This window comes from Anomaloglossus baeobatrachus, chromosome 4 (assembly GCF_048569485.1).
Source record: "Anomaloglossus baeobatrachus isolate aAnoBae1 chromosome 4, aAnoBae1.hap1, whole genome shotgun sequence".
Taxonomy (NCBI): domain Eukaryota; kingdom Metazoa; phylum Chordata; class Amphibia; order Anura; family Aromobatidae; genus Anomaloglossus; species Anomaloglossus baeobatrachus.
The window spans coordinates 608892650-609036828 of NC_134356.1; the positions used below are offsets into that span (position 1 = coordinate 608892650).

General features: G+C 49.6%; 1 long non-coding RNA gene across 1 annotated transcript; it reads left to right on the plus strand.

Annotated features, from left to right (window-relative positions):
* Window positions 1–71173: 71173 nt before the first annotated feature.
* Window positions 71174–74880, plus strand: LOC142301891 (uncharacterized). The gene is made up of 3 exons (XR_012752906.1): window positions 71174–71433; window positions 71522–71682; window positions 73933–74880. It is a non-coding gene; the product is annotated as an uncharacterized LOC142301891 (long non-coding RNA).
* The last annotated feature ends 69299 nt before the right edge of the window (window positions 74881–144179 follow it).

A 144179-nucleotide genomic window follows, 5' to 3' on the forward strand; every position in this document is an offset into this window, starting at 1 on the left:
GAGCGCCATGTAACCCAAAAGGCAAGACTACATAGTGGAAGAGACCCTCCGGCGTAACAAAAGCGGTTTTCTCCTTGGCGGACTCCGTCAGTGGCACCTGCCAGTACCCCTTGGTCAGGTCGAGCGTGGTAAAATATTGCGCCTGTCCCAGCCTATCAATCAGCTCATCCACCCGGGGCATGGGGTAGAGATCGAACTTGGATATTTCGTTCAATCTCCTAAAGTCATTGCAGAACCTTAAGGAGCCATCGGGTTTTGGTATTAGGACAATGGGACTAGCCCATTCACTCCGGGATTTTTCGATGACCCCGAGGCGTAGCATCGTCTTCACTTCCTCTGATATGGCTTGTCGTCGAGCCTCCGGTAAATGCTCCTTCACAATTGGCATGACCGCGCTTATGTGGTTCTGCATACCCAAAATGTGTTCAATCACACTTTTATGGGGGGTGGGCTCTTGCTCCCATGTTTCCTTTGCCAGGTCCAACAATCCCCGGGGATGTCGCCCGTATAACAACTCAAAAGGCGAAAACCCCGTGGATGCCTGTGGCACCTCTCGTATGGCAAACATCAAATAGGGAAGCATCATATCCCAGTCTTTCCAGTCTTTGGAGATCACGCTTTTGAGCATGGTTTTCAGTGTTTTATTGAAACGCTCGACTAAACCGTCCGTTTGAGGATGATACACAGACGTACGCAACTGCTTGATCTGGAGTAGCCGGCATAGCTCTTTGGTCACTTTAGACATGAATGGGGTCCCCTGATCCGTAAGGATCTCCTTGGGCAACCCCACCCGGCAGAACACAGCAAATAACTCCCGAGCTATAAGCTTTGCTGCAGTATGTCTGAGAGGTATCGCCTCGGGATACCGGGTGGCATAGTCAACGATCACTAGGATGTGTTGGTGCCCTCGAGCGGACTTTACGAGGGGCCCCACCAGATCCATCCCTATCCGTTCAAAAGGGACTTCTATAATGGGTAAAGGCACCAACGGACTGCGAAAATGGGTTAGGGGTGCGGTAAGCTGACACTCCGGGCAGGTTTCGCAGACAGTTTTACCTCCCCAAAGACCCCGGGCCAATAGAACCTTTGCAATATTCGCTCCTGCGTTTTCTTGACCCCTAGGTGGCCACTCATCAGGTGTTTATGAGCAAGGTCGAGGACCCGCCGGCGATGCGGCTGGGGCACCACCAACTGTTCTACCCCCACGCCCCGTATTTCATCTACCCGGTAGAGTAAATCCTGCTTAAGAGCGAAATGGGGGTACCTTACCTGGGCACCGGGCAGCTGTGCCACCCCGTCAACTACTGTCACCCGACTCCGGGCGTGTATTAACGTAGGGTCCTGGAGTTGGGCTGTCCCAAACGTATCCGGGGACGCCTCCAACTCCGGGATGGGCTCGACCATCTCAGCCTCTCCTGCCAATACCTCTAGGGGTGACCTATCGGGTTCACACTCTGTCCCTATCATGGTGACCCCTACGGCAGGCGTCCCGGATTCAGGATTGTAGGGCTCAGGTCCCGGACTGACCAATAACTGAGGGGACTTAGGGGGTCCCTTCCATAAAGTCCAAAAATAGGGCAGATCCCTTCCTAGGATCACGTCATAAGGAAGAGTGTTAAGAAGTCCCACCTCATGTTGCACCTGACCGCAAGGTGCTGTGATGGTGACAATCCCCGTGGGATAGTCTCGGCGGTCCCCATGTATGCAAACCACCCCCACGGTACGTCCTGTGGCCTTTACTTTAGCCCTCAAGGTGGATCGCACAAGGGTCACTAAGCTTCCGGAATCCAACAATCCTGTAACCGGACATCCATTCACCTGTATTTGGCACAAGTGGGGCTCCGTCTCTGGGGAGACCAGGTCAGCGGTACACACCACCTGAGCATACATTGAACCCCACCGGGTAACCCCACAATCCATGGGCTCCGTGGTGAGTGGACACTGGGCTTCCATATGTCCCACCCGCTGGCACCGCCAACATCTAATGGGGACGGAAACCCCCTTGACGGGTTGTCGTTTAGGGTACAGAACCTTCCGGACCTCAGGAACGGCGGGCGTGGCCTCTGACGGGACGGTAGGGGACTCCTGCACCGTTGTCAGCGGTGGGTCCTTGGCCCTAGGCTTGGAGGGGCCGGACCGACGGGCGGTACGCAAAGTCTCCCGTATCAAGTCCTGCGTAGCCACATGCCGCTCTACCAGGGACACTAATTAGTCCAGGGTACTCGGGTCGCCCTGTCCTACCCACCGTTGAACGGTGACGGGTAAAGTGCGCACAAAACGATCCACTACTACCCTTTCCACCATTTGCGCCGGGCTCAGAGTGTCAGGCTGCAACCACTTTTTTACAAGATGCAACAAGTCATAGGCCTGGGAGCGTACGGGTTTGGCTTCCTCATAGAACCACCGATTTACCCGCTGAGCCCGTACATAGGTATTCACGCCCCAACCGAGCCAGTATTTCAGCTTTCAGGGTCACATAGTCAATGGCGTCCTCAGTACAGAGGTCCAGGTATGCTTTTTGGGGTTCGCCCGTCAGATAGGGCGACAATACCTCAGCCCACTGGGGGGGGGTCGGCAGTTTTTCCCGCTTGGCCACCCGCTCAAACACCGCCAGGAACGCTTCCACATCATCCCCCGGGGTCATCTTTTGCAACGCTTGTCTCACCGCTTTCCGGACGCTGCCGTCGTCACCCGGTCCCGGGGTTGTTGCTGCCGGTCCGGCACGGATCGACTTGGCCAGGAGAACCATCTGTTCTTGGTGCCTTTTTTCCTGCAATTGCAAGGCTTGCTGCTGACGTGCATTGGCCTGATCCATCTGTTCTTGGAGTTTTTTTTCCTGCCCTTGCAAGGATTGGAGCAGGTGTGCATTGGTCTGTTGCTGCTGTGCATTAGCCTGAGCCAAATGCTTTAGTATGTCCTCCATGGCGTCGCCGGGTTTGGGCTGTAGTATAGCCGCTCGAATCCAGGACATGCGCAGCTGGGTCACCAGGGATGGATGCTACTCCTCACCGGCTGTCATGCCCACCGATTCTCCACCATATGTGAGGTAGCACGGTCGGCTGCGCAGCAGAAGACACGGGATCCAGGCATTAAGGTTCACAGCACACGGTTTTAATGTCCAAACAAAAGTCCATAACACAATACATGTGCCTCTCCAGCAGAAAACGCGGAGTTCTGTTCACTCCCTCACACCTGCCCTTGTTCCTGATTCTATTTAACCCTTCCTTCAGCCTGTAGAGAAACAGCATTAACCCTATAGTGGATTTACTTTCTATCATGGAGTGAGCACAACCGGGGCGAGACATACCGGCCGTCATAGATAACCCCGGTCACAGTCTCACAATATTATAATATATTATATATTATATATATTATATATATTATATATATTATATTTTATATATAATATAATATAATATAATATAATATATACACACACACACACACACACACACACACATACATACACACACATCCTGTGACCGGGGTTGTCTATGATGGCCGGTATGTCTTGCCCCGGTTGTGCTCCCTCCATGTATAGAACGGAATGCCTGGGTTACCCGGTGGTTCCTTTCTCTACAGAACTTCCGGTATATGGTTGAACACCGGGCCGGTGGGTTGCAGGGCAACGCCGATGCCTTGTCCCGCGGCCCGTGTTTGATGACGGAAGTTCAACCCCGCACGCTTGAACTGAGGGGGGGGGGGGGGGGGTGAGACTGTGACCGGGGTTGTCTATGACGGCCGGTATGTCTCGCCCCGGTTGTGCTCCCTCCATGTATAGAAAGCAACTCCACTCCAGGGTTAATGCTGTTTCCCTGCAGGCTGAAAGGAGGGTTAAAAGGAAACAGGAACCTGGGTGTGGGCCCCTAGTGTGAGGGAGTGAACACAACTCCCCAAGTTTCTGCCAAAGAAACACGTGAGCCATTTCTGGAATCTGGCTTATTGGTCCAGGAGGAGGACATTCCGCAACACGTGTTGTGTGCGGTTTTGGACTTTGTTTGTTCAATAAACCGTGTGCTGTGACCATTGGTGCCTGGATCCCATGTCTTCTGCCGCGCAGCCGACCACGCTACCTCACAGATGGTGGAGAACGCGGGCATGCCAGCCCGGTGAGGTGTAGCATCCATCCCTGGTGACCCAGTAGCGCATGTCCTGGATTCGAGCGGCTATACTACAGCCCAAACCCGGCGACGCCATGGAGGACATACTAAAGCAGCTGGGTCAGGCTAATGCACAGCAACAACAGACCAATGCACACCTGCTCCGGTCGTTGGATCGTCAGCAGCAACAGCACCAGCACTCCTTGCAATTGCAGGAACAAAAAGGCACCTAGAACAGATGATCCTCCTGTCCAAGTGGATCCGTGCCAGTCCGGCAGCAACAACCCTGGCACCGGGTGACGACGGCAGCGTCCGGAAGGCGGTGAGACAAGCGTTGCAAAAGATGACCCCGTGGGATGATATGGAAGCATTCCTGGCTGTGTTTGAGCGGGTGGCCGAGCGGGAGAAGCTGCCGACCCCCCAGTGGGCTGAGGTATTGTCGCCCTATCTGACGGGGGAGCCCCAAAAAGCGTACCTGGACCTCTGTACCGAGGACGCCATAGAATATGAGACCCTGAAAGCCGAAATTCTTGCTCGGTTGGGGGTGAATACTTATGTACGGGCTCAGCGGGTAAATCAGTGGTTCTATGAGGAAGCCAAACCCGTACGCTCCCAGGCCTATGACTTGTTGCATCTGGTAAAGAAGTGGTTACAGCCTGACATTCTGAGCCCTGCGCAAATGGTGGAGAGGGTAGTGGTTGATCGCTTTGTGCGCACTTTACCCGTCGCCATTCAACGGTGGGTAGGACAGGGCGACCCAAGTACCCTGGACCAATTAGTGTGCCTGGTGGAGCGGCATGTGGCTGGCTACGCAGGACTTGATACAGGACACAGACTTTGCGTGCTGCCCGTCGGTCAGGCCCCTCCAAGTCTCGGGCCAAGGACCCACCACTGACACCGGTGCGGGAGTCCGCTACCGTCCCTTCTGAGGCCGTGCCCGCCGTTCCTGAGGTCCGGAAGGTTCTGTACCCTAAACGACAACCCGTCAAGGGGGTTTCCGTCCCCATTAGATGTTGGCGGTGCCAGCGGGTGGGACATATGGAAGCCCAGTGTCCACTCACCACGGAGCCCATGGACTGTGGGGTGACCCGGCGGGGTTCAATGTATGCTCAGGCGGTGTGTACCGCGGACCTTGTCTCCCTGGAGACTGAGCCCCACTAGTGCCAAATACAGGTGAATGGATGTCCAGTTACAGGCTTGTTGGACTCCGGAAGCTTAGTGACCCTTGTGCGATCAACCCTAATGGCTGACATAAAGGCCACAGGACGAACAGTGGGGGTGGTTTGCATACATGGGGACCACCGAGACTATCCCACGGGGGTTGTCACCATCACAGCACCCTGCGGTCAGGTGCAACACGAGGTGGGACTTATGAACACTCTTCCCTATGACATGATCCTAGAAAGGGATCTGCAATATTTCTGGACTCTATGGAAGGGGCCTTCTAAGTCCCCTCAGGTAATGGACAGTTCGGTGCCTGAGCCCGACAATCCCGAATCCGGGACGCCTGCCGTAGGGGTCCCCATGATAGGGACAGAAGGTGAACCCGATAGGTCACCCCTAGAGGTATTGGCAGGAGAGGCTGAGATGGTCGAGCCAATCCCGGAGTTGGAGGCGTCCCTGGATACGTTTGGGACAGCCCAACTCCAGGATCCTACGTTAATACATGCCCGGAGGAGTCGGGTGACAGTGGTTGATGGGGTGGCACAGGTGCCCGGTGCTCAGGTAAGGTACCCCCATTTCGCTCTTAAGCAGGACTTGCTCTACCAGGTAGTTGAAATACGGGGCGTGGTGGTAGAGCAGTTGGTGGTGCCCCAGCCGTATCGCCGGCGGGTCCTTGACTTGGCTCATAAACACCTGATGAGTGGCCACCTAGGGGCCAAGAAAACGCAGGAGCGAATATTGCAAAGGTTCTATTGGCCCGGGGTCTTTGGGGAGGTAAAACGGTTCTGCGAAACCTGCCCGGAGTGTCAGCTCACCGCACCCCTGGCCCACTTTCGCAGTCCGTTGGTACCATTACCCATTATAGAAGTCCCTTTTGAACGGATAGGGATGGATCTGGTGGGGCCCCTCGGTGCCCTTGAGCGGACTTTACAACACATCCTAGTGATCGTTGACTATGCCACCCGGTATCCAGAGGCGATACCTCTCAGACATACTGCAGCGAAGCTTATAGCTCGGGAGTTGTTTGCTGTGTTCTGCCGGTTGGGGTTGCCCAAGGAGATCCTTACGGATCAGGGGACCCCATTCATGTCTAAAGTGACCAAAGAGCTATGCCGGCTACTCCAGATCAAGCAGTTGCGTACGTCTGTGTATCATCCTCAAACGGACGGTTTAGTCGAGCGTTTCAATAAAACCCTGAAAACCATGCTCAAAAGGGTGATTTCCAAAGACGGGAAAGACTGGGATATGATGCTTCCCTATTTGATGTTTGCCATCCGAGAGGTGCCACAGGCATCCACGGGGTTTTCGCCTTTTGAGTTGTTATACGGGCGACATCCCCGGGGATTGTTGGACCTGGCAAAGGAAACATGGGAGCAAGAGCCCACCCCCCATAAAAGTGTGATTGAATACATTTTGGGAATGCAGAACCGCATAAGCGTGGTCATGCCAATTGTGAAGGAACATTTACAGGAGGCTCAGGCCGCGCAGATCGGCCGGTACAATAGACAAGCCACCGTGCGAACCTTTAAACCCGGGGATCGGGTGTTGGTGTTGTCCCCACGGCAGAGAGTAAATTCCTGGCTCAGTGGCAAGGCCCCTACGAGATAAAAGGAAAGAATCGGGGAGGTCAACTATAAGGTATTACAGTCCGGTAGGCGGAAACCTGAACAAATATACCATGTTAACCTGTTAAAACCTTGGCGGGAACGGGAAAGCCTGATGGTTGGATTTTCCCCCGTCTCTCTCCTCTTCGGGTCGTTCAAACTTGGCTCCAGCGACCTCCGGAGAGGACGAACCGGAAGTAAGGATTGGAGAAGCCCTCACCAAGCAACAGAGGCGAGAGGCCAGAAGGCTGGTTCAGCAGAACCCCAATGTTTTCTCCAAACTGCCTGGTAGGACCAGTCTGATATGACATGACATGGTCACCGAGCCTCACCTGAAGGTACGCCTGAGGCCATACCGGGTGCCGGAGGCTCGAAGACAAGCCATCAGAGGAAGTGAAAACAATGCTACGCCTGGGGGTCATCGAAAAATCCCGGAGTGAATGGGCTAGTCCCATTGTCCTAATCCCAAAACCCGATGGCTCCTTAAGGTTCTGCAATGACTTTAGGAGATTGAACGAAATATCCAAGTTCGATCTCTACCCCATGCCCCGGGTGGATGAGCTGATTGATAGGCTGGGACAGGCGCAATATTTCACCACGCTCGACCTGACCAAGGGGTACTGGCAGGTGCCCCTGACGGAGTCCGCCAAGGAGAAAACCGCTTTTGTTACGCCAGAGGGTCTCTTCCACTATGTGGTCTTGCCTTTCAGATTACATGGCGCTCCGGCCACGTTCCAGAGGTTGATGGACTTGGTGCTGGAACCCCACCAGGCGTATGCATCAGCGTACCTGGATGACATTATTTACAGCTCCGAGTGGCAGACCCACTTGGAACAGCCGGATTGACAGCCAATCCCAAGAAATGTGCGTTGGGACTCACGGAAGCCCGCTACTTGGGCTACGTAATAGGCCAAGGAGTGGTTAAGCCCCAAATTAACAAAGTTGAGGCGATCCAGAAGTGGCCTAGACCCCTGACCATGAAGCAGGTTGGGCCTTCCTGGGTATCGTGGGGTACTACAGGAGGTTTGTTAAAAATTTTGCGGGACTATCGGCCCCCCTGACGGACCTTCTCAAAGGCAAGAAGTCCGTCATGGTGCGCTGGACTCCGCAGGCCGAGGACTCCTTCCGGGCCCTGAAGGGGGTCCTGTGCGGACAGCCAGTTCTTGTCAATCCTGATTTCCGGAAGGAGTTCGTAGTACAGACTGACGCCTCTGAGGTCGGCCTGGGGGCAGTGTTGTCTCAGGTGGTTCAGGGGGAGGAACACCCAGTCACCTTCTTAAGTAGGAAGCTCACCCCTCCCGAGCGGAATTATAGCGTAGTGGAGAAGGAGTGCCTGGCGATCAAGTGGGCCTTGGAGTCCCTACGCTATTACCTGCTGGGACGGCAGTTTCGCTTGGTGACTGATCACTCTCCGCTGGTCTGGATGAGGTCCGCCAAGGAACAGAATGCCCGGGTTACCCGGTGGTTCCTTTCTCTACAGAACTTCCGGTTTACGGTTGAACACCGGGCCGGTGGGTTGCAGGGCAACGCCGATGCCTTGTCCCGCGGCCCGTGTTTGATGGCGGAAGTGCAACCCCGCACGCTTGAACTGAGGGGGGGGGGGTGTGCGACTGTGACCGGGGTTGTCTATGACGGCCGGTATGTCTCGCCCCGGTTGTGCTCCCTCCATGTATAGAAAGCAACTCCACTCCAGGGTTAATGCCGTTTCCCTGCAGGCTGAAAGGAGGGTTAAAAGGAAACAGGAACTTGGGTGTGGGCCCCTAGTGTGAGGGAGTGAACACAACTCCAAGTTTCTGCCAAAGAAACACATGTGAGCCATTTCTGGAATCTGGCTTGTTGGTCCAGGAGGAGGACATTCCGGAACACGTGTTGTGTGCTGTTTTGGACTTTGTTTGTGCAATAAACCGTGTGCTGTGACCATTGGTGCCTGGATCCCGTGTCTTCTGCCGCGCAGCCGACCATGCTACCTCATACACATACATACATACATATATACACACACACACATATATGTATGTATGTATGTATGTATGTATGTATGTATGTATGTATGTATGTATGTATGTATGTATGTATGTATGTATGTATGTATGTATGTATGTATGTATGTATGTGTGTGTGTGTGTGTGTGTGTGTGTGTGTGTGTGTGTGTGTGTGTGTGTGTGTGTGTGTGTGTGTGTGTGTGTGTGTATCAGCTTGTGTGGGGGATAGTCTACAAAAGGGCAGCATACATGAGGGATATTACACAGAGGGCCATTGTGTGTGTATATTATACAGAGATGCAGTGTGTGTGGGATATATAAAAGGGGCTGTGTGTGTAGGATGATACACAGAGGAGCAGTGTGTGGGATATTATACAAATGGGCGATGTGAGGAGCAGTGTACGTGTGGGGACATTATACAGAGGAGCAGTGTGTGGAGGGAATATATTGAGGAGCAGTCTTTGTGGGGAGATATCATATTGAGGAGCAGTGTGTGTGGGAGGATATTATACAGAGGAGCAGTGTGTGGGGGGGTATTATGCAGAGGTGCAGTGTGTGGGGGATATTATGCAGAGGTGCAGTGTGTGGGGGGGGGATAGTGTACTGAGGTGCAGTGTGTGGGGGGGGGGATAGTGTACTGAGGTGCAGTGTGCGGGGGGGGGGGATAGTGTACTGAGGTGCAGTGTGGGGGGGATAGTGTACTGAGGTGCAGTGTGCGGGGGGGGATAGAGTACTGAGGTGCAGTGTGCAGGGGGGGGGATAGTGTACTGAGGTGCAGTGTGGGGGGGGATAGTGTACTGAGGTGCAGTGTGTGGGGGGGATAGTGTACTGAGGTGCAGTGTGGGGGAGGATAGTGTACTGAGGTGCAGTGTGGGGGGGATAGTGTACTGAGGTGCAGGGGGGGGGATAGTGTACTGAGGTGCAGTGTGTGGGGGGGGATAGTGTACTGAGGTGCAATGTGTGGGGGGGGATAGTGTACTGAGGTGCAGTGTGTGGGGGGGATAGTGTACTGAGGTGCAGTGTGTGGGGGGGGGATAGTGTACTGAGGTGCAGTGTGTGGGGGGGGATAGTGTACTGAGGTGCAGTGTGTGTGGGGGGAGGGGGGGATGTGTGACGGGGTGTACAGCAGAGCAAGGAGAGACAACAGGCAGAGGATGATCCAACAGGTTTACTAACAGGAATACAGGAACAGCACACAAGTCCAAATAAAACAGATTCGGGGGCACCTCCCGATAATCCAAAGTGCCAGATCACGACGTAATAGTCCTTTTCAGAGTCCCAGAAATCCCACACAATCCACTGGACTGTGAGATCTGTCCGTAGAATCAGATCTCGCTCCCTTCCTCTTCAAAACTCAGCTCCCAACTGCACTTAGAAACAGGAGTGTATTGTCTGAGCTCGTGGGCCCGCCCCACAAGGGTAGGGGTCTATGCAATGGTTGGGCCCACTAGCAGATTCTAGAAGGTTGGCTCAGAGATGTCTACAGGTTTGTGTAGTTGGCGTTATCCACTGCTTACGAAACAATGGGAAGTTCCCCTGGCTGTGTGGACAAGAGATAATTGCATTATGGGCCCAGAGACACAGGAGATGAGGGGAAGGTATGGTTATTTACATCCCAAGACATTTCAAAGTGTTCAGTAAGTGCAACCAAAGAAAGTTACATCCTGACATAGTATTACAGCAAATACAGTGAGAAGGTAAAATACATCACATGGCATCTTATACAAAAAATATGGGATGGAGAAAAGCACATACATCATTACAATCCCTTTCCCTCCCAACTTGGGAACGTACTACCTCTACAGGTCGCTGGTTAAGTACACGCAGGCATGGCTGACAGGACTCAAGGCTCCTCTTGCCTGGACAGTCCATCTGCATTTTGGTGTTGGCTGCCTCTTCTATTCTGTATGGTAAAGTTATAGGGCTGCAGAGCCAGGCTCCATTGTAATAAGCGTCCATTGTCCCCAGAGACTGTTCAGCCAGGTGAGGGGATTGTGATCAGTAACCACAGTGAATTCCTGTCCATACAGATACGGCCGTAGTTTCTTAAGGGCCCACACTACAGCCAGACATTCTTTTTCAACAGTTGCATAGGCCACTTCTCGGTCCAGCAGTTTCCGGCTGAGATAGGCGATGGGGTGTTCGTCCCCGGCTGCATTCACCTGGCTGAGGACAGCTCCCAGTCCATAAGCAGAGGCATCCGTTTGCACAATGAATCTCCGCTTGTAGTCTGGAGCAGCCAGGACAGGATCGCAGATCAGAGCGTCCTTCAGCCGGTTAAAAGCCTCATCACAGGCTGGAGTCCAGATCACCAGCCAGGGCATTGTTTTCTTGGTCAGGTCGGTAAGAGGCTTGGCCACAGTGCTGAAATGAGCAACAAATTTTCGGTAATAACTGGCAGTTCCCAGAAAAGCCATAACTTGTTTCTTAGTTTGGGGTACAGGCCAGTCTCTAATAGCCTGGATTTTGGCAGGCTCAAGACGGAGCTTCCCTCCTCCCACTCTATGCCCTAGGTACTCGACTTCCCCCATTCCCAATTGGCATTTAAATCGGGTCGAATGGTTAGGCCGGCTGCAAGAATCAGGTCCAGAATAACAGCTTCTTGATTCAGATGTTCCTCCCACGTCTGGCTGAAGACGGCGATATCATCCAAGTAGGCACAAGCAAAGTCACCACATCCCCGGAGGATCTCATCCACCATTCTCTGGAAGGTGGCTGGGGCATTTTTCATTCCAAAAGGCGTGCTTAGAAATTCATACAGACCAAAGGGGGTTATAAAAGCGGACCGTTCTCTCCCTTCCTCCGTTAGAGGGATCTGCCAGTATCCCTTACTGAGATCCAAGGTAGTGACATATCAGGACCCAGCCAGTCGGTCTAGAAGTTCGTCAATACGAGGCATTGGGTAAGGATCGCTGACGGTATGGTCGTTTAATCGCCGATAGTCCACACAAAATCGAGTACTCCCATCCTTCTTGGGTACTAACACCACTGGGGAGGCCCAAGGGCTATGGGAGGTCTGGATTACCCCAAGCTGTAACATCTCCTCCAGTTCGTGCTGCATGGTGTTTCGAACTGATTCAGGGACCCGGTAAGGAGCCTGTTGTATGGGACGGATGCCGTGAGTGTCCACATGTTGGGTGATGGTGGTTCGACCTGGTTGGGATGAGAAAGCAGCCCGTCTCTGTTGAAGCACTTCCAGCATCTGGATTTTCTGTAAGGAATCTAGGTGATCTCCCAGGGGAACCTGTTCCACAGTGGATGGGGCTCTCGCTGCTTCCACGAGATCAGGTAGAGAGTCCTCATCCTCTTGACCATCTTCTGAAGCCAACCGACAGCTTGCTATGATTGGAATGTTCTGGTCATGGTACTCCTTAATCATATTCACATGGACAGTCTTTTGTCTTAGCCCCTGATCATCTAAAGCAAGAAGGTAATTGGTATCATTCAGTTTTCTGATAACCTGGAAGGGACCCTCCCATGTGGTCTGCAGTTTATTCTGCCGATGGGGAACAATCATTAAGACTTGTTGTCCTTCTACAAACTCCCGATAGCGTGCTTTACGGTCATACCATGTCTTCTGTCTGGTTTGAGCCATACGCAAATGACTCTGGGCAAAACTAGCAAGTTGGGCCAGGGTTTCTCGCAGCTTTAGGACATAAGGGACAACAGGGGCTCCTGTATCTTCAACTTGCCCCTCCCAGTATTCCTTGAGCAGGGTTAAGGGTCCTAGGACCTTTCTTCCATGGAGAAGTTCAAAGGGGGAGAACCCAGTGGACTCCTGGGGAACTTCCCGATAGGCAAACAAGAGATGGGGTAGGTACTTCTCCCAGTCTGAATCTCGGTCCGTGAAGGCCCTCAGCATATTCTTCAAAGTGCCATTGAATCGTTCACAAAGTCCATTTGTTTGGGGATGACACGGGGTCGTTCGGATCGCTCGTACTCCACAGATGCGCCACAGACACTGGACCAACTCTGACATGAACTGGGAACCTTGGTCCGACAAGATCTCACTGGGGAATCCTACTCTGGTAAAAATAACCAAGGCCTCGGCCACCTTGGCTGTGGAAATACTTGCTTGACAAGGCCACAGCTTCTGGATATCGGGTGGCATAGTCCACAACAGTGAGAATGTACTGCTTTCCAGATTTACTTGGTTTAGCCAGTGGTCCAATGATATCAACAGCTACTCTTTGAAAGGGTTCTTCTATTATAGGGAGCGGTTGCAGGGGTGCCTTTGGGTGATCTCCGGGTCGCCCTCTACGTTGACATATGTCACAAGTTCGGCAGAAATGCGCCACGGCTTGGGAAATCCCCGGCCAATAAAAAGTTTGAGTCAATCGTCTCTCGGTGCGGGTTTTGCCTTAATGGCCAGCAGTAGGAATGTCATGAGCCAGGTGTAATAGGGGAATTCTGTATTTCTGAGGAACAATCAGCTGTTTGCTATAAGTCCAGGGCTTATCTAGGGAGTCGGCATTGGCAACCCGATACAGAAGTCCATTTTCTCTGATAATTCTTTCTCAGTTATCCCCTAGCTACCTTATTTCAGCTCGAGCTCTAAAACTAGCAAGCATGGGGTCAGTCTCTACTTCTTGTCTAAACTGAACTTTATCCCAAGTAACATTCATATTATCCCCACAAGAAGAATCACTCACCGGCTGTAATGGCAGTTCTGGTGGCCTCATTTCCATGGATGGGTTGTACACGTCCACATGGGCTGCTCTCTTGGCTTGACTTCTGGTTACCGCACCGACAAAGTGGCAATGAAGATTCCCCACACCAGGCACAGAATCCAGCTTTTCTCCTGGTGAAGGTGTCTGTAGATAATGAACAGGCAAAGGCGGTCTGTAGCTGTTCTGCCTCCGAACACCTGGACATTGGAATTGCATGTGCCCAGGCTGCCCACATCCATAACATCTGCGCTTTGGGATTCTTCCTCCACGTCGTATTCCCAAAGGTGGAGCAGGAATAATGTGAGGCACAGTCACACGAAGGTCCCCATGAGTTGACGGTCTAGGGTGATGGTGAACAATGGGGCCAGAAGGACCAGGGGCCGCCAGCGTTGGGGCTGGTGGTTTTTTTCTCGCTGAGTAGTAGTTTTTTCCACTGAGGCTTGATGGTGAGAGCCTCATCAGCTAGAGCTGCAGCTTCCTCCACAGTGGCTGGTCTCCTTTCACGCACCCATTCCCGGATCTCAGCGGGGCACTTGAGGTAAAACTGCTCTTTTAGGAGGACCTGGAGGACGGTCTCCAAGGTTAAGGCCTCCTCTGCCTCCAGCCAACGATGCCACAGATGTTTGAGTTTGTGGGCATACATCTTGAAAGACACTTCCTCATCACATGCTAAAGTACGGAACTGAGCCCTGTAAGTGTCTGGCGTTACAGCATAATGTTTTAGAATAGTCTGTTTAATATCCGCATACTCACAGTTCCACCGAGGGTCCATAGCTCTATAGGCTGTGGCAGCTCCACTCTCTAAGAGCCCAACCAGATGCCGGACGCGCTCCCTTTCTGGGACTTGCATTAATCGACACTGATGCTCAAAGTCCTGGAAGCCGCCCTCAATGTCACCAGCAGCCTCATTAAACTGCTTGAAGCCTTTGCGGGACACTCTGGGAAGTTCCCTCATGGTGGGTGCTGGGGTTACAGTCTATCTGGAACCTCTAGCGGCTTCCACAGCGAGCTGCTTATCCAGCAATGCCATCTCCTCCATCCTGCGCTCCTTCTCTTTAGCTCCACGAATGACCTCCATCTTTTATTCTATGGTGGTCTCCTCTCCCAGCAAGGCCATCTCCTCCTCGTACCACACAACCCACTGACTTTTTTGGGTATTTACCTCCGGCTGCCGTATTTCTTCCGTTTGCTGGGAGGATCCTTCCTCAGCGTCATTTTGCGAGCAAACTCCTTCCAACGCCTCAATCAGCTGCTCCTTGGAGAGTCCCTTGTAGCTGACTCCCAGTTCACGGGCCTTTGTTTGTAGGTTCACCGCAGTCCAGTTCTTGTACTTTGAGGTTCTGGTTCCAGCTGTTGATGGGCCGTTGTCCTCCATTCCTTCTGCTCTGATCCCACCGCTGCCAACCAGTTTGTGACGGCGTGTACAGCAGAGCAAGGAGAGACAACAGGCCGAGGATGATCCAACAGGTTTACTAACAGGAATACAGGAACAGCACACAACAAGTCCAAATAAAACAGATTCGGGGGCACCTCCCGATAATCCAAAGTGCCAGATCATGACGTAATAGTCCTTTTCAGAGTCCCAGAAATCCCACACAATCCACTGGACTGTGAGATCTGTCCGTAGAATCAGATCTCGCTCCCCTCCTCTTCAAAACTCAGCTCCCAACTGCACTTAGAAACAGGAGTGTATTGTCTGAGCTCGTGGGCCTGCCCCACAAGGGTAGGGGTCTATGCAATGGTTGGGCCCACGAGAAGATTCTAGAAGGTTGGCTCCGAGATGTCTACAGGTTTGTGTAGTTGGCGTTATCCACTGCTTACGAAACAATGGGAAGTTCCCCTGGCTGTGTGGACAAGAGATAATTGCATTTTGGGCCCAGAGACACAGGAGATGGGGGGGGGGGGGAGGTATGGTTACTTACATCCCAAGACATTTCAAAGTGTTCAGTAAGTACAACCAAAGGAAAGTTACATCACATCCTGACATAGTATTACAGCAAATACAGTGAGAAGGTAAAATACATCACATGGCATCTTATACAAAAAATATGGGATGGAGAAAAGCACATACATCATGACAGGATATTATACAGAGGCGCAGTGCGTGTGGGATATTATACAGAGGAGCAGTGCGTGTGGGATATTATACAGAGGAGCAGTGCGTGTGGGATATTATACAGAGGAGCAGTGCGTGTGGGATATTATACAGAGGAGCAGTGCGTGTGGGATGATATACAGAGGAGCAGTGCGTGTGGGATGATATACAGAGGAGCAGTGCGTGTGGGATGATATACAGAGGAGCAGTGTGTGTGGGATGATATACAGAGGAGCAGTGCGTGTGGGATGATATACAGAGGAGCAGTGCGTGTGGGATGATATACAGAGGAGCAGTGCGTGTGGGATGATATACAGAGGAGCAGTGCGTGTGGGATGATATACAGAGGAGCAGTGCGTGTGGGATGATATACAGAGGAGCAGTGCGTGTGGGATGAGGATGATATACAGAGGAGCAGTGCACACACACGTTTTTCCAAGAATGGTGGTGAGAGTGGAGGGTTTGAGGAGTGGAGTCGGAGCTGGGGTGGGGTGTAATATACATGGATACGGCATAAATGGTTGAAATCGGAAGACCTCAGAAAAAAAAAAAAAAAAAAGAGTGACAGACGTGATGACATTAATGTGGATTTGAGGTGCAGATTCTCCAGCACAAATTTGTAATTTATTGTACATTTGAAGAGATCAATTTTCTTAGGATATAAAAAAAAAGATGGTATCCTGTCCTCGTTTGTTTCCTGGGAAACTGGGTAGAAAAAAAAAAAAATCAGTAGGGGGGGCACCAAAGGGCAGTTTTGCACAGGGCACCATTCAGGTTAAGGCCGGCCCTGCCTGGGCTGCATTCTATGAAGGTACACCTTGTTCCCCGACTCCCCTTGCAGACCCCAAAAATAACTTTCTAAAACATGACCGTATACATAACGTATGCTAATGACCTGTGTGGCTCAGATGGGCGTGATCTTTTTTTTGTCTCCTGTCCCCCCTCCTGCTGCTGGTCGCAGTTTTCCTTTCTTGATTGACGTGATGATGCCTTTCATCATCCATGTTGCTCTTTCAAATCTCGCACCTGTTCAGACATGTCCGCTCGCGCAGGCGCAGTTCACTCTGCCATATCACGGTCAGAGCAGAAAACATAGCTGCTCTCGCGCGCGCCGTGAGCTAAATACACAGGCACGAGGATAAGGTCAGGTACGAGGATGACATAGTGACGCCATGCACAGCGCCGACCAGAATCCCGTGCCTGCACAAATAGCACACCGGCGCGAGCGAGGGCAGAGGGCACGGTGAGCAGAATCTCTTTACTTGTTAAAAAGATTATCTGAAGCTATTCAGAGCCTCTCACTTTCACATTACGACCCTATATGCTTATCAATAGACGTGCACAATTGGCAGGCATTATGCATGTGTAGCATTCTAAAGAACAGGACGTGTACATGATACCTGCCAATTGTGTGAATGCATTAGTACGTCAACAGTAGAGATGAGCAAACCTCTAGAGGCTCGAGTTCGGTTCGTCGAACTGTTTGACGAACCTCTCGAACCCCATTGAAAACAATGGGAGGCAATCACAAACACATAGAAAACACCTTCAAAAGGTGTCCAAAAGGTGACAACTCACAAGACAACACAAACACATGGGAAAGTGACAAGGACAAATACTCATGCGAAAACATAACAGCTGGATGAGGAAAAAGAGCAGGAGGCACAGATCTATGACTATATGCAAGTGAACATCGATGCCATTACTGTGCAACTTGAGCCTTACTCATTTTAGGCTTCCAATCTGGATAAATGGCCTGAGCTCTCCACTTACGCCTTGGGGATCTTGTGTCCCACAGCCAGCGTTCTCTCGGAACGTGTCTTCAGTGCTGCTGGGGGTGTGCTGACATAAGTGCACGCATCTGTCCACTGACAATGTGGACAGACTAACATTCATCAAGATGAGGAAGTCATGGATCACAGAGGACCTTTCTTCCCCTGAGTCAGCCAGGGGAGGCAAAAGGCAGGTGTAATTTTGAGAGTGCTTCATGCAAAGCATCTTTTTAGGATTGAAAATGGGGGACAACTGATGCCAGTCAAGTGGTGTGTGTGTGTGTGGCCCAATTTTTGGAAACGAGGGAGACTGTGGTTGGAGTCCCCTTGCTGTGCTTTACATGATTTTAGAAGGGCATGACATGGCTTAGAGTTTGACTTTCAGCATCTGCAAACTGTTGGCTACAGAAATGCTGCCTTTCCAACCTTTGGACGAGAGGATTTTCGAGACCTTATGCCCATCGCAGTGCCCCAAGAGCCAATGCCCAGTCGCCACTCCTCCAACAAAGGCGTGCCCGCGGTACCCCAGCAGGTCGCACACATCACCGCTTCCTTGAGAAACTTTGTGTGTGACAGGGTGCATTTCACCACAGATACTTGGACCAGTACGTATGGACAGGGGAGTTACATGTTGCTGACTGGGCACTGGGTAACTATGGTGAGAGATGGAGAAGGGTCTGCTGTACAAGTCTTGCCGTCCCCATGTGTTGTGTGTCAATCCTTCCTCTGTATGTAGAAGTTCCTCCACTGCTTCTGCCTCCTCAACCTCGTCTGGGTCCTCCACCTCTGCTCAAACCCTGTGTGTTCAGGCCACCCGCGTTGTAACTGCGCACAAGGAATCCCACACACCTCCTTACTATGCTGGCAGCAGAGCTCAACGGCATCAGGCGGTCGACTCTTTACTTTGAAATGTCTGGGAAATGTGAGTCACACCGATGAGGAGTTGTGGACGGTAAGCTCTGGAGAGTGAGACCGAGTTTCATCAATGGTTGTCTCCACTCAACCAGCAGCCAGGAAAGGCAGTGTGCGACAATGATGCAAACCTGGCTGCGGCCCTTCTTCAGGGCAATGTGACACACGTGCCTTGTATGGCTCACGTGTTGAACCTTGTTCTACAGTAATTTTTAAACCACCCTCCCGGCCTACATGGCCTTCTGCAGCGGGCACACTCGCTATGTGCTCACTTCCACCGTTCACACCCAGCAGCTCAACAACTTGCATCGCTCCAGAAGTCTTTCGGTCTTGCGTTTCACCACCTGAAATGCGATGTGCCGACAAGCAGGAATTTTAATCTGCACATGTTGCAACGTCTGTGGCAGCACCGCCGAGCCCTGCTGCAATACGTTATGACGTATAGCCTGGGCTAACTAGATCCAGAGGTGGTGTAAATCATGCTGCTGGATTGGTGTCAGATCAAGGACCTATGCACCCTTCTTCACAGTTTACAAATGTCGACGAAGATGTTTAGCACTGGCGATTATATTATCAGCATGACAATTCCGGTCATATACATGCTGGAGCACACTCTAAACATTATTTGGAGTCAGGTGGTGGGACAAGAGGAAGGGGAGGAAGTACAGGAGGAGTCATATGCGGAAGGGATAACAAGATCTACAAGGTCCAGACGGTCAGCTGCACCAAGGCGGCAGGCATGGGACGGTGGGGAAGAGGGATTAACAAGTGCGCATAGTATCAGAAAAACTGTTGAGGAAGGTGCATGAGCCCATGAAGAAATGGAGGACGAACTGGCGATGGGCATGGAAGACTGAGCAGATGAGGGAGAGCTTGCTCACATTTCGGTTGTGCGAGGTAAGGGAAGGGGGGAAGAGGGCAGAGGAAGGAGGCATGATTCTCACCTCTCCGCCAACACAGCAAGGACTTGGTCCTCCTGGATGCGCAAGACACATGAGCGCCTCCTTGCTGCACTACCTACAACATGATCCTCTGATTGTCCAAATTCGAAGTAATGCTGACTAGTGGGTTGCCACACTGTTACATCCCTGGTACAAGACAAAATTTGGCGAAATAAGTCCTACCATAGAAAGGGACGCACGTATGCAGGAGTATCAGCAGAAGCAGGTACGCAATCTTAGCTCGGCTTTTCCACTAAACACCAGTGCTGCACAGAGTGAATCTCAACGCTTTGTCATGGCTCGGAGGAAATGGTCTTTTACTTATCCACATCTGAGGGACCGAGGGCTGGCTGCTGTGCTGAGACGGCGTTGAGAAGGGTGTCCCTGCTGAGTTGCAAATTTGTAAATATACAAAATGAGTGGCAAAAGGCCATATGCTCGTGAAAAGGGGAACAGGTGTATTGGAAAGGAGAGAAAAAAAGTGTGTGTCCGTGGGTTTGGTGGTTAAGCAACAGTAACATCTGCTGAAGAAACACCATCTGTTACGGGGGGACTGGCAGATTAGGATAAGGTGATATATATATATATATATATATATATATATATATAACAATCGCCAGTCAGGGTCCACCGTACTCCCAGATGGAAAAGGAGATGCTGCCAACGCGAAGGTTAGGCGGAGGATACAGTGCTGGGTGGCTCTGAAACAAATAGTAGCCTGAACAGAGTTAGACGACACTCGTATCTGGAGACAGTGAACCATGTTAGCGTCACGGGGTCCACACACCCAGCCCAGTAACTCCCTGTTAACAACACAGGGGCCATTGGGTACGCTGTCCGTGTGCGTAGGGGGCACACATGTGGACAGCAGCAGCAGTTCAGTTAATGCCACTGGGCTGCACTAGCAGGACTGGTAAGACAGGAGCTGGTCTTAACCGTTCTGCGTTACCAAGTGTGGTGGCGGCCTGCACCGACGCCCTATCCCTGCCTATCTCTGGCCTAAAGCCGCAATGGTTCAACACATGGAGGTGTGCTCTTTCTGAGCATAATAGAAGACTGCGCACCTCCTTGTTGTCTCCAGCCCCTTTTATAACCTGGGTCCGCCCCAACCAAGGGTGGACCACAATGCACCTCCAGGAGCCAAAAGCAGAGTGCCACGTCATCAGTGGCATAACCAGCGACCTATTCGGAACTGCCACTTCAATAATGACCTAATGGCAGCCACGACCCAAACACCTCACCAGTCATCGTCTGACGAACAGTAATGAGGTGACAAGTCATAGGGGCGGGCCTCTGCAAGCCAGTCCGGAGTGGCATAGCCACATCATCAGGACACCTAATGCCCTGTGGCCTATCTGGGCCTGCCACGTCACGGACAGGGCCAAAGAGTTCATTACCGGACCTAGCCTCTGATGCAGTAAGTGCCTGAGCATGCTCAGTAGCCTGAACAACAGTCTCAGAAAAAAGACTATCAGCTTCAGCATGCTCTCTAGGCACAACACCGGACTTAGACATGGTACGGAGTCCAACTACCTGTGCAAAGAGGCTTTTCACAGTAAGTGTGGGAGCATGCGCTGTAGCCCGAACTGAGGACTTAGCCTCAAGAATGGCACAGTGAGGCTGAGCCTACTCAGTAGGAGAAACACTGGACTTAAGCGGGCTATACACGCTACAATTTCGCTACAGCTATCTCATTGGGGTCACGAATTTTGTGACGCACATCCGGCCGCTGTAGCGATGTCGTAGCGTGTGACTCCTAGGAGTGATTTTGGATCGTTGCAAAAACGTCCAAAATTGCTCCTCGTTGACATGGGGGTCCGCTGCCAGTTATCGCTGCTGTCACTGGGGCGAAGTTGATCCTCGTCCCTGCGGCAGCACACCTCGCTACGTGTGACGCCGCAGGAACGAAGATCATCTCCTTACCTGCCTCCGGCCACAATGCAGAAGGAATGAGATGGGCAGGATGTTACGTCCCGCTCATCTCCGCTTACATTGGGCAGCCGCTTAGTGACGTCAAACGGACCGCCCCTTTAGAAAGTAAGCGGTTCGCCGGTCACGGCGACGTCGAAGGACAGGTAAGTATGTGTGACGGGGGTGCGCGATTTTGTGTGCAACAGGCAGCGATATGTCCGTCGCGCACAAACGATGGGGGTGGGTGTCATGCTAGCGATATCGGGCCGGATATCGCAGCATGTAAAGCCACCCTTAGGCTGTGGCTGGAGTAAGTCAGCACACGCATGCGCTCTAGCCGCCTCTCCACACTTAGACGTGGAGGAGAAAGCAGCCAGCTGGACAACCCGAGGAACGGACAAAAATGGCAACTGACGCCTGGGCGCAACTGGAACCGCAGCAGGTGGCAAGCGTCTACAGCGGCACCAATTCGTAACACCAACTACCAGCCAAAATAAGAGGTGTACTTCTTCCCGTGGATAATCTGATATGATCCCTTTTTTCACGGACATGACCATCGCTACCAAATGTAGATGAGGCACCAAAACAGCAGCTGCTTCAATGGATCTCAAGTGCTACATAAAGTGGCCTCTCCTCCACCTAAAGTTCAATATCCCAAAAACTCCATTCCTCTGTGGTGTCAACCCAATCGCTCTTGCTTCCTAACAGCTCTCAAGTTTCCAACAGCTCTGTTAAGTATGGGGTAACAGAGATGGTTGAGTCTACAGAGCTGTTCAGTCACACTATAGCCTGGGAATTAGAGGTCTGCTCCAAAGCTGCTGTGAGTCCAGACAAGGAAATGATCTGCACTAATGCCCAGAAGCTTAGTGAGTCGCATCCAGGCCCCGATGAAGAAGGTGCTGAGCATAATGTACACCCTCATTCCCAAACTGTAAATCCTCCTGGTGGAAACAATGGGGAACATGCTGATGAGACTCAGATACCTTATTGGAACAACAACTTTACTATTCGGTCAGGGCAGGAAGAGGTTGGCTCGGAGGACTCCGGACGAGGTGAGTGAAAACAAACAGGGTGATGATGAGGTTGGAGACCTCACTTACTTTCAAACCAAAGTCACCAAGTCGATGAGATCAGCAGAGGAGGATGCTACTGATGACGAGGTTATGTTGCGTCTTCCTGGACAGAGACAAAGTACTGGAAGCACGTCAACAACTGAATCCTCAGCCACAACTCTGGCTCTGAAGTCATGGTGGCTCTGCAGGTCGCATGGACTGTAATCCTTGTTTAGCCTGGGGCTTTTTTGACATCGCAAAGGATCACCCAAGTCATGTCATCTGTAAGATTTGTCACCAATCTCTAAGTAGAGGCCAAAAACTCACTACTTAGAGTACTTCGTCCATGAAGTGTCACATGAGTTGATAGCGTGAGGGTGTATTGATCAGCTTTATCCACTGTGAATGCAACATGCTTACTTGCCGTTCATTGCATGCATTGTTGCAGACTACCCACAAGGGGCTGCTGGTTTTTTTTCCATTAGCCTTTGACAGTTTGGTCAATATAGCAATAGCAAAATGGTCTTCGGCTGTGGACTTGGAGAGCGGAGAAGATGCTGTCTATGAACAGAAGGAAAAGCTAAAAGGTGTGTGTTACAGCAAGGAGCCTCCGCGAAAACACTTCAGTCAATTGTGAGAGGAGGACCGTAACGCCTGTGAGCGGCATCCTGTGCCATAGACCGCCATTCGTCTGGTGCTGTCTATACTGTTTACCGTGAGAGGAACATAAATTCTGTATTTATGGCAACTGGACACCACAGTACCCGTGTACAGTAGGCTGGGCCCAGACAGTAATGCGTGCACGCAACACTTTGTTTTATTAGCAAAACACATATCTGTTCTGGTTAGGCCGACTATATGGACAATAAGACTTGTTGACTCTGCACTGTCAAATTGTCACTTACAGTTAAAATCATAGAGGGACAGCGACACGTTTGCATTGACTACAAGATTTCCAGGACTGTTGCTGAGCTGTGTGGTTTGCATCCACACTGTTATCATCTGCTTTATCTGTGAGGCTTCAGCTAACAAGGGTATTCAGGGGTGGTAATGGGTTTTGTCTATGTTTAGGTAGATAAGTTGTAAGCTCTTGTGATGAGACACTGGTAAGTCGTGTATATACATACACACACACACACACACACACACACACACACACACACACACACACACACACACACACACACACACACACACACACACACACACAATTACCAGGTAGGCAACTATTTAGACAGTCACTTGGTTAGGCAAAAGTTGGTGAGCAGGGGGTATAAATCACCATTACAAGTGTCGCAGCATAGGGGTGTAGGCTTTTGGAATTGTGAATAGATTGTTCTATTCTTTCAGTTTTATGCATGGTTCTTATTGTTTGTTTTGGGAAGGTTAAAGAATCATTTATCACCCCAACTGCCTAGAGTCCTTTTCCTAGTGTGTGGTTTTGCTGTATACTGGGGAGCCCACCCTGTACACTACTTTAAATGAAGTGTCGCGGGCGGCGGGGCGCTGCGCTCGCTAATGCTCGGGTCCGGCGCTGCTGCTGCTGCTGCTGCTGCTCGGTGGCTCGAGCAGTAGGCCGGATCCGGGGACTCGAGCGGCGCTCCTCGCCCGTGAGTGAAAAGGGGGTGGTTTGTTTGGGGATTTAGTCCGCGACGCCACCCACGGGTTGTAGTGAAGATGGGCACCACCGCTGCTGGTGACGGGGATCCCGGGAGCGATGGTAGGGAGCAGCTGGGATGTTGTTTTCCCCCTCCGTGGGTAGGGGATGGTGGTCCCGTGGCCCGGTGGTGTGACGGGGAGGCAGGGTTGGTGAGGTGCAGGGTTGCAGGGACAGCGCGGCGCGGTGCCGGATGGCACTGGTGTACTCACTCAGCAATAGATGCACAAAGTCTCCGGCAAAAAGTATACTTAGCTGTGTGTGTGTTTGATTGGCTGACATCCTGGCCCACCCCACTGCACACGCGCTTAGGAAAGAAAAAAAAAAAAAAAAAAAAAAAAAAAAAGGCGATCGGCATTATCTTAGCACTCAGCTGCATCACAGATCTAAACCGCGTCCCCCCCGCACACTATGCGCTGAAATTTGATAATAGTGTGAATCACAGTGGCTCACACTATTACAGTGAAAAGCCAGCTAGTAACTAGCTAGGCTTTTTGCTGATCGAACCGTTCTCGAACGTAACTCAAGCTATCGAGCTTTTAGCAAAATGCTCGAGTTCGATCTCGAGCACCCCCCAAAATCACTCGAACATGAGATTGGCAAACCTCGAACATCGCTCATCTCTAGTCATCAGGACCACATGTGGGAGGATCGGGACCAACAGGAAATTAGGCAGATCTGTGCCAGTTTCTTCACTTCCACTACCCACGAGTCAGAGGCATACATATCATTGATGCAACCCGTGTGGCTGCACATGGGCAGAAGAGGGAAGGAGCCCATTTTCACTCAAGCAGGGGGAATGGTTCATTGAGTTATTGGGCTTTTTGCAGCCCATATATTGTTCTTGCACAGGTGTCCTTTTTTGTCTGTGTCCGCCAGTGCCAAGAGTAACAGGTCTCTCCCTATATGTGTGTATAGGAAGAGAACAATAACTTAACGAGGTGGGTCACCCATATTAATTATTCGTCACATTGATATGTTGAGAAACAATGTTTCTCTCAAATACCTTGTGTTGCCAAAAGTGCCTGTGAACAGCACTATTGTGCTCCACTAACTGCCTTTGCATGACCCTTGGGATCTGGTGATGTCATATCAAGTGAGGCAGGACCTAGTCTCCCTGAGTCACTGGGCGGCATTTCACCACTCATCACGGCGCAGCCACTTCCTGCTCCCTCCTCCTTCACTGCAGAGCGCACAAGCAGAGTGAGGCTAGGCTGTGACGAGCGGTGAAACGCTGCCCACATCCTAGTGACTCACCAAGACTGGGGCCGGCCGTGGTGATGTCAGGTGGGCAGGAAGTTGACGTGACATCACCGGATATCAGAGGTCACAAATCCCGGCAGGTCAGGCGATGGGGGGGGGGGGGGGGGAAGAGCAGTCTGCAATAGCGCTGCTCACAGGCATTATTGGCAACGCAAGTGTCGCGGGCGGCGGGGCGCTGCGGCTGCTGTTTGGTGGCTCGAGCAGTGGGCCGGATCCGGGGACTCGAGCGGCGCTCCTCGCCCGTGAGTGAAAAGGGGGTGGTTTGTTTGGGGATTTAGTCCGTGACGCCACCCACAGGTTGTGGTGAAGATTGGCACCACTGCTGCTGGTGACAGGGATCCCGGGAGCGATGGTAGGGAGCAGCTGGGATGTTGGTTTTCCCCCTCCGTGGGTAGGGGTTGGTGGTCCCGGGGCCCGGTGGTGTGACGGGGAGGCAGGGTTGGTGAGGTGCGGGGTTGCAGGGACAGCGCGGCGCGGCGCCGGATGGCACGGGTGTACTCACTCAGCAATAGATGCACAAAGTCTCCGGTAAACCAAACGGCTGGATGGACGGGTCCCGCAGCCGGCTGCAGTGTCTCTCCCCAGACAGGTGATGGTGGCTGTCTCTCCCTGCACCTTTGCGTACTGTGTTGACTCCAATGGCTTCCCAACGGTAGTCCGCTCCCCGGTGTATAGACACCAGAGGAGCCCGTTTTGCCCGAAGGCGCTGGCCCTTGGATTTCTAGCCAGTGGCGGTGGCTGTATATCCTCACGATGTGAGCGGTTGCCTTCAATCGGGACTTGGTTGTTAGGGAACCCCGGGGGTTTCTATCACATTCGGATTTGACTATTGACGGCGGCTCCTAGCCTGGTCAGGGTCCGATGGCCCTGCCTGTGTGCTTAGCTTCACTCCATTCCCCGATCCGGTACCGGTGGGCCACCGCCCAGCCTCGGTCCTTACGGCTCTGCGGAGTTCCACCAACTCCTGCAGACGGCCACCACCGTCTGCCAACCTTGCTGTCAGTGCCTGGGCTCCGACCCAGACACCTCAAGTGTTTACTCCTCTCACTTACACCTCCAAGACTAAACTGTCACTTTTCCCGCCTCCAGGCCTGTGAACTCCTCGGTGGGTGGGGCAAACCGCCTGGCTCCGCCCCACCTGGTGTGGACATCAGACCCTGGAGGGAGGCAACAAGGGTTTTTGGTTTGGCTGGTGTAACTGCCTAGGGTGGGGGTGTGTGTGTTGGTATGTATGTGACTACCAGGCTAGTCCAGGGCGTCACACAAGGTATTTGAGAGGAACCTGGTTTCTCAACATAATATCGATGTGGCCAATAGCGAATATGGGTAAACCACTTCTTTAAGGGCAGCAGCCGGGAAGAAGCCGCAGGGGATCCACCTGTCTGAATAGTTTCCTGTGCAGCTCAGTTCCCAGCAGCTATCAAACTTTTTTTTTTGGGTGCATTTATGCTCATAGGGTTCTATGGTAAACCATATATCTATCACCTGCAAAAAAAAATAAATATATGAACACATTGAATATTTGCTTACTTTTTTACCTCTGCATTTGTGGCCAAAAACCAGGAGTGGAACAATCAGAGGAAAAGTATAATAGAAACACGGGCACCACTTCTGGATTTCTTCTACCCATTTCTAGTTTTGGCTTACAGATACCAAGTAGTGATGAGCGAGTATGCTTGTTACTACTCGGTACTCGCACGAGTATCACTGTACTCGGGCTACTCGGTGGGGACCGAGTAATCTCGCGATACTCGTGCTGTACTCGTGGTCTTCATTTCTGCATGTTGGCGCTCTTTTGAGAGCCAGCCCTCATGCAGGGATTGGCTGGCAAACCACTGCAATGCCACAGCCGTGTTAGTTGTGGAATTGCAGTGATTGGCCGGCCCGCACAGCGTGACCGAGCCTTTATACCGGCCGGCGCGCTGTGCTCTGCCCACAGCCATCCAGACAGTCAGTGCAGGGAGAGTGTCGCTGCTTCAGGGAAAGGTTTGCGGCCCTTTATAGCTATTTCCGTAGCAGGGCTGCAAACAGTGTGACCAAAAGTCCTTCTCAGGACTATTGTAGTTGTATACAGGCAGGCAGGGTATAGCCAGGTCGGAGTACAGTAGCAGAGTCCTTCTCAGGACTATTGTTGTTGTATACAGGCAGGGTATAGCCAGGTCGGAATACAGGCTAGTGACCAGAAGAGTCCTTGTCAGGACTATTGTAGCAGTATACAGGCAGGCAGGCAGGCAGGCAGGGTATATAGCCATTCCTAGTGGTGACTGTATACCAGCCTTCATCATATCTGGGGCTGGTGTACACAGTCTAAAACAGTCCAGATAGTGTCAGACTTCTCAGTAATTGTCGCTCCTAAAAACCTGTTAGGTTCTTAGTGCGTCCGTGCTTGCATTTAAAAACCGCACGTGTGTGCCTGTCGGTGGCAGCGTACAGGTGCACGATTTGCACAAACTTGGATATAACGCCCAAGTCTAGTGAATACACGTCAGCACAGCATTGCAAAATGCGCAAGGGCGTTGGCAAGGAACAAGGAAGTGGACGTGATGGTGGTGCAGGCAGAGGCCGAGGTCGTGGGCAAGCTCTAATTTCGCCACAACAAAGGGCCACATCTAGTCGCTCGCACGTCCTGTCCCAAATTCTTGGGGACCGCAGCAGTACACCGCTCTTGAACCAAGACCAGTGTCAACAGGTTGTTAGTTGGATAGCGGATAATGCTTCCAGTCAGATTGGCACCACCACAAACACTCTGTCTTCCACACGGTCAAGTGTCAGTAGCCGTGATACTGCACCGCACATTTCTGAACCTGATCCTCCTTCCTACCACAAGGCTGAGTACACGTCCTCGGACATTAATGATCCCACACTTGGACACTCGGAAGAGCTGTTCACGTTTCCATTCGCACATTCTGGCCTCTCGCCAGCTAATGTTGAAGTGGGTCATGAGGAGATCGTATGTACAGTTGGCCAAATATTTGAGCAGCCACGTTCTCACGAAGTTGGCAACGTGTCTCAACAAGGGGTGGACGATGATGAGACACAATTGTCAGGAAGTCAGGAGGAGGAGCAGGGTGCGGAAGAGGAAGACGACGTGGTGGATGATCCAGTAACTGACCCAACCTGGCAGGAGGATATGCAGAGCGAGGACAGCAGTGCACAGGGGGGAGGGAGGCGTATGATCCCAACAGGCAGTAAGAAGCAGGGTGGTGGCTCCAGGCAGAAGTCAGGCAACCGTTCCCCGGAACAACAACACGACACAAGGTGCCTGTACAAATGTTAGGTCTTCCCGAGTCTGGCAGTTTTTTAAGTTGGCTCCAGATGATTCTAAAAAGGCCATTTGCAACACCTGCCGTGCCAGCATCAGCAGGGGTACCAAAACTAGCAGCCTGACCACCACCAGCATGATCAGGCACATGTCAGCCAAGCACCCGACTTTGTGGGAAGTACAACAGAGTCGAGGAGCAGTGCTTGCTGATGTCACTGCTACGTCTTCGCTGGTTGTGCATGCGAACCAATCCCCTGTCCATGCTGCCTGCGAACAAGCCTCCTCCGGTCCTGCACCTGCAGTTGCCTACGCAGAAATAACACCATCATCAAGCACGTCCTTGTCCCAGCGCAGCGTTCAGTTATCCATTCAGCAAACCTTTGAACGCAGGCGCAAATACACTGCCAACACCCCACATGCCACAGTTCTAAATGCTAACATTTCGCGACTGCTTGCGCTGGAAATGTTGCCTTTTAGGCTGGTGGAGACAGAAGCATTCCGCGACCTGATGGCGGCAGCTGTCCCACGTTACTCGGTCCCCAGCTGCCACTATTTCTCCCGGTGTGCCGTCCCCGCGTTGCATAACCACGTGTCACAAAACATCACACGTGCCCTGAACAACGCTGTTTCACCCAAAGTCCACCTAACCACAGACACGTGGACAAGTGCTTGTGGGCAAGGCCGCTACATCTCGTTGACGGCACACTGGGTTAATATTGTGGAAGCTGGGACCCAGTCTGAGCGAGGGACGGAACACGTCCTTCCCACACCAAGGTTTGCAGGTCAGTCAGTGTTTCACCCACACTCTACAGCTCCGGAATGTCATGCTCTTCAGCCTCCTCCTCCTCCTGCGCATCCTCATCCACTGTACCCTCCACACCAGTCCCAAGCTGGAAGCACTGCAGCACTGCCTCGGCGAAGCGGCAACAGGCTGTGCTGAAGCTAATCTGCCTAGGTGACAAACCCCACAATGCAGAAGAGGTGTGGACAGCTCTGAAACAGCAGGCAGATCACTGGCTCACACCTCTGAACCTAAAGCCAGGAAAGGTCGTGTGTGACAATGGCCGGAACCTGGTGGCGGCTTTGAGGCGAGGCCAGCTGACACATGTTCCATGCGTGGCCCATGTGCTCAACCTCGTGGTTCAGCGGTTTCTAAAGTCATACCCAGAGCTGTCTGATCTGCTGGTAAAAGTTCGCCGCCTGTCTGCACATTTTCGAAAGTCACCTACTGCTTCAGCCGGCCTTGCCGGCTTTCAGCGCCGTTTGCATCTTCCGGCTCACAGACTGGTGTGTGATGTCCCCACACGTTGGAATTCAACTCTGCACATGTTGGTCAGGATATGTGAGCAGAAGAGGGCAGTTGTTGAGTACCTGCATCACCTAAGCCGTCGGGAAATGGGTCAAACTCCACACATAACACCTGAGGAGTGGAGATGGATGTCCGACCTATGTACCATCCTCCAAAACTTTGAGGACTCCACCAAGATGGTGAGTGGTGATGACGCCATTATTAGCGTCACCATACCGCTACTCTGCCTTCTAAAACGGTCTCTACTCAAAACCAAACATGATGCATTGCAGGCGGAGCGCGATGAGTTGCAGCAAGAAACAGTAGTGGGTGTGGGTGATAACACACAGCCCAGCCTCGTCTCATCACAACGTGCAGTGGAGGACTATGACGAGGAGGAGGATGAAGACATGGAGCAAATCTCCGGCCAAATTGAGGATATGACATGCACACCAGTCATATCCTCGGTTCAGCGTGGCTGGCCAGAGGACAGGGTAGATGAGGAGGAGGAGGAGGACAGCATGTTCAGTCATCGTGTTGGTCAGGATACTGAAGTACTGGCTGTTAAGAGTCTGGCGCACATGGCTGACTTTATGGTAAGCTGCCTGTCTCATGACCCTCGCGTTAAGAACATCTTGGCCGACAATCATTACTGGTTGGTAACACTGTTAGACCCACGCTACAAGGAGAACTTTATGTCTCTTATTCCCGAGGCGGAGAGGTCAACCAAAATGCAGCAGTTCCAGAAGGCCATAGTCACGGAAGTAGGCAAAGCATTCCCCTCACAAAACGCTAGCGGCATAGGTCAGGAATCAGTGGACAACCAAGGCGTACAGCCGAGAGAGGCACAAGTCCAATCCGCCAGAGGTAGGGGAACAGTCTTTAAGATGTGGGACAGTTTTAGGTTTACAGGCCCTCATGCACGTCTCTATCCAGGGACAACGTGGAGCCTCCCAATTTTTGGCTGCCCTGCCTAAGGGCTATACTACAATAGACCCACTTCCTTCCAATGGGCACTTCAGGTTTACAGGCCCTCATGCACGTCTCTATCCAGGGACAACGTGGAGCCTCCCAATTTTTGGCTGCCCTGCCTAAGGGCTATACTACAATAGACCCACTTCCGTCCAATGGGCACTTCAGGTTTACAGGCCTTCATGCACGTCTCTATCCAGGGACAACGTGGAGCCTCCCAATTTTTGGCTGCCCTGCCTAAGGGCTATACTATATAGATATATGGCTCCCCATATCACCTGCAAAAAAAAAAAACAAACAAAAAAAAACCAAAAAAAACCCACTGAGTATTTGCTTACTTTTTTTTACCTCAGTATTTGTAAGCCAAAACTAGAAAGGGGTAAAAGAAATACAGAAATGGTGCCCTTGTTTCTATTATATTTTTCTCTGATGGTTCCATTCCTGGTTTTGGCCACATATACTGAGGTAAAAAAAAAACCCCAAACCCTCAAATACTCGACATGTGCATGTGACCTGATCAAGCATGATATAAGAAATCTTAGGCCACGTGCACACATTGAGTATTTGGTAAGTTTTTTTTTACCCGAGTATTTGAGTTTTTTACCTCAGTATTGACTTTTTCTTACCTTAGTATTTGGTGAGGTTTTTTTTTTACCTCAGTATTTGTGGCCAAAACCAGGAGTGGGTGATAAATACAGAAGTGGTGTCAGGGTTTATATTATACTTTTCCCTGATTGATCCAGTCCTGGTTTTGGCTGCAAATACCGAGGTAAAAAAAACCAAAACAAAACAAAAAACACACAACTTACCAAAAATACTGAACGTGTGCACGAGGCCTTATGGGATGTGCACATGGGATGTTTTTTTGTTGGTGGAAGATTCATATAACAGAAGTGTCACAGTATATTGTTGTTTCTATTGGGCAAATAAATTACAGTTTTCTCCTGAATTTTCTACTCTGCATGAAATCTCTCCACAATGTTATTGCTGGAAAGTTGCAGATTTTCTGCCTTTTTGAGGAGGGGAAGGAATGGGGAATCAGCCATGTGTTTGACCCATGTAAACATGCACTTAAGGTAAATCTGTTTATTTAAATTCCACACCATTGGTTTTAATGTTAATGAATGGACGCCTTGTTCTAACACAACTATACCTGAGATTGTATTTGCACAGCAGCAACAAAAACTATTAATATTTTCCAATATATTCTATGACGGGCGCTAAACTCTTACCTCCAGCTCCAAGGAGACAAATGATTACTATCCAACTCATGGTGACACATAGAATTGGGGAGAGACACCGAATCTCCTACTCATTGCTTTATACACATCAGCTGTCTAGAATACATCGGGGAGGGGTCTGCATGCCCAAATCCCTAGAATATAGGTCTCGACATTTTAGATTATGAAGCACTGTGTACTGTACCCGTCTGCCTGGTACTATTCTACGTAATCTTTACATTTGTCGATGTATTGAAGATGTTCCCAAAGTGAGTATTTGGTGAGTTTTAGATACTGCACAATTTTTGCACGTATTAGGCCATATCCACATGCTGCATTTTTGTGGTAACGCCCACATCTTGTGGCAAAAAAAAAAAAGCACATACGTTTTTAGTGCATTTTTTGACAATACGTTTTTTATGCGTTTTTTATCACCAATGGAGGAAAAAAGAAGGGAAAAACACAAAAAGAATTGACATGCTGCAGTTTTTAGGCTGAGAACGCACTTTGCGTTTTTACTTGTGTTTCTGCAGCGTTTTGAGTAGCACCTTTTTGTTGCCAAATGGCTTGCGTTTCCATTTTCCAGCAAAATCAATGGTAAAACCTGAATTTCCGACCGCACTTTGCGTTTTAAAACGCTGCGTTTAATTTGCATATTTTGTGGCAAAAACCATGCGTTCAAAGAAGCAGCATGTCAATTGTTTTTACCAATTTTGCAGCGTTTTGCTAACATTGAAGTCAATGAGAAATGGCAAAAAACAAGATTCCTTCAAATTCCTGTTGGTTTTTGGACATTAACGTAATGATTTGCTATGTCCCTTTATACACACACAAAATCCGACAATTACATTTATGAAAAATATGCATTTATTACTATATTTTTGATAAAATGTATATTAGCGCTATAATTTTATGAATTACATCTATTTTCATTATTTTTCCCATTAATATAGTTTTTTTTTCTCTTTTTTCATTCTTTTTGACTGTTTAAACTTTATTAGGCAGTGTCTTGATGTTCAAAACGCATCTGTCAAAACGCTGGTGAAAACGCATGTAAAAAGCACTGAAAATGCATCAAATAAGCGGTAAAAACGCATGCGTTTTCAGCGCTAAATTCCAGAAAAAGGCAACTTTGGTCAAATCAATTAGGGAAAAAAGGTGCTTCTTGAACTGCAAGTAGGTGAACGCAAAGTGCGTGCCTAACCTAAGTCACCACACAAATGCAGCCATAAAAAACCCCTAATGTGTGCACAGTAAATCTGAAATCTCATAGACTTTGCTGGGGAAAGAAAAGCATGTAATTTCTGGGGACTAAAAGGTCACCACAAACTGTACCAAAAAAGCATCAAAAACTTCAGCATGTGCATGGGGCCTTAGTTAAATTAGGTTTCTTGCGGGTTTTGTTAATTGCGTTTTTAAATGTGTGGGGATTTTACGTTTTTATTGCCACAATTTTTGTCCCTTTTTGGTTTACTAGTTTTAAGATGATGAGTTTATTGCGCAACAAAAATATAAACAGCCATAAACGCACCAAAAACCCATCAAGGGGAACACAGCCTCAGGTTATGTGTAAACATGTTCAATATTTGGGTGAGTTTTTTACCTTAGGATTTGTAAGTCAAACCAGGAGTGGATAAAAAAGGCAGAAGTTGTGCCCGTGTTTCTATTATACTTTTCCACTGATGGTTCCACTCCTGGTTTTGGCCACAAATACTGAGGTAAAAAAACTCACCAAATACTCACCGTGTGCACGTGGCCTAAGAAGTTCTTAGCACAAACCTACCAAACAGCTCATGACCTACCAAAACAACACAAGTGTTGGGGTAAAAAATACCCCGATGTAATCATATAAGATGTAAAACTCCATAGCTAAAAAAATGTATCATACTGTAACAAGGTGCAAAAAAAAGCTGTGCAAGGTAATACGATCCAAGATAATAAATACCCACAAAATAATTTAACAATAAATGAATGTGCAATATAAGGTAATATTGTGGTACCGTGTTAGCCTGAAGGAGCCTGTGTGCTCTGAAAGCTTGCTAATATAATTTTTCTGGTTAACCTATAAAGGTATCACTTCTAAAATACTTTTGTCATTCTTGGGACATAGTATTTCAAACAATAAATGAATAAATACACAAAATTTACTGTGAAGATCGGAGGTCATGGGTTGTAGTAATCACCTAGGCAGGTTAACTCCTTCACGACCATGGACGGATCTATCCGTCATGGAGCGTGTCACGTTAAGCCCCGCCCCCCTGCCGCGGGCAGGATGCGGCGATAAGCGCACATATCAGCTGTTTTCAACAGCTGACATGTGTGCCTGCATGTTATGAGTGGAATCGCATTCCACCCGTAACATTAACCCCTTACATCTCGCTGCCAAAGTATGGCAGCGAGATGTAGATACGCGCGGTCATGATTTTCACTTACCGCCGCCCCCACCGGAAGTCACGTGACTTTCGGTGGTTGCCATGATAGCACAGGGTCATGTGATGACGCCTGCAGCTATGACGAGTCACTTTCGTTTTCACTCGGCCCGGAGGCCAGTGAAGCAGGAAGTGACCGTATCTGTTGTTTACAGCTGTATAGCTGTGATCAGCAGATAGTGCAGAGCGATCGGATTGCTGATCGCTATAGCCCCCTAGGGGGACTAGTAAAATTAAAAAAAAAAAGTTAAAAAAAGTTTTAAAAAATAAAAAAAAACCTAAAAGTTCAAATCACCCCCCTTTCACCCCATTGAAAATTAAAAGGTTAAAAAAAATAAATATAAACATATTTGGTGTCGCCGCGTTCATAAATGCCTGATCTATCAAAACATAAAATCAATTAATCTGATTGGTAAACGGCGTAGTGGCAAAAAAATTCCAAACGCCAAAATTACGTTTTTTGGTCGCCGCAAGTGTTACGCAAAATGCAATAACAGGCGATCAAAACGTAGCATCTGCGCAAAAATTGTACCATTAGAAACGTCAGCTCGAGACGCAAAAAAATAAGCTGTCACTGAGTCATAGATCCTAAAAAATGAGAACGCTACGGGTTTCGGAAAATGGTGCAAAACGTACGCCATTTTTATTGGACAAGCTTGTGAATTTTTTTTAACCCCTTAGATACAAGTAAACCTATACATGTTTGGTGTCTACAAACTCACACCGACCTCAGGCATCATACCCACACATCAGTTTTACCATATAGTGAACACGGTGAATAAAACATTCCAAAAACTATTGTGCCATCTCACTTTTTTTGCAGTTTTTCCACACTTGGATTTTTTTTTGCTGTTTTCCAGTACACCATATGGTAAAACTTATGATTTCATTTAAAAGTACAACTTGTCCCGCAAAAAAATAAGCCCTCATATGGTAAGATTGACGGAAAAATAAAAAAGTTACGGTTCTCGGAAGAAGGGGAGCAAAAAACAAAAACGCAAAAATGGAAAAGGCTCTGGGGCTGAAGGGGTTAATGATGCAATTTTCTTCATTATTCCATCAGCGGTCTTAGGCTGCACTCACATGAACGTATGGCATCGGATGCGATATGCTAATAACCCACGGATCAGGCTCTGTTGCGAGCGTGAGCCAAGTGTCATGTGACTGTGACCCGATCTTGCAATCGGGTCACAGCTGTGAAGCTGACGGCGGGCGCTGCGGAGGAGAGGGAGGGGTTAATCCCCCCCATCTCCTCCATTGTCAGCCTGTGCGTATATCGTACTGCACTGGGATAACATCCGAGTGCAGTCCGATGTTTCTCTTGCACCCAGTCACTTGAATGGGTGCGAGTGATACGGCTCTCGCAGACAATCGCAGCATGTTGCGGCTTTTCTGGCATCCAGAATTTGGATGCTAAAAAAGCTGACCAATTGCACTCCCTCATTAATTTTCTCGCATTGCACTCGTCTGTTTTTCACGCTCATGTGAGCGTACCCTTACAGCAACTCTGGTTGGATGGCCAAAATGAGATGCCCCCAGTCCACGAATTCCCAAATCGTACTAAGCAATACCCACTGTTTTCCAACTTTTGGTTTTCCAACTTTTGGTTGGCCCATAGCTTTTGTAACACACGCCAGTATTATCTTAATGCAATCACTCCACCATATAACTGATACCATGACTGTAGCATGTGTATCCAGCGCCACCCCCTGGGAGCCCTCCCCCCTCTCTCAATGCTAACAGTGCATTGGTGGAGGTATTTTCTCGAGGCCGTTCCCTTCACCTAGTACTGCATGTGAGACCCCCTATGGTGACCACCGCTGCAGTTGGGAGTACCTGGGGATGATGAAATGGGGCAGCCAGGTGTTTTGACCCTCCACGGGTAGGGGGGATACCCCGGGGCTCGGTGATGATAGGGGACTGCCGTTGGATGCAAGGGGGTCACTGTTGTACTCACTCAGTCCATTAAGCTGACACCGACAACTGACCAAACAAGTCTCTGGATGCCGCTGCCGCTAAGGGGAGCTTAGTTCGGGTCCCGTCTCCAATGGTGCTGCCTGGTGATCCGTGACCTGCCTCCTGGCACTAAGTTTACTTCTTTGGTGGTCCCGGTAGTGTGAAATTTGCTGGGTCCCGCTCCCCACTATGGCTAAGTGTGGGAGCTTTCTCTCAAGACTCACGCTTGGGATTTTCTGGACCGTTTTGAATTGGAAAGTCCTATCCCCCTCGTTGATCTAATGCCTCGATTTTGGAGCGGGTGGGAACGGCTTTTGAAGACTCCGTTCTCCTCGGGGAAATTATCGGGTTGCCTGAAGCTACTCCCTGACCTAGGGTCCACGTACCCCGTCGTGCCTTGGTCCCAGCCCGGTGACGGTGCAAGGCCGCCAGCTGTCCTCTTCGACAGATCCGTGCCCCTTGCCACGATCCCCTGCGACTGGGGGTCCAGGTCCTCTAGGCCCAAACCACTGTCTGCCACCTAGATTGCTTCCCAGGAGCCCCGCTCCTTACCTCCACTCACTTTCACTTTTCAGACCCAACTCTCTCCTCTTGGCACTCATGATCTCTCCTCTCCAACCCCCCAGGTGGGCGACTCTATTCCACTCAAGCCGTCCACTGGTGTGTTTGGTGAGTGTGGTGCAGTGCAGGGTGTATCTAGGGTTTGATTAGCTGATGTAGGCAACACCATATGGTTATGGACCCAAAAGCAAGAAGGAGGTGGATACTGCACAGGAGGGCAGATTGTGCAATACCCTGTGATGACCCGATAGTCCAGGGGCGTCACAAGTTAAAGTGCAGCTTAAAGTGATCCTGTCAGATCCAATATGCACCCAGAACCACGAGCAGTTCTGGGTGCAGATTGCTAATCCCTGCCTGTCAATCCCTTTATCTAGTAGCATAGATAAAGAGATCTTTAGAGAAAGTATTACTAAAGATCTTTTATCGTATGCTAATGAGCGAGAGGACTAGTCCCTGGGCGTTACTTCCTCTTGCTGGTCGCCCCCATTAGCATGTTAGTACACCACTGTTGAGTACTAACATTTTAATGAATGTACAGCGTCACAGGATGATCTCACTCGCCTCTCCGCTGACATCGCTGCCCGACACTGGATTTCGGCTCAGTGCGCATGACCCCGGAGTATCGGTCATGCGCACTACTTCAGTTTGAAGTCAGGACGCGTACACCTGGCTTCATGGTGCGCATGACCAAAACTCCGGGGTCATGCGCACAGAGCTGAAATCCAGTGTTGGGCGGCGATGGCGGCGGAGAGGTGAGTGAGATCATCCTGTGACGCTGCACATTCATTAGCATGTTAGCACGCCCACAGGGACCCACAGGAGCGTACTAACATGGTAATGGGGCCAACTAGGGGACTAGTCCCCTAGCTCACTAGCATACGATGAAAGATCTTTAAAAATACTTTTCTAAAGATCTCTTTATCTATGCTAGTGTATACAGGGATGGTTAGGTAGGGATTACCAATATGCACCCAGAACTGCTCGTGGTTCTGGGTGCATATTGGACCTGACAGGTTCCCTTTAATTTTCTATATATGTTATTTAATGTACTGTACAGTATTTTGTATTAGTGTACTGTAATAATTTTATATGAAGTACATTATTTGGTATTACTCTAATAAGATTGTATAAATATAGTAAATATTTTGGGTTGTGGAACGAATTGTCTGCGTTTCAATTATTTCCTATGGGAAAATTCACTTTGATATAAGAGTATCTTGGTTTAAGAGCAGACTCCCAGAACAAATTATGCTCGTAATCCAAGGTTCCACTGTATTACTGTGTTTCTTATTTTCTTGTACTATTGATTCATGCAAAATGTATTAAAATATGTGACAATTTAAGAGGTGTATCCATTCTAAATCTATAAATTACTATTTTGTGATTGTATCATGGTATTTAGTATCTCTCATTCAGTATCAACAGGACAGACCTAGCTTGACCCAACATCGACTGTTCTAACAGAACTCCTACAATTCAGACAATGATAACCTGTTAACCTTTGTCATCGCTCAAAATGACAATTTTAGCTAAAAAAACATTAGTATATATATATATATATATATATATATATACACTAAATTCTTGCCTAAATTCTACGTCAAGATGTATAGGGCTTATAGAGCAGTGGTCTAGATTCCCACTTCTCTAACATATAGTAAATTGGGAGGAAGATGTATTGGGGACTATTGGCTTTATAATTGTTCTAGCACACAGCTCGGCTCTGAGACACTCGTGATTTGTATTAAGTCAATATTTTCCAGATTACGAATGAGTGCACTCACTTAAACATTTATTGTTTTCTTTTCTGTTAAAAAAAAATGTATATTCTGTTTTTATATCTTGCTGACAAAACATGCTAATTAGATATAATTAGTGTCATTGTTATACTTCAGATCTTATTGCTCCTAATTAAGTACAATTTACTCAGTATGAAAACAAAGTGATTACATCTTACTAGCATAGAAAAATCAAAGTAAAAGAGATGGGGTGGAATCTAAACCACCAAAATGCCTGATAACCACCAGGCAGGAAAGCTTTAGGGGTGCTTCACACACAGCGAGATCGCTACCGAAATCGCTGCTACGTCACGGTTTTGGTGACGCAACAGTGACCTCATTAGCGATCTCGCTGTGTGTGACACTGAGCAGCGATCTGGCCCCTGCTGTGAGATCGCTGCTCGTTACACACAGCGCTGGTTCGTTTTTTTAGTGTCGCTCTCCCGCTGTGACGCACAGATCGCTGTGTGTGACAGCGAGAGAGCGACGAAATGAAGCGAGCAGGGAGCAGCTGCGGTAAGCTGTAACCAGGGTAAACATCGGGTAACCAAGGTGGTTACCCGATATTTACCTTCGTTACCAGCCTCCGCCGCTCTCACGCTGCCAGTGCCGGCTCCCTGCTCTCTGCACATGTAGCTGCAGTACACATCGGGTTAATTAACCCGATGTGTACTGTAGCTAGGAGTGCAGGGAGCCAGCGCTAAGCAGTGTGTGCTGCTCCCTGCACATGTAGCTGCAGTACACATCGTGTAATTAACCCGATGTGTACTGTAGCTAGGAGAACAGGGAGCCAGCGCTAAGCAGTGTGCGCAGCTCCCTGCTCTCTGCACATGTAGCGACGTGATGATCGCTGCTGCGTCGCTGTGTTTGACAGCTAAGCAGCGATCATAACAGCGACTTACTAGGTCGCTGTTACGTCACAGAAAATGGTGACGTAACAGCGACGTCGTTATCGCTGTCGCTATGTGTGAACCCAGCCTTAGACACTGGCTGGCTTCAGGAGTTTACTAGCACTTTGCAATTTTATCCAATTAAGACGTTAAGACATTCCCTTCAACATATCGTAATTTTACACTTTTAAATCATTAATAAACTCTGAGCCCATATATCCTATTATTGGTTATTATGGCTCATTTTATTCCTGATATATATCTCATAATCTCCTGCATATATATATATATGGATTTGAAAGATACCAATAAATATTCACTGCTGCTTTAACAAATTTTGCATAAATCAGTAACAGGGTGGGAACCTCAGGATTGGAGGATGCTGACATGGTACTGATATTTAAGAAAGTAAGAAGGTAGATTCAGGCACTTACCGTTCCTTACGTCTGACATCAGTGGTGGGCATTTTAGGAGATGACAGGAAAAGTATATTGCAGAGAATAATATAACTGACAAACCGCATGGATTCATGAAAGATAAGTCGTGTGTAACCGACCTGTTGGGTATCTATGAGGAGGGAAGTCCAAATCTGGATATTGGTAATGCAGCTGATCCAATTTATCTGGACTTTGCAAAGGTATTTGATACTGTGCCACATAATAGCCTTATACTGAATCTCCAGAAGCAAGGACTAGGGGAAAGTATATGCAGATGGGTAAGGAATTGTCTAAAAGAAAGGAAACAAAGAGTCAGCGTAACTGGTACATTCTATTAATGGACTATAGTCAGCAGTGGGGACCACAGGGATCTGTACTAGTGAACAATCAAAAACTCTGTGTGTCCTCACTATTGTGAAACATGAACAGCGCCTCCTGAGGAAGCTACTAGCAGACAAAACGCGCGTCGGGGTCAGCAACAGGCAGGACATACTAACCATTTACAAAGATAAATAATCTGGATCCATATTATACCATAATTTCACCCAGCCCATAATAAAGTTTTCCTTATTTGGTCATGTAAATGCTATATCTAACACTGCTTTGGTTTAATTGGGCATTCATTTTTGCACTTTATATTAAGCACTTTATCTTTACATTACCCCAATATCCCATTGCAGAATTTGCACTTGCTATGTCTTTAAACACTTTACTTGGATCCTACCCACTATTAATTATGTAGTTCATATTGTATGGTCATTTTCCTACTTTCTACCATTATATCTGTGTTGCAGCTAAATAGGTAATATCTCTGTCTCCTACTAAATATTGCATAAGTTGTTTTTTAATACCGATTTCAATAAAGTATAATATTTTAATATATATTGCTCTTTAGTTACTGTTTTCCTTTCATTGTCATTTTGCCCACACCTGTGAGGGGATCATTAGATTTGCAGGGATCTGTACTAGGACTGATTCTTTTTAATTTTTTTTATTGATGACCTTGTGGATAGGATGGAGAGTAAAGTGTCAGTCTTTTCTGATGACACTGAACCATGTAAGATATTAAAACCTGACCTCGACAGTACAATATTATAAAACGATCTAGAAAAGATCCCTGCACTAACTAGCATTGACGTACTCAATTGTAACCCTGGTGTTCCCTGCACTAACCGGCAGGGACGCCGACGTACTCACCACATCGCTCCTCTGCCCAGCTGTACTTTTTCCTCCTGTGCCAGCTGCGGCTACCAGCCATGGTGCTCTCCATGTGGGTTCCCTAATGTGTTCCCAGTCAATCGCTGGGCAGTTCCGTGTGACACCTGATGTGTCTTCAGCCTATCGGTGGGGAGTATCAGGTATTTAGGGCACCCTCCCCTATAGGGGGGTGCCTGTGCAACGATAGTCCTCAATGGCCTGTGTGCCTCATGACTACTAAATAGTTGTCTGGTCCCTGGATCCTGTTGCACGTTCGGTACTCGCCCATATGCTCATTCCAATCCTGATTTCGTGCCTGAACCTGCTCTAGTGTCCTGGTTCCTTCCTGAGTTTCTGGTTCCTGGTTCCAGACTGAGTTTCTGATTACGTTCCTGGTCCAAGTCCTGGTTCCCGGTTCCAGCCTTAGTTCCTGATTCCGTTCCAGATACCATTTCAAGCCTGAGTTCTTATCTCTGTCTCAGCACCAGCTTGTGTTCCTGTATCCATTCCTGTTTCCCGATACCAGCCTGAGTTCCTGTGAATATTGCCCTTTCCAAACAGTATGTCAGTCACCCGATGTAGGAACAAAATGTTTCATAAGAGATAAGGGGCACATTTCCCCTATCGAGATCACCACCAGCAATAATGAACCATATCAAAAAAGAGAGAAAAAGAATCGCTGTATGTAGATATCAAACAATGAGACTTTGTTCAAATCAACAAATATATAATTGATTGGTACAAATCATCACCACATTGATGGTGGTGCCAGATAGGGTACTATACTTTAAAGTACTATATGGCATATGGTTTGCAGTGACAATTTAGACACAGATCCTGCACTTATGCCTGCAAATATTATTGATTGGTACGTGTAGTACAGTTTTTTTTTTTCAGGATTTTGGTGCTGGGTTCCTAACATGGGACTGTGTATTGGGGTGTTTGTTGATTGTCTATATTTTAAATGTTTTTAACCTTTTTCACTGTTCTGTGTGGATATTTTATATGCATAAAATTTGTACCAATAAATTATGTATTTGTTGATTTGAACAAAGACTCATTGGTTGATCCCTACGTACAGCGATTCTTTTTTGATAAGGAACAAAATGTTTGTGGGAGTGAAATGATTTTTACACTTGCTTCTGCCACCTTCCCTCTTTTCAGGTTTTCTGCAGCAGAAACTAACATGGTGCCCTTATAAATAAGTGTCATTATAATGCTGCATGAATAAATATAACCACCAATACTGTGCCCTAAACAAGCCCTACGTTGTGTCCCTTGAAAAATAATTGCCCCTCACTGTGCTCCCTGCACAAAAAAATGACTCCCACATTGTCTCTATTATGTTACATACACTGTGTGCAGAATTATGAGGCAAATGAGTATTTTGATCCCATGATACTTTTTATACATGTTGTCCTACTCCAAGCTGTATAGGCTTGAGAGCCAACTACCAATTAAGTAAATCAGGTGATGTGCATTTGTGTAATGAGGAGGGGTGTGGTGTAATCAACACCCTATATAAGGTGTGCTTAATTATTAGTCAACTTCCATTCCTTTGGCAAAATGGGTCAGAAGAGATTTGACAGGTTCTGAAAAGTCCAAAATTGTGAAATGTCTTGCAGAGGGGTGCAGCAGTCTTGAAATTGCCAAACGTTTGAAGCGTGATCACCAAACAATCAAGCGTTTCATGGTAAATACCCAAGAGGGTTGCAAGAAGCGTGTTGGGCAAAAAAGGCGCAAAATAACTGTCCATGAATTGAGGAAAATCAAGCGTGAAGCTGCCAAGATGCCATTTGCCACCTGTTTGGCCATATTTCAGAGCTGAAACATTACTGGAGTATCAAAAAACAAAAGGTGTGCCATACTGAGGGACATGGCCAAGGTATGGAAGGCTGAAAAACGACCACTTTTGAACAAGAAACATAAGATAAAACGTCAACACTGGGCCAAGAAATATCTTAAGACTGATTTTTCAAACGTTTTATGGACTGATGAAATGAGAGTGACTCTTGATGGGCCAGTTGGATGGGCCAGAGGCTAATCAGTAAAGGGCAGAGAGCTCCACTCCGACTCAGACGCCAGCAAGGTGGAGGTGGGGTACTGGTATGGGCTTGTATCATCAAAGATGAACTTGTGGGACCTTTTCGAGTTGAGGATGGAGTGAAGCTCAACTCAACTGCCAGTTTCTGGAAGACAACTTCTTCAAGCAGTGGTACAGGAAGAAGTCGGTATCGTGCAAGAAAAACATGATTTTCATGCAGGACAATACTCCATCACATGCATCCAACTACTCCAAAGTGTGGCTGGCCAGTAAAGGTCTAAAAGATGAAAAAAACAATGACATGGCCCCCTTGTTCACCTGATCTGAACCCCATAGGGAACCTGTAATTTTTTGGGGATTTGTTTTTGCATGTCAGAAATGTTTTATTTCTAAATTTTGTGCAGTTATATTGGTTTACCTGGTGAAAATAAACAAGTGAGATGGGAATATATCTGGTTTTTATTAAGTTGCCTAATAATTCTGCACAGTAATAATTTCCTGCACAAACAAATATCCTCCTAAGATAGCCAAATCTAAAAAAAACCCAATCCAACTTCCAAAAATATTAAGCTTTGATATTTGAGTCTTTTTGGTTGATTGAGAACATAGTTGTTAATCAATAATAAAAAAAATCATCTAAAATACAACTTGCCTAATAATTCTGCACACAGTGTAGTGTCTACACTGTCCCATCCTATAAAATAATCCCACCATTCTGAAGTAGGGGGCGCCGGGCCATATGGGTGTTGTACTCGTTTGCCAAGAAGACTCCATGTCTGGATGTGACTTTGGTTGGGTTGCATGACACTTACGGGATGCTTCGGGCCAGTGTCCATCACATGGCTGCTAGTCCTTGACATAGACAGATAGTAACACAAGCAACACCAGAGTTTGCTTGGCCAACCAGTTTTGTTTACTTTATTCTTCACACCACTATAACAGACATGGCCTTCTGTAACATCTGTACTAGCATCCTCACGCTGTTCTGCCCCCCTCCACCATCAGAGACGCCAGCACTCACCTTCCCGAATGCCCGACTGTGTTTGCTCCATCCCTGGTGCTGTCTCCCGGGGCATGTGCATGTCACACAGTCCTCCCGAGTGTGCCCTTAGGGTGAGCGCGCAGACACACCCCTTTTCTTAAAGGGCCAGTACACCCTGACCCTGAGAGGCAGTAGGTATTTAAAGCACCTTCCCCTTAAGGGGGTGCCTGGGCAACAAGTACTATACGTTGCTAGTTCTCAGGTCCCTTTGTATTGCTTTGTTATTGTGCTGTATGCTTTTGCTGATTCCTATCTGTGTTTTAGTGCATTACAAGTCCACTGCTGCTGCAACTATCCACGCCGGCCGCTTCCACGATATATCCTGCTGCTGCTGCAAGTATCCTCTTAGGCCACTCCTATGATATCTACTGCTGCTGCCGTAACTATCCACGCTGGTGGTTCCTATGATAACAGCTGCTGCTGCAACTACTCATACTGGCCACTGCAACTGCATCAATCCATCCATCCCGGCAGAATCCATGACACCAAATGCTGCTGCTTCTGGTATCAAAGAGTGACTATGTCCATATCTGTGGCGCTAGCCTGCTGAGGTGCCATTGATCCCCTGGGGCTGCCTTATGTCGGCTACCTACCCGTATGTGTGTCTATTCCCACCTCTGTTGACTTTAGCGAACACTCAGTAGCTGTTCTAGTTCGCTCCTCCTGGCCAATGATCAGTACCGATAGTCCAGTGGATCCACTAATTCCATGCTTGCCCAGCTGGCATTACACCTTCCTTTCTCTTTCTGTGGGGTACTATCCTTCATTCTTTCCTCCGTTATCTTTGTCCTCAATACTTCACAGTATGTTCCTCATTCCCCCTTATTCATCACAACTTTGTCCATTTCTGGACCCCAATTGCTCTCTAGCCAGATGACTCTCCAAGCCTGCCGGGGTGAACCCAAGGGTCCAGACCTCCAGATGTCACCATGGGGTTTCCTGACTAGCCCTCGCATCGAGACCTTGTCTTCTCACACTTGAACCCACTTCTAGACTCCCTCTGGAGCTTTCATCTAATCTTGCTCTATTGCTGGTCTATTCCGATCACTAGATGGCCGCTGACTGTAATCCACCACACAATCTCACCCCTGCTGCATACGGAATGGGTCCTACTCTAAAATCCACCTCCATGTTAACACACACATACAGTACAGACAAAAATTTTGGACACACCTTCTCATTCAAAGAGTTTTCTTTTTTTTCATGACTCTGAAAATTGTAGATTCACATTGAAGGCATCAAAACTATGAATTAACAAGTGGAATTAAATACTTAACAAAAAAGTGTAAAACAACTGAAAATATATCTTATATTCTAGGTTATTCAAAGTAGCCCCCTTTTGCTTTGATTACTGCTTGGCACACTCTTGGCATTCTCTTGATGAGCTTCAAGAGGTAGTCACCGGAAATGGTTTTCAATTCACAGGTGTGCCCTGTCAGGTTGAATAAGTGGCATTTCTTGCCTTATAAATGGGGTTGGGACCATCAGTTGTGTTGTGCAGAAGTCTGGTGGATACACAGCTGATAGTCCTACTGAATAAACTGTTAGCTGCTTTTTTCTTGCCATAATACAAATTCTAAGTAAAGAAAAACAAATGGCCAAAAATTACTTTAAGAAATGAAAGTCAGTCATTCCGAAAAATTGGGAAAACTTTGAAAGTGTCCTCATGTGCAGTGGCAAAAACCATCAAACGCTACAAAGAAACTGGCTCACATGAGGACCGCCCCAGGAAAGGAAGATCAAGAGTCACCTCTGCTGCAGAGGATAAGTTTATCAGAGTCCCCAGCCTCAGAAATCGCAGGCTAACAGCAGCTCAGATTAGAGAAAAGGTCAATGCAACACAGAGTTCTAGCAGCAGACACATCTCTAGAACAACTGTTAAGAAGAGACTTTGTTCAGCAGGCCTTCATGAAAATAAAGAAAACTCTTGGAATGAGAAGGTGTGTCCAAACGTTTGGTCTGTACTGTGTGTGTGTGTGTGTGTGTGTGTGTGTGTGTGTGTGTATGTATGTATGTATGTATGTATGTATGTATGTATGTATGTATATATATACGCCCTGGCCAGGCCAGGTAGTCACAAATAGGGCCCCGCATTACTCCTGTCCCTCATAGGTAACATTCAGCCAAACACTAAAACCCTAGTCAACCCCTCAGGGCTTCATGGACACACCAGGGGGCAGAACCAGGTGGTTGGAAGACTCCCACTTAGGAGTCTCAGACAACCTGAGGTGGAAAAGTAAACACAACAGTTTGAGCGTTCAAGTTGGAGAGGTGTGTGGGCTGGAGCTGTGTGCAGCTCCAGCAGAGGAGAGAACCCAATTTGAGCAGGTGCCGGGGTAGGAGCCCTGGTACCTTTGACTAGGAGGCAGACGGCAGTCTTCGTCTGCAGGAGCCGGGAAGATGGCTCGGTGGAACCGAGGTGGACCGGGACAGGGTAGTGGCCCGCCGGTACCGACTCAGGGAACCGACTCGGAAACCGGAGCACAAAGGGGGGTACTCAGACCCTGAAGCTAGGTCCAGAAGCTACCGGGGGCTAGCTAATTAACTGATTGAGGCCAGAACTAGAGGTCCTGTCCCACCCAAAGTCCCGACTGAAGGCAACAGCTCAACAAGGGGGATAAAAGTCCACTGCCACGGCTCAGAGATCCCACGGGCCAGCGTCTGCGGGCAAAGAGCTCCTTAGGTGACCACAAGCTGGGAGCGGACTCCTGAAGTTGCAAGCACAGGCAGTCCACCATCTTACACAGGTGCAGGAGAAAGACAGAGACCACCAGCCAGGTGGGGGACCAGACTGCAGCCGACTGCGGGCTCCGACCACCATCACCTTGGTTTACCAGAGACTTGTGTGTTTACTAATAGTGAGTACATCAGCACCCTCCGGTCACCCATCTCCCTGCACCACCAACCAACCCCAACGGGTCCCAGGGCCACCATCCCTGCCCACAGAGGTGTTAACAACTTGCTGCCAAACATCTCCCCCGGGTGCCCCGTAACTGCAGCGGTGGTGTCCACCTTCACCACATACCGTGGGTGGCGTCACAAACTTAGCACGGCTCCGGCCGTACACCTACGTCCCCAAACCACAACCCCCCTTTCAGTTGAAGTGACCGCGAGACCCCCGGGTCCGGAGACCCTCAAGCCACCCACTGAAGGTCCGGATCCGAGGGCTCGGCTGCCGAGCACGGGGCGGTACATGTATGTATGTATGTATATATATATATATAATATATATATGTATAATATGCAAAGGAAACAGAATTAAACAGGGATTCCCCTGCTGGTTTCCCATGCTGGTACTAACCTGACTTCAAACTGGACTGGCAGCACCTTTACAAATGTGAACAGGTGCATATCTGTGCGTGATATGAAATAAATGAGAAAAAAGGAACACTCGCACACTGTGAAAAACCACAATAAATTCTACCTAAAAAATATAAATGGAGGTATTTAGAATATTAAAATGGCCATTGTAATACTAGCCCAGCGCCCCTTCACGGCACCCTCCTTTGCTGGGTCCTACTCTAAACTGCATCTTTTCTGGGTTTTAAAAACCTACAAGATCAGCTGGTGAACAAAAAGAAGGCTAGTGAAGTTGCCAGAAGCTAGAGTGCAAATCCAGCAAACAGAGCATCACTCCCTGTTACATACAATATACAAAGAAAACAGAATGAAACAGGGGTTCCCTTGCTGGTTTCCCACACTGGTACTAATGTAACGGACGCTGGGCTAGTATTACAATGGCCATTTTAATATTCTAAATACCTCCATATATATTTTTTAGGTAGAATATATTGTAGTTTTTCACAGTGTACGACTGTTCCTTTTTTCTCATATATTTCACATCACGTACAGATACGCACCTGTCTACATAGGGCGGCATGGTGGCTTAGTGGTTAGCACTGCAGCCTTGCAGCGCTGGGATCCTGGGTTCAATTCCCACCAAGGACAACATCTGCAAGGAGTTTGTATGTTCTCCCCGTGTTTGCGTGGCTTTCCTCCCACACTCCAAAGACATACTGATAGCGAATTTAGATTGTGAGCCCCAATGAGGACAGTGTTTCCAATGTATGTAAAGTGCTGTGGAATTAACAGTGTAGCGCCCTGGACTAGCCAGGTCGTCACAGGTAACACACATACACCCCCACCCCCACTAGAAAGTAACATTAGCCAAACACAAAATCCTTGTTGCCTCCCTCCAGGGTCTGATGTCTACACCAGGTAGAGCGGAGCCAAGCGGTTGGCCCCACCCACCGAGGAGTTGGGCCTGGAGGCGGGAAAAAGAGACAGATTTGTCCTGGAGGTTGAAGTGAGAGGAGTGAAGTGGAGAGTGTCTGGGTTTGTGGCCGTCTGCAGGAGTGGTGAATCAACGCGGAACCGTAGGATCGTGGTCGGGCGGTGGCCCGCCGGTACCTACCGGGGAGCGAAGTGAAGCCAGCACACACAGGCAGGGCCATTGGACCCCGACTAGGCTTGGAGTCACTGTCAACAGTCAAATCCGAGTGTGACAGGAACCCCAGGGGTTTCCTAATAGCCAAAGACCCGTTAGAAGGCAACCGTCCGCACCGTGAGGGTATACAGCTACCGCCTAAGGCTAGAGACCAAGGGCCAGTGCCTGCGGGCAAACTGGCTCCTCCATCATCCATACACTGGGGAGCGGACTACCGTTGGGGATCCATCGTAGTCAAACAGTACACAAAGGTGCAGGGAAAGACAGCCGCCATCACCTGTCCGGGGAGAGACACTGCAGCCGGCTGCGGGACCTGTCCATCCAGCCGTTTGGTTTACCGAGGACTTTGTGCATCTCTTACTGAGTGAGTACACCCGTGCCATCCGGCACCGCGTCGCGCTGTCACTGCAACCCTGCACATCACCAACCCTGCCTGCCCGTCACACCACCGACCCCCACCCACGGAGGGGGAAAACAACATCCCAGCTGCTCCCTACCATCGCTCCTGGGATCCCCGTCACCAGCAGCGGTGGTGCCCATCTTCACCACAACCCATGGGTGGCATCACGGACTAAATCCCCCAAACCAACCACCCTTTTAACTCACGGGCGAGGAGCGCCGCTCGAGTCCCCGAATCCAGCCCACCGCTCGAGCCACCGAGCAGCAGCCGCGCCGGACCCTAGCATTAGCAAGCGCAGCAGCGACGTCCTCCCCGCCCGCGACAACTTGCCGTCACGAACAGGATTGAACCCATCTATGTACCAGTAGAAGTGCGCCTTGTGATCTCCGCTGGCGGTGTTCGGCCGAAAAATTTGAAGCGCTGCCATCTTTGGCGCGAAAATCTCACGCTCGAGCGTCTTCTTCAAGCAGGGAAGGCGCGAAAGCGAAGCCCCGCCCCCAACAAGCGGAAGTGCTGAAGAGAACCAAGGGGGGGGCAGGTGTGTGTCTGCCTAATGTAGCCGAGGCTATAAAAGCGGGGACGCCAGGACTCTGCAAACATTTGGTTCCTGGAACACTGCTGCGCATGATGTCCCGTCCGTCCGGCACCGCTGAAACCCCAGAGCCCACGCCAAGAACAGCGGCGTGGGTGGAAGCCCGGATCGCACAAATATGCTGCCGCCTTCAAACCCAGGTCCGGTTCTTGATGGAGCGCTGGGTGGCCGAGATGGAGGAAGTGGCGGCGGCCGTGCGGAGACACGAGGTGGAGGCAGTGTTGGAGGAGCGCGTAAGCGACCCACGCCCCTGTGTCCGAGAAGGACCGGCCGCTGCGGCTGAGGGGCCCGGCCTGCACCCGCTCACCCTCCTGCCTCCCCCGCAATCCGTACCGGTTGCTGTGGCCCATCCGCTTGGACCGCTACCTGTTGTGAATGTCAGTTATGCTTTGGCTGTGGGAGGCTCCCTCTGGTGGCCAGGAATGGTTTGGACTTAGACCAGGTGTGTTGAGCAATGGGCGTTTCCATTGCTAACTCTCTGCTTATTTAAATCCTGGTCTGATAGCAGGCTATGCCGGATGTCAGTTGTTCTTTGTATCACCAGCCTGCTTCATTCTGCTCCACACCACATCTACCCCAGATAAGTGCTTTGCTCTTTATTTATTGTTTGGTTCTTTTGCTCTTATCTGGGTTTGTCAATTGCTGTGGTTGTTTTCAGTTTATTTGCATGCAGGGATTTTCCCCCTCAGTTGCTTGGCTGTGGAACTCCCTGCAGTTCTGTTTGGAGTATAGCTCCTTTAAGTCCATGTGTTTGTGGCTTTCTGAATTTGTTATGATTCTTGTTTTCTGTTCATTGGTATGACAAGAGCACCTGGTATAGGACGGAGTTCTGATCGTGCGATCTGAGGGCCTTTTTGTACTATCAGGAATTTGGCATTTTGCAGGGGTTTTCTCTGGCCACTTTCCTGTCCTTTCCTATGTTAGTCAGTGGGGGCCTCACCTTTTGCTAATCCTGTCATCTATCTGTGTATTGTGTTGTTCCTATATCACCGCAGTCTTTGAATGTGGGGGGCTTGCTATTCTTGTCTATTTTCTGAGGCAGAGAGTTATTCATCTTTCCTTCCTTTAGGATAGCTAGTTCTCCGGCTGGGTTCGCGGTGCACAGGATGTTAGTTCACCCCTCGGCTACTTCTAGTGTTTATGGTTAGTAAGGGGATGGCGGCCAGATTAGTTGCCACTGCTCTTGTCACTTTTTACCAATGATTTGTGGTGGTCTTCCATGGTTCCGGATCATAACAGCTACCCCCAACACTGGTAGCGGAATCAAACCCGTCCGCCCTAGAGGACCGACCTGGGGGCGTTGGCTGTGAACGTCCCGCATCCCTCCCGCTGTCATGGAAGATACCGCAGGAGGTGTCCGCCTGCGACAAGAAGCCGTCGGCCCCGGAAGTGGCCGTACCAGAGACCGTCCCGGCTCCGGCAGTCCGCCCGGCCGTGGAGGAACCGGCCGCTGCAGGCCCGAAGGCCCAAGCGGTGAGGCCAGCTGTCACTGAATCCCCCGCCTCGGCTGAGGCTGCGCCGGGCCGCCACTGCAAAGCAGCAGTCCAGGCCACGTCACCGCAGGACCCCCACGAGAGAGTACCGGTAGTGGCCGGTGTGGGCGCGGTCCTGCGGGGCCCGACCTGGGCGCAGGGGTCTGTCAACGCCCCTTATTGGGACAGGGTACCAAACCAGTTGGGCCGAGAGATTGCCGCCAGGGAGCAGCAGAGGGCCGAAGTGATGGCGCGAGTGATAAAGGAGAAGGATGCACTCCGCCATGCTACCTTTCGGGTGCGGGGCCCAGTGTACGAAGGCCAAGTCCGGCAGTTTGACACGAGGAGGGGGTTCGGTTTCATCTACGAGCCGGGCCTGGAGGCCGAAGTGTTTGTGGCCCGCCGCGATGTAAACTCACATCTTCCCACGGGCCACCCAGGTCACTATCTATTGCCTGGCGACCTGGTAACTTACACCTGCCACTGCAGGGAGAGGGGCTGGTTCGCCCTAGATGTTAAGCAAAGGAAGAGCCACGGAGTACAGATGCGACCCCAGCCCCCTCCTCCACCGAGCCATCCAGATGTCGAGCTAGAAGAGGTCCTGGATGAGTGCGACCTCAAGTAGTGGCAGCGGACCTCCGTTTGCAAGTTGTCCCCGTTGGGACCCTCAGCAGTTTGAATGACAATAATCATCCGAAAGATCATCTGATTGTCTACGTGATTATCCCGGCCGTTGCCAGTTCTCGGCTCATGAACATGGCCGAGAACTGGCAGGGCACCCACAAACTGGTGGGCTTGTAAATAGTATTGTGGGATGGAAACCGTTGCCGCCTCCGGAGAGGCAGATTGGAGGAAGGGCCCGCAGCAGAGCAGGCTGGGGCCCGGCCACCACCTGGACCGGTGTTCATCCTCTGGGGGTCAGGGGTCCCCCTGGACGTGGGGTCCCCTGAAGTGACAGTCGGATGCAAGTTACCGTACCCGTTCCCGCTCGGGCAGCCTGAACCTGGACTGGGGTCAAGGGGTGCTGCCCATTTCTTAGGGGCAGCATCAGGGCTAGGTTGCTTGGGTGGGAGAGCGGAAGACATCCGTTCGGCCGTCATTATTAAAAGTGTTTTATATGTGCAACGTTCAAGTGACCTAACAAAAATGCTTATGTTTTATATGTTTACATGTTAATTTATATTTTACAGTTTTGAAAAAAAAACAAAAATCGGTCATGGACGGGCAGCCCGCGGACGGTCTGCATTTCACCAAGGGGAAATGTGGCGCCCTGGACTAGCCAGGTCGTCACAGGTAGCACACATACACCCCCACCCCCACTAGACAGTAACATTAGCCAAACACAAAATCCTTGTTGCTTCCCTCCAGGGCCTGATGTCCAGACCAGGTAGGGCGGAGCCAAGCGGTTGGCCCCACCCACCGAGGAGTTCACAGGCCTGGATGCGGGAAAAAGAGACAGATTTGTCCAGGAGGTTGAAGTGAGAGGAGTGAAGTGGAGAGTGTCTGGGTTTGTGGCCCAGGCACTGACAACAAGGTTGGCTGACGGTGGTAGCCGTCTGCAGGAGTGGTGAATCAACGCGGAACCGTAGGACCGGGGTCGGGCGGTGGCCCGCCGGTACCGACCGGGGAGCGAAGTGAAGCCAGCACACACAGGCAGGGCCATCGTACCCCGACTAGGCTTGGAGTCGCCATCAACAGTCAAATCTGAGTGTGACAGGAACCCCAGGGGTTTCCTAACAGCCAAAGACCCGTTAGAAGACAACCGTCCGCACCATGAGGGTATACAGCTACCGCCTAAGGCTAGAGACCCAAGGGCCAGTGCCTGTGGGCAAACAGGCTCCTCTGGCATCCATACACCAGGGAGCGGACTACCGTTGGGGACCCATCGTAGTCAAACAGTACACAAAGGTGCAGGGAAAGACAGCCGCCATCACCTGTCCGGGGAGAGACACTGCAGCCGGCTGCGGGACCCGTCCATCCAGCCGTTTGGTTTACCGAGGACTTTGTGCATCTCTTACTGAGTGAGTACACCCGTGCCATCCGGCACCGCGCCGCGCTGTCCCTGCAACCCTGCACCTCACCAACCCTGCCTCCCCGTCACACCACCGGGCCCCGGGACCACCTACCCCTACCCACGGAGGGAGAAAACAACATCCCAGCTGCTCCCTACCATCGCTCCCGGGATCCCCGTCACCAGCAGTGGTGGTGCCCATCTTCACCACAACCCGTGGGTGGCGTCACGGACTAAATCCCCCAAACCAACCACTATTTTCACTCACGGGCGAGGAGCGCCGCTCAAGTCCCCAGATCCGGCCCACCGCTCGAGCCACCGAGCAGCCGCAGCAGCGCCGGACCCGAGCGTTAGCGAGCGCAGCAGCGGCGTCATCCCCGCCCGCGACAACAGCACTATATAAATGAATAAATATTATGATTATATTATATTATTACATCTGTAAAGGTGCTGCTAGTCCAATTTGAAGTCAGGTTAATACCAGCTTGTGAAACCAGCAAGGGAACCCCTGTTTCATTCTGTTTTCTTTGTATATTGTATGTAACAGGGAGTGATGCTCTGTTTGCTGGATTTGCACCAATTATATATATACATATATATATATATATATATATATTGTGAGGCAGTGACAGGGGTAATATTTGAAGACCGCTATGTGTCCCCCAGAATGTGTCTGGAAACCCTCTGAGTTTTCTATAGCTATTACGGGGAGTATAGCACAAAGGGTAACAGGGAGACAGCTCCCTCCTCCCAGTCCAGGTTTTGTAGCAATCCTCATGTCCAGCATTTTCGTTTAAATCTGGCAGAGCACATCAGGGTGTGTCTCAGTTGAGAGCCAGGCTTGTGGAAGCTAACACATGCTGTGTGAGCTGAGCTGGCTCTGTGTGGAGTGAACACAGGCCAAGAGTGTGAGCCTAGGAGAACCCTAAGGTAACAAGACTTTTTATACAAAGGATTTGTCTATATGCACCGGCTGTGATCCGGAAGAGACTTTGACTGTGGGAAATTGGATCTATTTATGCTGCAACAATAAATAGACTGTTGGTTTGAACACGCTGCTGCCTCTCTGCCTCACGCTTTTGCCCAAGCAACGCTGCTACCTCACAATATATATATAAATATATATATTCACTTAATCACCAACAGGTAACATATAGCACATTTACATATCAGGGTCTAGCTCATCCCCTTACTACAATACCATGCCCTCTTTCATACTATCACCAACACCATACCATACATTTCTGTGTATTACAACCGTTACACTGAGTTATATCCACCATACCTTCCTCCTATATGAACTATAACCTCCACATTGTTCCCTCCAGGCTGACAGCCCACTGTACCTACACTACATATTCATACTGCACCCCCCCCCACTCCATACTGAGCCTCCTCTTCACACTTTTCTTCCCATGCTGCCCCTTCTCCATACTGCCCTTTCTTGTCAAACAGCTCCACATATCGCCCCTTTTTTCATTCAGACACCCATACTGACTTATCTCCATATTGAGCCCCACATACTGTCCAATCTACATACCGAGCCACCCTATACTACCCCATCTTCATATTGAGCCCTCTATGCTGGCTTCTCTCCATATAGAGTCCCCTATATTGCTCCATCTCCATACAGAACCCTTCCATACTACCCCACTTCTATTTATCCCCCCCATACTGCCTCATCTCAACATTGAGCCCTCATACTGTATATAGAGCCTCCTTATAATGGCCCATATTCATACAGAGCTGACCAATACTGCCCCTTCTCTATTAAGAGCCCCCCATAGAAGCACTCTTCAATTGCCCTATTGCCACACAGAGTCCCCATAAACAGCACCATCTCCAAACCGAGCCCACCTATGCTGCCCCACTTCCATATTGAATCCCTCCATCTCCATACAGAGTCCACTTATACTGCCCCATATCTATAAAGATCAAATTGAGGTGGGTCTGATAGAGAAGCGTCCATCAGCCTGGGAGGAAAATCATATCAAGATCCCAACACATCCTAAGAATGATAAAAGGAGATGAAAAGGTTTGGATTAGCAAAGCATCGGCCACCAGTCCCCAAATACAAGACTGATTGGACCCAAGTAAGTGAGGAGGACTTCAATAACATCCAAAAGGCCTCCAAAACCACAATCCCCCCATCCCATAATTAAAGTAACAGTAGAGACACAAGTAGAAACTAAAGACCAAGAGTTTATCTCCTGGATGTCATTTCCGCGTGTCATCAAAGAAAGCAACATCACACCATCAATACAAACAACACCTAAAAAGAGCTATACGTCTATAAGCCGCTGCCACCAATCGGAAGACGCCTCATTGTAATCAGAGAAGCTGAAGCGTGTAACAGAGTGTCCAGAGAGTAAACATCTACAATGGAAGAACATCAACATCAACAGGGATAACATCAAAATTATACCATCATAATCCTCTCTATTAACATCTGAGGAGAAGAAGGTCATGGTGGGCCAACATCTCACCATTTACCAACCATTATTCTTTTTATCTAATGTTTCTCTTTACACCGTGGTTGTTTTTGTGTTTTGTTTTTTTTTTATTACATATGCTTATGTATGTCTTCATTTTGTTTCCTCCCCATTTATTGTCTTTTTTAAATGACGTGTGTATTAAAAATGATTAATAATCTGATTTATACAAAATAAAGATTAATAAAAATGATTAAAAAAATATTGTGTTTCTGCTCGTTATTTGATATTAGCTCTACATCATATATCTAAGAAAAAAATGGTTTTCAGAAAAAGATGGAGATTTCCTCTGGCTGTTTTTTTAATTTCAGTGGTAAAAAAAAAATAGAAATGGACTTGTCCGGACTAAGGGCACATTCAAACGGTGAGTATATGGTTTTTTTTTTAACCTTAGTATCTGTAGCCAAAACCAGGAGTGGGTAAAAGTGCAGAAGTGGTGCCCGTGTCTCTATTATACTTCTCCTTTGATTGTTCTACTCCTGGTTTTGGCCACAAATACTGAGGTAAAAAAAAAAAATACTCAACGTGTGGAAGAGGCCTTAGGGGTACTTTACACGCTGCGACATCGCTAGCATCGGCTAGCGATGTCCAGCGCGATAGCACCCGCCCCTGTCGCAGATGCGATATGTGTTGATTGCTGCCGTAGCGAACATTATCTCTACGGCAGCTTCACACGCACATACCTGCTCGGCAATGTCGCTGTGACTGCCGAACAATCCCTCCTTCAAGGGGGGGTGCGTGCGGCGTCACAGCGACGTCACCGCGACATCACTAATCGGCCGGCCAATAGAAGCGGAGGGGCGGAGATGAGCGAGACATAACATCCCGCCCACCTTTTCTCTTCCGCATTGCCGGTGGACGCAAGTAAGGAGATGTTTGTCGCTCCTGCGGGTTTACACACAGCGATGTGTGGAGCTGCAGAAACGACAAACAACATCGTACCTGCGGTCGACCCGACATTATGGAAACGACCGCCGCTACACAGATCAGCGAGATTGTACGCTTCTGTGCTCATTCATTGTTCCATCTAGGATTTGAACGTTGCGATGTCGCTACCGGTGCCGGATGTGCGACGTAACCCCGACGATATAGTGGTAGCTATGTCGCAACGTGTAAAGTACCCCTAAGGCTATGTGCGCACGTTGCTTTTTTTCATGTGTTTTCTCTTGCAGATTTCAATCACTGCAAGAAAAAACGCATCCCAGCAAAATCTATGAGAATCGTGACTTGCTGTGCACACGCTGCTTCTTTTTTTCCTTGCAGATTTTGTTGCTGAAAAAAGAAGCAGCATGTCAATTCTTTCTGCATTTCTATAATCTCCTGCAATACTTTCACTACAGGAGATTATAGACCGGATAAATCGCCTCACACAACATGTATGGTGTGTGAGGCTCTCCGTAGCGCAGTAACTTGAGGTTGTCATGGTGATGACCTAGGGTTGCCATGGCAGTGATCAGTCTCTCTGATCGCATTACAGGGACTCGATCACCAGGGAGAGGTAAGCGATCTCTCTCTGTGCCTCCTGAATGCTGTGATCACATTGATCACAGCATTCAGGGGGTTAAACTGCTGGGAGCAGCGCAGGCAGTGAGAACCAGGTCCTGGCTGTAACATCAGTCATCACCTGGGGGGATTGCGGTTACAGCGCCTGAACCCCCGTGATCACCACAAAAAAAAAAAGTGAAAAACTGCATGGAAAAAAATGCGCAAACGCACTAAAAAATGTTTTTTTTCAGCTGTTTTTTTCCTGCCAAAACATTCTTGTCTGCACACAAAAAGCAACGTGTGCACGTGGCCTAAGAAGAAAAAGTCTGCAGTCACTATTCTATGTGATTGTTGACTACCGAAGTACACACACTTTCATTTTCCCCCTGTATTATCCAGGCTGTCATGTCACCGCTTGTCTGCAAATTGCATACTTGCGGTCACGTGACTGTCAACTAAAAGTGTGACTGCAAGGGAATGACATTGCACATACACACAGTTCTGTTTTTTATCATTATGTCACGGGCGGAGGGGACGCTGCGCTCGCTAATGCTCGGGTCCGGGGCTGCTGCTGCTTGGTGGCTCGAGCGGTGGGCCGGATCCGGGGACCCGAGCGGCGCTCCTCACCCGTGAGTGAAAAGGGGGGTGGTTTGTTTGGGGATTTAGTCCGTGACGCCACCCACGGGTTGTGGTGAAGATGGGCACCACCACTGCTGGTGACGGGGATCCCGGGAGCGATGGTAGGGAGCAGCTGGGATGTTGTTTTCCCCTCCGTGGGTACGGGTTGGTGGACCAGGGGCCCGGTGGTGTGACGGAGAGGCAGGGTCGGTGAGGTGCAGGGTTGCAGGGACAGCGCGGTGCGGTGCCGGATGGCACGGGTGTACTCACTCAGCAAGAGATGCACAAAGTCTCCGGTAAACCAAACGGCTGGATGGACGGGTCCCGCAGCCGGCTGCAGTGTCTCTCCCCGGACAGGTGATGGCGGCTGTCTTTCCCTGCACCTTTGTGTACTGTCCTGACTACGATGGGTTCCCAACAGTAGTCCGCTCCCCGGTGTATGGATGCCGGAGGAGCCCGTTTTGCCCGCAGGCGCTGGCCCTTAGGTTTCTAGCCTGTGGCAGTGGCTGTATACCCTCACAGTGCGGACGGTTGCCTTCTAACGGGTCTTTGGTTGTTAGGAAACCCCTGGGGTTCCGGTCACACTCGGATTTGACTTTTGTCGGCGGGTCCAAGCCTGGTCGGGGTCCGATGGCCCTGCCTGTATGTGCTAGCTTCACTTCCGACCCCGGTCCTACGGTTCCGCGTTGATCCACCACTCCTGCAGATGGCCACCACCGTCTGCCAACCTTGCTGTCAGTGCCTGGGCCACAAACCCAGACACTCTCCACTTTACTCCTCTCACTTCAACCTCCTGAACTCAACTCCCCCTAACTCTCACTGACTGCTTTTCCCACCTCCAGGCCTGAGAACTCCTCGGTGGGTGGGGCCAACCACCTGGCTCCGCCCCACCTGATGTGGACATCAGACCCTGGAGGGAGGCAACAAGGGTTTTGTGTCTGGCTAATGTAACTGTCTGGGGGGTGGGTTTGTGTGTGTGTGTGTTACCTGTGACGACCTGGCTAGTCCAGGGCGCCACAGTCCCCCTTGGTGAAATGCAGACCGTCCGCGGGCTGCCCGTCCATCACCGGTTTTATTTTTCCAAACTGTAAAAATATAAATAACATGGTAACTGTAAACATTTAAAACATAAGCATTCTTTTGGTCACTTTAACGTTGCACATATAAAACATTTTTAATCACAGACGGACGGACGGATGTCTTCCGCTCTCCATCCCCCCGGGCAACCTAGCCCTGATGCTGCCCCTAAGAAGTGGGCAGCACCCCTTGACCCCAGTCCAGGTTCAGGCTGCCCGAGCGGGAACAGGTACGGTAACTCGCACCCGACTGTCACTTCAGGGGACCCCACATCCAAGGGGGACCCCTGACTCCTGGAGGATGGCCACCGGTCCTGGTGGTGGCCGGGCCCCAGCCTGCTCTGCTGCGGGCCCTTCCTCCAATCTGCCTCTCCGGAGGTGGCAACGGTATCTGTGGTGCCCTGGGCAAGCCAGGACGTCACAAGCACTACAATAACACACCCCACACTCCCGGTCAGGCACACCAAGTCAGACAAAAACCCTTGTTGCCTCCCTCCATGGGCTGATGCTCACACCAGGGATAGGGCCAGGCGGTTGGTCCCGCCCACCGAGGAGTGCACAGTCCTGGAGGCGGGATAAGGAAGGAGTTGAGTTTTAGAGTTTGAAGTGGAAGGAGTGAAGTGGTAGAGGAGCAGACAGAAAGTGGTCTGGGTGTGTGGCCCGGACGGAACAGCAAGGTTGGCAGACGGTGGTGACCGTCTGCAGGAGAGGCCAATTGGAGTGAGCCGTAAGGACCGTGGATGGGCGGTGGCCCGGCGGTACCGGACCGGTACGCAAAGAGAACCCAGCACCATCCGGCAGGGGCTTACGGACCCCGACAAGGCTAGGAGTCGCCGTGCAATTTGTCAAATCCGTTAGCGAAGGGAACCTCCTGGGTTTCCCAGCAGCCAAGTCTCGACAGAAGGCAACAGTCCAACCGTTAGAGGGAAACACAGTCACCGCCAAGGCTAAAGTTCCCAGGGCCAGAGCCTGTGGGCAACCTTCAAGCTGGAGGAGCGGGTTACCGGTGGGAACCCATTGGAACCGTATACACTACACAGGTGCAGGGAAAGACAGTCACCATCAACCGGCCGGGAGGAGAAACACCGCAGCCGTCTGTGGGACCCGTCCATCCAGCCGTTTGTTTTACCGGAGACTCTGTGTTTACCATTGGCTGAGTGAGTACCACCGTGCCGTGCGGCACAGCGCTGCCCCCGCGACCCTGCACCTCACCAGGCCCCGTAACCCGCCTACCATCCATCCCTACCCCATAACCGGGCCCCGGGACAACCAACACCCTACCCACGGAGGGGAGAACTAACATCCATGCTGCTCCCTGCCACCGCTCCCAGGATCCCCGTCCAGAGCAGCGGTGGTGTCACCAACCTCACCACAACCGTGGGTGGCGTCACGGACAATATCAAATCCCCACAATCAAAACCCCCCTTTTCACTCACGGGCGAGGAGCGCCGCTCGAGTCCCCGGGATCCGGCCCACCGCTCGAGCCACCACCGAGCAGCAGCAGCCGGACCCGAGCAATGGGAGAGCGCAGCGTCCCCTCCTCCGCCTGCGACAACTTGGCGTCACGAACAGGATCTTACCGCTCTGCCGTCAGGTAGAGGTGCGCCTTGTGACCGCCGAAGGTGTCCGGCCGAAAAATTTGTGAAGCCGCCATCTTGGGCGCGAAAGATTCCCGCTCGAGCGTCTCCTCGAGCAGTAGAAGCGCGAAGGCTGAAACCCCGCCCCCGTAGAGGAGGTACCGGAAAGAAACTAAGGGGGACGGAAACAAGATGTCTGTGCCCAACGAAGCCGCTGGAGGAGCGGCGGCCGCAGTCGCGGGGGCACCCGTAGATGGGAACGGGCCTGCCCAGGTCCCGGCCGTGCTAGCGGGGTCGCCGCGGCCCCAGCTCTAGCTCAGGTGATGCCGTTCTCCTTGCCCTATGTGCCCGGAGCTGCCTGGCTGCCGCAGTACGATGGGAAACCTGATGCCCTGCAGGTTTTCCGGAAGAAGCTTAGTCCACTACTGGAATTGTACCCCCTGACTGATAAGCAACGTGCAGCGCTAGTGCTGGGGCAGCTAACCGGCGCGGCTGAGCAAGAGGTGGAAACCTGGGCTGAGGGGGACCGGTCCTCTGTAGCCACCATCTTTGAGAAGCTGCAGACTGCCTTTGAGACCCGTACCGAGGCAGAGCTGCGGATGCAGTTCTATCAATGTCGACAACGGCCCGCGGATAGCATTCGGGACTACGCCTTGCGCCTTCAAACCGCACTCCGCACACTAAAGTGGGTGGACACCATCAACAGTGCGGACAGTAACAAAATGTTGAGTGAGCAGTTTGTGCAGGAGATGAGGTCCTCAGAGGACGGCAAACAACTTCGGCTGTGGGCCCTAGAACACCCTGATGTGGGCTTTGCCGTGTTAAAGGAACGGGCCATCAAAGCTCTGCAACCCCCCGCATCGGAAGCCCCTGAGCCAGCCCCATGGCCGGTTGAGACTGCTCCCGTCGTGGTGGCCCCTACCCCACCAGCACCTCCAGTACCTGCAGCCCCCAGCGGAACGATGGAGGAACTCGCTGCTCAGGTCCGCCGCATGGATGGGGACCTCGCTAAGATCCTCGCCGCACTCCAGCCTCCAACCAGATCCCAGGCCCCGGTGAAGATGCAGCTCGCCGACAGCCCCGAGGACGTCCCCTGGATGCAGCGGAGAAGGGCCAATGACTCACGGTATGGACGCCCAATCTGTTACAGGTGCATCAAACCCAGCCACTACTCCCGACGGTGTCCGTTAAACGAGCAACCTCTGGGGCCACGGGCCAATCCTCAGGAGTAGAACCCCATGGCCCCCCAGACTGGCGGGACCGGTACATCGAGGCCCGGCCCATCATCCCCGTGGCCGTGGACGGCATACCGGTGATGGCTCTCCTGGACACTGGATCACAGGTAACCACTATACCATACACACTGTATCAACGGTATTGGGGAAAAGACGAACTGGCTCCCCCAGACGCCAGTATGACACTGCTGCTGATGAACTCCCATTGACCCAAGTGGGGTACAAACAAGTGGCCATGACTGTGGGACGAGCTGAACTGCAACACCAGGGTATGATTGTGATAATGAATGAGCCCAGTGATCATAACCCGAAGGTAGTGCTAGGGACTAACGTGATGGAGCACTGTATGAGTGACGTGCTGACCCTACTGCAGAAGCTGGCCGCCACGGCGGCGGGGAGCCGACAGAGAGCTGTGCAGCGTGAGATCCGAGCCCTGATGTACCACCAACATGTAAACTCGACAAGAGGAGAGATTGGTGGGGTGAGAGTGATGGATGTTGCCCCTTTGATTGTACCTCTCAGGAGCGAGATGATGATTTGGTGTAGGGCAGCGGTAGGGCCCCAGGGGCGTGACTACCCCACCATGATAGAACCCATGCCCTCTGAACACTGGCCCACCGTAATGGCCGCCCGAGGGGTGGTAGACGTAAAGAAGGGGAGAGTGCCCGTGAGGGTGCTGAACTGCGGGGAGGAAGAAGTCAGGCTTCCCCGGTACGCTACCCTTGCCATGTTGCTCACTCTGGATCCCCACACCATCCACAAGGCCATTCCCCCAACCTCACCACCTACTGCTGTCAAGGGAGGAATTTTGGGTCAAGACTGCTAATGGAGTCTTCGTTTAGAATCCAGAGACGGTGCCCCATTAATGCTGTATACCAGTGCCGATATATATCAATGTATATAAGACAAAGAACACACAGACAACATGCTCTCTCCTTGAGTCAGCAATACCCACTGAGCTCATTATTATATTGAAAGAAACTTAATTATTACAGAAGGCACCTTCGGCCTTGAAAATGATACACAGAGTTTATGGGAGTGTCACTCCCCTATTTCTCCCAGCAGATGTTCATTAAAACATTTTATTATTTGGGACTTATTTGTGACCTATTGCCCTTGGGACTTTAATTATATCTATATCTATATATGTGGGCTTTTCATGAAATCGGTTGTTTAATTTAACACTATAGGCTTTTTTTTTTAGCTCCCCCCTTAAGTACTTATTTTTATTTATTAAATATAACTATGATTTATAGGGGCTATTAGAATTGGCATTATTACTCTTATTAAGGCACATTATCCTGATTAAGAAAAATTGAATCTAAACCTTATTTAAAAATTAGCACATCATTAAAAAAACAAAAAAACAAAAGGACATTTGGAAATTGTCCATGGTTCTTCTTTCCGGATATGAAACAAAAAGGAGGATGCTTAGTCAGTGCTAGTCCATTAGGGCCACTTTATGAACCTGGATAATCTGCTCTTGATAAAAAAACAACAAAACATGATGAGGCTTCATGTGAACAGTTTGTGGCCCAGACTTGGAAAAATCTTCTGGGATAATGGGTTGAATAGCGGCCGCTTTCTGCTTCGGTTGTGTCGGGTCCATTGGTTTTTGAGATGTGACGTCAACTCGCGTGTCACTGCCAGTGTTCAGCAGACTAGGCCGGAGAGACATCAGCCTGATGGGATAGGCTCTTCCAAAACTTTTCCTGAAATGAGATTTTCCATATCTAGCATTTTGTATTAAGGAAAATCACTGAAATTAGTAGGAAACAAAAACATTTGTAATGGTTAGATTACATTAACCAAACCACATTTTTGGGTCTATGAAATGGCTGAATTAAGTATTTTCGACTACTCAATTCGTACCCTCAACAGTCCCCCCTTGACTTATTTCTGCCATTTCCAAATACTAAGGGTACTGTGTTCCCTTAGGAAAAGAGGAAGAAAGATCTATTGGGAAATCCTGCCTGACTGAACGATGAGGCATGGGTGGAGAGGGGAATGGGATTTCTTCACCGGTTTGAGACCAAGGACCCCTATGCGAGTCCTCACCCTTTGTAGTTGGACTTTCCCATGTCTCAAGGTTCTCTAAGTCCTCTCTTCTAACTGTTTCGGCAATGATGGTTTGGGACTGTACAGGTTTTTTGTAAAGGATAAATATAAGCAGGACGCTCAGTGCAGCTTCGGTGGATCGACCCTTCTGCAATGCGGGGCGTGAATCTATGTTGTCCTGCCGTTGAGCTTTATCGAAATTTCTGTGTCCTGTTAGGTTTAATCAGTCTCCGGACCGAAAACCATATACTACTAACTCTGATTTAGGATCACTTGCATTATGTGGATTTTCAGCAATGACGTCATTTTCTGCACTGGAAAGCCTCTGACCAGACCTGGAGAAAAATCTACACAACACGCACAGACTTGCATACAACGTGCTCATGATATACATCTATAATCAGTTTGCAGTGTCTAAGAATGGGTAGAGCAGGTGCAGGGTGTTTCTACGGACTCTTTACAGTTTTTCCTCATTGTTTTAAAAACATGCTTCACAAGACTGGGTGAGTTTATCTACCTGGGCACTGAACCCTGGCGTCACTAAAGCGCACCCTGATATCCAACTTTCACAGATGTTAATCCATGTTACTTGGGCCATCATTAAGAAGAGATCTCATGGCAGAGAAAGCTTACCGCCCTTCATCCACAGACCTTCCTCAGTCAGCCGGCTCCCTGCGTCTCGCACTCCACTTCTTATTGGTTCATTTGATCCTGTAGGGATTTAAGAACACAAGGAGTGACAGAAGTCACTGACGTGACCGGTGTCACCGAGGCATGGTCTTTATGCATGGTAAAGGACTCCTCAACTCTAGGCCCGTTCTCTGCTTCTTGGTCAGCTGCACCTGAGCAGGGATCTCCATCCGATTCCATCAACTCAAATCTAGACTTTCTTTTCGGCGTACCTAGCTTATTTGACAACAGGAAAGATCTACATCCTACATACATTTTGACTATCTTACCTACCTCTGCTCCACCCATCTAGAGAGGCACTTACGTCACTTCCTGCTGTACCGATAGGAGGGGAGGGAGTGGCCTAAATTTAGATTACCTCATGTTGTGTAAACTGTAGCATATCCAGTGCAGAATCGACCACCATCTGGTTTCATCTATAAAAACAAAAACTAAAAGAAATATAGATTAGATCATTCCTATAACAGACATATATTCCTACATTCATAATAATCCAATAAACAGGACATAACTGTTGCAAAAGAAAGGCCAGCTTTAAAGCCTGCTTTAAAGCCTATCCAATATGTTTGCTGCTAGAAAAATATAATAGATATCTACTTCCTCCCTTTTTATTTTTTTGTTTTATATACTACTTTGACAAAATATATAGGTCTATAACAGTAAACAATATAATTAACCAACCGATAAAGATAACTTATACTCTACTGGGAAATTTTAAAACCTTACAACAGGGTTCATAGATATTCTGTATCTACAAAAAAAAAAAAAAAAAAAGGAAAATAATCAATATTGGCAGTTTGTATGCAAAAATAATACAAAACAAAAACATAACCATAAAAACAAAAAAAACAAATTTGTATATTTTAAAAAAATATACTTTTCCCTGCAAAATTAATTTAATTCTTTAAATAGCAGCAGAATACTATTGATAATCTCCTATGAAATTTTGAACTCTAAGGATTAAACAAAATCCACTCCACCAGCCGGAAAAAGCACTTGTTAGTACATAAGACAGAAACAGCTTTGTAAATCTGCTGAAGCTACCTTTTTATTTTTTTTTATTTTTTTTTACTTTTCTCTACTTCCTTATTTTATTTTATTTTTTTTTTTTTTTCCTCTGCTCTCTACAACTTGTGACTAGCAGCAGCTTACTGAAAACACTCCCACACATCACTGCGCTGACTTATGCCCCCCCTGTCTCCTTCAGGATGTGCGATGTTAGAACAGCTGGTGGGAAAAACAGATACAAGAAAAAAAAACCATGGGCAGAACTTTCACTATAGAAATTTTTAAAATATATTTCTGTACCGTGTCAGCCAGCAGAAACAAAAGTACTACAGAAACATATATTATAGAAACCTTAAGATTGATGGAGTGGAATGGAGAACATCATTAGAGCGGGTAGCTTGGGACTGGAAATCACTGCAACAAAAACAAGCAGTCCGGGGCTCCCCCCTGTGTCATTAGGGAAGGTTGGGGCAGACTCCTGGGTGCAGCCGGACTGTGGGCAGTATCTTGGGAAATCTCCTACTCTGGGAAAAGGCACACTTGGCTTCAGGTAGATAGATCATTACTGAATCTACAGGGAACACCTTTATTGTAAATTTATGTGTTGCAAGTTTTGGTTACGGTTTCGAGGGTACCTGGCCAAACACTGAGATTTGGGGGCATGACACTTTCTTTGATAGCGACCGGGCTGACCACAACGCCAACAATTCTGTTGCTGGCTCTGCTGGTTTTGTTGATTGGGAGCTACGTATATGGGGTTTGGGCCCTGTCGGGGCATGGGCTGTGGTGGGGGCTGCATCGGCGCGGTTGTATACACAAATTGATCTTGAGCCCATCTTTTTAAAGCGGCACAATACTGTTGTCCACTGTAAAAAATAGTGTCATCAGTGCCTGGGTGCATTGTGAGATGGGGCTCCATTAAGGGCCAAAAACTGTCTCCTGCTTTTACTTTGGTGAGATTATCTAGGTCTTTCCGCGCAGCTGAGTATAACTGATGGACCTGTAGCATCTTCCTATAAAATCGCATAGGGTTAATGCTGGGATCTAGCAGGCAGGGGATTAATGTCGCTGACTGGGTGGGGTTGAAAGGGACATATTTAAATGAGGGCTGTTCCTTGTCAGGTTCAGGGTAAGGCTCACTATGTGTCCTAAGGGAAGGAGGGGGATCCAAGGGGAGGGAATTGATAATTGGGGAGTGTGACGGCAGACTGGCCGGTATGGGGAGAGACGGCATTGCAGGTATGGGAGGGAAAAGGGGTATGGGTGTGGAAAGGGTTAAGGGATGCTGTCTAGTGACTACAGCATCTGTGAATATCTCCGAGACGGGGGAATAGAATGGGGATCAGGTTGTGGGGCAGCAACAAAACAACCTATCGGAGGACCCTCAGATCTGTCCTCAGACTCGGGTAACATATAGTAAAACACAACATCTCCTCGCTCATCTTCATCTTCAACCTCAATATATCTTTCTGATAGCAATGCCTGCGATATTCTGCCAAACAATTCTGCATCATTCAACAATCTCCTGTCTTTTAACTTGCCCTTTTTTGCTTTCAATGCTGTTGCCCATAGTGACGGTTGTAACCGACCTCCTTTTAGTAATTCTAACATTTTAAAAATCTCCAAGGCATGGCGTACAGCTTTCTTCCCTTCTCTCTCTGCAACTAGCTCTAACACATTCTGTGAACCTTCAGGCCTCTCAACTTTCTGTCTCCTCTGTCTGAACATTTTTGCTATGTTGGTGGTGTCTGGATTACACTAATATAACTATGCGGTGAACGTTAGAGTCCGGCCGGCACCTAAGGCTACACCTCTATACTAGCTGGCAACTCCTCAGCTATATAGTAATAAGGGTATCCCGTGATTTGGAGGAGGGGTACAAAATGTATTCCCTCCGGACTTGATCAGCTGCACCAAAATTAATGTCCTAATCCCTATCTTCAGCCACGGGAACCCCCTAATAAGGGTATCTCGTGATATGGAGGAGGGGTACAAAAGGAATTCCCTCCGGACTTGGTCAACTGTATCAAAATTAATATCCTAATCCCTATCTTCAGCCACGGGAACACCCCCGCATCTTTAATTACAGACCGGGTCAGTCTAACTAGCTATATCCAGCCACCACCGTCTTTCCTGCCCTAACAACCGTCCTCTGGATCCCGTGTGACACTCGATCCATGACTCGCCCACCCCAGGGCTATGGGACACCCGGTGCCGGGCCGGACTAGTCCGGTGGTAGTCAGTGGTGGCTGGGCCCGGTTCCGTGGCCCTGGTGGGTGTCAGTAGAATATATGGCTGATGACTTTAAGTTTGTATTCGTGACGCCACCTGTGGTATGCGGCTATTAAGCCGCCGCTGCTGTGTAAGGCCTCCGGGGTGATGAAGTGGCAGCAATGGTGGTACTGCTCCCCACAGGTGGAATTAACAACCTCATGTCCTATTAGTTACCTACTAGCACTCCAAGATACATGATTTATACACATTTATTGGACATCCCTAGATGACCAAATTAAGGAGTAACGCCATTTTTCAATAAAATCAATCTTTATTTAAACATATTTTTTTTTTTTTTAAAATATTTTAGCAAAAAAGGTACCGTATAAAAGAGAGGCACGGACAGGCACATAATTAGATCCCTATATTAGTAACTGGGATATTTACACCCAGGCAGGTAAATGTATATCTGATTACAGCCAAAAACCAAATATTAAATGAATCTAGTGATTATACCAATTATTAATACCAGTGTACCATATTCATTGCTGCACAAATCTCCACATATATAATTTAAGACAAGTATCATATGCCATATGGACCAAGAGCAGACTCTGCGGTTCCACCTGCGTTTTTTCATCTGCAGTGCATAGATTTTTTCATGCAGGGTTCCTCCATAAATAATCTGTACTCATGCGAATAAATAAATAAAAGAGTATGGAGGTTCCCTAAGCACAAATCAATTCCATTGAATGCAGTATAAATTAATGAACGCACAAGGTGGTGTCAGCAGAGCCCGCTCAGGCTCACAGATTACATAGAATTCATGACACTTAGAAACATACAATGTGCAGCAACAAACCATCTATGATAACGACCGCACAAACCATGCAAGTCCAAAAATCAACTAGAGATTAGTGTAATTAGGCTGACAAAATACATGATAATATCATAATATTACATCACCTGACTGGGAAGTATCCTGCCGTGACCCTCGCACTCCGACACGTGTTTCACAAACAGCTTTCTCAAGGAGCGTGTCAGAGGTGAGGGGCGAGCAGATTATAAACATCAGATAACCAATAAGAGGTGCCAAAACCTGATTGCATTCAAACGTCACACCAGGAAACAGACTAATCCCATTAGCGGCGCATGACTGCAGTTGCTACGGACGCTTGAAAAGAGACCTCCCACGGATCGCGATCACGTGACCGTGACGTCATGACCCACACGGTGGTGAGTCATGGCAACCACAGCACGCTATCTGACGCGATGTGTGACGGTCAGTCGGCAGCAGTAGGAGTCATGCGCACTGGGTAATCTGTGATACTTAGAAAATAATACACACAACAGGACAGGAAGATTTCGATCATTCAAAAAACTTATTGTCAGAAAAACTATGCAATCGACTGCAAAAAGGCACATCATTAAATAGAAGGGAACCATATTATTATGCAAAGATATATAATTTTACAAAAAACACCCCATTATAACATACAATCAATATGATAGAGACCTATACAGTCAAGGGCACGTCTTTACATAGGAGGAGATCATATTATTATACAGTCATAAATGGATTTACAAATTCTAGAGAAAACACCCCATTATAACATACAGTCAATACAAAATAATTAAAGAGAACACTACTCCATAACACTTGTTCATATAATATATAATTATTTTGTATTGACTGTATGTTATAATGGGGTGTTTTCTCTAGAATTTGTAAATCCATTTATGACTGTATAATAATATGATCTCCTCCTATGTAAAGACGTGCCCTTGACTGTATAGGTCTCTATCATATTGATTGTATGTTATAATGGGGTGTTTTTTGTAAAATTATATATCTTTGCATAATAATATGGTTCCCTTCTATTTAATGATGTGCCTTTTTGCAGTCGATTGCATAGTTTTTCTGACAATAAGTTTTTTGAATGATCGAAATCTTCCTGTCCTGTTGTGTGTATTATTTTCTAAGTATCACAGATTACCCAGTGCGCATGACTCCTACTGCTGCCGACTGACCGTCACACATCGCGTCAGATAGCGTGCTGTGGTTGCCATGACTCACCACCGTGTGGGTCATGACGTCACGGTCACGTGATCGCGATCCGTGGGAGGTCTCTTTTCAAGCGTCCGTAGCAACTGCAGTCATGCGCCGCTAATGGGATTAGTCTGTTTCCTGGTGTGACGTTTGAATGCAATCAGGTTTTGGCACCTCTTATTGGTTATCTGATGTTTATAATCTGCTCGCCCCTCACCTCTGACACGCTCCTTGAGAAAGCTGTTTGTGAAACACGTGTCGGAGTGCGAGGGTCACGGCAGGATACTTCCCAGTCAGGTGATGTAATATTATGATATTATCATGTATTTTGTCAGCCTAATTACACTAATCTCTAGTTGATTTTTGGACTTGCATGGTTTGTGCGGTCGTTATCATAGATGGTTTGTTGCTGCCCATTGTATGTTTCTAAGTGTCATGAATTCTATGTAATCTGTGAGCCTGAGCGGGCTCTGCTGACACCACCTTGTGCGTTCATTAATTTATACTGCATTCAATGGAATTGATTCGTGCTTAGGGAACCTCCATACTCTTTTATTTATTTATTCGCATGAGTACAGATTATTTATGGAGGAACCCTGCATGAAAAAATCTATGCACTGCAGATGAAAAAACGCAGGTGGAACCGCAGAGTCTGCTCTTGGTCCATATGGCATATGATACTTGTCTTAAATTATATATGTGGAGATTTGTGCAGCAATGAATATGGTACACTGGTATTAATAATTGGTATAATCACTAGATTCATTTAATATTTGGTTTTTGGCTGTAATCAGATATACATTTACCTGCCTGGGTGTAAATATCCCAGTTACTAATATAGGGATCTAATTATGTGCCTGTCCGTGCCTCTCTTTTATACGGTACCTTTTTTGCTAAAATATTTTAAAAAAAAATATGTTTAAATAAAGATTGATTTTATTGAAAAATGGCGTTACTCCTTAATTTGGTCATCTAGGGATGTCCAATAAATGTGTATAAATCATGTATCTTGGAGTGCTAGTAGGTAACTAATAGGACATGAGGTTGTTAATTGTATATTTTTGCTGTTTTTTGAACAGTTGGTCCCATTCCACAATGGATTTCAAAGCCAGGGAAACCAGCTGGCTGTCCAAAGCCTCTACTATATTTAGCAAGGGTACCGGTGTGATTTTACCCCAGTCATCATGCAAAGATAGTATCAAGAGATACAGGAATGTTTTACATAAAAAAACAAAAATTTGGTGGACAAGTAACTCCCTTGAGCGATATTGTGAGCAAGAAATCATCCCCCGGGGTCTTAGGATTCATTTATATCCTAGCTTTGATCTGGAGCAGGAAGATTTGATCCTAAGATGGCAGAAGGCTGCTGCAAAATGTTCGTTTGAATTTATGAAAATTATAAACGAAAAGAATAAAATTACCTTGCTTAAATTAGAGGAGGAGATAAAGGAACTTGAGGAGGGCCTTCAAAAAGATCTATCTAAGGATGACCTACAAGTACTTTTTGCGAGCCTGGATAAGGATTTTGAACGGTGGGAGAAGGAGATCAGCACTGATAAATTGAAAAAATATCAGCGCGATATCCAAGATTTTGAGAGTAAAAAAATTTATAAATGGCAGATAAAGAAGGAATCCAAGATGGCTACTTCCAGATTTGCCTCTAATCAATCGTTGAATTCTGCATCTGAGAGCAATGTGTCTACAAGCGGCTCAGAAGGTCCCAGAGATCCCTCATATAATGGATACAGAGGGAAACGTAAAGGATATGATATCTTCAATCCGAGGGACAAACGTAAGGATGGGCCGCAGGTAATTAATCTTTCTCAACACATGCTCTCAGATGTACAAATTTCTTTATTAGAAAAGGGATTAACTTTTTCCCCTTCTAATCCCCTAGACGCGTTCACAGCGGTGAAAGATATTCACCTTTTTTCAAGAAAAATCCTGCTTAAAAAATTGCATCATAAGACTCAAGCTTCTGATATCTTCACCACTAGGGAGGAGCAAGAGGCACTTTCAATTTTACAATCTTTGGAGGAGGAGAGCTCAGAGAATGAGGTTGGTAATTTCCCGTTACAGCTTATGAATAAATCTAAAAAATTCCCAAGCTTGAGTATTTGTCCGGCCTTAGAGGTGTTTACGAAAATGGTCTCTCAAGAAATTGAAGAGTTGGCCGCCTCACCTTCACCAGCCCGGAATCTTACTAAAGATGAGTGGGCTGGTTTGAAAGAGTTACAATCCTGGCGGGATGTCATTATCAAGCCAGCTGATAAAGGCGGCAACCTTGTTATTTGGCCGTGTGACAAGTATGAAGAGCAGGCTAACAAATTGTTGGGAGATACTAAATGTTACCGGAAATTACCATATAATCCCACCTCTACTTTTCATAGCTCCTTAGTTGTGATCTTGGAACAAGCATATGACAAGGGAATTATTCCCAAAAAATTCCTTGATACTGTTAAGAAACTTCATCCACGTCTCCCGGCTTTGTACCTGATTCCAAAAATTCACAAGGATCCAATTAATCCCCCTGGCAGACCCATAATATCTGGGAACGGTAGCCTCATTGAATTGGTGTGTCAAGTAATTGACTATTATTTGAAGCCGTTGGTATGTGAGTTACCATCTTACATTCAGGATACCACGGCAGCGCTCAGACGTCTGGATGGGATTCACCTGGAGGATAATATGATGATGGTGTCTGCTGACATTGAATCTCTATATACCTCCATTAGGCATCCGGATGGTCTGAGGGCTGTCTCTTGGTACCTTGAGTCTAGTAATATTGCACGTCCCACGGCGGACTTGATTTTAGTCTTACTTGAGTATATACTGACACATAACATCTTCATATTCAATGGAAAGGTGTATCTACAAACCCAGGGTACTGCTATGGGTGCCTGCTGTGCACCATCCTACGCCAACCTTTTTTTGGGGGCGTGGGAGCGGCAGATTTTTGTGAGTGACAACAATCTATGTACTCATCAGGTTTTGAATTGGATCAGGTATATAGATGATGTGTGGTTTATTTGGGAGGGTGATGTGGTTGGTTTACAGGAATTCATGCAGAGTTTGAATCAAAACAATCTAAATATCAAACTCACATTTGAGTATGGCCGTGAAATCAATTTTTTGGATTTGAAAATTGTGGCATCATCGGACGGTTTGTTGTCCACTCAGGTCTTCCGTAAACCAACCGCCACTAATTCCTTACTACTGGCATCATCTGCACACCCTAAAAATACCATCAAGGGGATTCCTGTCGGCCAGTTCCTCAGGGTTAGGAGAATTTGCTCCGATGATTCAAGTTTTATGACTCACTCTGAGGAGCTGGCCCATAGATTTGAATCAAGAGGTTATAGTCGGAGGACAATAAGGCATGGTTTTAGGAGAGCAGTGGGGTCGTCCAGAAACTCTCTCCTTTTTTCCAACACGGTGAAAACAACAAATAATGACCAGACAGTGCGTCTTATTACCACTTACAATAATAAGTGGGATAAAATGAGGACAGTAGTCCAGAAACATTGGAATATTTTACTGACGGATCCGGTTCTAAAAAGAATTCTCCCATCACGACCATCTATTGTGGCTAAACGTGGTAAAAACTTGAGGGACATGCTTGTTCATAGTAACTATGAACCATTTCAAACAAGCATGTCCAGCCAACCATTGCCAGTTGGTTTTTCCCATGTGGCCTTTGCAAGGCGTGTGCCAATCTTGTTAAGTCCAAGAAGTTTCACAATTTTGATGGATCACGTGAGTTCGATATTAGACATCGGATCACGTGTTCCTCAAAAGGTGTGATTTACAGGATTGAATGCCCATGCAAAAGGGTATATATTGGACTTACCACGAGGGAGTTGAAAATTAGAATTCGTGAGCACTGTCTGGACATTGAGAAAGCTAAAAGCATCACCGATGAAAATTTGTTAAAAACCATTCCAAGACATTATAAAAAGTACCATGGATGTAATTCCTCCTTGTTGAAAGCGAAAGGTATTGATTTAGTGTCTCTCGGTACTAGAGGGGGGGATCTTGGTAAGCTTCTTGCCCAGGTTGAAAGTAAGTGGATTTATAGGCTGGGAACCTTGACTCCTAATGGGCTGAACGAAAATATGGGTTTTTCAGCCTTCCTGTAATCAACCTGGTTGTATCCAAAAAAGAGGGAGGTTTTCTGAGGTGTTTGTTCTCATGATATTTTGTAGTTTCTTGTGTCTCTTGTATCCTTCGCGTATGGATGCCTGGGTTTTAGTTAGATGTGTTTGGTGGGTTTTGTTTTTTTATTATTTTAATCGTTTATTTTTTTAGTTCATTTAGGTCACCATATATTCGGGTTAATTTCACCAATGGAGTGTGCTGTTTCTACATGTCCTGGGAAGGTTTCGTGTGATGACCGTTGATGTCTAGGGGAAGGAGCTACTCTTTCAAGTCGTCCGACAGGATCATTATATATTATATGAACAAGTGTTATGGAGTAGTGTTCTCTTTAATTATTTTGTATTGACTGTATGTTATAATGGGGTGTTTTCTCTAGAATTTGTAAATCCATTTATGACTGTATAATAATATGATCTCCTCCTATGTAAAGACGTGCCCTTGACTGTATAGGTCTCTATCATATTGATTGTATGTTATAATGGGGTGTTTTTTGTAAAATTATATATCTTTGCATAATAATATGGTTCCCTTCTATTTAATGATGTGCCTTTTTGCAGTCGATTGCATAGTTTTTCTGACAATAAGTTTTTTGAATGATCGAAATCTTCCTGTCCTGTTGTGTGTATTATTTTCTAAGTATCACAGATTACCCAGTGCGCATGACTCCTACTGCTGCCGACTGACCGTCACACATCGCGTCAGATAGCGTGCTGTGGTTGCCATGACTCACCACCGTGTGGGTCATGACGTCACGGTCACGTGATCGCGATCCGTGGGAGGTCTCTTTTCAAGCGTCCGTAGCAACTGCAGTCATGCGCCGCTAATGGGATTAGTCTGTTTCCTGGTGTGACGTTTGAATGCAATCAGGTTTTGGCACCTCTTATTGGTTATCTGATGTTTATAATCTGCTCGCCCCTCACCTCTGACACGCTCCTTGAGAAAGCTGTTTGTGAAACACGTGTCGGAGTGCGAGGGTCACGGCAGGATACTTCCCAGTCAGGTGATGTAATATTATGATATTATCATGTATTTTGTCAGCCTAATTACACTAATCTCTAGTTGATTTTTGGACTTGCATGGTTTGTGCGGTCGTTATCATAGATGGTTTGTTGCTGCACATTGTATGTTTCTAAGTGTCATGAATTCTATGTAATCTGTGAGCCTGAGCGGGCTCTGCTGACACCACCTTGTGCGTTCATTAATTTATACTGCATTCAATGGAATTGATTCGTGCTTAGGGAACCTCCATACTCTTTTATTTATTTATTCGCATGAGTACAGATTATTTATGGAGGAACCCTGCATGAAAAAATCTATGCACTGCAGATGAAAAAACGCAGGTGGAACCGCAGAGTCTGCTCTTGGTCCATATGGCATATGATACTTGTCTTAAATTATATATGTGGAGATTTGTGCAGCAATGAATATGGTACACTGGTATTAATAATTGGTATAATCACTAGATTCATTTAATATTTGGTTTTTGGCTGTAATCAGATATACATTTACCTGCCTGGGTGTAAATATCCCAGTTACTAATATAGGGATCTAATTATGTGCCTGTCCGTGCCTCTCTTTTATACGGTACCTTTTTTGCTAAAATATTTTAAAAAAAAAAAATATGTTTAAATAAAGATTGATTTTATTGAAAAATGGCGTTACTCCTTAATTTGGTCATCTAGGGATGTCCAATAAATCCCCACAGGTGGAGCGGTGCCCCGGGACACAGTTGGTGCTTGTGGAAGTCTATGGTGTTGTGTGACTAACACGGTGCAGGGCCGACAAGCAATGAAAGAAACAGGCACAAACAGTAGTCTCTTTACCTTCTCCTCTTTTACTCGGCAGAAGTTTAGCCCAGGGAGACTGTCACAGATGGTAAAGATGGTCCGGCCGGCCTGGAAGTGCCTGGGGTGATCTTTGGCCAGTTGAGTATGAGGCCTACTCCTTAATCTTACTTTGCTGTTTTAGGACACTGCACTTTGGATTAGCAATTGCCCTCTTGCTGCTGGGACTGGTGGTTTGCCCCTTTTTCTGTGTGGTAGACTGCGCAGGCCCTCTCTGGTGCTTCTCTGCTGGAGTCCACACCGGGCCCTTGGGATGCAGCTGTACCTTCAGATTGCTTCTGGGCCAGGGGGCTTGCAGCTCTCCTGCCCTCCGGATTCAGCTACCAGGGATGGATTTTATACCCTGGCAACTACAGACTCCGATGTCCGAGTCTCTGCTGTGCCTCTCTGCACCTCTTGCTTCACTGGGCCAAGCTATCCCAGCTCTAGGCCCCAGTTCTACAAGGCAGCACTACTCTCCGTCTGTCCTCCTTCACTCCTGTCTCCAGACTAACCACTACTTCCTCACTCCAGCCAGACTTAAGGAATGCTCCCTGAAGTTCCAGGTTCAGAGCTCCCCCTGCTGGCCGGAGGGAGAACTGTGTTGGGTGTTAACTTACTGGCCAATAGATCTCCCAATTACCTCCAGGCTCAGCATTAACCCTTTGGGAGGGCAATGCTGTTGTGGCGACCAGGTCCTGGGGCGCCACACTCCCCCTTAGTTAAATTCAGTACTCCCGGACTGGAGAAACAAACATGACATGTTAAAACATTTCATCCCATTATGGGAGGCGCATTACTTGAACGTTACAAACTTAAACATTACTATAAGAGTCCAGTGTGGCTCCCTGCCGGGCGTCCATTACACTGCTCCATGGGGGACCCGCCGCGATCAAACCCCCAACGTAGGCTCTGGGCGTGCGTCAGAGCATTGATGACCCCACTCTATGCACGCCGGACGGGTTTTTCGTCAGGGGTGTTGAGCACACTGGTGCTAACTATGAACAATTTAGGTGTTGACCACCCATAGTCCAGTGGCCCAATTGTCCATTTTCGCAATCAAAGAAAAAGAAAAACATTTTGTACACAACATTATAGACATTTCGCATAACTATTTACATTCTAATAAGTACTCTTTCTTTCTCCCTTATACAGTTGACTCTCTATACCTTGGAGGGGGTTGTCCCCGAGTGCTGCGTTGAGACGTGCGTAGCTCTGGCGTTTGCCCCTGACTACTTGGTCTGTCTTCTACCTCAGCACTACAGGTAGGCCTAACCCCGATAGGTAAGCGTGATGATTGCCTATGTGGTCTAAGAGTCGCCAAGGGTATGACAGGTTCACCACTGACAGGGGGTTGATCCTCCTGTTCCACTGCTGGCGTGTCATCTCGCGTTGGAGCGGAACCTCTTCTGTTTCTGGCTCGACCAACTGCGGAAACGTCAAAACTGGTACCACTATGGCATTGTTTATTCGGGTCCAAGTTTTGGGGAATTTTCCAAGGATTGTTTGGATCATCTCCCCCTCTTTCTCTTGACTTTGGGGACTTCCTTGTACTTCTTCCATTTCTCTTTGGATTCTGCACCGTTCAGGGCACGCTTTCAGGCGGTCTCGAGAGACTGCTTGATAGGTCTTGCCTTCATCCTTGCTTATGAGGCACACCTTACTGTTGTCAAAGTTGGAGGGGATAATGGTGTAGGGCTCGTTTTCCCACTGATCATCCAATTTATGCGTCCTCCGCTTCTTCTTGAGGACTTGTTCTCCAGGTGCTAAGGGAGTTGCTGGGGCTGTTTGATTGTAATGCTGCTCTTGTCTCGTTCTTGCTTGAGACAGGGCCCTCTCTACGCATTCCTGGACCTTACGGTACCGCTGCTGCCGCTCTGTATCCCAATCTTCCATTTCCTGAACCGCCTCAGGTGACACAGTCCCCATCTCAAAGTCTACAGGTAACTTGCCAGGTCTGGCTTGCATCAGGTAAGCAGGGCTGCAGTTGGTCGAATTTACCGGGATATGGTTGTACAAGTCTACCAGATCTGGTAACTTTTCTGGCCATTGGTTTCTTTCTTCCAAAGGTAGAGTCTTGAGCATGTCAATAACCACATGGTTCATCTTCTCGCACAATCCATTGGTTTGGGGGTGGTACGGTGTGGTTCTGATTTTCTTACAACCGTACAGGTTACAGAACTCTTGGAACACTTCTGCCTCGAATGCAGGACCCTGATCAGTCAGTACCCTTTCAGGGTAACCGTGAGGTCGACAAAAGTAGGCCTGAAATGCTCTCGCTGCTGTTCTGGCTGTCTGGTCCTTCACGGGCACCACTACCAGGAAACGAGAGTAATGGTCCACAATGGTGAGGGCGTACACATAGCCTGACCGGCTCGGTGTTAACTTCACGTGGTCCAGAGCCACCAACTCCAGGGGCTGCTTCGTGACAATTGGCTGTAGGGGAGACCTCTGGCTAGCATCATCTTTCCGCCTCAGGTTACACGGACCACAGTATCGGCACCACTTCTCGACTGTCTTTCTCATGTGCACCCAGTAGAACCGATCACAGAGTAGGGTCTCCAACTTCTTCCACCCGAAGTGTCCTGCATTATCATGATAAGCTGCTAGGACCATTGGAGCATCCCTCTGCGGAACCACTATCTGCCAGACGAGTTCATTCGTTCGCCAGTTGACATATCTCTTACAGAGCTTGCCTTGATAGGTGAACAGCCGTCCCCTCTCCTTCCACAACTGCTGGGCTTCTTCTGGAGCATCTGGGCCAAGATGAGTCTCAGCTTGTGCTAGCTTTTCTTTGACCAATCGCACGGCCGGGTCACCGTTCTGCGTCTCTTCCCAATTATGGTGGAGTAATGGGTTGAACGAGACTTCGTGCTGGCTCGAGCGCTTCACTCCTACAGCATGCTCACACTGGGAAACACCTTGGTGATGGAAAGCCGGTAACTCTATCTCTTCGAGTTCATCCAGGTCTTCTCCAGACTCGGGTAAGTGAGGCATTCTGGACAGCGCATCAGCATTGTTATTCTTCTTGCCAGCCCGATACTTGATGGTAAAGTCAAAGTTAGACAGCCGGGCCATCCATCGCTGTTCCAACGCACCTAACTTGGCTGTTGCCAGGTGTGTCAACGGATTGTTGTCCGTGAAGATGGTGAACTTAGCCGATGCCAGATAGTGCTTGAAGCGTTCAGTCACTGCCCAAACAATAGCGAGGAACTCCAGCTTGAAGGAACTGTAGTTTTCTGGATTCCTTTCTGTGGGCCGTAGCTTCCTACTGGCGTACGCTATCACCCTCTCTCTGCCTCCCTGCACCTGGGACAGAACTGCTCCCAGCCCCACGTTGCTGGCGTCTGTATACAGTACAAACGGCTGGCTGTAGTCAGGGTAGGCCAGAATCTCTTCTCCCGTGAGAGCCCCTTTCAGCCGGACAAAGGATGCTTCTAGTTGGCTGCTCCATTCAAATGGAGGGCTCTGCTTCTTAGCCTGCTTTGGCTGGCCCACCAGGAGATCTTGAAGGGGCGCTGCTATCTTGGTGAAACCATCAATGAACCTTCGGTAGTAGCCCACCAGCCCAAGGAACTGCCGCACCTCCTTTACCGTGGTGGGTCTTGGCCAGTCCTTGATTACGGTGACTTTCTTCGGATCAGGTGCCACACCTTCCACGCTGACCACATGACCCAGGTACTGTACCTTTGGCTTCAAGAGGTGACATTTGGACGGCTTTATCTTCAGGCCATATTTCGACAAGGACTCAAACACCTCTGCTAAGTGCCTCAGGTGGTCTTCATAAGTCTTGGAGTAGACTATGACGTCATCCAGGTACAACAGCACGGTTTCAAAGTTGTGGTGGCCCAAGCAGCACTCCATCAGCCTTTGGAATGTCCCTGGAGCGTTGCAGAGCCCGAATGGCATACAGTTGAACTCACAGAGGCCCATTGGTGTCGTGAATGCAGTCTTCTCCTTGTCCGCCTCTGCCACGGGAACCTGCCAATACCCACTGGTGAGATCCAAGGTGGAGAAATAGTTAGCTGACTTTAAGGCTGTTAGTGACTCCTCTATTCTGGGCAGTGGATAAGCATCTTTATGTGTAATGCGGTTAATTTGCCTGTAATCTACGCACATTCTCATTGTACCATCTTTTTTCTTTACGAGCACTAGTGGAGCTGCCCAGGGGCTACAACTATCTCTGATAACCCCAGCCTCCTTCATTTCCCGCAACATTTCTTTGGCACGCTGATACTGTGCGGGGGGCACAGGGCGATATCTCTCTTTAATGGGATGATGATCATCCGTGGGGATTTGATGTGTAACCCCTTTCACCTGCCCAAAATCTAGGGGGTGTTTGCTGAAGACCCGCTCGTACTCCTGTACCACCCGGTAAACCCCATGCTTTTGGTGTGAGGGGGTGGAGTCGGTGCCCACATGTAATTTTTGGCACCAGTCTTCCAGCTGCCCCTTGGAACCATTGTCTTCCGCCTGGTCGGACGGGATCAAGGGTTCCACTGCTTTGATGGTATTGTTGCTGACAGTGTACAGTTTTGCTACAGTGGCGTACCGGGGCAATTTGGCCTCCTCCTCCCCACAATTCAGGACACGGACGGGCACTCTCCCCTTGCGGACGTCTGCTACCCCTCTGGCTACCAGGACTCCCGGCCTACTGTCTGAATACACCGGTTCTACCAAGGCATGGTAATCCTGACCCTTGAGGCCTATTGCTGCCCGACACCATATCAACATTTCACTTCTTGGGGGTATTGCAATGGGGAGGGGGTCACTTACCCTCACACTGCCAATTTCTTCTCCGGCCAGCTCTACCTGCTGCCTCCTCATCAGGGCTCTGATCTCCCTCTGTAGGGCACGCTGCTGCCCGGAGCTGGCGGTTTCAGACGCCTGTTGCAACAAAATTATCAGTTCGGCAATACAATTTTCTATCACATTTGTACCAATGGTTAGCAGTGGTTCAGATTCTTTGCGATCTATATCTACAATTATCATCCCCTGACATGGCAATTCTACCCGCCCCACTTTAATGGTTACTTCTTTGTACCCAATTTGGGGTAAGGGCTGACCATTACTGGCCACAATTGTTAAATCATCATCTGGGCCATGGTCAATGTCTGAATCAGCCCAATATCTTTTGTACAGTTTGTAGGGGATGGTTGTTACCTGGGACCCCGTATCCAGGAGGGCATTCAAAGGGATCCCGTCCAGCACAATAGGAAGGACCGGGCGTCCTCCCACATACTTGCTGCGGCTGGGGGTTGAGCCGGGCTTCCTCACACCTGGGGGTTGGCTCCTGGCCCCAGGCTCGGCCCATTTAAAGGACAGCGTCGTGCAATGGGGCCCGCCTGGCTGCAGCGGCGGCAGATCGGTTGTCCCGTTGAATCATACCGGTCTGTGTCTCTGCCTCGGGTCGGCGGAATCCTCCTCTGTCGCATCCATGGGACGTCATCTGGGCTGGAGGCCAACTCGAGTCTTGCAGGCGATGGAGTCACTTGTAGAGACTGCACGGTCTTGGCAAGGGCAGCTACAGTCTTGGTCAGCTCCTGGACCTGCTGTCTGAGCTCTGCAGTGGGATCCTTATCCAGGGACTGCGCCTCAGCCCCTGCAGCGGCTCGTGTTGCAGGCACCACCCCGGGGTACGTGATAGCAAGAGGCCGGAGGGATACTGGGTCATTCGGTGTAGATTCTCTCAGTACCCGGATGGCCTGGTCCTTAAACTTTGCAAAGTCCAGAGCAGGGTTCTGCAGGACCATGATACGCAGCTGTGTCCTGTGGGCATCTGACAGGAGCCCTTCTATGAACTGCTCAGTTAGGAGTTTGTGTTCTTCACGTACACTCTCTGGGTCCACCTGTTTAACTGCTTTCAGGGCCTCCTGCAAGTTTAAGGCATAGTCCCTTATGCTGTCTGTGGCCCGTTGCTTGCACCCAAAGAATCTCATCTTTATCTCGGCTGCGGTGCGGGAGTCAAAAGTACTCTTTAGCTTGGCCAATATCTGGGTTACTGTCCCTTTATCTGTATCAGGCCAGGACTTCACTTCACGCTGGGCTGCGCCGGCTAGCTGTCCCATTAATATGCCCACCTTCTGGCTCTCAGTCAGCGGATACACCCGGAACAAGCTGTGCAGGCTTTCCCTGAAGTCGCTCAAGGTATGGGACTCCCCGGAGTACTGCGGTAGCCATTCTGCTCCCGGGATGTACGGCATTGTGATCGGCATTACTGGCGCTGCAGCGGGGGCTGGGGCAACGGCGACTGGGATTGCTGGTGCTGCGGCGTCTCGGGCTATGGCAGCCACCTGCTCTCCCTCTGAGTCGGACATCTTCCTCCCCCTTAGTGAACCTTACCAGGCTCCGTTCACTTTTCAAATTTCCTTCCGGGTCGCGCGGGGTTAACAGCGCTCTGCTCTGATGGCGCGCTCCCTTCGCGCTCTTTGTCAAGCACGCCCCCCTTCTTCCTGCGCTCGGCGAGGCTAATGGCGGCGGCGGTTTGCAGACAGTACATGGTCTTTTAAACACAATTCCTGCAGGCGCACAGTACCCGGTGTGACCGGGCACGAAATCCTGTTTGTGACGCCAAAAGTTGACTCGCCCACCCCAAGGCTATGGGACACCCGGTGCCGGGCCGGACTAGTCCGGTGGTAGTCAGTGGTGGCTGGGCCCGGTTCCGTGGCCCTGGTGGGTGTCAGTAGAATATATGGCTGATGACTTTAAGTTTGTATTCGTGACGCCACCTGTGGTATGCGGCTATTAAGCCGCCGCTGCTGTGTAAGGCCTCCGGGGTGATGAAGTGGCAGCAATGGTGGTACTGCTCCCCACAGGTGGAGCGGTGCCCCGGGACACAGTTGGTGCTTGTGGAAGTCTATGGTGTTGTGTGACTAACACGGTGCAGGGCCGACAAGCAATGAAAGAAACAGGCACAAACAGTAGTCTCTTTACCTTCTCCTCTTTTACTCGGCAGAAGTTTAGCCCAGGGAGACCGTCACAGATGGTAAAGATGGTCCGGCCGGCCTGGAAGTGCCTGGGGTGATCTTTGGCCAGTTGAGTATGAGGCCTACTCCTTAATCTTACTTTGCTGTTTTAGGACACTGCACTTTGGATTAGCAATTGCCCTCTTGCTGCTGGGACTGGTGGTTCGCCCCTTTTTCTGTGTGGTAGACTGCGCAGGCCCTCTCTGGTGCTTCTCTGCTGGAGTCCACACCGGGCCCTTGGGATGCAGCTGTACCTTCAGGTTGCTTCTGGGCCAGGGGGCTTGCAGCTCTCCTGCCCTCCGAATTCAGCTACCAGGGATGGATTTTATACCCTGGCAACTACAGACTCCGATGTCCGAGTCTCTGCTGTGCCTCTCTGCACCTCTTGCTTTACTGGGCCAAGCTATCCCAGCTCTAGGCCCCAGTTCTACAAGGCAGCACTACTCTCCGTCTGTCCTCCTTCACTCCTGTCTCCAGACTAACCACTACTTCCTCCCTCCAGCCAGACTTAAGGAATGCTCCCTGAAGTTCCAGGTTCAGAGCTCCCCCTGCTGGCCGGAGGGAGAACTGTGTTGGGTGTTAACTTACTGGCCAATAGATCTCCCAATTACCTCCAGGCTCAGCATTAACCCTTTGGGAGGGCAATGCTGTTGTGGCGACCAGGTCCTGGGGCGCCACAATCCACACCTCAGGGCTGGGATCGTGCTCTGAGCTCCAGCGGGCACTACCCCATAGTCACAATCAGGTACCTTTTAACACCGATATGGACACACAGCCCGTCACTCCCTCCTCTCCAAAACCAACCACAACGGTAGTGAATACACAGTGAATACACAGTATGTAACACTTACCCGTGGGGTCGGAGGTGATCAGCCTGTTTGGAGGAGAGGGAAATCTCAGTCCGCGACGTCCAAACCATCGGTATCTCCAGGTCGGTAATGTGTCCTTGAAGGAGCTCCACGTTGAGTGCGCCAAACTGTCAAGGGAGGAATTTTGGGTCAAGACTGCTAATGGAGTCTTCGTTTAGGATCCAGAGACGGTGCCCCATTAATGCTGTATACCAGTGCCGATATATATCAATGTATATAAGACAAAGAACACACAGACAACATGCTCTCTCCTTGAGTCAGCAATACCCACTGAGCTCATTATTATATTGAAAGAAACTTAATTATTACAGAAGGCACCTTCGGCCTTGAAAATGATACACAGAGTTTATGGGAGTGTCACTCCCCTATTTCTCCCAGCAGATGTTCATTAAAACATTCTTTCTGTGTGGACACTACTGATAAGAGTTTGTAGCTTGACATTTTGGCTTCATTATCTTTGGTTAACCCCTTCATGACTATACAACTTTGAATTATACTATAGGTCTGTGCAATTGCTACATAGACAGACAGATAATTTTGCATCTACATCTACATTTTGATTTAGTTATATACACAGATATTCTTATTACGTTTGAACAAACAAGCTATAGCTCAGTGCCACCTCCACACTGCCAGCACTCACCCATCCCAAGGGGAGTTAGACGAGTGGTGCCGGCAGCTACACGTAGGCACTGACGATACCCCTACACACCACAAAGAAGGGGTATACAGGGTTGTACGGGAGTACGAGCGAGTTTTTAGCAAACATTCCCTAGACTTTGGGCAGATTAAAGGGGTCCAACACCATATCCCCACCGGTGAGCATCCCCCTATCAAGGAGAGGCCTATTCCCCCTGCACACTACCAATGTGCCAAGGACATGTTGAGGAACATGAAGGAGGCAGGGGTTATTAGGGACAGCTGTAGTCCCTGGGCCGCCCCGTTGGTACTGGTTAAGAAGAAGGATGGCACCATGCGGATGTGTGTGATTTATCGAAAAATTAACCAGATAACGCATAAGGACGCTTACCCTCTGCCTCGCATTGAGGAGTCCCTGGCTGCGCTGAGAACCGCTAACTACTTTTCCACCCTTGACCTCACCAGTGGGTACTGGCAGGTGGCTGTGGCGCCAGAAGACCAAGAGAAGACTGCATTTGCCACCCCTATGGGACTCTGCGAGTTTAATAGCATGCCGTTCGGGCTGTGCAATGCCCCTGGAACCTTCCAAAGGCTGATGGAATGCTGTCTGGGGCATCTAAATTTCGAGACCGTCTTGCTGTACCTGGGTGATGTGATTGTGTACTCCCAGACATATGAAGCCCACCTGGAGCACCTAGCCGAGGTGTTCGCGTCCCTTGCTAAATATGGGATGAAGTTGAAGCCCTCAAAGTGCCATCTGCTGAAACCCAGAGTGCAGTACCTAGGGCATGTGGTTGGTGCAGAAGGTGTCGCCCCTCACCCCGAGAAAATCACTGCCATCCAGGACTGGCCGAGGCCAACCACGGTGAGAGAAGTGAGGCAGTTCCTGGGCCTGGTGGGGTACTACCGTCGCTTCATCAAGGGGTACACGAAGATGGCTGCCCCCATGCAAGACCTCCTCGTGGGACAGACCAAAGGTGGTAGACCCCTAGGAGCCCCACTGGTATGGGAAGAAAGGCATGAGGAATCCTTCCGCCAGCTGAGAGCGGCCCTGACCGGAGAAGAAATCCTTGCGTACCCTGATTACAGCCACCCCTTCATCCTCTACACCGATGCCAGCAATGTAGGCTTGGAGGCAGTCCTATCCCAGGTCCAAGACGGAAAAGAAAAAGTGATTGCGTATGCTAGCCGAAAGCTCTGACCGACTGAGAGGAACCCTGAGAACTACAGCTCTTTCAAGCTTGAGCTCCTGGCACTGGTGTGGGCTATCATCGAGCGGTTCCGCCATTACCTGGCAGCAGCTAAGTTCACCGCTTTCACGGATAATAACCCGCTGACCCACCTGGACACAGCCAAGCTGGGCGCGTTGGAGCAGCGGTGGGTGGCCAGGCTAGCCAACTACGATTTCACCATCAAGTACAGGGCCGGCCGTGCCAACGTTAATGCCGATGCACTCTCTCGGATGCCTCACCTGTCGGAGGAAGGGCCCGAGGATGACGACCTCGAAGAGATTGAGTTGCCCGCATTTCATCGGCCGCCAACTGAGAAGGTGCATGTCAATCAACAACGGGTAAACCTGGACCCGCTGCCCAGCCAGGAGTGGCAAGAAGCTCAGGACCAGGCATCCGCTGTCCATCTAGTCAAGATCCTAGTGGAACAGGGCGCTGCTGGGATAGACCCTGCTGCCCCAGCCGAAGCCCAACGCCTGTGGCGAGAACGGACCCGGCTGCATTTACACCAGGGGAAGTTGTACCGTGAACTGATTAGCCCAAAGACCCATGAGAAGATCCGCCAGTTGGTGATTCCCCAAGCTAACGTGCCCACCGTCCTGCAAGCATACCATGACGGTGCTGGACACTTCGGATGGAAGAAACTAGAGATGCTGTTGAGAGAGCGGTTCTATTGGAGTGGGATGCGGGAATCTGTAGAGGCCTGGTGCCGAGAATGTGGCCCTTGCACGCTGAGAAGGAAAGACGAGGCCAGCCAGAAGGCGCCCCTACACCCGATCGTTACACATCAACCGCTGGAGCTGGTTGCCCTGGACCATGTAAAGCTCACCCCCAGCCGAAGTGGGTACACCTACGCTCTAACCATTGTAGACCACTATTCAAGGTTCATGGTGGTTGTCCCAGTTAAAGACCTAACCGGCCGTACTGCCGCTAGAGCATTCCAGGCTTATTTCTGCCGACCACATGGATACCCTGAGAAGGTGCTTACTGACCAAGGCCCGGCCTTTGAAGCGGAGGTGTTCCAAGAATTTTGCCAGTTGTACGGCTGCAAGAAAATCCGGACCACGCCTTACCATGCCCAAACCAACGGCATGTGTGAAAAGATGAACCACCTAGTCCTGGGTCTCCTTAAGACGTTGCCGCTAGAGAAGCGGAACCTGTGGCCGGAAAAGCTACCTGACCTGGTCGATATGTACAACAATATCCCTTCCAGCTCAACGAAATGCACCCCAGTATACCTGATGAGGGCTCGCCCTGGCCGGCTACCGGTGGATCTGGACATGGGATTGGAAGCCCCGGAAGCACTCCCTTCGACAGCTGAATGGGACACTCGGCGGAGGGTGCAGTACCGACAAGTCCAGGAGTATGTTGAAAAGAACTTGAGTCGGAGTCGGGAACAACAGGAGCAGCACTTCAACCAGAAGGCATCTGCTGGTCCCTTCCAGCCTGGAGATGTAGTGCTGAAGCGAAAAAGGAGGACCCACAAGCTGGATGATCAATGGGAGCAAACCCCGTATGTCATACAGCCCACAGGATGGGAGAACGGGAAGGCCTACCAGGTCAGTCGTGACCAGGGGGGAACTCTGGCCACGGTTTCCCGGGACCATCTAAAGAGGTGCCCACCAGCTTTGAGGGTAGCGGCTGAAGTTCCGGTTCCCAGACCGGCAGAGAAGGCAAAAGAGGTAATGATGGGTGATTTTCCAGCAGACTGGCCTACACAGAACGGTGCGGTGATTCTTCCAGTGATACTGTTCCCACAACCAGTGGATGAGGAAGTGACGGAAGTAGTCAACCATGAGCCAGTTCCCAGGGACGAACCTGTACCCAGCTCCCCTATACCTCCGCCTGCCCCACACGATAGCAGGGACGAGGGACTGATGGTTCCTTCTGCCCCGCTGCCTGTCACCACTGACACCGGACCCCGGAGGTCCACTCGTCCCAACCTAGGTAGACCCCCACTTAGGTACAGGGAAACTACTCTTTAAAGAGGGGAACTTTGTGTGTTGAAAGTACCGTTTTAAAAGATTTTGAATGATAAGTGAATGATTACCGAAGAAGTTACCTGATTGACCATCCCTGATTTGAACCAGTCGTTGCCGGCAACTGTTGTCCCCGTGGGGATTGTTTGCAATCAATGCATAGAAACTGCTACGGACAAGCCAGAGAACTGGCAGGGCAACCACAAACTAGTGGCGTGTAAATAAAAATGTTGGCTAAACTGTTACCGCCTCCGGAGAGGCTGATTTGGAGGATGGGCCTGGATGGAAGTGATGGCCCAGGCCCGCCACTACCGCAATCGGTGGCGATCCTCCGGGGTTTTCAGGGGTTCCCCATGGACGTGGGTCCCCTGAGAAGGACAGAACCCACTCGGGTAACTTGTGTTGGACTGGGGTCAAGGGGTGCTGCCCATTTGCTTAGGGGCAGCATCAGGGCCAGGTTGCTTGCAACGTTTAATAATGTGCCTCCCGATGTGGGAAGATTGAAAAAATGTTTTTATATGTTTTACCGTTTATCTTTTTCAGTTGTGAAAATAAAACCGGTGATAGACGGGCAGCCCGCGGACGGTCTGCATTTTACTAAGGGGGAATGTGGCGCCCTGGGCAAGCCAGGACGTCACAAGCACTACACCAACACACCCCACACTCCCGGTAAGGCACACCAAAGTCAGACAAAAACCCTTGTTGCCTCCCTCCAGGGGCTGATGCTCACACCAGGGGGTGGGCCAGGCGGTTGTTCCCGCCCACCGAGGAGTGCACAGTCCTGGAGGCGGGAAAAGGAAGGAGTTGAGTTTTAGAGTTTGAAGTGGAATGAGTGAAGTGGTAGAGGAGCAGACAGAAAGTGGTTCGGGTGTGTGGCCCGGACGGAACAGCAAGGTTGGCAGACGGTGGTGACTGTCTGCAGGAGAGGCCGGTTGGAGTGAGCCGTAAGGACCGTGAACGGGCGGTGGCCCGGCGGTACTGGACCGGTATGCAAAGAGAAGCCAGCACCATCCGGCAGGGGCTTACGGACCCCGACAAGGCTAGGTGAGTGAGTACCACCGTGCCGTGCGGCACAGCGCTGCCCCCGCGACCCTGCACCTCACCAGGCCCCGTAACCCGCCTACCATCCATCCCTACCCTATAACCGGGCCCCGGGACAACCAACCCCCTACCCACGGAGGGGAGAACTAACATCCAGGCTGCTCCCTGCCATCGCTCCCGGGATCCCCGTCCAGAGCAGCGATGGTGTCACCAACCTCACCACAACCGTGGGTGGCATCACGGACAATATCAAATCCCCACAATCAAAATCCCCTTTTCACTCACGGGCGAGGAGCGCCGCTCGAGTCCCCAGGATCCGGCCCACCGCTCGAGCCACCACCGAGCAGCAGCAGCAGCAGCTGGACCCGAGCAGTGGGAGAGCGCAGCGTCCCCTCCTCCGCCCGCGACATATCCATCCCACAACCTTATTTACAGACCCACCAGTTCGTGGGTGGCCTGCTAGTTCTCGGCCATGTTCATGAGGAGTTTCTTATGTGGGTATAGGGGGGGTGTTAACTGAACAAGGACAACTCCAGTCCCAACGGGGACGGTTCTCTTCTCAGACGGTAATCAGATGATTTTTCGGTTTGATTAATTTTCATTCACTCACATATTTACACAATTAACATACGACACCCCTAGATGGTAGTTTCCCTGTACCTAAGTGGGGGTCGACCTAGGTTGGGGCATGTAGACCTTATGGGCCCAATGTTATCAGTGGAGGGCAAGGGGACAGAGGAGACAGTCAGTTCCTCTTCCCTGATGGCAGGTATGGCGAGTGGAGACTGAAGGGGAGGGGGTATAGGTGCGTCCCTTGGCGTTTGTTCGAGCGGTTCACTGGCGGGTGTCTCCGTCTCCGTTTCTTCCACGTGTTGTGGGAACATTATCACCGGATAAATCACCGCGCCATTCTGCGTAGGCCAGTCCGCTGGGAAGTCACCCATTACCGTGTGGATCACCTCTTTTTCTTTCTCCCCGGTTGGTCTGGGGGTCGGAACTTCAGCTGCCACCCTCAATGGAGATGGGCACCTCTTCAGGTGGTCCCTGGAAACTGTGGCCGAAGTCTTCCCCTGGTCACGACTGATCTGGTAGGCCTTCTCATTCTCCCATTCAGTGGGTTGTATGACATATGGGGTTTTCTCCCACTGGTCATCAAGCTTATGGGTTCTTCTTTTCCGTTTTAGCACTACATCCCCAGGTTTAAAGGGACCAGCTGGAGCCCGCCTGTTGAAGTACTGTTCTTGCGGTTCCCGACTCCGACACAGATTCCTTTCCACGTACTCCTGGACCTGTCGGTACTGCGATCTCCACCGAGTGTCCCAACCAGCAGTCGAAGGAAGGGCCTCTGGAGCTTCCAAGTCCATTTCCAGGTCCACTGGTAACCGGCCCAGTCGGACTCTCATCAGATAGGCTGGTGTGCATTCGGTCGAGCTACAGGGAATGTTATTGTACATGTCTACCAGGTCAGGCAGCTTTTCTGGCCACAGGTTCCGCTCTTCTAACGGTAGCGTCTTAAGAAGACCCAGGACCAGATGGTTCATCTTCTCACACATGCCATTAGTCTGGGCATGGTATGGTGTGGTCCAAATCTTCTTACAGCCGTATAACTGGCAGAATTCTTGAAACACCTCCGCTTCAAAAGCCGGGCCCAGATCAGTAAGCACCCTCTCCGGGTACCCGTGCGGTCGGCAAAAGTAGGCCTGGAATGCTCTAGCTGCGGTACGGCTGGTCAGATCTTTGACTGGGACAACCACCATGAACCTTGAATAGTGGTCTACGATGGTCAGGGCGTAGGTGTACCCAGTTCGGCTAGGGGTGAGTTTGACGTGGTCCAGGGTGACCAACTCCAGCGGTTGATGGGTAATGATTGGTCGTAGAGCGGCCTTCTGGCTGGCTTCGTCCCTTCTTCTCAGTGCACAGGGACCACACTCTCGGCACCAGGTCTCTACAGACTCCCGCATCCCACTCCAATAGAACCGCTCTCTCAACAGCATCTCTAGCTTCTTCCACCCAAAGTGCCCGGCACCGTCATGGTAAGCTCGTAGAACTGTGGGCACACTAGCCTAGGGGACCACCAGCTGACGAACCTTCTCATGAGTCTTCGGGTTGACCAGTTCCCGATACAGTTTCCCCTGGCACAGATGCAGCCGGGCTCGTTCTTTCCACAGCCGTTGGGCCGGAGGAGCAGCAGGGTCCATTCCAGCAGAGCCTTGTTCAATCATGGTCTTGATCAATTGGACGGCAGGCGCTTGGTCTTAGGCTTCTCTCCAACCCTGACTGGGTAGCGGGTCCAAGCTCACCTGTTGCTGCTTGACATGCAACTTCTCGACTGGTGGCCGGTGGAATGCGGGCAACTCGATTTCTTCGAGATCATCGTCTTCCGACCCCTCATCCAGCAGGTGGGGCATCCGGGATAGCGCGTCCGCGTTGGTGTTCTTGCGGCCGGCTCGGTACTTGATCGTGAAGTCATAGTTAGACAGCCTGGCCACCCACCACTGCTCCAACGCGCCCAGCTTGGCCGTGTCCAGATGGGTTAACGGATTATTGTCCGTATAGACGGTGAACTTGGCTGCTGCGAGGTAATGGCGGAACCGCTCGGTAATGGCCCACACCAGGGCTAGGAACTCAAGCTTGAAGGAGCTGTAATTCTCGAGGTTCCTTTCCGTGGGCCGAAGTTTTCTGCTGGCATAGGCGATCACCTTCTCTCGCCCGCCCTGGACCTGGGACAGGACTGCTCCCAAACCTACATTGCTGGCGTCGGTGTAGAGGACGAACGGGAGGCTGTAGTCGGGGTACGCCAGAATCTCCTCTCCCGTCAAGGCCGTCTTCAGCTGGTGAAAGGACTCCTCATGCTTCTTCCCCCACACAAACGGAGTTCTAGGGGACCTGCCACCCTTGGTCTGTCCCACGAGGAGGTCTTGCATGGGGGCAGCCATCTTCGTGTATCCCTTAATGAAGCGGCGATAGTAGCCCACCAGGCCCAGGAACTGTCTCACCTCTCTCACCGTGGTCGGCCTCGGCCAGTCCTGAATGGCAGTGATCTTTTCGGGATCTGGGGCGACGCCTTCCGCGCCCACCACATGTCCGAGGTACTGCACCCTGGGTTTCAGTAGGTGGCACTTAGAGGGCTTCAGTTTCATCCCATATTTGGCTAGGGACGCGAACACTTCAGCCAGATGTTCCAGGTGGCCCTCGTACGTCTGGGAATACACGATCACATTGTCCAGGTACAGTAGGACCGTTTCGAAATTGAGATGTCCCTGGCAACACTCCATGAGCCGTTGGAAGGCTCCAGGGGCATTGCACAGCCCGAATGGCATGCTGTTAAACTCGCAGAGCCCCATGGGAGTGGCGAATGCAGTCTTCTCACGGTCCTCGGGTGCAACCGCTACCTGCCAGTTCCCGCTAGTAAGGTCAAGGGTAGAGAAGAAGTTAGCAGTTCTCAGCGCAGCTAGCGACTCTTCGATACGGGGGAGAGGATAGGCATCTTTATGCGCGATCTGGTTGATCTTCCGGGAATCCACACACATTCTCATGGTGCCGTCCTTCTTCTTTATCAGCACCAGTGGGGCTGCCCAGGGACTACAACTATCTTGAATGACCCCTGCCTCCTTCATGTTCTTCAACATGTCTTTGGCGCAATGATAGTGCGCTGGCGGAATGGGCCTATACCTCTCTTTGATGGGTGGATGTAGGCCTGTAGGGATATGGTGTTGAACCCCCTTAATCCTCCCGAAATCTAACGGGTGTTTGCTTTAAACCTGTTCATACTCCTGCACCACCCTGTATACCCCCTCTTTGTGATGCGTGGGTGTGGCGTCAGTGCCTACGTGTAGTTCCTGGCACCACTCCTCTAACTGTTCAGGGGGTGTATGGTAACTGGCAGGGGATGCTGAGGTAGGAGGGACGGCTTCGTGAATGGTGTGAGGGTCTAGGGTGAGCAACTTGGCAAGGGTAGCGTAACGGGGGAGCTTGACTTCCTCCTCTCCACAATTCAGCACTCTTACAGGCACTCTCCCCTTTTTACCGTCAACCACCCCTCTGGCTGCCATCACCGTGGGCCAGTGCTCAGAAGGCGTGGGTTCCACCATCGCCGGGTTGTCGCGCCCCTGGGGGCCTACTGCTGCCCTGCACCAAATAATCATCTCACTCCGGGGTGGCACTACCAAGGGGGCCACATCCATCACCCTTGCTCCACCAATCTCTCCACCGGTTGAGTTCACTTGCTGCCGATACAGAAGGGCCCGGATCTCACGCTGCACAGCCCTCTGTCTGCCTCCTCCTGCTGTGGTGGCCAACTGTTGCAACAGACTCAACACCTCACTCATACAATGCTCCATCACATTGGTCCCTAGGATCACTTTTGGGTTATGGTCACTGGGTTCATTCATCACCACAATCATCCCTTGGTTCCTTAACGCCGCAAGTCCCACGGTCAGGGTCACTTGTTTGTATCCCACTTGGGTTAGCGGGAGTCCATTAGCTGCGACAAGGGTCAGGCTATCATCAGAGGGGGCAAGATCGTCAGTACCCCAATACTGCTGGTACAGTGTATATGGTATAGTGGTTACCTGTGATCCTGTGTCCAAGAGGGCCATGAGCGGGACGCCGTCCACTGCCAGGGGAATGATGGGGCGAGCTCCGACGTACCGGTCTCGCCAATCGGGGGGGCCGTTGGTGTCTACTCCTGAGGATTGGCCCTTGGCCCCAGGGGTTGCTCGTTTAACGGGCACCGCCTAGAGTAGTGGCCAGGCTTGCTGCACCTGTAACAAATAGGAGGCCCATACCGTGAGTCATTGGTCCTTCTCCGATGCATCCAGGGAACGTCCTCCGGGCTGTCGGCGAGCTGGATCCCTCCTGGGGGCTTGACTCTCGTCGGAAGCTGGAGGGCGGCGAGGATCTTGGCTAGGTCTCCATCCATGCGGCGGACCTGGGCAGCTCCGTGATGGGAGCAGTTTCTGCCGGCCATGGGGCCGCCTCAGGAGCGTCTGGCATTGGGGCCTGCAGGGCCTTGATGGCCCGCTCTTTCAATACTGCAAAGTCCAGATTGGGGTGTTCTAGGGCCCACAGCCGTAGCTGCTTGCGGTCCTCCGCAGACCCCAGCCCTTGCAGGAATTGTTCCACTAGCATCTTATTGCTATCCGCATCATTAATAGTATCCACCCGCTTCAGCGTACGGAGATCTGTTTGCAGACGCAAGTCTCTTATATTGTCCGCAGGCCGCTGTCGACACTGATAAAACTGCATCCGCAGCTCCGCTTTCGTGCGGGTCTCAAAAGCGATTTGTAGCTTCTCGAAAATGGTAGTCACTGAGGTCCGGTCTGCGTCGGTCCAGGTCTCCGTCTCCTGCTCAGCCACGCCGGTTAGCTGCCCTAGCACCACCGCTGCCTGTTGCCTATCAGTCAAGGGATATAAATTGAGGACCGGGCTAATCTTTTTCCGGAACACCTGCAAACCATCAGGCTTCCCATCGTACTGCGGTAGCCAGGTAGCACCGGGCACATAGGGCAGGGAGAACGGCATCACCTGGGTGACCACTGGGCCCGCGGCCTCCCCCGCTCCTGCGGCTGGATCATGGGCTATCCCGTTTCCATCTACGGGCGCTGCTGCGGCTGCGACCGCCACTCCTCCGACGGCTCCGTCGGGCACAGACATCTTTTTCCCGTCCCCCTTGGTTCTCTTCAGCACTTCCGCTTGTTGAGGGCGGGGCTTAGCGTTCGCGCCTTCCCTGCTCGGGGAAGACGCTCGAACGGGAAATCTTCGCCCCAAAGATGGCAGCGCTTCAAATTTGTCGGTCGGACGCCGCCGGCGGAGACCACAAGGTGCACTTCTACTGGTAAGTAGATGGGTTCGATCCTGTTCGTGACGCCAAGTTGTCGCGGGCGGAGGGGACGCTGCGCTTGCTAACGCTCGGGTCCGGCGCTGCTGCTGCTGCTCAGTGGCTCAAGCGGTGGGACGGATCCGGGGACCCGAGCGGCGCTCCTCGCCCGTTAGTGAAAAGGGGGGTGGTTTGTTTGGGGATTTAGTCCGTGACGCCACCCACGGGTTGTGGTGAAGATGGGGCACCACCAATGCTGGTGACGGCAATCCTGGGAGCGATGGTAGGGAGCAGCTGGGATGTTGTTTTCCCCCTCCGTGGGTATGGGTTGGTGGTCCCGGGGCCCGGTGGTGTGACGGGGAGGCAGGGTCGGTGAGGTGCAGGGTTGCAGGGACAGCGCGGCGCGGTACCGGATGGCACGGGTGTACTCACTCAGCAAGAGATGCACAAAGTCTCCGGTAAACCAAACGACTGGATGGACGGGTCCCGCAGCCGGCTGCAGTGTCTCTCCCCGGAGAGGTGATGGCGGCTGTCTTTCCCTGCACCTTTGTGTACTGTCTTGACTACGATGGGTTCCCAACGGTAGTCCGCTCCCCGGTGTATGGATGCCGGAGGAGCCTGTTTTGCCCGCAGGCGCTGGCCCTTGGGTTTCTAGCCTGTGGCGGTGGCTGTATACCCTCATGGTGCGGACGGTTGCCTTCTAACGGGTCTTTGGTTGTTAGGAAACCCCTGGGGTTCCGGTCACACTCGGATTTGACTTTTGTCAGCAGCTCCAAGACTGGTCGGGGTCCGATGGCCCTGCCTGTATGTGCTAGCTTCACTTCGCTCCCCGGTCGGTACCGGCGGGCCACTGCCCGACCCCGGCCTACGGTTCGCGTTGATCCACCACTCCTGCAGACGGCCACCACCGTCTGCCAACCTTGCTGTCAGTGCCTGGGCCACAAACCCAGACACTCTCCACTTCACTCCTCTCATTTCAACCTCCTGAACTCAACTCCCCCTAACTCTCACTGACTGCTTTTCCCGCCTCCAGGCCTGTGAACTCCTCGGTGGGTGGGGCCAACCACCTGGCTCCGCCCCACCTGGTGTGGACATCAGACCATGGAGGGAGGCAACAAGGGTTTTGTGTCTGGCTAATGTAACTGTCCAGGGGGTGGGTGTGTGTGTATGTGTGTGTGTGTTACCTGTGACGACCTGGCTAGTCCAGGGCACCACAATTACATTTAAAAAGCCATGCTTTCATATACCTACCTGTCCACAATCTCTGACGTGCCCACAAGGAAACAGATCAGCTCCATGGTGAGACCCTTGTGCAGGAGTAGGTGTCCTACCTCCCTATATGAGCAGTAGTTGGCACAATATACTGGATACCAATGTACAGTGTGGGGAATCAGCTCTGATGGGCAATGGCAGACACACAGTAAGGTGCACTTTGCACACTACGACATCGCAAAAGCGTCGTAATCGTATCATTGGTGTAGCCTCGGTCATTTCCATTAATTGGGAAATACCGATGTTACGATGTTGTTCCTCGTTCATGCGGCAGCACACATCGCTGTGTGTGTGTGAAGCCGCAGGAGCGAGGAACATCTACCTGCGTCCTGTGGCGCACGTCGCTTATGCGGAAGGAAGGAGGTGGGCGGGATGTTTACGTCCCGCTCATCTCCATCCCCCCGCTTCTATTGGCCGCCTGCCGTGTGGCATCACTATGACGCCGCACGACCTGCCCCCTTAATAAGGAGGCGGTTCGCCAGCCAGAGCGACGTCGCACGGCAGGTGAGTGCATGTGAAGCTGCCATAGCGATAATGTTCGCTACAGCAGCTATCACCATGATATCGCAGCTACGACGGGGGCGTGGACTATCGCGCACGGCATCGCAGCATCGGCTTGCGATGTCGTAGTGTGCAAAGGGCCCCTAAGGCCGGTTTCACACATCCGGCTTTTCGCTGGTTTGCCGGATTCGGCGCACACCAGTACAGTGTATATGTACCGCCCTGAGAGGGGCCCGGCCGCTTCTCCGCAGCTCGGGCCGAGCCGCTCGAGGTCCGGGCTCGGGTTGTCGGTGTCACGAGCGCCTCCGGACCGGGGGCCACGTCGCTCTGTTAAAGGGGAGGCAGTGGGGTGGTGGTGGTGTGGGACGAGGCGCGCAGCCGGGCAGGTCGTGACGCCACCCACGGGTCCTGGTGACGGGATGCACCACTGCTGCGGCTGGAGTGGAGGGTATCCCCGGGATCGGTGTTGCGGCCGCAGACTAGATGTTAGCCCCTCCGTGGGTAGGGGAAGTGTGTCCTGGGGCCCGCTTGGGAGGGACCGGTGACGGTGTTGTTGTCGGGGTGCAGGGTGCCATGCTGCGGTGCAGTGTCGTGTCCGGATGGCACTGGTGTACTCACGATTAATTCACACTCAGAGTCACTGGTAAACCAAAGTTCGGGTATGGTCGGGTCCCGCAGCAGGCTGCTTGTGTCCCCTGTGAGGTTGATGGCCCCTTTCCCCTGCACCTCTTGTTGTGGTTTTTCGGCTCCCCTGCCTGGACAGTGGTAGCCCGTGCCCGGTCTTGAGCTGCCGGAGGAGCCCTCGGTTTCCCGCAGGCGCTGGCCCGTCAGATGTTTGGCCCTTGGCGGAGGCTCTCACTCGGTATTGGTGGGCTTTTGCCTTCCCTCGGGACTTTGCCTAAACTCAGTGGCTTCTAAGCTAGGACGGGGTCTGAGTACTTGGTTTCTGGTGCTCCGGTACACGGTTGACTCCCCGGGTCAGGGCCGGCAGGCTCCAACCCTGGCCCGGTCCCTACGGTTCCACCAGTTGCTGTACCGGTACTCCTGCTGACGGCCACCACCGTCTGCCTGCCTGATGTTTCAAGGGTCCCAGGCTCCTACCCGGGTCCCTGACAGCTCTACAACTCCACTCCTCTCACTGTCACTGTACACTTCGACTCCCAACTTAAACTGACTTGTATTTCCTGCCTCAGGACAGTAGTCTCCTCGGTGGGCGTGCCTTTCCGCCTGACTCTGCCCACCTGGTGTGCCCTACTGGCCCTGAGGGAGGCATCAGGTCTTCCTTTCAGGTGACGGGTGTGTCCTCACAGGGGATGGGGGGTGTGTGTAATGTGGTAGGTGTTGTTACCTGTGACCCCTGGGGTCCAGGGTGTCACATATACAGTACAATGGCAGCGCTGCAACTTCCGGGTCACATGCTCCGGTCACATGACAGCATGTGACCGGCGCTTGTCGCGCTGCCATTGTACTGTAAACACTGTACTGGCGTTCACCGAATCCGGCAAACTGGCAAAAAGCCGGATGTGTGAAACTAGCCTAAAAAGGCACACAGGTTTCCAGTCCTAAAAGTCAGTGTTTTATTCACACTGATGACAAACACAAAAGCAGAGTCTTAAGGGTGCTTTACACGCTGCGTCATCGCTAACGATATATCGTCGGGGTCACGGTGCTTGTGACGGACATCCGACGTCGTTAGCGACATCGCAGCGTGTGACAGCTAGGAGCAACTATCAATGATTGCAAAAACGGCAAAAATCGTTGATCGTTGACACGTCGCTCCTTTTCATAATATCGTTGGTGGTGCATGCCGCTGGTTGTTCATCGTTCCTGCGGCATCACACATCGCTATGTGTGACACCGTAGGAAAGACGAACATCTCCTTACCTGTGTCCACCAGCAATGAGGAAGGAAGGAGGGCGGGAAATTCCGCCCGCTCATCTCCGCCCCTCCGCTTCTATTGCACGGCTGCCGTGTGACGTCGCTGTGACGCCGCACAAACCGCCCTCTTAGAAAGGAGGCGGTTTGCCGGCCACAGCGACGTCGCAGGGAAGGTAAGTCCGTGTGATGGGTGTAAGCGATGTTGTGTGCCACGGGCAGCGATTTGCCCGTGACGCACAACCAACGAGGACAGGTACGCTTGCTAGCCATATCGATAGCGATATTGCAGCGTGTAAAGTGCCCTTTACTTCACACACGAATGCAAAGGACTATCCAGGTCGTCTCAGGTAGTCATACACCACACCACACCCCCCTTCCAGTTAGGTAACACCAGCCAAACCAAAACCCTTGTCACCACCCTCCAGGTTTGATGTCCACACCAGGGGGGCGGAGCCAGGTGGTTGACTTCGCCCACCGAGGAGTTCACAGGCCTGGAGGCGGGAACCTAAGTAGTCAAGTTCAAGTTGAAGTACAGAGTAGTTGGAGCCCAGTCACCATTGGCAAGGAGGCAGACGGTGGTGGTGTGGCGCCCTGGACTAGCCAGGTCATCACAGGTAACACACACACCCCCACCCCCCTAGACAGTAACATTAGCCAAACACAAAACCCTTGTTGCCTCCCTCCAGGGTCTGATGTCCACACCAGGTGGGGTGGAGCCAGGTGGTTGGCCCCACCCACCGAGGAGTTCACAGGCCTGGAGGCGGGAAAAGGAGCAGTTTAGTTCAGGAGGTTGAAGTGAGAGGAGTAAAGTAGAGAGTGTCTGGGTTTGTGGCCCAGGCACTGACAACAAGGTTTGCAGACGGTGGTGGCCGTCTGCAGGAGTGGTGGATCAACGCGGGACCGTAGGACTGGGGTCGGGCGATGGCCCGCCGGTACCGACCGGGGAGCGAAGTGAAGCTAGCACACACAGGCAGGGCCATCGGACCCCGACTAGGCTTGGAGCCACCGTCAACAGTCAAATCCGAGTGTGACAGAAACCCCAGGGGTTTCCTAACAACCAAAGACCCGTTAGAAGACAACCGTCCGCACCGTGAGGGTATACAGCCACCGCCAACGGCTAGAGACCCAAGGGCCAGCGCCTGCGGGCAAAACGGGCTCCTCCGGCATCCAAACACCGGGGAGCGGACTACCGTTGGGGACCCATCGTAGTCAAGACAGTACACAAAGGTGCAGGGAAAGACAGCTGCCATCACCTGTCCGGGGAGAGAAACACTGCAGCCGGCTGCGGGACCTGTCCATCCAGCCGTTTGGTTTACCGGAGACTTTGTGCATCTCTTGCTGAGTGAGTACACCCGTGCCATCCGGAACCGCACCGCGCTGTCCCCGCAACCCTGCACCTCACCGACACTGCCTCCCCGTCACACCACCGGGCCCCGGGACCACCAACCCCTACCCACGAAGGGGGAAAACAACATCCCAGCTGCTCCCTACCATCGCTCCCAGGATCCCCGTCACCAGCAGTGGTGGTGCCTATGTTCACCACAACCCGTGGGTGGCGTCACGGACTAAATCCCCAAACAAACCACCCCCTTTCACTCACGGGCGAGGAGCGCCGCTCGAGTCCCCGTATCCGGCCCACTGCTCGAGCCACAGCAGCAGCGCCGGACCTGAGCGTTAGCGAGCGCAGCGCCCCGCTGCCCGTGTGTCGCCCTGGGCAAGCCAGGGGTCACAGGTCATCACACCACCACACCCTACACCCCAGTTAGGAACATCCAAGCTACCAAAATCCTTGTTGCCTTCCTCCAGGGGCTGATGTTCACACCAGGGGGTGGGCCAGGCGGTTGGCTCCGCCCACCGAGGAGTTCACAGCCCTGGAGGCGGGAAGAACCAGGCAGAACAGAGTCAAGTTAGGGAAGTGAAGGAGTAAATAGTGAAGTGTAAAGAGAGTGAAAAGTGACAGAAGTAAAGCCTGAAGTTGGTCCGGCTGTGTGCCAGGACAGTGTCAGCAAGGTCAGCAGACGGCGGTGATTGTCTGGAGGGGTGACTGCTCGGAGGTTGCTGGAAGGACCGCGGATGGGTAGTGGCCCGGCGGTCTGGAGTAGTATACAAAGGACAGTCAGCACCAGGGCAGGGGCCTTTCGGATCCCGGCAAGGCTAGGAGTCGCCATAATTTGCCAAATCCGTCAGTGAAGGGGACGACTGTCTCCCAACAACCAAGTCCCGATAGAAGGCAACAGTCCAACCGTAACGGAGAGACACCGCCACCGCCAGGGCACCAGTTTCTCAGGGCCAGCGCCTGCGGGCAAAGTAGGGCTCCTCCGGCCCATATCCAAGCCGGGGAGCGGGTTACCGGTGGGAACCCATCGCAACCAACATCAACTCAGGTGCAGGACAGAGGGACCGTCACCGTCACCTACTGGGGAAAGCAAGTGCAGTCATCCGTGGGAACCGTCTTTCCAGCCGTGTGTTTTACCGAGAACTGTGTCATCGTCTCAGGGTGAGTGAGTACCACAGTGCCGCAAGGCACAGCGCTGCCCCCCCGCGTCCCTGCGCCCACCAAGCCCTGCATCTCCCACCTCATCACTGGGCCCCGGGATCACCAACCCCTACCCACGGAGGGGCAACACAACAACTTGCTGCTCCATACCATCATTCCCGGGATCCCCATACAGAGCAGCGGTGGTGTCAACAAATCACCACAACCGTGGGTGGCGTCACGGACAATAAACTATATCCCAAAACCCAATCCCCTTTCACACACGGGCGAGGAGCGCCACTAGAGTCCCCGGGATCCGGCCCATCGCTCGAGCCACCGAGCAGCAGCAGGCCGCAGCAGCCGGACCCGAGCAGTAGGGAGAGCACGGCGTCCCCTCCTCCGCCCGCGACACCCGCGTCAGTGGCCGCCTGCAGGAGACCGGGAATACGATCGGTGGAACCGTAAGGGACCGGGACAGGGTAGTGGCTCGCCGGAACCAAACCGGGGAGCCAACTGGATACCGGAGTACCAAGCAGGGTACTCAGACTCAGTACAAAGCCCTGAACCAACAGGGCCGAGTCGAATCAACTGATTGCGGGCTGGACTTAAGGACCTACCCTACACAAGTCCCTTTAGAAGACAACAGCCCAACCATACCGGGTAACGCCACCGCCAAGGCATAGAGACCCAAAGGGCCAGTGACTCGCCCACCCCAGGGCTATGGGACACCCGGTGCCGGGCAGAACTGGTCCGGTGATAGTCAGTGGTGGCTGGGCCCGGCTCCGTGGCCCTGGTGGGTGTCAGTAAAATATGTGGCTTGAAGTAATAAAGTTTGTGTTCGTGACGCCACCTGTGGTCTGCGGCTATTAAGCCGCCGCTGCTGTGTAAGGCCTCCGGGGTGATGATGTGGCAGCAATGTTGGTACTGCTCCCCACAGGTGGAGCAATGCCCGGGGCGCTGTTGGTGCTTGTGAGAGTCTATGGGGTTGTGCGGCTAACACGGTGCAGGGCCGACAGGCAATGAAAGAATCAGGCATAAACAACAGTCTCTTTACCTTTTCCTCTTTTACTTCGAACACAGTCCAGTCCTGGGAGACCGTTACAGGTGGTGATGGGGATCCGGTCGGCCTGGAAGTGCCTGGGGTGATCTTTCTGGCCAGCTGAGTATGAGGCCTACTCCTGTGCTTTTCTTTGTTATCATAGGACCCTGCTTCTCTGAATCCAGCAATGGCCCTCTTTCTGCTGGGACTGATGGTACGTCCCTTTCCCTCTGTAGCAGGCTGCGCAGGCCCTCTCTCTGGTGCTTCTCTGCTGGAGTCCACACCGGGCCCTGATGCTGCAGCTGTACCTTTGGGATGTTTGGGCCAGGGGCTTGCAGCTCTCCTGCCCTTCGGATTCGGCTACCAGGGAATATGTTTAAGCCCTGGTGGCCACAGACTCCGATGTCCGAGTCTCTCCGCTGCCTCTCAGCTACTCCTGCTTCTCTGGACCAAGCTACTCTAGCTCCAGGCCCCAGATTCACAGGACAGCTCACTCTGCGTCTGTTCACTTCTACTGCTCCCTACAGACTAACCACTACTTCCTCCCTTCAGCCAGACTTAAGGAATGCTCCCTGAAGTTCCAGGTTCAGAGCTCCCCCTGCTGGCCGGAGGGAGAACTGTGTTGGGTGTTAACTTACTGGCCAATAGATCTCCCAATTACCTCCAGGCTCAGCATTAACCCTTTGGGAGGGCAATGCTGTTGTGGCGACCAGGTCCTGGGGCGCCACACTCCCCCTTAGTTAAATTCAGTACTCCCGGACTGTAGAAACAAACATAACATGTTAGAACATTTCATCCCATTATGGGAGGCGCATTACTTGAACGTTACAAACTTAAACATTACTATAAGAGTCCAGTGCGGCTGGGGTTTGAGCCGGGCTTCCTTACACCTGGGGGTTGGCTCCTGGCCCCAGGCTCAGCCCATTTAAAGGACAGCGTCGTGCAATGTGGCCCGCCTGGCTGCAGCGGCCGCAGATCGGTTGTCCCGTTGAATCATACCGGTCTGTGTCTTTTCCTCGGGTCGGCGGAATCCTCCTCTGTCGCATCCATGGGACGTCATCTGGGCTGGAGGCCAACTCGATTTTTGCAGGCGAGGGGGTCATTTGTAGAGACTGCACGGTCTTGGCAAGGGCAGCCACAGTCTTGGTCAGCTCCTGGACCTGCTGTCTGAGCTCTGCAGTGGGATCCTTATCCAGGGACTGCGCCTCAGCCCCTGCAGTGGCTCGTGTTGCAGGCACCACCCCGGGGTACGTGATAGCAAGAGGCCGGAGGGGTACTGGGTCATTCGGTGTAGATTCTCTCAGTACCCTGATGGCCTGGTCCTTAAACTTTGCAAAGTCCAGAGCAGGGTTCTGCAGGACCAGGATACGCAGCTGGGTCCTGTGGGCATCTGACCGGAGCCCCTCTATGAACTGCTCAGTTAGGAGTTTGTCTTCTTCATGTACACTCTCTGGGTCCACCTGTTTAACTGCTTTCAGGGCCTCTTGCAGGTTTAAGGCATAGTCCCTTATGCTGTCTGTGGCCCGCTGCTTGCACCCAAAGAATCTCATCTTTATCTCTGCTGCGGTGCGGGTGTCAAAAGTACTCTTTAGCTTGGCCAGTATCTGGGTTGCTGTCCCTTTATCTGTATCAGGCCAGGACTTCACTTCACGCTGGGCTGCGCCGGCTAGCTGTCCCATTACTATGCCCACCTTCTGGCTCTCAGTCAGCGGATACACCCGGAATAAGCTGTGCAGGCTTTCTCTGAAGTCACTCAAGGTATGGGACTCCCCGGAGTACTGCGGCAGCCATTCTGCTCCCGGTATGTACGGCATGGTGATCGGCATTACCGGCGCTACAGTGGGGGCTGGGGCGACGGCGACTGGGACTGCTTCGGCCGGTGCTGCGGCGCCTTGAGCGATGGCAGCCACCTGCTCTCCCTCTGAGTCGGACATCTTCCTCCCCCTTAGTGAACCTTACCAGGCTCCGTTCACTTTTCAAATTTTCTTCTGGGTCGCGCGGGGTTAACAGCGCTCTGCTCTGATGGCGCGCTCCCTTCGCGCTCTTTGTCAGGCACGCCCCCTTTCTTCCTGCGCTCGGCGCGGCTAATGGCGGCGGCAATTTACAACCAGTACACAGTCTTTTAAGCACAATTCCTGCAGGCGCACAGTACCCGGTGGGACCGGGCACGAAATCCTGTTCGTGACGCCAAAAGTTGACTCGCCCACCCCAGGGCTATGGGACACCCGGTGCCGGGCAGAACTGGTCCGGTGATAGTCAGTGGTGGCTGGGCCCGGCTCCGTGGCCCTGGTGGGTGTCAGTAAAATATGTGGCTTGAAGTAATAAAGTTTGTGTTCGTGACGCCACCTGTGGTCTGCGGCTATTAAGCCGCCGCTGCTGTGTAAGGCCTCCGGGGTGATGATGTGGCAGCAATGTTGGTACTGCTCCCCACAGGTGGAGCAATGCCCGGGGCGCTGTTGGTGCTTGTGAGAGTCTATGGGGTTGTGCGGCTAACACGGTGCAGGGCCGACAGGCAATGAAAGAATCAGGCATAAACAACAGTCTCTTTACCTTTTCCTCTTTTACTTCGAACACAGTCCAGTCCTGGGAGACCGTTACAGGTGGTGATGGGGATCCGGTCGGCCTGGAAGTGCCTGGGGTGATCTTTCTGGCCAGCTGAGTATGAGGCCTACTCCTGTGCTTTTCTTTGTTATCATAGGACCCTGCTTCTCTGAATCCAGCAATGGCCCTCTTTCTGCTGGGACTGATGGTACGTCCCTTTCCCTCTGTAGCAGGCTGCGCAGGCCCTCTCTCTGGTGCTTCTCTGCTGGAGTCCACACCGGGCCCTGATGCTGCAGCTGTACCTTTGGGATGTTTGGGCCAGGGGCTTGCAGCTCTCCTGCCCTTCGGATTCGGCTACCAGGGAATATGTTTAAGCCCTGGTGGCCACAGACTCCGATGTCCGAGTCTCTCCGCTGCCTCTCAGCTACTCCTGCTTCTCTGGACCAAGCTACTCTAGCTCCAGGCCCCAGATTCACAGGACAGCTCACTCTGCGTCTGTTCACTTCTACTGCTCCCTACAGACTAACCACTACTTCCTCCCTTCAGCCAGACTTAAGGAATGCTCCCTGAAGTTCCAGGTTCAGAGCTCCCCCTGCTGGCCGGAGGGAGAACTGTGTTGGGTGTTAACTTACTGGCCAATAGATCTCCCAATTACCTCCAGGCTCAGCATTAACCCTTTGGGAGGGCAATGCTGTTGTGGCGACCAGGTCCTGGGGCGCCACACCAGCGTCTGCGGGCAAACGGGCTCCTCCGGCAAATACCAGTCGGGGAGCGGACTACCGGTGCCTAGGCACAGGAGTCAGAAACATTTACATAGAGGTGCAGGAGAAAGGTGGAGACCACCAACCTAATCTGGAAGAAGCTGCAGCCAGCTGCGGGCCCCGTTCATCACTCCGTTTGGTTTACTAGCGACTCCAGTGTCTTGTGTCAGAGTGAGTACACCAGTGCCATCAGGCACCGCACCGCACCGCGACACTTCACCACGGCCCTCTCCTACCGGGCCCCGGGACCAACAACCCCTACCCACGGAGGGGTCAACACCTAGCTGCGCCATTACACCGCTCCCGGGATCTCCGCAGCGGTGGTGTCCATAATCACCACAACCCGTGGGTGGCGTCACGGACTGTCATTCCAAATCAAACACCCAAATCCCCGCGTGTAGCGCCAACTGCCTTGCAGAGCGATGTGACCCCCAGGTCCGTGAGAAGCTCGAGCCACCACCCGCAGTACGGGCACGGATCCAAGCGGCTCGGTGGTTGCAGCCGAGCCCGCGGGGCGGTACAATAACAAAAGCCCCAGACGTGCCAGTCCTTTCAGATATGGGGTTTTCCCCCCACAAAGCCTGCTTCAGCTTCAGCTTTCCAGCACAAACACCCACACTTTGAGACATTCTGGCTTATGCTGTGCTAATCCTGCTGTTGTGCACCTCAGGTGTTGCCCAAAAAAGTCAGACTTTAAGGCCAGGTCTGACTTCCTTCCCTGCTGCTGACCTGTGGGAAAGGTACTTGCTGGGAGAAATATACAGACACAGCATCTCACTATTCTTTTAGAAAACTACCAAGTTTATCATTATATAGAAGCATAAGTGGTTTGTGAATGACTGTAATGTAATATTTGCTTGCAGCTGAACAGTGTGCGCCCACGTTCAATATTACTTCTAGGTCCTGCCCAGCACTGCTTTTCACCAAGTGCGATACCTGTCCTGATGGAATGCGAAGATAGTGTTAGGTGTGGGGGGGAATTTGACAATTTAACAGGGCCCACATATCTGTAAATGCCCCCAGCGTTTCAAGCAGAATTTGCAATAATAATATGTGTATGTGCTGTTTATATATTCATGTGTGTATGTATGTACACACACACACACACACACACACACACACACACACACACACACACATACAGAGTGGGTCCAGAAAGTATTCAGACCCCTTTAAATTTTTCACTCTTTGTTTCATTGCAGCCATTTTGTAAATTAAAAAAAGTTCATTTTTTTTCTCATTAATGTACACTCTGCACCCCATCTTGAAGAAAACCTGAAATATCACATGGTTGTAAGTATTCAGACCCTTTGCTCAGACACTCATACTTAAGTCACATGTTGTCCATTTCCTTGTGATCCTCCTTGAGATGGTTCTGCTCCTTGGAGTCCAGATGTGTTTAATTAAACTGCTAGGAATTGATTTGGAAAGGCACACACCTGTCTATATAAGACCTCACAGCTCACAGTGCATGTGAGACCAAATGAGAATCATGAGGTCAGAGGAACTGCCCATGAAGCTTAAGGTCCAGTCACACTAAGCAACTTACTAGCGATCCCAACAACGATAGGGATCGCTGGTAAGTTGCTAGGAGGTTGCTGGTGAGATGTCACACTGCGACGCTCCAGCGATTCCACCAGCAACCTGACCTGGCAGGGATCGCTGGAGCGTGGCTACACGAGTTGCTGGTGAGCTCACCAGCAACCAGTGACAAGCCCCCAGCGCCGCGTGGAAGATACTGCGCTTGGTAACTAAGGTAAATATCGGGTAACCAACCCGATATTTACCTTGGTTACCAGCGCACGCAGCTACACGTGCAGAGAGCAGGGAGCAGCGCACACTGAGCGCTGGCTCCCTGCTCTCCTAGTTACAGCACACATCGGGTTAATTACCCGATGTGTGCTGCAGCTAAATGTGCACAGAGCAGGGAGCAGCGCACAATGCTTAGCGCTGGCTCCTTGCTCTCCTAGCTACAGCACACATCGGGTTAATTACCTGATGTGTACTGCAGCTAAATGTGCACAGAGCAGGGAGCAGCGCACAATGCTTAGCGCTGGCTCCTTGCTCTCCTAGCTACAGAACAGCACACATCGGGTTAATTAACCCGATGTGTCCTGCAGCTACATGTGCACAGAGCAGGAGCCGGCACTGACAGTGAGAGCGGCGGAGGCTGGTAACAAAGGTAAATATCGGGTAACCAAGGACAGGGCTTCTTGGTTACCCGATGTTTACATTGGTTACCAGACTCCGCAGAAGCCGGCTCCTGCTGCCTGCACATTTAGTTGTTGCTGTCTCGCTGTCACACACAGTGATCTGTGCTTCACAGCGGGACAGCAACAACTAAAAAATGGCCCAGGACATTCAGCAACAACCAACGACCTCACAGCAGGGGCCAGGTTGTTGCTGGATGTCACACACAGCAACATCGCTAGCAACGTCACAAAAATTGTTCGTTAGCAGCGATGTTGCTAGCGATGTTGCTTAGTGTGACGGGGCCTTTAGAGACAGAATTGTGGCAAAGCACAGATCTGGCCAAGGTTACAAAAGAATTTCTTCAGTACTCAAGGTTCCTAAGAGCACAGTAACCTCAATAATCCTTAAAGGGGTAGTTCACCCATATTTGTAATTGTCTAGATCGATATTATATTGAGAAACAATGTTTCTCTCAAATACCTTATGTTGGCAATAGTGCCTGTGAGAGGCGCTATTGCAGACCGCTGTTTCCCGCTCCGTGACCCCTGGGCTCCGTGACCTCGGGGATCCGGTAAAGTCACGTCAAGTTCCTGACACCGCGGCCGGCCGCAGTGTCCGTGAGTGATGGGCCGTGGGCGGTGTTTCACCGCTCGTCACAGCCCATCAGCTCCTTCCTCCCTCACAGCAAAGCGCTGCAAGCAGGAGACACACTGGAAGAAGTGGAAGAAGAGCCTTGGTGAGAGAGGTAAAGAAGAACCCCAGGATCACTGTGGCTGAGCTCCAGAGATGCAGTAGGGAGATGGGAGAAAGTTCCACAAAGTCAACTATCACTGCAGCCCTCCACCTGTAGGGCCTTTATGGCAGAGTGGCCTGACGGAAGCCTCTCCTCAGTGTAAGAGATATGAAAGTCCAGGTAGAGTTTGCAAAAAAAGAAAAAACACATTAAGGACTCCCAGACTATGAGAAATAAGATTCTCTGGTCTGATAAGACGAAGATAGAACTTTTTGGTGGTAATTCGATATGTGTGGAGAAAACCATGCACTGCTCATCACCTGCCCAATACAATCCCAACAGTGAAACATGGTTGTGGCAGCATCATGCTATGGGGGCGTTTTTCAGTTGTAGGGACAGGACAACTGGTTGCAATTGAAGGAATGATGAATGCGGCCAAGTACAATGATATCCTTGAAGAAAACCTCTTGCAGAGTGCTCTGGACCTCAGACATGGCCGAAGGTTCACCTTCCAACAAGACACAGCTAAAATAACAAAGGCATGGCTTCAGAACAACTCTGTGGCCATTCTTGACCAGCCCAGCCAGAGCCCTGACCTAAACCTAATTGAACATCTCTGGAGAGACCTGAAAATGTCAGTCCACCAGTGTTCACCATCCAACTTGACGGAACTTGAGAAAATCTGCAAGGAAGAATGGCAGAAGATCCCCAAATCCAGATGTGAAAAACTTGTTGCATCATTCCCAAGACTCATGGCTGTACTAGCTCAAAAGGAGTGTGCTTCTACTCAATACTGAGCAAACGATCTGAATACTTATGACCATGTGATATTTCAGTTTTTCTTGTTTAATAAATTTGCAAAAATATCTAAATTTCTGGGTTTTTTTCTGTCAAGATGGGGGATGGGGTGCAGAGTGTAGCTTTTAATGAGGAAAAAATGAACTTTTTTGAATTTACTAAATGTCTGCAATGAAACAAAGAGTGAAAAATTTAAAGGGGTCTGATATACATTTTATTAAGGCTCCACAAACAGAAAATAAATGGCTTTTCCATTCAGGCAAAACACAATATGTACACAGTTCAAACAACGGCATTTTAGTGATAGCCCACCTTACAAGTCACTGTATGTAAGTCACCCAGGAGGCTTTCCTATCCCCATACACAGACTCCAAATGATACAACTTGACTTACTTATATCCGCTCTACCATGCCCGGGGTGGGAATATGTGAGCAGCCAGTTACACCCATCTCTTGCCATGCTCTATTAACACTCTCAGTACTATACTTGCTAGAGCTTGCTTCCGGGCTTACATCACTGAGGATATCCACAACTGTGATACATAGCTCCCATCATTAACCTGTCCGGTGGCCATCTTAAATACTCCCCTCTGCTCAAATCCACAGGACTTGACACCTTCCACCATCACACAGTAAAACCTTGTATTAAGAGGGTGTGGGCAAGATGTGACGTGAAACGTTGCATTCAATGCAGACTACACCCTACAGGGCAGTATATAAATGAGAGAACAAAGGGAATAGTAGTCAAAGGTCATACAGATGACCAGCACGTAAAATAACATCAATCACTGCTTTTTTGCAAAATTATGACAAATATTTATTAAATTGAATAAATAGCAAAAAAGTGACATAAAACATATAAACAAGCACATTACATACAGATCAGGCTCAAAGGAGATGTCACTGAAGTACAATAAACCAAGGATCCATATCCCATCAGGGGAGCATTGCAGTCAGATAGTAAAGAGGGACATGGTCTGACAGGGACTCCGGACAAAAATACAATATAACTCCAATGTCTCAAAGTGTGCACACCTATATTATAGTAAGCACTCACAGGGACCACAACTGAGGAAAGTCCAATGCCCAGGAGAGTCAGACCATGAATCCTGTATTAAACATATCCAGACAGGTAACCATGATTAAATATACACAATAGCATTGGTCCCTGTACTACACTCACCCATGATGTGGAGATGGAACCCGAGCAAAACGTGCCCCGACGCGCACGTTTCGATGTCTTCTTCGGGGGGCCGTGGTGTGATGTATCACAGTATGACCGCGTTTAAATGTACCGCTCCCATATTTTCGCCGAGCCGTGATTGGTCGCGTGCGGGGTGGGACTTCCGGCAGTGGGCCGCGTCATAGGGCATTCCCGGATCTGACGCGAGCACTTCCTGTGTCGTCACACAGGGCGCCCGCGTCACTCCGTACGGAAGCCGGCTGGCGCGAGCATGCCTGGAGTCCCAGCGCGCACGCGCTCCACAGCTACGGCCATTAGAGAGATGGGCAAAGAAGAGGGCAAGTATAAATTTGAGAAAAATAAGGGGAAATATCTACAAATTCATCCAATCCAATGTTAGATCTTAAGGAACAGCATATACAAAGGTTACCCCATCTTAAAATGCCCAAAGAATGGTGAAGCATAAAACTAGGATACCGGATATAACCTCTGACAATGGTGCCGGTTATGATTGTTAAACCTATATACAGATTTGAAAACAATCTAAAGAGGGAGAAAGAATATATACCATAGTAGAAAGAACTTGAAAAAACATATTTATAATTTATCATATCCATACATCTGCCCAATAAATAAATAACCATCCCAGTCAGGTGATTATAAGCACAATCACTATATTATGGTGTAGATAAAGTCCAAGTACATCTATCAATCTAATGCAACAGAACAGGATGTATGGAGCAGAAAAACAGCACACAATTCCTTCTTCAATGCCTCTTTCTTTTTTCTTGTTTCTTTTAACTCCTTCATCTCTCTCCTTGTAATCCTCCCACCACAGGTAAAGTGGGGTGAAATAGAGGGTGAAATGCTGGAACAAATTGAAAAGGCAGCTAATAATAATAATTGGGTTCTTATTATGGGGGATTTCAACTATCCAGACATACAGTGGGACATAGAATCTTCTGGTTGTTCTAAAAGCTGTAAATTCTTATCTACTATTCAAGACCATTTCCTCTCTCAGATGGTAGATGAACTGACGAGGGGAGATAATTTGCTAGATTTGGTCCTGTCAAATAGACCGGATACAATTTCAGATCTACAGGTCCGGGAGCACTTGGGCACCAGCGATCATAATATGGTAAGCTTCAAAGTAATATTCAATAGAACATTCCAAAGGGGAAATGCTAAAACCTGGAATTTTAGGAAAGCTGATTTCAACAAATTAAGGGAAGAACTTAAATGTGTAGATTGGGACAAAGTCATGGTAACTGGGGATACTGAACATAAATGGGGAAAGTTTAAGGATATACAGTTAGGTCCAGAAATATTTAGACAGTGACACAATTTTCGCGAGTTGGGCTCTGCATGCCACCACATTGGATTTGAAATGAAACCTCTACAACAGAATTCAAGTGCAGATTGTAACGTTTAATTTGAAGGTTTGAACAAAAATATCTGATAGAAATTGTAGGAATTGTACACATTTCTTTACAAACACTCCACATTTTAGGAGGTCAAAAGTAATTGGACAAATAAACCAAACCCAAACAAAATATTTTTATTTTCAATATTTTGTTGCGAATCCTTTGGAGGCAATCACTGCCTTAAGTCTGGAACCCATGGACATCACCAAACGCTGGGTTTCCTCCTTCTTAATGCTTTGCCAGGCCTTTACAGCCGCAGCCTTCAGGTCTTGCTTGTTTGTGGGTCTTTCCATCTTAAGTCTGGATTTGAGCAAGTGAAATGCATGCTCAATTGGGTTAAGATCTGGTGATTGACTTGGCCATTGCAGAATGTTCCACTTTTTTGCACTCATGAACTCCTGGGTAGCTTTGGCTGTATGCTTGGGGTCATTGTCCATCTGTACTATGAAGCGCCGTCCGATCAACTTTGCGGCATTTGGCTGAATCTGGGCTGAAAGTATATCCCGGTACACTTCAGAATTCATCCGGCTACTCTTGTCTGCTGTTATGTCATCAATAAACACAAGTGACCCAGTGCCATTGAAAGCCATGCATGCCCATGCCATCACGTTGCCTCCACCATGTTTTACAGAGGATGTGGTGTGCCTTGGATCATGTGCCGTTCCCTTTCTTCTCCAAACTTTTTTCTTCCCATCATTCTGGTACAGGTTGATCTTGGTCTCATCTGTCCATAGAATACTTTTCCAGAACTGAGCTGGCTTCATGAGGTGTTTTTCAGCAAATTTAACTCTGGCCTGTCTATTTTTAGAATTGATGAATGGTTTGCATCTAGATGTGAACCCTTTGTATTTACTTTCATGGAGTCTTCTCTTTACTGTTGACTTAGAGACAGATACACCTACTTCACTGAGAGTGTTCTGGACTTCAGTTGATGTTGTGAACGGGTTCTTCTTCACCAAAGAAAGTATGCGGCGATCATCCACCACTGTTGTCATCCGTGGACGCCAAGGCCTTTTTGAGTTCCCAAGCTCACCAGTCAATTCCTTTTTTCTCAGAATGTACCCGACTGTTGATTTTGCTACTCCAAGCATGTCTGCTATCTTTCTGATGGATTTTTTCTTTTTTTTCAGCCTCAGGATGTTCTACTTCACCTCAATTGAGAGTTCCTTAGACCGCATGTTGTCTGGTCACAGCAACAGCTTCCAAATGCAAAACCACACACCTGTAATCAACCCCAGACCTTTTAACTACTTCATTGATTACAGGTTAACAAGGGAGACGCCTTCAGAGTTAATTGCAGCCCTTAGAGTCCCTTGTCCAATTACTTTTGGTCCCTTGAAAAAGAGGAGGCTATGCATTACAGAGCTATGATTCCTAAACCCTTTCTCCGATTTGGATGTGAAAACTCTCATATTGCAGCTGGGAGTGTGCACTTTCAGCCCATATTATATATATAATTGTATTTCTGAACATGTTTTTGTAAACAGCTAAAATAACAAAACTTGTGTCACTGTCCAAATATTTCTGGACCTAACTGTACTACTAGAGTCCTGTAAAAAACGTATACCCTCTGGTAATAAAATGTCCAGGAATAAAAAGAAACCACTATGGATAAATAAGACTGTACGAAGTATAATAAAACAAAAACAAAGGTCGTTTAAAATCTTAAAGACTGAGAATACAGAAATAGCATTTCAGAAGTATAAAGATATCAATAGGAAATGGAAAAAAGAAATCAAACAAGCAAAACTAGCTACTGAAACAAAAATCGCCAATGACATTAAAATAAATCCCAAAATCTTTTATAAATACATTAATGCCAAAAGGAATACAAAGGATAGTATTGGCCCCTTAAAATATAATAACAAGTTAGTTGTAGAGGACAAACAAAAGACTGAGATATTAAATAGGCATTTCTCATCTGTGTTCACCAAGGAACTGACTGTACCAGGGATCATTCAACAAGTGAAACATCAAAATTCACAACCCGATATAATTAATTTAACACAAGAAGAAGTACGCCTACGTCTGAGTAAATTAAACATTGACAAATCCCTAGGGCCAGGTGGCATTCATTCACGAATATTGCGGGAATTGAGCTCCGTAATCGACAGACCGCTGTATCTCATCTTTTTAGACTCGCTTGTAACAGGGTTGGTGCCTCAGGATTGGAGGATTGCTGATGTGGTACCAATATTTAAGAAAGGTAAGAGGGTAGATCCAGACAACTACCGTCCAGTAAGCCTGACATCAGTAGTATGCAAAGTCTTAGAGGGAATTTTAAGGGATGACATGCAAAAATATATTGCAGAAAATAATATAATAACTGACAGACAGCATGGATTCATGAAAGATAAGTCGTGTCTAACCAACCTGTTGGGGTTCTATGAGGGAGTAAGTGCAAACCTGGATATTGGTAATGCAGCTGATGTGATTTATTTGGACTTTGCAAAGGCATTTGATACTGTACCACATAATAGCCTTATACTAAAGCTCCAGAAGCAAGGACTAGGGGAAACTATATGCAACTGGGTAAGGAATTGGCTAAAGGATAGGAAGCAAAGAGTAGTCATAAATGGTACATTCTCTAAATGGGCTATAGTCAGCAGTAGGTTTCCCCTCTATAAATCACTTGTAAGGCCACATGTGGAATATGGGATCCAGTTTTGGGTTCCACATTTTATAAAGGACACTCAGAAGTTAGAGTCAGTTCAAAGGCAGGCAACTAGACTACTACAAGGAATGGAGGCCGCCCATATGTTGACAGGTTGAAAAAGTTGGATATGTTTAGCTTAGAAAAAAGACGTCTCAGAGGAGATCTCATTTATATGTCTAAATACATGTGTGGTCAATATAAAGCACTGGCACATGACTTATTTCTTCCAAAGACAATACTAAGGACCAGGGGGCACTCACTGCGAGTGGAAGAAAAGCGATTCCGACAGCTAAATAGGAAAGTGTTCTTTACCGTTAGAGCAGTCAGACTGTGGAATGCCGACCACAAGAGGTAGTAATGGCAGATACTAAAACAGCTTTTAAAAAAGGGCTGGATGATTTCCTCAGTACACACAATATTGTTGGTTATAAATGACTTAAGGCCGCTTTACACGCTACGACATCGCTAATGCGATGTCGTTGGGGTCACGGAATTTGTGATGCACATCCGGCCGCATTAGCAATGTCGTTGTGTGTGACACCTATGAGCGATTTTGAATCGTCGCAAAAACGTTCAAAATCGCTCAGCGGTGACATGGGGGTCCCTTCTCATATATCGCTGCTGCAGCATGTACAATGTAGTTCGTCGCTCCTGCGGCAGCACACGTCGCTCCGTGCAAGAACGAGGAGCCTCACCTTACCTGCCGCCGCCCGCAATGCGGAAGGAAGGAGGTGGGCGGGATGTTACGTCCCGCTCATCTCCACCCCTCCACTTTGATTGGGCGGCCGCTTAGTGATGTCGCTGTGACGCCGCACGGACCGCTCCCTTAGAAAGGAGGCGGTTTGCCGGTCACAGCGACGTCGCAGAGCAGGTAAGTAGTGTGACGGGTCCGGGCGATGTTGTGCGCCACGGGCAGCGATTTGCCTGTGTCGCACAACCGATGGGGGCGGGTACCCACGCTAGCGATATCGGTACCGATATCGCAGCGTGTAAAATGGCCTTTAGTGACCAAATGTAGAACTGGTGGAGGAAGGTTTAACTAGATGGACCTAGGTCTTTTTTCAACCTAAGTAACTGTGTAACTATGTAACATACATTGAGATTGGCAATGAAATAGTTCAATGACAATGAAGTAGAGGTGCTGGATTGCCCCCCCACAGTCCCCATACCTCAACCCAATTAGCATTTGTGGGTAGAGTTGAAGAAAAAGCTGTATACATATCAAAATGATTTGACCAGTATGCCCCAACATTGGGACCGTGTAGAAGAGACCTGGGATCAGATATCGGTCAAGGCATGCTTGAATCTGATCGAGAGCATGCCCAGAAGGATTCAGGCAGTGTTGAAAGAAAAGGTGGATTTATAAAATACTATCAAAATAATAAAAATGTAAATTTAGACTTTTAGGAGCAAAACAGTAACAATGCAGGGAAATTACAAGAATCTGCATAACTAATCATATGGTAAATAGTTGCAAGTGAAATTTATATATGAGATAGCGAAGATGATTTTCTATCAAATGAAGGTAGTCTCATGTTTGAAGCTGCAGTGGATGGTAAGATATGGAGTCTGAAAGTCAAAAGTTCAAAAGATTGTTATTCTTTTAGTGTATCCCCTATGTGATATGTATGGGCGGCACAGTGGCTCAGTGGTTAATACTTCAGTCTTGCAGCACTGGGGTCTTGGGTTCAAATCCCACCAAGGACAATATCTGCAAGGAGTTTGTATGTTCTCCCTGTGTTTGCGTGGGTTTCCTCCGGGTTCTCCGGTTTCCTCCCACACTCCAAAGACATACAGATAGGGACTCTAGATTGTGAGCCCCAAAGGGGACAGTGTTGCCAATGTATGTAAAGCGATGTGGAATTAATAGCTCTATATAAATGAATAAAATTATTATTATTATTATTATTATTAATTATTCAACAGTCCCAGTGTCTCCTATATTATGCATATACAGTAGTCTCAGTGTGTTCTTTATTATACATTCAGAAATGTCTTCTATATGATGTATACAAAAGTCTCAGTGTTTCCTATGTGATGTGTGTGTATAAAGCAGTCAGTGTATCCTATGTGATGTATTTACCAATCTCAGTGTCTCATACATGATGTGTATACAGGAGTCACTGTGTATGCTATCTGATGTATATAAGGCAGTCTTAGTGTATCCTATGTGATGTATACAACAGTTTCAGTATCTCCAATGTGATGTATACTGCAGACCTCCTAATATTTTAGTTCTATAGATGTAACATGAGCAGTTATAAGTTTCCCATTTTGAGGATAGCTAGGAGGTGGTCGACTCACTCCCACTCCTACAATACAGTGTTTCCCCTAATGTACAGTGCTGTGTTGCAAATGTGCTTCATGATGAATGTACAGTGCCTTGCGAAAGTATTTGGCCCCCTTGAATTTTTCAACCTTTTCCCATATTTCAGGCTTCAAACATAAAGATAAAAATGTTAATGTTATGGTGAAGAATCAACAACAAGTGGGACACAATTGTGAAGTTGAACAAAATGTATTGCTTATTTTAAACTTTTGTAAAAAAGAATAAACTGAAAATTGGGGTGTGCAATATATTCGGCCCCTTTACTTTCAGTGCAGCAAACTCACTCCAGAAGTTCATTGAGGATCTCTGAATGATCCAATGTTGTCCTAAATGACTGATGATGATAAATATAAGCCACCTGTGTGAAATCAAGTCTCGGTATAAATGCACCTGCTCTGTGATAGGCTCAGTGTTCTGTTTAAAGCACAGAGAGCATCATGAAGACCAAAGAACACAACAGGCAGGTCCGTGATACTGTTGTGGAGAAGTTTAAAGCCGGACTTGGTTACAAAAAGATTTCCACAACTTTAAACATACCAAGAAGCACTGTGCAAGCGATCATATTAACATGGAAGGAGTATCATACCACTGCAAGTCTACTAAGACCCGGCCGTCCATCAAAAATTTAATCTCAACCAAGGAGAAGACTTATCAGAGATGCAGCCAAGAGGCCCATGATCACTCTGGATGAACTGCAGAGATCTACAGCTGAGGTGGGAGAGTCTGTCCACCCGGCCACAGGCAGGTTTTCAAAGGTGCTCTGTAATGATTGGCATGGAGGTCTTCAACAGACCTCTGGCTGTCATGGCAACTTGCACCATACATGTACTGCGGATGTTAATAAAGGGTTAAAGAGTAACTTAACTTTCGGGAGATATTTTATATGTTTTAGGCCTTTTAATTCTCAGCAGATTGGTGGTCCCTACTGATTGCTCCACAAAATTGAGCTTTAAAAGTGCACAGCTCAAGAAAGACTCTGTTGCCCTATTATGGTCCTATATAAAGCTGGCCCTGGCATCCCAAAAACACTCCTGCCCTGACATAATAATAGGGCATCAGAGTCGCTCCATGACAGACCATCTGACTGCTTGAGTCTTTTTGGGCAGCTCCAACCACATCCTCCAGACACTGGTCAGATAGGTTGACTGTTTTCCTTCACCATAAATATCCCATTTAAGAACAGTCCACAAGTTCACAATAGAGTTTGGGTCAGGTGAGGAAGTCACCAGGTCATTATTCTTTCTTTTACTGGCAGTGGAGACATTGTTGCATGCAATGGAGCATTGTTCTGCATAAAATCTAGGTTTTCTTCAAAAATCAGAGATGCTTTTTTGCACCACTGCTTAAAAAAAGTGTCTTCAAAAAACTAGCAATAGGTTTGGGAATTGATTTTGAGTCTATCTTCAACCCAAAAAAGTCCAACTAGCTGATCTTTAATAATGCCAGCCCATAACGGTACCCCACCTCTACCTTGATGATGTCTGAGTCCATGTCGAGGTTTGTGCCCATTACTAATCCAGTCACAGCCCAACCATCTGGTCTATCAAGAGTCACTCTCATCTCATTAGTCCATAAAACCTGTCTTCAGATAATTATTTTCCCAGTCTTGATGTTTCAACGTCTGTGTCTTTCTCAGTGGTGGTCAGTTTCAGCCTCCATTATCTCGGCCGTGTCTCTGAGCACTGAACACCTTGTACTTCTGTTCGCTCCATAGAGATTACAGCTCTGGAATATGATAGCACTGGAGAATAAGGCTATGTGCGCACGTTGCGTTTTTTTCTTGTGTTTTGGTTGCGTTTTAAACTGCATCGTGTCAATGACAAAATGCATGTGTTGTGCTTCCCCAGCAAAATCTATGAGAAGTCAAAATTTCCATCCGCACGTTGCTTTTTTTTTAGGCAACGTTTTGTTTGATAAACATTTGTCAAAATCGTTGCGTAAAAAAAAGCAGCATACACTTCTTCATTGCGTTTGTCCATTTTCCACCCATTGAAATGAATGAGCTGTGTCAAAATGCAACCAAAATGTTTAGCTGTGTGTTTGCACTGCATTTTGGATCCATTCTTGTCAACGAAAACACAGGTCTCTCGGTCTCTCTCTCTCTATCGGTCTTGGTCTCTCTCTTTGTCAGTCTCAGTCTCTTTCTCTCTCTGTCGGTCTCTCTGTTAGTCTCTCCCTCTCCCCCTGTCTCCTTCATACTCACTGATCACCGGCGCGGCCATCACACTGCTCCCATGGCCTCTCCTGCTGCTGAAAGTGCCTGCCACTCATTAGGCTTATCTCATATTCACTTCACCACTCATTAGGCTCATCTCATGCTTCCCCAGCCCACCGGCGCCTATGATTGGTTGGAGTCAGACATGCGCCCAAGCTGAGTGACAGTTGTCAGACTGCAACCAATCACAGCCGCCGGTGGACGAGTCTATATTGTGCAGTACAATAAATAATTTTAAAAAAATGAAGTCTGGTCGTCATCCCCCAATTGATACCTACCCAAGATAAAGCCTCACAGCTTCTGGTTAGTTTTCTCAGACTGGGGAGGCCTATCATTTTTAGGCTGCCCCCCCAGCCTAAAAATATCAGCCAGCAGCCCGAAATTGCCGCATCCATTAGATGCGACAGTGCCAGGACCTTATTCGGCTCATCCTGATTACCCTGGTGCAGTGGAATTTGGGGTAATAAGGCGGTAAAGGCAGCCCATAGCTGACACTAAGTCCTAGGTTAATCATGGCAGGCGTCTATGAGACACCCCCATGATTAATCTGTAAGTGAAAGGAAATAAACACATACATCCAAAAAATCCTTTATTTGGAATAAAAGTCAAAAAACACCCTCTTTCACCACTTTATTAACCCCCAAACACCCTTCCAGGTCCAACGTAATCCACAAAAGTTCTCATTACGCTTCCAGCTCTGCTACATCGGAAGCTCACAGCGAGTGGCCATAGAGCACGACCGCTCTCTGTGAGCTCCACGCAGCAACTGAAGTGAGTCACGCTATCAACAGTGACGTCATTCAGGTTACCCGCGGACACAGCTGGAGTCCTCCACCTGTGACAGCAAATCACCAGAGTGACTGAAGCGAGCTGCGCAATCAGCGGTGCCCTCACTCAGGTGATTTGCGGTCACAGCTGGAGTCCTTCACCTGTGACTGCAAATCAGGCCACGACACAGAGACAGAGCTGCGCGATGAGAATGAACTTGGGTGAATCTCTGAAGTCACAGCTGCGGGGCCCGCACTACTGCCTGTGTCGCAGCACTGACGTCAGAGGTTCACCTGAGTTCATTCTCATCGCATAGCTCTGTCTCTGTCTGCTGTCAGTGGGCAGTCATGCTATCTATTCTTTCTATTTTTTCTATCTATCCCTCTATCTATCTATGTATTCTACCTATCTATCAAATCTTATCCTATCATATTTTAATTCTCCTTTAAGAACACACTGTCCAAAATGCAGCCCAAACTCAGGGAACCCGCATGTGTTTTTAACGCATTTTTTTGTCAAACGAAGTGTTTACATTTGTCAAGAGTCTGCCAGAGGGTGAATTTTTGTTGTCAAACAAGAACGCAGCGTGCGGACATTGCCTAATGGCTTTCTGGTCACTTCACATTTAATTCTTCTCAAATCTTTGCCAGATAATGTGCGTCTTTTTTGCCAACACGTTTTTTTGCAACCTTGTTGAGTATTTGCAACAAAACCTTTAATGGTATTGTGATCACACCCCAATATCTTAGCAATTTCAAAAGTGCTGCTGGTGGTTATGGTTTATAAGGTGAACAGTATGGCACTTATTGTCCATAATCGACGAGAAGATGACAGTATAGGCCCCGTTACACGCAGCGACGTATCTAATGATATATCGCCGGGGTCACGGATTCTGTGACTCACATCCGGCATCGTTAGCGACGTCGTTGCGTGTGACACCAACGAGCGGCCGTTAACGATGGAAAATACTCACCATATCGTCCATCGTTGACATGTTGTTCATTTTCAAAAAATCGTTGATTGTTGAGCATGCAGGTTGTTCGTCGTTCCCGAGGCAGCACACATCGCTATGTGTGACACCTCGGGAACGACGAACTACAGCTTACCTGCAGCCGCTGGCAATGAGGAAGGAAGGAGGTGGGCGGGATGTTACGGCCGCTCATCTCCGTCCCTCCGCTTCTATTGGGCGGCCGCTTAGTGACGCCGCTGTGACGCCGCACGAACCGCCCCCTTAGAAAGGAGGCGGTTCACCGGCCACAGCGACGTCGCTAGGCAGGTAAGTCCATGTGACGGCTCCTAACAATATTGTGCGCCACAGGCAGTGATTTGCCCGTGACGCACAAACGATGGGGGCGGGTGCGCTCTCTAGCGATATCTCTATTGATATCGCTGCGTGTAAAGCCCCCTTTATACCTCTTAATTGCAGACAGTGTGGCAATTATCATTTAGAAGAGTGCACAGTGTAGCGGTCGCAGTTCATAACAGGATATGGTGTGGTAGTTGTAGTTCATAAAAATGCGAGGGGTGTACTCACTTTTCTGACATACTGTAGCAATGCAAACATAAAGAATTATGGGCTCATTCATCCATCGTTCATAATAAGAAGTTCCAACAATACATAAGAATTCACATTTGTACAAATTATTCTTCTGAATAACGTGCCCTGAAAACATTACGCATTATTACCAGTTATTGAAGAATGTCCATGAGTGTACGGCTCAGAACGGTTCCCACTTCACACATTCCAGGAATTCTTTCATTCTTAATTGTTCCTCCCTCCATACATAAAACCTTGATGAAATTCTTGTGGACTGTTCTCTTACACAGTTTAGACAAAGGGGCTTTACAAAGAGGTGGTGATGTTCTCCTGCCTCCTTTTTGAATATTAAACATTAAAATCAGGCTGTTGTCTTTTTCAGCCCCCATTTCTACACAGTAACCCTGTACATTCTGGATGATTTTGCTTCCAGATGCATGTAGAATCTTATACCTGGTCCAATTAAAGGGAACCTGTCAGGTCTTCTATACCCTCCAACCCAACAGCATTGATACCTGTATGCCCAAATTCCCTCCCTAACCAGCCCTGTATAACACTCCTCACTAATGTGAATATTTAAGAAAACTACTTCTAACCCTCGCTTTCCCTATGCTCATTAGGCCTGTGACTACTCAAAGGGGCGTTGTTTCTCCAGACTAGTCGGCCCTCTTTCCATGTTCTCACGCCAGCTCCTGGAAATCTCACGCTTGCTCGTGGTTCATTTCAGCCACATCAGTGCTCCTCAGAAGCCGGGTATACACTTCCTCATTTGGCGCACTGCGCATGACCGTAAGTTCAGAAGATGGCTCACGTACATGTCTTCTGAACTTCCGGTGATGTGCAGTGCATCTAATGAAGCTGGGAAGCATACACCCGGCTTCAAAGGCACACTGACACCACCGAAATGAGATTTCCAGAAGGTGGTGACGTCGTGGAAATCATGTTAACACATCCACAGGCGCATAATAACATTGAAAGAGGGCCGACTAGTGAGGGGAACTAAAATTTGTAAACATGAAATATAGGAATTTGGCACTGCATTACTGCTATTGGAAAAAATGAGATATTTGGTTTACAAATTGGCCAATTCGTGTAAGTCCAACAGCCGAAGACAAGGCGTACCTCTCATTTGTGGGACCCTATCCTAATGCGTCTCTATCCGGGTTAAAAAAAAAACTACAAGTAATGGGTGGGTAGGATCCAGCTAAATGAAAACGTTCTGGCTGAAGGGCGAAGTGTTCAGTCTAAAAGGAATGAGAGAGAGGTACGCCTTGTCATTGGCTGTCGGGCTTACACAAATTGGCCAATTTGTAATCCAAGTATCTAATTTTTTTCCAATAGCAGTAATACAGTGCCGAAGCAAAATTTTCAGTGTGCACCTGTTCACACCTAGTGGAGGTGCTGGTCAGTCTTTTTAAATTAGTCAGGGGAACTAACGATCCTTTGACTACTCACAGGCCTAATTAGAACAGGGACAGCAAGGTTTATAAGTCTTTTTTTTTTAAACATTCATTTTAGTGAATAGCGTTATACAGGACTGGTTAGTAGGGAATTTGGGCATACAGGTATCAATGCTGCTGGGTTGGAGGGCATAGGAGACCTGACAGGTTCCCTTTAACCGTACATTTTCTAACTTTAGATTTTTTCTATTCATATTATCAGTACTGAAATACATTTACACCATCCATTACAACACACAATGCACCAAACTACAAAGAAAGGCAAGAAATCATCCCATCTACAAATTTCATCCAGCTTCATTTCACAAAGTCAGAACTTGAAATTATTGTCATTCATCAAAAATCATAAGCAGCATATTTATCATATACAGTATAAACTACTAAACACTGAAATTACAACACCAAGAAGGAAACGTTGTGAAATTGACAAAATCTGTCATGTGTTGTGAATGTCAGTTATGCTTTGGCTGCTGTGAGACTCCCTCTTGTGGCCAGGAATGGTTTGACAGAGACCAGGTGTGCTGGAGCAATGGGCGTTTTCATTGCTAACTCTCTGCCTATTTAAACCCTGGCCTCCTGGCAGGCTGGGCCGGTTATCATTGTCCTGTAGCTTACCAGCCTTTTCATCTTGCTTCTGACCACATCTACCCTAGATAAGTGCTTGGTTCTTTCTTATGTTGTTTTTGTTCTTTTGTTCTTATCTGGGTTGTCAATTATTTTGGTTATGGTCAGTTTACTTGCATGAAGGAATCTTCCCTCTCTGTTGCTTAGCAGGGAAGCTCCCTGCAGCTATGTTTGGAGTTTTGCTCCTATAAGTCCATGTGTTTGTTGCTTCTTGAATTTGTAATGTTCCTGTTTTCTGTTCATTGGTTTGTCAAGAGCGCCTGATATAGGACGGAGTGCAGATCGTGCGATCTGATGACCTTTTTGTACTATCAGGTATTTGGGTTTTTTGTAGGGTTTTTCTCTGGCCACCATCAGCCCCTTTCCTATTCTTTCATATTTAGTCAGTGGGTCCTCACCTTTGCTAATCCTATCATCCATCTGTGTATTGTATTTTCCTATATCACCGTAGTCTTTGAATGTGGGGGGCTTGCTATACCTTTTGCGGTCTATTTCTGAGGCAGAGAGTTATTCATATTTCCTTCCTTTAGGATAGCTAGTTCTCCGGCTGGGTTCGCGGTGCATAGGATGTTAGTTCACCCCTCAACTACTTCTAGTGTTGATGGTTATTAAGGGGATGGCGGCCAGATTAGTTGCCAATGCTCTTGTCACCTTTTTGCCAATGATCTATTGTGAGCTTCCATGGTTCCGGATCATAACAGTCATGGCTGTCTCTTGCCATTTGAGACTTGTGACAGTTTCAGGGCTTGAAAGCCATTGCCATGCTCACCCCTGCAGTTAAATATAGTTTCCTTTCCTTTGGGCGAGGAGAGAGTTAATGTCAGTTTTCCTTACCAGCAAGCTTTCTCATTACCATCCCAGGTGTTTCCAGTTTGGACTACTCCCAGTCCCTATATATACCCTCTGCTCCCTGTAGAGTGTGAAAGTTATTCACTCTCATTTGGATGCTTGCCCTGGAGTTAGAAGGAACTGGTGGAACCCACTCTCCAGGTTGTGGTGTAGGCTGCAGTCTTCGTGTTGACTGTAGCAGTTTGTTGTAGTTTTTCCCCCGTCTCTCTTTCTTTCCCTTGTGTGTTGTTTTAGTGCAGCGGTGAGGCTAGGGTCCCTTACCTGCTCACTCACTAGCCACGAATATTGCAGGGTCTCTCAGGGATTCATGTTCCTGCTCGGCGACATGTGATGAACCTGTATAGGGACTGGCTAGGCGTGCATGGTACAGTTGCAGGTAAGTGGAGGAGGTGTACATCTTCCCTCTCACTAGCACTAGGCTCCACCGTTGTTAAACTGTCCCCGATGTATTGTGTTATGTCCACATGTGTTATGTGCACCATATTTCTCTGTCGCAACAGTGATAAAATCAAAGGATGGACAGACATTTTAATGGTATGTAAATTATTAAAGACTGGAAAGAAAATTTCGAAACGTGTCGATTTATTCAGTATTAAGTATCAGCATCATGCACAGAAATCCCTACACTTACAAGCCTCGGCTGCTATCAGTGAAGTTATTAATGATTGTATGAGGATTGAAAAAGCCATGCTGAATGCACAAGGCAGCAAATCATCAAAATCTACTGCTGGCAGCTCCCTTTGCAATTGCCAATTAATTATCTACCCAATGTGCTCTATGGGAGACAAGTCCGGAGATGCTGCAGGCCATGGTAGCACGTTCAAGCCATGCACGAACAACATATCATGGTGTTTTTGCAAATTCACATACTGGTATGTCATGTAGAAAAATGGCTACTGCATCTAAACTGACAGCAGATTTTCTTAACTCCATGCTTGGGGAAAATTCACCCCTCCCTATCACCTCTCCCTGCATGAGTGATTGTAGCAATTTTAACTAAACTGACAATAGAAATGTCTTCAACATTTACCCCTTCTGTCCTCTGATCAGTATTCCACTACACTGACTACTTTACATTGTATCAAAGTGTCATATCTCCAGTGTTGTCCCATGAAAAGATATAATATAACACAAAAGTTTGAGGGTGTACTCACTTTTGTGATATACTGTGTATTTAGCAAAGGAATAAAGCTTTAAGGAGTAATCAATATAGTATATACTAGCTGTAGTACCCGGCATTGCCCGGGATAGCATCTTTCTCTCTGTCTCTATCCCTCTCTGTCTATCTCTCTGTCTGTCTCTTTCCCTGTCGGTCTCTCTATCTCTGTCTGTCTCTGTCTGTCTGTCTGTCTGTCAATCCTGTGTGTCTGTCTCTGTCTGTCTAACTAATATACAAAACTCTCCTTTAACGGTTGGCGGAGGAGTTCCCCTTTAACATAATGGCGGGTCGTCAGCCCCACTGTTGAGAATTTTTTTTAGTGTTTTGCTGGGTGAAAATCTGTGGTTATCCTCTGTGAACTGAAGGGATGTGGTCAGATAACACTGATACATAGTTCAGTTTTGAGTTATTCTGCGCCTTCAGAGCCCTGATAATTCAGACGGATGACCCAATCTTTCAACCTGAGCTATATGCGGCACAAAATCTACAACACAAATCCAACCTTTTGTTTTAGTACGTCCGATTTTTTTAAAAAAAGCATTGTGTGCACAGCTATATTATTATTACTAGAAGGTGGCCCGATTCTACGCATCGGGTATTCTAGAATTTACGTATTATGTAGCTCATGTATGATTTTTGTTATATATATATATATATATAGATGTTGTTGTGTGTAGTTACCAAGTGTTTGTGTAGGGCGCTACATGTTCTGGGTGTTGTCTGGGTGTGGCGGGGGGTGAGAGCGGTGTTGTATGTGTGTTGCGTTGTTTGTGGAGCGCTGTGTGTCTGTCGCGTTGTGTGTGTGTGTGTTGCGCGGTTTGTGTGGGTGTGGTGTGTTTTGGGGGGAGGTATGTTTTGTGCAATGTGTGTGTTGTGCGGTATGTGCGTATATTTATGTATGCCGCGGTGTTTGTGTGTTGGGTGTTGTGTGTGTGCAGCGTTGTCTGTGTGTGTGGGTGTCTGTGTATGGCGGTGTTTGTGGTTCCCTGTGTGTGTGTGTGTGTGTGTTGGGGGGAGGGGTGCACCTCCCATCGTGCTCCATCCCCCATGCTGCGCACCCCCCATCATGCACCATCCCCTATGCTGCGCATTCCCCATCGTGCTCCATCCCCCATGCTGCGCACCCCCCATCGTGCTCCATCCCCCATGCTGCGCACTCCCCATCGTGCTCCATCCTCCATGCTGCGCACTCCCCATCATGCTACATCCCCCATGCTGCGCACTCCCCATCGTGCTACATCCCCCATGCGCACTCCCCATCGTGCTACATCACCCATGCTGCGCACTCCCCATCATGCTACATCCCCCATGCTGCGCACCCCCCCATCGTGCTACATCCCCCATCGTGCTACATCCCCCATCGTGCTACATCCCCCATGCTGCGCACTCCCCATCGTGCTACATCCCCCATGCTGCGCATCCGCCATCGTGCTCCATCCGCCATGCTGCGCACTCCCCATCGTGCTACATCCCCCATGCTGCGCACTCCCCATCGTGCTACATCCCCCATGCTGCGCACTTCCCCATCGTGCTACATCCCCCATGCTGCGCACTCCCCATCGTGCTACATCCCCCATGCTGCGCACTCCCCATCGTGCTACATCCCCCATGCTGCGCACCTCCCCATCGTGCTACATCCCCCATGCTGCACACTCCCCATCGTGCTACATCCCCCATGCTGCGCACTCCCCATCGTGCTACATCCCCAATGCTGCGCACTCCCCATCGTGCTACATCACCCATGCTGCGCACTCCCCATCATGCTACATCCCCCATGCTGCGCACCCCCCATCGTGCTACATCCCCCATCGTGCTACATCCCCCATCGTGCTACATCCCCCATGCTGCGCACTCCCCATCGTGCTACATCCTCCATGCTGCGCATCCGCCATCGTGCTCCATCCGCCATGCTGCGCACTCCCCATCGTGCTACATCCCCCATGCTGCGCACTCCCCATCGTGCTACATCCCCCATGCTGCGCACTTCCCCATCGTGCTACATCCCCCATGCTGCGCACTCCCCATCGTGCTACATCCCCCATGCTGCGCACTCCCCATCGTGCTACATCCCCCATGCTGCGCACCTCCCCATCGTGCTACATCCCCCATGCTGCGCATCCGCCATCGTGCTCCATCCGCCATGCTGCGCACTCCCCATCGTGCTACATCCCCCATGCTGCGCACTCCCCATCGTGCTACATCCCCCATGCTGCGCACTTCCCCATCGTGCTACATCCCCCATGCTGCGCACTCCCCATCGTGCTACATCCCCCATGCTGCGCACCTCCCCATCGTGCTACATCCCCCATGCTGCACACTCCCCATCGTGCTACATCCCCCATGCTGCGCACTCCCCATCGTGCTACATCCCCAATGCTGCGCACTCCCCATCGTGCTACATCACCCATGCTGCGCACTCCCCATCATGCTACATCCCCCATGCTGCGCACCCCCCATCTTGCTACATCCCCCATCGTGCTACATCCCCCATCGTGCTACATCCCCCATGCTGCGCACTCCCCATCGTGCTACATCCTCCATGCTGCGCATCCGCCATCGTGCTCCATCCGCCATGCTGCGCACTCCCCATCGTGCTACATCCCCCATGCTGCGCACTCCCCATCGTGCTACATCCCCCATGCTGCGCACTTCCCCATCGTGCTACATCCCCCATGCTGCGCACTCCCCATCGTGCTACATCCCCCATGCTGCGCACTCCCCATCGTGCTACATCCCCCATGCTGCGCACCTCCCCATCGTGCTACATCCCCCATGCTGCACACTCCACATCGTGCTACATCCCCCATGCTGCGCACTCCCCATCGTGCTACATCCCCAATGCTGCGCACTCCCCATCGTGCTACATCCCCCATGCTGCGCACTCCCCATCGTGCTACATCCCCCATGCTGCGCACTCCCCATCGTGCTACATCCCCCATGCTGCGCACCCCATCGTGCTACATCCCCCATGCTGCGCACCTCCCATCGTGCTAAATCCCCCATGCTATAATAGTTCTCCTATTATACTCAGAGAGGAGTATAATAGGAGGACTGTAATAGGAGGAGTAGTCCTGGGGGGAGAGGAGTATAATGCCAGCTCCCTGCACATGTGTACCGGGAGCCGGTGTACACTGGTAACTATGATACACATTGGGTAACTAAGGGACCTTAGTTACCTGATGTGTATAATGGTTACCAGCGTTCACGGGCTCCGTCAAGATCCCAGCATCGCAAGGTTATGTCTGGCGCTGCTGGGATCGTGACGGAGCCGGTGTACACTGGTAACTATGATACACATCGGGTAACCAAGGGACCTTAGTTACCCGATGTGTATAATGGTTACCAGCGTTCACGGGCTCCGTCAAGATCCCAGCATCGCAAGGTTATGTCTGGCGCTGCTGGGATCGTGACGGAGCCGGTGTACACTGGTAACTATGATACACATCGGGTAACCAAGGGACCTTAGTTACCCGATGTGTATAATGGTTACCAGCGTTCACGGGCTCCGTCAAGATCCCAGCATCGCAAGGTTATGTCTGGCGCTGCTGGGATCGTGACGGAGCCGGGGTAGAAGCAAGCGATATCCCAGGATGTTGTGAGTGTGTGGATGTGATGTGTGAGGTGTGTGTGAGAGTGAGTGTGATCTGATGTGTGTGTGTGTACTCACCTGGGAGTCGGAGCTCCGTGTCAGTTGGGCCAGAGTGAGCGTGCATTGCGTGAGGGGGGCGGGGCCTGCAGAGAGCCGGGGCGAGAGGCCAATCCGTGTGGGGGGGCGGGGCCATGGCGAGCCCAGCGGCCAATCAGCTTTGTGTCACCGTAAGGACACAATTTTGGAGCATGACAGACAGACAGACAGACAGAATAAGGCAATTATATATATAGATTATGAGAGACCTTCTGACAAAACATCTTTCGTGGTGGCTTATCTAATAGTGAACAAAGGATCTAAAGTCTGAAATCAGACACACCAGTTCCTAGACAATCATCAGTCTCGCACAAGGAGATTTTTGCAGGCGTCACCAACTGTCATGGCAGCGCCAGGATCTGGGGAAATTATAGATTCTGGGACTCTGCCTGCTAACTTCTCTGATATCTTTGATCAGCGCAGGAAGATGCGGGCGTCGACCCACAGACTAAGGGGTACTTCACACACAGTGAGATCGCTGCTGAGATCGCTGCTGAGTCACGTTTTTTGTGACCTCATTAGCGATCTCGCTGTGTGTGTCACTGAGCAGCGATCTGGCCCCTGCTGTGAGATCGCTGCTCGTTACACACAGCCCTGGTTCGTTTTTTTATTGTTGCTCTCCCGCTGATAAGCACACATCACTGTGTGTGACAGCGAGAGAGCAACAATCCTGAATGTGCAGGGAGCAGGAGCCGGCGTCTGACAGCCTGCGGTAAGCTGTAACCAAGGTAAACATCGGGTAACCAAGGTGGTTACCCGATATTTACCTTTGTTACCAGTCTCCGCAGCTCTCATGCTGCTAGTGCCGGCTCCTGCTCCCTGCACACGCTAAGCTAAGCGGTGTGCGCTGGTAACTAAGGTAAACATCGGGTAACCATACCCGATGTTTACCTTAGTTACCAGTGTCCGCAGCTTCCAGACGCCGGCTCCGTGCAAGCGCAGCGTCGCTTGCACGTTGCTGCTGGCTGGGGGCTGGTCACTGGTCGCTGGTGAGATCTGCCTGTTTGACAGCTCACCAGCGACCATGTAGCGACGCAGCAGCGATCCTGACCAGGTCAGATCGCTGGTGGGATCGCTGCTGCATCGCTAAAGTGTGAAGGTATCCTTAAACAGGCTAGCAAGAGTTAATCTTTGCTGGGCTGCTTGTTTATCTCTTTGGTGATATGCTGTAGGGTAGCCAATCACATTTGCTCCCCTCCTATATATAATAGTGGACTATTCCATTAATGCCAGCTATAGCTTACCTATCCTCTTACTGGTGGTTGTTGTGTATTATTGCTGTCAGCGATTGTGGTGTTAATGCCACTTTTTTGTTGCAGCTTTCCTGCTCTTGCTTTTCTCCTTAGTCTCTTACTGTTTATTGCTATGAGTTTGCAATGTGTCTGAGTTTTGGTTTCCCATGTCTGTCTTATTCTGTGTTCCTATCACACTCCTGGCTCTTCCTTCCCTGGAGGGGTTGGGGAGTAACAAATTAGATCTGGTCAGGAGAATAGCAAGGAATGGGACTCCAGCATCTTCACCTTTAGGGGATAATCCGGAGGTCAGGGATAGCCTAAGGTCCCCTAGCGTGAGGGACAGTATTGGAGCCCCTTGTCCTTCGCTATCCTGCAGTCACATCGTGACACAGTCAGAGACTCAGAAATATTAGACTTTCAGCTGAACCCATCAATTTTGGCTGTTTTGGACATTTTTTATCTAATGAGTATGGGTGCCTTAACTACTATGTAAAGAGTGTACTTGATGTCTTTAGACATCTGCGAAACCAACAAGTTATTCAGGCGGAAAACTCTCCAGGATACATTGAAGACTTTTCTCCAGAAGTGACCTATTCTGCTTCTGAAAATGTGTTACAAATGCACTTCTAAGAGCAATTTAATTTCAAAGGACCCAGTTGTAGCAATAAGGTGGAACAGCCCATCCCCAACAAACACATACTTTGGCCTGAAAATTCTACTCAGAAAATTTTGAACTTTTTGAACTATTAGATATATATACATGGCCGGCTTTAGGCATGTGCGACTTGTGCAGTCGCACAGGGCGCCGACGGCCATGCTTCAGGGGGGTTGCAGCAGAGAGGTAAGCAGTTGTACATTTCCTGGCTCCTCTGGTTCCAGCACAGCGTTTTTACTGTAACCGCCGCCGGTTACTTACTGAAGGTGGTGGGCCTGGCCAGCCGGGCCCACCACCTTCACCGAGCCCCAGTCACAGCTGCAGCAGAGGTTCGCGGTGTCGCTTCAGCCACTACTGCAGTCTGCATATGACTAAGGTGCATGCGAAGTCTTTCTAGGGCATCGCATGCAAATTAGCCATGTGGTGGGGAAGGCACTGTGAATGGAGCAGAGCAGAAAGGTGGTGTGTCATCCCGCAGACCAATGTGATGAGGTCATCACTAAGCACCTCATCACAGTGCTGCGGGCAACGCGGAGCTGGCGAGCGTGCGGCATCCGGTAGGAAGACGTAGGCGCTCTATGAGCTGAAGATTGCCGGGGGTGATGGGGGACTCACTGACTCCAGCCGCGGGGGGGGCGCTGACTACAGCCGGGGGGGGTGGGAGAGCTGCTGACTACAGCCGCGGGGGGGCTGCTGACTACAGCCGTGGGGGGCGGCGGGGGGGGGGCGCTGACTACAGCCGCGGGGGGGCGATGACTACAGTTGCGGGGGGCCGCTGACTACAGCTGCGGGGGGCGGGGGAGGGGCCACTGACTACAGCCGCGGGTGGCGGGGGGGCCGCTGACTACAGCCGCGGGTGGCGGGGGGGCCGCTGACTACAGCCGCGGGTGGCAGGGGGGCCGCTGACTCCAGCCACGGGGGCCGCTGACTACAGCCGTGGGTGGTGGGGTAGGGGCCGCTGACTACAGCCGCGGGTGGTGGGGTGGCTGCTGACTACAGCTGCAGGGGTCAGGGGGACGCTGACTACAGCCGCGAGTTGTGGTGGGGGGCCGCTGACTACAGCCGCAGGGGGCAGGGAGGGGTCGCTGACTACAGCTGCGGGCGGTGGGGGGGGCCGCTGACTACAGCCACGGGTCGTGGGGAAGGGCCGCTGACTACAGTCGAGGGTGGTGGGGGAGGGGCCGCTGACTACAGCCGCGGGTGGTGGGGGAGTCGCTGACTAAAGCCGCGGGTGGGGGCTGCTGACTACAGCCGCAGGGGGTGGGGGGGGACGCTGACTACAGCCGCGGGTGGTGGTGGGGGGCCGCTGACTACAGCCACAGGGGGCAGGGAGGGGCCGCTGACTACAGCCGCAGGTGGCGGTGGAGGCTGCTGACTACAGCCGTGGGGGGCGGGATGGGGGGTGCTGACTCCAGCTGCGGGGGGGCAGGGGGGGCGCTGACTCCAGGGGCAGAGGGGTGCTGACTTCAAGGGCGGTGGGGGGCCACAGACTACAGCCGCCGGTGGTGGGGGGCCGCTGACTCCAGCCGCGGGGGGTGCTGACTCCAGCCGTCGGTGGTGGGGGGCCGCTGTTCATGCCCCGGGTTTTTTGGGCGCACGCTGACTGCAGCCCCTGCTTTGCTTTAGCTGGATGTGTTGAGGGCACACATCCAGCTGAAATGCATCGCTGCTCAGAGAGGACGCTGCAGGATGTGGGAGCCGGGGAGGGTGAGTAAAATGTTTGTTTTTTTCTTTTTGCGGTAGACAAATATATGAGGAGAGACCCAGGAAAGCCACATATACACAAGAAGGTGGAGATATATACCAGGAAGGGGACAAAAATAAGGATGTTGACATATATACCAGAATGTGCCCAGGAGGGGAATATATATACATCAGGAGGAGCGTAGGATGGGGATATATATGCTGGGAAAGGGACAAGTAAACCAGGATGGGAACATATATACCAGGAGGAGGACATATATACCAAAAAGAGGACAGAAACAAGGATGGGGACATATATACCAGAATGTGCCCAGGAGTGGGATATACCTACCAGGAGGTGCCCAGGATTGGACATATATACCAGGATAGGGACAAATAAACCAGGATGGGGACATGCATACCAGGAAGGGCCCAGGATGCAGACATATATACCAGGACTTGGACATATATACCAGGAGGATATGATACAGAGATACAATGTGTGTGGGGGGATAGTATACAGAGGGGTAGTGTGTGTTGGGTGATATACAGAGGAGCATTGTGTGTGTGTGTGTGTGTGTGTGAGGATATATATAAAGAGGGGCAGCTTGTGTGGGGGATAGTGTACAAAGGGGCAGCGTACATGAGGGATATTACACAGAGGGTCATTGTCTGTGTGTATATTATACTGAGATGCAGTGTGTGGGGGATATATAGAGGGGCAGTGTATGCTACACAGAGGAGCAGTGTGTGGGATATTATACAAATGGACAGTGTGTGTTGGTATTTACAGAGGAGCAGTGTACGTGTGGGGACATTATACAGAGGAGCAGTGTGTGGAGGGGATATATTGAGGAGCAGTGTTTGTGGGGAGATATTATACAGAGGAGCAGTGTGTGGGAGGATATTTTACAGAGGAGCAGTGTGTGGGAGGATATTATACACAGGAGCAGTGTGTGGGAGGATATTATACAGAGGAGCAGTGTGGGTGGGAGGATATTATACAGAGGAACAGTGGGATATTATATTATATTATATATTATTATTATTATTATTAGTGGGATATTATATTATTATATTATATTATTGGGATATTATATTAATAAACAGTGTGTGGGGGTGATACAAAACAGAGGAGCAGTGTGTGGGGGGATATTATACAGAGGAGCAGTGTGTATGTGGGGATATTGTACAGAAGACCAGTGTGTGGGGGGGTATTATGCAGAGGGGCATTGTGTGTGGGGGATATTATACAGAGAAGCAGTGTGTGGGGGGATTGTATACTGAGGTGCAGTGTGTGTGTGTGAGATAGTGTACTGAGGTGCAGTGTGTGGGAGGATAGTGTACTGAGGTGCAGTGTGTGGGGGGGATATTGTACTGAGGTGCAGTGTGTGGGGGGATATTATACAGAGGAGCAGTGTGGGGGGATATTATACAGAGGCGCAGTGTGTGTGGGAGAGATATTATACAGAGGAGCAGTGTGTGGGAGAGATTATACAGAGGAGCAGTGTGTGTGTGTGTGTGTGTGTGTGTGTGTGTGTGTGTGTGTGTGTGTGTGTGTGTGTGTGTGTGTGTGTGTGTGTACAGCCATATTTAATATTTTGTGTGACCTCCATGAGCTTGAAGGGCTGCATCCATGCGGTTCAACAATGATTCATACAATTTATTGATGAAGTCATCAGGAATAGCAAAGAATGTAGTCTTACATGCCTCCCAGAGTTCATCTAGATTCTTTGGTTTTGTCTTCCAAGCTTCCTCTTTCATCCTACCCCAAAGATGCTCAATGATGTTCATGTCTGGTGACTGGGCTGGGGCTGGCCAGTCCTTGAGCACTTTGATCTTCTTTGCCAGGAGGAACTTTGTTGTAGAGATGGATGTATGAGATGGAGCACCATACTGCTGCAGAATTTGACCTCTTTTATGATTGGGAATGTAAGAAGTAGCTAATACTTCTTGATATTTTAGGCTATTGATATTGCCTTCCACCTTTGCAAATGTTTTGCACACCCCTATACTGAATGTAACCCCAGACCATGATCTTTCCTCCACCAAACCTAACTGGTTTCTGGATCCATACGGGCTCCAGTAGGTCTTCTGCAGTATTTGCGGCAGCTGTGGTGTAATTCAACTGAAGATTCATCAGAGAAATCCACCTTCTGCCACTTTTCCAGCGTCCATCTGTTTAGCAGGCTGTGGGAATTCGCAAATGCCAAAAGTTTTTTTAATTGCCTTTTGTTTAGTGCTGGCTTCTGGGCACTGATTCGACCATGGAGGCCATTTTGAAACAGAATCCTACAAACTGTTCTAGTTGACACAGGGACTTGAGGTGACCAGGCCTGTTGGAGCTCTGCTGCAGTGGACGAGGGACTGGCTTTGGGTTTTCTAACCAACAAACGTTCCTCCTGAGCAGTTGTCTTGCGGGGTCTGCTGGACCTGGGCTTGTCAAAAACATCTTCAGTCTTTTTCAAATCTTTTTTTAATTCTTTGTACTTGACGCTGAGACACATTAAAGGTGCCAGCCTCTGTAGTGGATCTGGTCTTCTGCCTCTTGATAATCAAGGCTTTGGTCGCAGGGTGGATTTTTGGCATGTTGTCAGAGGTCAAGTTGCGGTTCAACTGAAGGTCTGGGGTGCTGGGTTTCTTTTTCTACACACCCACTAATTAACCGATAATTTAGTGAGCACAGGTGAGGATGTAAACTAGGATTGGGTGCATTATATGACAAGGTGACAAAACTTTTGTCTTGCCAAAATCTGCCCTTTTTCTGTTCATTAAATGATCAATATTTCAGCTTTGCAGCAACTTTATTTTCATAACCTAAACCAAATTTGGGAGGGTTTCAGCTTTCAAAAGAGTAATTTATGAAACCAATGGATGAATTTAAAGTCAGGATATAAGCTTTTATTTACATAACATGGATAAACGATAGAACTTCTGTCGGGGACTGTATATACATATATATATAAAAGTAAGTGTGTGTGTGTGTGTGTGTGTGTGTGTGTCAGTGTGTGTGTGTCAGCCAGAAACAGGGGAGGACCGCTGTGAAGCATACTTGCTGGGAGCGTCCACCAAAGCTCCCAGGGGAACCTGGGAGCCGTGCTGGCATCCAGGGTCTGGTATGATTCTCCTGGGAAGGTGGGGGTCTGCTTTTTTTTGGGGGGTGTAAACTTAACTCCAACCATGTTTTCCCAAGAATAACACCTACCCGAAAATAAGCCCTAGCGCTTTTTTTGGGGGCAAAAAAAGTGTAAAACAGTGTCTTATTTTTAGAGAATCATAGCAGGAAACTAGGTCACAGATGTATGGAGGAGACAGGTTGTGGATGGCTTTGAAGATCATGGTTAGTGTTTTGAAAAAAAAGTCTTTGGGCAATGGGAAGACAGTGAAGGGATTGGCAGAGAGGAGAGGCTGGGGAATAGGGAGGGGGCAGGTGGATTAGTTGGGCAGCAGAGTTTAGGGTAGATTGTAGGAGTGTGAGACTGTTAGAAGGGAGGCCAGAAAGCAGGAGATTGCAGTAGTCAAGCCGGGAGATATTAAGGGCATGCACTAATGTTTTGCATATTCTTGGTCAAGGAATGTACAGATCCAGGAAATTTTTGAGTTGGAGTCGGCAGGAGGTTGAAAGGGCTTAGATATGTGACTTGAAGAAGAGAGCGGAGTCAAGGGTTACCCCCAGGCACCGAGCACACATTACTGAAGAGAGGGAGCAGCCATTGACTTTGATGGATAGGTCAGGTGGGGTGGTAGAGTGAGATGGGGGAAAGATGAATTCTGTTTTGTCAGACATTGTGGGATTTTGGTTGGTAAGGAGGCGACATCAGGTCCAGAGAGGTAGATCTGTGTATCATCAGCATAAAGATGATACTGGAAGCCATGGGACTATCAGCTGTCCCATGTCGAAGGTATAGATGGAGAACAGCAAGGGTCCTGGAACTGAACCTTGGAGGACACCAACAGATAGAGGGCAAGATGAGGAAGTGGTGTGAGAGTGGGAGACGATAAAAGTCTGGTCCATTAGATATGAAGTGATCCAGGATAGTGCTAAGTCTGTGATGCGCAGAGACGAGAGAATCTGTAGCAAGAGAGAATGGTCCACAATGTCAAAGGCAGAAGACAGGTCTAGGAGATGAAGGACAGAATAGTGTCGCTTGTCTTTGACGGTTCGTAGGTCATTAGTGAATTTAGTTAGGACAGTTCCAGTGGAATAATGAGATCGTAAGCCTGATTGTAACCGGTCAAAGAGGGAGCAGGCGGAGAGATGGGAGAACAGTTCAAGATGGACATGTTGTTCCACTAGTTTGAGGAATAGGGGAGACGTGATATGGGCCACTAGTTAGAGGGGAGGGCCTTTTGAGGATGGGTGTGATTGAGGCATGTTTAAAGCATGAGGAGAAGACACCAGTTGTTAGTGATAGGTGAGGTTGGGGATGAGGTAGGATGGGAGCGGATCAAGTGCACAGGTAATGTCGGTAATATCAGGGTTGCCCTTTGTATAGTTTTTTTTTCAGTAACACCATGGTCATCTGCTGAAGTTTTCCTATAACCATTATTAGGATGTGCCACCGTAGTTGTAATCATGACTACCTGGGTAGGTGGCCATTCAGATATTTGGCCCTGCGAGCTGAACTACACCTCCCAACTATGGAAGAACATAAAAAGAGATAAACAATGTGGCATGTGTAGTCCGTTGCGGAAAATTTTTACCATGCTCCAAGCCACCCCCATTTACTATTTTCTTCTACCTTGGCAGGAGAGGTCAGAAGGAAGGTGGCAGTGAGGGATATTTAGAATACACAGATGATGACTGCAAGGCATAGCCAAAAATCTGGGAGTGTCCAGTTGTATCCAGCTTGTTTGGGACAAAAGAGGAGAGGATCAATTCATGGGACTCAGTTGTAGCTTCCAGGTTAGTGGTACCCGGCGGTTGGACAGAAGGCCACGAATCTCTTACCTTCCGGCATCCCCGCCGCGGCTATTGATTATCCAGGTCTGTCGCAACATCATCTAATTGTCATGTTCATCTCTAGTTGGTAGCTGTGGATTTTTCTTGTTTGTTCATTCATAGTTATAACAGCCAGAGCTTTCTCATCTTTATGTAATCTTCACTGTATGACATCTGTTTTTTTGTGTCTCTAAAGCCATGTTCTTACCTTACATAAATACTGTGTTTATTGTTTTCTGTCGGGCTCTGCCCCAAACTGCAATGACATGACTTCTGGCTATGGGATGAACCCTTATTTATTAGCACATGACCCAAACTACATAGCCCAATAGGATAAAATGCACAACACCTTATTTTTTTTGGTGTTAAAGCGCCACAGCTTTTTATTTAAAAATCACATGAATATAGTAAGAGTCAGGGGAAATGCTAGGCAAGTACAGGTGCGCCTCAATAAATTAGTATATCCTCAAAAGGCTAAATTATTTAAGTAATTCATTACAAAAAGGGAAACATATTATATAGAGTCATTACAAACAGAGGGATCTATTTTAATTATTTATTTCTTTTAATGTTGATGATTTTGGCTTACAGCCAATGAAAACCAAAAAAAAGTTCTCAGAAAATTAGAATAATTGCCACAAAACATCTGCAAAGGCTTCCTAAGCATTTAAAATGGTCCCTTAGTCTGGTTCAATAGGCTACACAATCATGGGGAAGACTGCTGACTTGACAGATGTCCAGAAGGCAGTCATCGACACACTGCACAAGGAGGGTAAGTCACAAAAGGTCATTGCTAAAGAAGCTGCTGTTCACAGAGTGCGGTATCCAAGCATATTAATGGAATGTTGAGTGGAAGGAAAAAGTGTTGTAGAAAAAGGTGCACATGCAGGTGGGATAACCGCAGTCATGATAGGATTGTTAAGAGAAAGCCATTCAAAAATTTTGGGATAACGCACAAGGAGTGGACTGCTGCTGGAGTCAGTGCCTCAAGAGCCACCACACACAGACATATCCAGGACATGGGCTACAAGTGTCACACTCCTTGTGTCAAGCCACTCATGACCAATAGACAACGCCAGAAGCGTCTTACCTGGGCCAAGGAGAAAAAGAACTGGACTGTTCTCAGTGGTCCAAGGTGTTGTTTTCAGATGAAAGTAAATTTTGCATTTCATTTGGAAATCAAGGTCCCAGAATCTGGAGGAAGAGAGGAGAGGCCACAATCCAAGGAGCTTGAGGTCTAGTGTGAAGTTTCCACAATCAGTAATGGTTTGGGGAGCCATGTCATCTGCTTCCCTCTGCCGGCAAGCTTTTTTGAGATGTAAATATTTTCCAACAGGACTTGGCACCTGTCTTCACTGTCATAAGTACCAATACCTGGTATAAAAACCACAGTATCACTGTGCTTGATTGGCCAGCAAACTCACCTGACCTAAACCCCATAGAGAATCTATAGAGTATTGTCAAGAGGAAAATGAGAGACAGCAGATCCAACAATGCAGACAATCTAAAGGCTACTATCAAATCAACCTGGGCTTTCATAACACCTCAGCAGTGCCACAGGCTGATCGCCTCCATACCACTCCGCATTGATGCAGTAATTCATGCAAAAGGAGCCCCAACCAAGTATTGAGGCATTTACTGTACAGACTTTTCAGTAGGCACCAACATTTCTGAGTGTAAAATCATTTTTTCAGTTGGTCTGATATAATATTCTAATTTTCTGTGATGACTTTTGGGATTTCATTGGCTGTAAGCCGTAATCATCAACATTTACAGAAATAAACACGCGAAATAGATCCCTCTGTGTGTAATGGCTTTATATAATATATAGGAATAGATCCCTCTGTGTGTAATGACTCTATATAATAAAGAGAATTTTGTTTACTTACCGTAAATTCTTTTTCTTATAGTTCCGACATGGGAGACCCAGACCATGGGTGTATAGCTTCTGCCTCCGGAAGACACAAAAAGTACTACACTAAAAAGTGTAGCTCCTCCCTCCGAGCATATACACCCCCTGGATAACCAAATCTAGCCAGTTTAGTGCAAAAGCTGAAGGAAGACATTCACCCACAAGTAGAGACAGAGCAAAACCCGGAACAACCGGAACCTCTGTCTACAACAACCGCCTGTGAAAACACACGAAACAAGAAAACTGCCAACAGGCAACAGGGAGGGTGCTAGGTCTCCCATGTCGGAACTATAAGAAAAAGAATTTACGGTAAGTAAACAAAATTCTCTTTTTCTTCATCGTTCCTTATGGGAGACCCAGACATTGGGACGTCTCAAAGCAGTCCATGGGTGGGAATAAACAGAAAACTGAGAAGTAGGCAAAACCTAACTTCACAAATGGGCGACAGCCGCCTGAAGGATGCGTCTGCCCAAGCTCGCATCTGCCGAAGCATGAGCATGCACTTGATAGTGCTTCGAAAAGATGTGCAGACTAGACCAAGTGGCAGCCTGACAGACCTGCTGAGCCGTAGCCTGGTGCCTGAAAGCCCAAGAGGCACCGACAGCTCTGGTCAAATGCGCCTTGATCCCCGGCGGGGGAGGCACCTGAGTGCACTGGTAGGCATCGGATATGGCCGACCTAATCCAACGAGCTAGGGTCGGTTTAGAAGCCGAGAGACCCTTGCGCTGACCTGTGGTCAGCACAAAAAGAGAGGTGCACCGCCTAAGAACAGCGGTGCATGACACATAGATCCGGAGCGCCCGCACCAGATCTAAAGTATGCAACGCTTTCTCAAAGCGATGCACAGGAGCCGGACAAAAGGAAGGCAATGAAATGTCCTGGTTAAGGTGGAAAGGAGACACCACCTTAGGGAGAAAGTCCGGAGTCGGACGGAGAACCACCTTGTCTTGGTGAAAAACCAAAAAAGGTGGCTCCGAAGAGAGCGCAGCCAAATCAGAGACTCTCCTGAGAGAAGTTATGGCCACCAGAAAAACGACCTTCTGTGAAAGTCGAAACAAAGAAACCTCCCTAAAAGGCTCAAACGGGGGTTTCTGTAAGGCCGTGAGGACCAGATTAAGGTCCCAAGGATCCAAAGGCCGCCGATAAGGTGGAATGATGTGAGATGCGCCCTGCATGAAGGTGCGCACCTGGGCCAGTCGGGCGATACGCCGCTGGAACAACACTGACAGCGCCGAGACCTGTCCCTTAAGGGAATTGAGGGATAGTCCTAGCTGCAGACCGGACTGTAGAAAGGACAGGATGGTCGGCAAGGAAAAAGGCCAAGGGGCATGCCCGGAAGAACGACACCAGGACAGGAAAATTCTCCAAGTCCTGTGGTAAATCTTGGCCGAAGAAGACTTCCGAGCCTGAGTCATAATGGAGATGAGTTCGTGAGGAATGCCAGAAGCCGTCAGGATCCAGGACTCAAGAGCCACGCCGTCAATCTGAGAGCCGCAGAATTCTGGCGGAAAAACGGACCTTGTGAGAGAAGGTCTGGGCGGTCCGGGAGATGCCACGGCACCTCTACGGACAGACGGAGCAGGTCTGGGTACCAAGCTCGCCTGGGCCAGTCTGGAGCAATGAGTATGACCAGACGGCCCTCCATTCTGATCTTGCGCAGGACTCTGGGCAAGAGAGCTAGAGGGGGAAACACGTAAGACAGACGGAACTGGGACCAATCCTGAACCAGCGCGTCCGCTGCAAAGGCCTGAGGATCATGGGAGCGAGCCACGTAAACCGGGACCTTGTTGTTGTGCCGGGATGCCATTAGATCCACTTCCGGAGTGCCCCACTTGTGGCAGATCGACCGGAACACTGCCGGATGCAGAGCCCACTCACCGCTGTCCACTGTTTGACGGCTGAGATAATCTGCCTCCCAGTTTTCTACGCCTGGGATGTGGACTGCGGATATGGTGGACTTGGAGTCCTCCGTCCACTGAAGGATGCGTTGAACCTCCAACATTGCCAGGCGGCTGCGAGTCCCGCCCTGGTGATTGATGTAGGCAACTGCTGTCGCGTTGTCTGACTGGGCTCGAATGTGCTTGCCCGCCAACAGGTGGTGAAAGGCTACGAGAGCTAGAAGCACAGCTCTGATCTCCAGCACATTGATCGAGAGGGCTGATTCGGACGGAGTCCAAGTGCCCTGTGCTCGGTGGTGGAGAAATACTGCTCCCCAGCCGGATAGACTGGCATCCGTGGTGAGAATCACCCAGGACGGGATCAGGAAGGAGCGTCCCTGAGACAGAGAGAGGGGCCGAAGCCACCACTGAAGAGAGCTCTTGGTCTGTGGCGACAGAGCCACCAACTTGTGCAAGGAAGAAGTCCGCTTGTCCCAACAGCGGAGAATGTCCAGCTGCAGAGGGCGCAGATGGAACTGGGCAAAGGGAACCACTTCCATTGACGCCACCATCTGACCCAGCACCTGCATGAGGTGCCTGATGGAATGACGGCGGGGCCTCAACAGAGAGCGCACCGCCAGATGGAGGGACTGCTGTTTGACTAAGGGCAGCTTCACAAGTGCCGGCAGAGACTCGAATTGTATCCCTAGGTACGTAAGTTTTTGGGTCGGGGTCAGAGTGGACTTGGGCAGATTGACAAGCCACCCGAATTGAACAAGAGTGGCGAGAGTGAGCGAGACACTCCGCTGACAGTCTGCACTGGATGAAGCCTTGACAAGAAGGTCGTCCAGGTAAGGAATCACTGCCAACCCCTGGAGGTGCAGAACCGCAACCACTGCTGCAATGACCTTGGTAAATACTCGAGGGGCCGTGGCTAACCCGAAGGGGAGAGCCACGAATTGGAAATGTTCCTCTCCGATTACAAAACGTAGCCAACGCTGGTGTGAAACTGCAATTGGCACATGCAGATAGGCATCTCTGATGTCGATGGATGCCAGGAAATCTCCTTGGGTCATTGAGGCAATGACCGATCGCAGAGACTCCATGCGAAAATGCCGCACCTGAACATGCTTGTTGAGAAGCTTGAGATCCAGGATGGGCCGGAAGGAACCGTCCTTTTTGGGGACTAGGAAGAGATTTGAGTAAAAACCTCTGAACCGTTCCCTGCCGGGAACCGGTACAATTACTCCGTTGGCCTGTAAGGATGCCACGGCCTGAGAGAAGGCGGCGGCCTTGGAGCAGGGGGGAGTTGACAGAAAAAATCTGTTTGGCGGGCTGGAAGAGAACTCTATCCTGTAGCCGTGGGAGATGATATCCCGCACCCACTGATCGGAGACGTGTTGAAACCACACGTCGCCAAAGTGGGAGAGCCTGCCACCGACCAAGGACGTTGCTGGCTCGGCCAGATAGTCAAGAGGAGGCTGCCTTGGTGGCAGCAGCTCCTGCGGACCTTTGTGGACACGGCTTCTTGCGCCAGGTGGGCTTCTGGTCCTTGGCTGAGTTAGTGGACGAGGCCGAGGGCTTAGAGGCCGCCCAGTTAGAGGAACGAAAGGAACGAAACCTCGACTGGTTCCTGCCCTGGACAGGTTTCCTGGGTTTAGTCTGTGGCAAGGAAGTACTCTTCCCGCCAGTAGCCTCCTTAATAATTTCATCCAGTTGTTCACCGAACAGCCTGGACCCGGCAAATGGGAGCCCAGCAAGGTACTTCTTTGAAGAAGCATCTGCCTTCCACTCTCGCAGCCACAAAATCCTGCGGATAGCGAGGGAATTAGCAGGGGCCACCGCAGTGCGGTGAGAAGCCTCCAGCATGGCAGACATGGCGTAGGCTGAAAAGGCTGAAGCCTGGGAAGTTAGGGCAACCAATTCAGGCATAGAGTCCCTAGTGAGGGAATGCATCTCCTCTAGGGAAGCAGAGATGGCTTTGAGAGCCCACACTGCTGCAAAGGATGGGGAGAACGAGGCCCCTGCCGCCTCTTAGACAGACTTGGCCAGGAGGTCAACCTGGCGGTCAGTGGGATCCTTAAGGGAGGTGCCATCAGCTACAGATACAACTGTCCGGGCTGAGAGTCTAGACACCAGAGGGTCTACTTTTGGTGAGTGAGCCCACTCCTTGACCACCTCTGGTGGAAAAGGAAAACGGTCATCAGAACCACGCTTTGGGAAGCGTTTGTCAGGACTCTTTAAAATCAAAAATCATATGAGAATGCATGTGTGGATGTGTGCCTCCTGAACACAAAGCATTGAACTGGCTAGATTTGGTTATCCAGGGGGTGTATATGCTCGGAGGGAGGAGCTACACTTTTTAGTGTAGTACTTTGTGTGTCCTCCGGAGGCAGAAGCTATACACCCATGGTCTGGGTCTCCCATAAGGAACGATGAAGAAATATAGGAATAGAGCCCTCTGTGTGTAATGACTCTATATAATATATAGGAATAGATCCCTCTGTGTGTAATGACTCTATATAATATTTGTGTTTCACTTTCTGTATTGAATTACTGAAATAAATTCACTTTTTATGATATTCTAATTTATTGAGATGCACTTGTACTTGATCGGTCAGGCTAGCATTTTTCTACCCGTATGGTTGTGGGACACATTTAGCCCCCATGTTGTGCACCTTTGCTTTAAAGAATATCAATCCGGTACAGTCCTTGTAAAGGTAAGAGACAATACTGTGGGAAGGCTAGGTGTTGTGTATTCTAGGATTAGTTGTGAACTAATCTCTGCACGAAGCTGTCACATTTGGTGCATCATATTTTGCTTGAGTGTAAATTACCCAAAAGGTAGATCCTAGAGATGGCTGCATTTATTAGTGGAATTGAATTCTACTCAAATTATATAAACATCTGCATCCTCCAGAGTATGGATTTTTTTTTTTTTAATTCGCGCAACATGCATCAGCAAAACTTTGCGGAACAACAACAAAAAAAACAACAAAAAAACAAAAAAAAAAAAATAACTCACAGCTCACGTCCATGGCTGCCAGCGCTGCTCTCCTTCTGGTCCTCGATACCGCTTCTTACTGCTGTCATGCGATGAAATATCGGGCCTCTTTACGCTACGACAAAAGGTCTCTGTGCATGGTAAGGTCATTATCTGCGATATGAAGTCCAGCCTGGCGTTAAGGGGTCCAAAATCTCAGCGCACAACGGCAGTAAGAGGCAGTGAGGACCATATATTTCAAAGCAGAGACATCAGGGAGGCAAGCCGTTATTTAATATGGAACATTCAAAAAACATAAAAAAAAATAACATTTGCTGCAAATAGAATTTCCTGGTAAAATCCGTGCGATTTGTCAAATTTAAGTGTTGCAAGATCTACTATTTCTAGCATCCACACCTGATATTATACAGTTGCACTATGAAGTGCTTCCCTTTTTTTACCAGCACTTTACCTTTTATTTACCATTAGTCAGACAAACCCTTTAATTTATTTTTTTTTTAATAGATTACCAGAATTGTAAGTCACAGAGAAGAAGGGAATTTTGTTTACTTACCGTAAATTCCTTTTCTTCTAGCTCCAATTGGGAGACCCAGACAATTGGGTGTATAGCTTCTGCCTCCGGAGGCCACACAAAGTATTACACTT